Raw genomic sequence first — 144,179 nt, forward strand, 5'->3', positions numbered from 1 at the left:
TTTAGACCGCATATTAACTAGACGAACGATGTCTAGTTTATATGGATGACATGATAATTTATTCCCCAACAATCGATAAGCACTTCCAAAATCTTAAGTCAGTCTTCAAATGGTTACGTAAAGCTAATTTAAAGATACAATCCGATAAATGCGAATTTTCAAGACAAGAAATATCATATTTCGGACACCTTATAACTACAGACAAAGTGAAATCGAACCCAGAAAAAGTTAATTGCATAATACATTTCCCAAAGCCCGTAAACTCTAAAGAAATCGAACAATTTTTGGGCCTAGCAGGATATTATCAAAAATGTACCCCAAATTCCGTTTCCCGTTGTGGGGAACTTCTCGGGGAATATTGAATCCGTTGTGGGGAACTTCTCGTTCCCCACAACGGATTCAATATTCCCCGGAGCGTAGGGCAACATCGTAGGAGTGCCGTAGGTGGTAATATAGCACTCTTAGGGCTGCGTTATTTCGATGGATATAGGCCGAGACCGCGTATGCTGGACATGCTGATAACAAGTGCATTAGGGTATCGGACGCCTCGTGGCAGGCCTTGCACCTTTTGTGTCAGGAACCTCTATACCCATCACGCGACTGCGGTAAACTAAGGTGTTGAAGACACCATTCTGGCATGCCATGATGAACCCCTCAGTTTCCAACTTCAGCTCACTTGACCTGAGGGAAGCGAAAGTCAGGCGCTTTGATAAGCTGAGGTTTTCAATGTTATTGAAGAAGACCCCATGCTTATCCTTGTGTTGCCGCAAAAGTAGAGTGATCTCTGCGGATTTTATTTGAGCTTTTTGTTGAACGAGTTCCAACTCGGTGACAGAGTTGTAATCACCTCGTTCATTGTCGAAAACTAAACCGAGTTCATCAGCTGCTCGGGCAGCTGCCCTAAAGAGAAATGCTCCAATTCCTGCTCTTTCATGGTCGCGGACTTTGCATAGAAGGGAATCCAAACTCCTGACGACTTTATAGGTTACATTCAGTGCCATTCTGTCATGTAGACACTCAAACTCAAAAATCCACTGCCTCCCTTTTGTCGGGGGAAGTACAATCGAGGGACGTACAGATTGGGATGCGAACTTCTATAGAGATGCATTATTTTTCGGGTCTTTACGTCGAGTCCACTTCACTACTTTAAACGAGTAAAGTAAAATTGGTACGGCAAGCAAATTTATTTGTTGCAGCAATTTTGTTCTTCCCCGACAAATCCGACGACATCTAAAAGATGTAGGATGCTTCCATCTACGAGCTGCACATCCTCTCCGTAGTCCCTGCATCGTCCTTTTTTGAGATGGACAATTGCACATTTGTCTATCCCGAATTTCATATCGATAGCATGCGTGTGCTCTTCCACCACTCTCAAGGAATGATGGAGATCCTTCTCTCCAGAGGGTGACCTTCTGCCTCCGGTTTCCAGGGGTACCACAGTTATATCCTCGAGTATTTCTGAGGTCAACGGATAATGGCAATAGTGGGATGCAGAGGAGACGGGGGCTCAGGAAATCGCCCCAAAATACATCCTTTCTATTTGGACTCTGGCTTGACCAGATGTTATGTTGTTCAAGGCATCTCACTATTTTGTCAGATACCGAAAGGCATCTGAACAAATGCAAGATGAACTCATGCGACGTTGTATCAAATGACTTGTGGTAATCGATCCAGGCCATAGAGAGGTTACGCTTATACTGTATCGAGTCCTGCGTTACACATCTATCGATGGACAGGTTCTTTTTACATCCAGCGACTCCTCTCTTCAACCTTCTTTGCTCATGTATCCGTTCGAACACTCGGCCAACTGCGGTGAGTATTCGTGTATGTATAAGATGCTTGTAAACAACTTATAACACGAATTTGAGCATGTTATTGGTCTGTAATTCTTAGGAATCGACAAATCTCTGCTTTTGGGGATGAGAACGGTCCGTTTCTCGACAAACCAATCCGGAATCGTCTGCTGTAACTCTAGCTATGCCAACGGGTGGTAGAACTGCCATTTCTACCAATTCGGTAGCACGCTGGGAAGGAGTATGATCTAGATGTGTTTCACACCACAGAGCATGCATTCTCGCCATGCACCCTCTTCGCGTAGCAATGCAATGTAGCAATGTATAAGGATATCTCTTAGTTCATGCGTCCGCTCAAAGCGTCCGTTGTCATTGCCAAGGTTGTTATCGGTAGGAAAATCATTATTATGGGCCCCACCACCTTGCCTCTGACCCCTCCGAGTGGGACGATTGTGGGGGCCCCTTCCTCGATTCTCAGGAACCAAGTTTTGGGTCTACCGGATGGTTAGCCCTGTGAACCCACGGCCGACACCGGAAGGAGAATAGTTTTCACCTTCCTGGGGGCGCCTGAGCTGCCGGGCCGGTTTTGCACCAGTTGCTCGGGTAAGTGGTGACGCAACCCACCAGATGTTTCTATTCCTGATTATTTTTTCAACTCATTGGTTGTTATTTTAATATTTTTAATTATTTTCAGACAATATAATTTAATATTTAAATTTTTGCGCATTTGATACTCGTAAAATACAATTTCATAATATATGGATTTGATAATAACGCCAGTCTATGTATATGTATAGGGACTCAATATTAGAACCAAGTCAAATTGTTATAAAATACATTTCTAACACCAAAATAATGTTTACTTCAAACTGTACCGATCAGCTGATCCGTCTGATTGAAATCATCACCGCTAGCACACACATCGAAAGATTACTTATAGAAAAAGCATTTGAATGATAATGGTCCTGGGTGGTTTAACAAATAGCGATTTCAAACAACACCCAGCTTATCGTACAGCTAGCTATATGTAAACCAGGGTACCTATAAACGAACCCTAAATGTAAACAACCTATAAACGAACCCTGAATGTAAACAACTTATAAACGAACCCTGAATTTAAACAACGCTTCATGAAAGACGGCACTTCATTTCTGATTTACCGTGTAACTTGGTCAAATATATTTTCCGTAGAGGTATAACCTTGAAGTGAACGAAATGTGAGCGTAACTTTACGAGCAACGTTTAAAGATATTTATTATGATTGAATTGGAACTGACTGGAGTGATTTTAGAACATTGTAAGAGCTACAAAAGAATTAATAAACGAAGAGTGGGGCTACATTTCTGAATGTGAAAATTATAAACTGGGGTTATGTTGAGTCAAATCGTTTTTGGATACAAAGAGAAAGATAAACCGAAATATGCCTGTTGTTACTTTTGCTCAGTACTTGTTCGAAAGATCAGAATCGCAAATGCGCTTGATCAAAAGTCAATAGTCCCGAGACGTTGCCGACGGCGTAACTATTTTTACTCCATTCCTGAAATACCGATGGATTGAGGAGTAAGAAGAGTTACTGGAGTTAATATAGCAACTCTCCTGTGATTTTGAATGAAGGTTGCAAGCAATTTGACTACAAGCTAATGGCAACATTGGAAACTGAACAGACACAGACCATTGGTCTGTGGGTACAGAATCATAAATTGAAATGACATTTTGAGGTTTTGAGTCTGGGAGTCCCTGTGATTATATTTTTTGCATAGTAAGTTTTGCTTATGGTTTTTGTGTTATTTTGGTTTTGGCCTATTTGAAGTGACCTGATGTAATGGTGTTTTCAAAATCGATTATATATTTTTTTGGATAATCATTCACGTGAGTATACTATTTCACTTGCCAGTGCTATTATAATTCCAAAGTCCTGATACTAACTGATTGTATACCTACTGATACTCCATAAAAAAAGTATCCTTTTTTTCTATTATTCTTTATTTAATATTAAAAATTATAACGACTAGAAGTTCTAGGGAGTGTATACTTTATTCGAAAATATGGTTTTAGTAATTATACCTCTGGATCATTTTGTTAAAAAAGTAAGTAAGAAACGATAAGATAGGTAGAGATAAGGAAACAAACAAATATGGGCTAGTCAGAATTCAAGTATAATCTATGAAAAATCAATGTGCTGAATGTCTATGATGCCTTATGCATTCATTCCAAAACCTAGGAATTATGTCAATATGGTTATCTTTCCTCCTGAAGTATAGTATTCCATGCTATCTGTACCTCATAATGAAGTTCTACCAAAGTCTACGAAGGATGGGTTGAACTGAGTAATCTCATACCATGACATGCTATACATGCTCAATGGGTGAAAGATCTGGAGATCGGGGTGACCACTGCAACGAATGGATATGATGTTGGTGGAAGTAACTCTTGCTACATGTGATCGGTCATTATCTTATTGGAAAATTGGACTGCGGAGGGTTCAAAGGTATGGTAAAACATGACATATCACTACTTCCTGCAAGTAACACTGGACAGTCATATTGCCTCTTATGAAATGCTAAGGGACAATACTTGTATGAGATTTCATCATCTTACCATTACTTTACCAATAAAAGATTCACTTCATCTCCTGAAGACGCCAATTTGATTAGTGAAACGGGTGTCAAGTAGAGTATTGAAGTTCAGTTGTTTGGTGAAAGTGCTTGTTTTGGAAATACTCCACCAGTTCACTGCATATACCTTTCCACAGAAAACAGTATCACATCTTTCATCTCGTTGTCTTCTTACCATTGTCCCCAAACAGAGTCTGTATTCTGGTTCTAGTGTAATGGTTCTCTGAATCATGCTCAACAGTTTTGTCGATGTTAAATAGGGAGATGTAACATGAAAAAAGGACATTATTAGAAAAGTTAAAAGTTCTGTATTCTCCATAAACAGTACACATACTCGTACCAATGGGCCAATGATCCGCAATTACTTTTGTTGCAGTGATTCAGTATCAGAGACCTAGAAGTCGAAGGTTTTATGGCTGCTTGCTCTAAGACCCGTTGTTCTAAAATGTCTATGAAAAAGTTCGCCACCACCGGACCTAATGGAATGTCCTTTGCGGTACCATCCGTTCGTTGGCAAAAAACACCATCCTACTAGAAATAAGTTGTTAACAATGAACGAACAGGGTCATTATGTCTACTAGGAATACTTCGCCAATCAGCCGTATCGTGTCCGTGCCGTGTCCATGTCGAAGCTCACTAGGATGTCTCCAGGACCTCACCTTCAAAAACCAGTATCTATTTTTTTGAATGAACTGTCTCAATTATTTAACACATTCCCCTATATTTCAGTTTCAGTTGCAGTAGGAACGTCAAGTATTTGCCCAGTTCATAAATTGGTAAACCTATCGCATTCACGATAGGTCTTGATGGCACATTCTCTTTATGGATTTTTGGTGAGCCATATAGATGTGGCGGAAGGACTTCGCTACGTCTATATGCGATAGGTTCACCAACATATCAGCTGGCCAAATACTTGATGATCCTACTGAAATGGCTCATAGTAAAAACTGAGTCATTTATTAAAGACTCGGGTCAGTTCATTGAAAAGAATAAAAATATGAAGTTGGGTCCTGGGCACATACTAGTGAGCTTCGATGTGGTCTTCTTTTACAGGATGATTCTGGTTGAGAAGACGATACGTCTAAATGGCGAAGAATTTCCACGACAAAAGAGTGGGCTGATTAAACTTTGGTTGAGAGTGTCCGACGCATCTGTGAACCTGAGAGTCTCTCTCTAAGGAGCTCGATCGCCTAAAGATGCCTTCAGAGGGGATAGGTACAGTGAAGTAGAATTCAAGCGGGCGATACGAGAAAAAAGAAAGTAGAGAGAGAACGCCAAAGAAACCCCAGCTAGGCCTGTTAGGAGAAAAGTGTCCCTCCCATATCTTAAAAATGTTACATATCGGACTGGGAAAATTTTATAGAAACTACGTGAAACCAATATTCAGACCGACAAAAACTATCAAAGAATGTCTAAGGTCAGCTAAAAACCCAAGAGAGTCATTAGTAACACCCGGGGTATACCGGATCTTCTTTCAGCTGCGGGTCGTTCTACAATTAAATTAAAAAAAGAAGTAGGTGAATAACTTGTATGGAAAAGCCATGTGTGAACCCCTACCATACGACGACTTCAGGCTCTCGAACGCTTACAAAGATACACATAGTATTGAAATGCAAATAATCAGCGTAGCTGCAAAACCTATATCAAGTTAGGCCGTACCCATTCTTTCGAAAAAGACTGCGAAAGCTAATGAATAACGTCGTTGGTTGAGAGGGCCATCAATATCGATTTCATATTGTCGATTGAAATTTTCATGCAACTTTCTGAGTAACAAGCTGAGCCGTTTGAAAGAAGTCGGCGTTAACTATTTGAATTTTTTATCAAATTCGGTGCTCAACTTACTAATCTCATTCTTCATAAGCGTTTTGACGTCATTTTTCAGATTGTACATTCCATCACGTACCTTTTTCTCAAACTCGAATATTTTCTCATCCATGTCAGTCACACTTTTACAGTTTTCCTTAACTTCATCCACGTAATCTTTTTTGGTTGCATCTGATACGTTCGTAGGCCGTTTCACATTACACAATTACAAATTATCAAAAGTAATCTCATCTTTGGGTGTATGTAGCAAACTACCACCACTGCCTGCTGCTGCGAAATTTTTGGTGCGATTTTCAAGACAGAAATGAACGCCTCAGCGCTCTATATTTTTTATGTATTTTTGGAGCTATTCTTGTGATCATTTTTGCACCATTTTTCGTGACACAGTACAATGCAAATCATATGGGTTCGTGGTAAAAATGAGGCGTTGAAAAATTCTTTTTTTTTTTAATCGATGCGGTTGAAGTGTCCAAAATACCCGTTTCAGAACGTTTTATTTATGCGAAATTTTTTTATGCGATTTCCGCGTCAGATATGAACGCTTCATCGCATTGAATTTTTGATCATCAAATGTAATACATTTCATATCGAATCATTTATTCCTGAATAATATTGGCTTGTTTATTGAATATAAATGTTATTTTGTTGTCGTGAGAAGAATTTCCAGCATCTTTCGAAGCTGTAAGCAGCTTCAATCTATCGCATAACTCATTTGGATCGTCCCCATACATTATATATCCAACATTATATATCATATTAACATTATATATCCAACGATGTGTGTCGATGGAATTTCTCTGTAGAACCTTGACACCAAGTCTCAGATGGCCTACCGTTTTTTTGAGGATTTGGCTATATCCTTCAGCGGTCTCTATATATGGATTGAAAAAACTTTTGCAACGACTCATCATCTTTAGACTTTCCCAATTTCAAAGCTAGATTCTTTTTTTTACCTTTTGGAATTTTGTTAATTTTTTTTCTTGCGCACAACATCGACTTTTTTGCTGAGTGGTTCCATATTGAAAAATAAAGTTTCCATTTCTATTTACACATGAGTATGTACTTGTAGAAACCTTATCGATATCGTCCTGCATCCAGATCACATTCAATATGTGATGTGTGGTTTGTAGGAGCCCAACGCAATGCTTAAATCGACGCCCCTGCCTTGGTAAAACCCGTAGTTTTGTCTTTTCCAGCTTTGGTTAGGGGGCATAATACCCTAGGTCTTTAGAGCCATTCCATTATCCACCATTATCCTCCCAACCCTCCACTACATATTTTATAAACATTATATACATAGACTAATACTAACATTTGGTGTATTTTCATTATCTGTTCATGTCTTTGATGCTTTCTTGTGGTATATATATATATATATATATATATATATATATATATATATATATATATATATACTTTAAACTTTGACTGGCATTCGCTTGGCTTTTTCATTAGCAAATGTTCTCAGAATTTCTTTGAAGTCAAATTTTTTTGCTGTATCATTCTCTATCGATAGAATGGCGAGAGACTTCGGACTTTCCTGTGCCATCGTAGATCGCAAATACGTTTTTATAAGCTAGGTTTACTAACGCTTCGTTCGGCACTAGCAACTATCACGGGTATTGTTAGTAACACTCTTACCGCGACCCACAAGTTTGGAAACAAATCTGTACTGTTTTTTGTTTTGATCTTACACAATAGTTCTTTTGGTGTGACTTTGATGTTTTTTGTTTCCATGATCCAAAATCGAACTCACATCTAAAAGTTCATGATGCAGCTCAATGCCTTTCATATCTTCTGTTAAATGTCTTTCAAGGTCCAAGCAACTTTATTTAGATCATAACATCATCATCAACATTACTCAAAAATCCCCACACTTTTCGGTGTTCCTCCAACGCAGTTGATCTCTTCTCAAGTGAAACTAAAATGTTATCTACTAATGGATAAAAAACTTCTTTTCTGAAGGTTTCTTCAGATGACGATTGCACTTCCTCAGAAGACTCAATCAAAAAACTCGTTTTCGTTTACGAATCCTTTTCTCGGGAATAACAGGTTCCATACCAAGTTCGGCTGCTATTTTTTTAGTTGAGATTACTGCGTCCCCATATCCATTTTCTCTAAATCTGTTTCAAAACTCCAAACACTTGCTGAACCTCTCAGAATAGTCACCGATATCTATCTGTTTCCCTTGAATGCTTTTACTGGTCAAATTAACTTCAAACTGAATTTCACTCCACAAAATCAGAGTAACTATGAACGAAAAGTCTTCCATCTGACCAATCAAGGATTTATCCTCAGAGGCTGTTTGGGGGTCTTCAATTTTGTCGCCTAACTCATCCGATGCATCCCTAATTTCATATATTGGCATCTGACAGCCTGAACAGAAAGTTTCATGATGTGCTGGTTAATTGAGTTGTCTCCTTTAATTCTTTGGGATTTTAAACGGTCTGTCAAATTTTTCCAGTTGTTAAAACCCATTGCTTGACCAAAATTTGACTTTGATGATGGATTGAATACAGTAGACCGCATCTGATTTTTCAGAATAAATGAACAATCTCCTTGATAGTATTTCTTCATTTTTCAAAATCCGATATCGAGATTATTTTGAAAAGTGCCTGTTGTCGTTATTTTTTGGGTAATCACGGTCTTCTTCAGAATATTCAGTCGGCTCTTATGCATCACTCTGAATATGCATAAGTAATCACCGGCACCTGCTTCGATTCGGAAATTAATTCATTTTCAGTATCTGTTGATAGTGTTATCACTTTTTTATTGTCATTAGAACTATCACGATCACTGTGGTCACGATCGCTTGTAACGGTATCATCAGTAGTACAGCCAGTATGGAAAAGTACTGGCACAAATTAATTTTGTGTTGTATTAGTTTAAAAAAAATTGGTTAGTGTTGGCACTTTACTTAATAAAGCCTTATTCGCTAACTCACTTTCCCTGTTCAATTTTCTCCTTTGTGCCCTAGACAACTTCTTCGACACATACTCACACATACACACGCGCACGCACGCACACACCCGCACGCGCACACACCCGCGCGCGCGCACCCAAACACACACACACACAGTGTGGACTGTCACTATGACACTATGCGCTTCACAAATCACAACAACGGCGTAGTGAATGAAGCCAGCGACTGACTGACAAGTGACGACTGGCTGAGTTTAGTTTAAAGAGTTGTGGGGAAGGGGCGCGCTGGCGTGGCGCTAGCCGCTGAGTGTGGTATGACACTATCATCTGTCAGATTTGGATTCCCAAGCTTGCGTAGGTAGTATATTAGTGGTTTGGTTAGCAGCGTAGCGCTGCTCATGAGTATACACAGTTGCTGAGAATGAGTAATCTATGACATTATCAATTTTGCATAGACAGGCAGAATTTTACGCACCCAGCAATGCATCAATTGTATAATATAGGAACTGACACAGTTGTCTAAGTGCTTATAAAATAAAGTAGATAACACTCGCACGAATTTTTTTACCCCCGGCGGCGCCCCCTGTATCGCGGCGCCCAAGGCGACCGCCTCGGTCGCCACACCCACGCGACGGCCGTGTTTATTGGGATATTGATGAAACTTTATTGTATGACTAATTTGTTCAAATAATTTTGTTGGGAAATATAGTATTGAAATTGGTCTATAGTTCTCTATATCCTTTTTATCATTTTATTTGTGTCTTGGGGTAATCATAAACGTTCTCCAAAAAAAAAAGTTTTACTTGTTATTATCAGGCTAAACATATGGAGCAATGTTGTCCTCTGCCATTCACGGCAACCTTTAAGTATATATTGCGGTATGTCATCTACTTCAGCTGTTTTTTTTTAGCTGAACTGGCTTTACTGCATTATTTATAATCAAATTCATCTAGTTGATTCACTACAGATCTAATAACAATACAGGTCAGTATTTTCAGAGTGTCCAGTATTTGAGGATTGTTGTTGGTGGAGAATTTTTTTTATTTATTATTGATATGATTCCAGGAGTAGTTTACTTCGGTATCTATTTTTTCTGAACTCGTTAAATTACTTACATTCTCCCTTCTTTATTGAACATTTCAATTTTTTCTAATATTTTTATACTCTTCATTGAACATTGAATTTATCACACATATTTGAATTTAAAATACCGATTTTTTTTAAGTAGTAACTAGATTTCATGCGAAAACCAGGAATGGTATTTGCCAATTTTACAAGTACCAGTAGAGTATGTTGAAACACATTCCCAACAATTGTGCTCCATATACTGTAATATTTATCTAAAGCTGCTTCTACTTCATTATCATTCAAGACCTCACACTATGTGATATGGTTGAATGGAGAATTAAAAGACCTTTTAAATGATGCACCACATCAACCATGTTTCCATTAAAAAAATTATAGCTGGCGCTATCACGCTTGCACATAAAAATAAAATCTGACAGAATGCGCAATTTGAATTAAAAATCGACAGTCTTATTATTTTTTCCTATAGTCACCGATTTATAAAATAAGAATGTATTCCTTTAATTCCACTATATGTAGGTACAATAAGCAATAATGAAAAAAAATGTTATATGTTGGGATGATATGTGTTAGTAGTAATATGTTTTATATAATTGCAGGTTGAAAATCAGAAATGGAGAACACACTAATTTTCTTCCTTAAATATGGGAAGGAAGAGCACGCTGTCGAACTACCAGAATATGACACAGTGGGTAAGTTAATCGTTTTACAGTGTGTACAGATACATTTTCTTTTAAATAATACTTATCGCGTCCGTGAGGGCACGCGTGCTTGCGTGTGTCAAAACAATGATACTGGCAAGTGTCCTGTTGGGATTTTTTGCGATCTCGAGCATAGTCTTTGACTGTACCGATCGTGACATAAGTGAAAAAGTATTTCGACATGGTATAAGAGGTTTACATTTGCTCATTCAAAATTCAAAGTAGTATATCAAAACGAATGAAGCAACAAAGAAACATTAATACCGGTGTTCCAGCAGTCACTTTTGACTTTTACTATTTTTACTCTCTCAATGATATTAATATGGATTCAAAGATCCCTCTTTATTTAAAAAAAATACTTTATACATGTTCTCATTTACCTTAATTGCTGGTGACACGTCCGTAGTGTTAAGATGAGTTAGAATAACAATGTGAAATGACCATAACTTAAATGGAAGAATGGTTTGCTGCCATATTCATTTCATGAATATGGAGATGATAAAATTCCATGATAAACAAAGATAATGTCAAGAACTCTTCCGTAATTTTACATCGACCGTGAAATTCGACCGTTGAAATTCCTCCGGCAATAAAAATCTAAGACGTTTCCTTACTCTTGATATTATTCAAGTTTTAGCACAAGTCGTTGAAAGACTTCTGTTTCCAGGCTTTATCCTCTTCAGCTAACAATTTGGCCAAAAAAGAGTAATAAGAAATATTACTGATCTGGAAAAAAAAAGAGAATCCTGTTACTCCAGTTTTGAAAATATAGGAATCTTAGCGATGCCGTCTATATACATACCTTGTTTGTATGTTTTTAAAAACAGATCTGATATTAATCAACTCCTGTTATGAATCGGGAAGTCACCTACTGGTCATTGTGTAAAGCACATCGATTGTCACTTGAAAAATTACATTATTTCAAGGTATAGACTCAACTCTTGCAATCGTTCCCTTTTTTCTTAATTCCTTTTTTGATTTTTAAATACAAGTAGAAAGTTTCTTGGAGCATCAAACGGTAATAGACATGCCATAGATAGATAAGATCAAAGAATACATTTCTCAAACTTTGGAAATTTTTAATTTTTATACATAATCGGAAAAAATTATTCAGAAAAAAAGTCATTCATTGAATCTTTCTTTGTTATCAAATATCAAAATTGTTTTGGAGAATATACTTTCAAGAACAGTATTATTTATTGTATTTTATTTAACAGTATAAACCAATTTATAATCTGTCTGTTTAAAATCTGTTTTTTCGTTAACCAACTGTCGCCCCCCTACGAACGACAACTCTCAAAAGTCGAAACTTGTGCGAGCTAAGGACTAACGAGGTCTTACCTTTTACCGCAAGGAAGAACAATTTACAACACAACATACCTCAGAAGCATAATTTTAGCTATACTTAACAAACAAATACATTATACAAGAGTATAAATTTTCACAACCTAAGATAATTGTCAAAGCTGATTTCCGGGTTTATTGGCCGTTTGCCGGACACAGTGGCCTGGTTTTCCACACAGTATGTACTACTGGTTCAATGTGGTGGTGGCGGTGACGTGAATACGTTCCTATTGGTTAAGTGGCCTGAACATTCTACAATTTAGTGCAGGTGGCTAGACTTCATTTATATTGTTTTCCTCTCCCTTTGGATCGAAATTGTCTGTTTGTACTTGTGTCTCTTCGAATGTGATAAGAAGAGTGCATTCTTTGAGTGCATGTTCGGCTGTACCTGATTTCTTTTCTGTTTGGAGAGTCTCTTACTTGCAATTCTTTTCGTGGTTCCAATGCGGACCGACCCACGTCTACAAGCGAAGGAAGTGAGTAAAATATTAGTTGAGAGGGCCTGACCCATCTGGGAACATGAGAGTTTCTCCGAGGAATCTGATCCGGTGTACCCCCGGTGTTTCTAAAGGCCCTCTGGGGTCCCTAGTAGATCTTAGGGCATCTCTGATAGTTTTCGTTGGTCTCAATATTGGTTTCACATCGTGTTTCTCCAGAATTCTCCCATTTCGGTTGGTAATATTTTGACATAGAGGAGGAAAGCTCATGAATGAATACGCCTATCTGGATTTACTTTGGCGTCGTTTCCTGGGTCGTATTTTTCAGATGATTCAGTTTCGCCGGGAGACTCACAGGTTCACAGATGCGTTGGTCCCTCTCAACTAATGTTTTACTCAACGTATTTTCGACGTATTTCCAATGTTGTGGTGTTTTGTAGGAAAAAACGGATGGTATCGATACCATAAAGTCTTATGATGGCAAACTTTTTCACGGAAAATTCTAGCAGCGGGCCTTTAGCGGGCCCGGCCCGCCATGAAATCATGTTGTTGACTGTGCATCATGGATGATTCATTCGTGGTTTGGCAGCATGATGGAGAGTAACTAAATACATTTATGTTATATCTAAACTTCCTAAACCCAAAAATCTAATTCACAATGAAACGGGAAACCAATGAATAGATGCTCTCTGTGATGTAATAGTGAACAGACGAGAAGATGGGACATTGGGTCATAGAGTGAACTGTAAACAAACGCACACGGATATATATCTGAATAAAAACTCCCAAACCACCAGCCATGACAAGAGGGAGGGGTAATTAAAATACTGGTTAAGAGGGCTTGGATCTGTGAACATGAGAATTTCTCCGAAGAACTCAATCGAATGAAAAATGATTTCAAAAGGAGTAGGTATAACAGAGTCGTCAGACCAGTTTGTGGAAAAGCTTTTCTCACATATGTTAGAAATAGACCAGAATGGGAAAATTCACAAAGTGAAACCAATATTCGGCCAACGAAGACTCTCAGAGACAGTCTAAGATCAATTGAGGACTCCAGAGAGCCTTTAGCAAGACCGGGCGTATACCGGATCTCTTGTTTGGTTTGGTCTACATTGGAACCACGAAAAAAATGAAAGTACTGTGTTCTCTGGACACAAAAAAAATTGTTGCTTGAGGCATACCGACAAATCAGTTGTAGCCGAACATGCACTCAAAGAAGGTACTCACGTTATCTCTTGCGAAGAACCACAAGTAGTTGACAGAACTCTATTCAGGAGTACATAAGGAGGCGATAGAAATTCATAAACACAGAGAATTTCAATCAATCAGTCAATTTCACTCAACCAATAGAAACGAAGCTACGTCCACCACCGATGAACGGAAATAGTACGTGTTGTGAGCAATTTGTCTGTTGCCCTATCGCCTTTGATAATGTTCACCGCAGTTGTAGAAAAAACATCAGACATAAAACCTGCAGACCATGACCAACAAACCCGAAAAATAGCTTTGATACAACAATACAATGATAGATTTGAAATTATTTAAGTTTATGTAATCACACACATATTTCACGTACAAGCACATATATCTATATACAGTACATTCCATTTAAAACGAGCCTGAATAACTTTTGGTACAATGATTTGTAGGAATAATAAAAAACACATCAACCATAGTATACAGGGGACACATTTTGACATATTCATATTTGATGTTACTTCCCCTATCGCACCCCCAGAGCATGTCTCCAATTTTTTTTAAATGGATCACCCTATATTGTATCGCATTATCAGATACTCCATGATGAGCAGATTTCAACAAAGTATAAAACATATGGTTTGAAGCTTATGGTTCGGGAGCTACAAATTATTTGAGTTGAAAACGAGCCACCCTGAATAACTTTTGGAACAATGATTTGCAGGAAAAATAAATAAACGCGTCAACAATTATACAGGAGGCCACATGTTGAAATATTCGTTCTAAAGACAAATTATGGAAGCAATAATAAATCAGAAAAAGAGATTTTTTTTATTAATTCGACAATCAAAATCTGATGACTGGACAATGAGAAGAAAAAAATTTCTCCAGTAAATGGAGAATCTGATAATGCGAAACAATATAGGATGATCCATTAAACAAAAAAAATTCTGACATGCTCTGGGGGTGCAATAGGGGAAGTAACATCAAATGTGAATATGTCAAAATGTGTCCCCTGTATACTATTGTTGACGTGTTTTTTTATTTTTCCTGCAAATCATCGTACCAAAAGTTATTTAGAGTGCCTCATTTTAAATGGAATGCACTGTATATACAAATGAACTGTTAGATTTTTAAAGCTCACGTTATTCAAAATCTTCCTGATTTTATATGTATTCATCCAAAATATTTCAAGGGTTTGAGAAAACTTTTAATCTTATTTTCATTATATTGAGAATGGTATTGGTGGAGTAAAAATTTATTGAAAATACAGGGTGTAACTAAATAAGTGTAAAACATTTAAGGAGGTGATTCTTTATCGAAAAAAAGATAGGATCTTTCATATAAAGAAATTTCATTGGAGCATCCCTTGTTGAGATACAGCCCCTTAAAGGGGGTACATAAAATTTGTATAACAATTTTTTTCACAAGTACTAAAAAAGTTACAATATTGAAATTAACCTGACGATTTGTACTACCAAAAAGACACTTAGCCAGAAATTTATTTGGTTTACCCCATGGTTGTAAGGGGTCGAAAACGCAACCCCATTTCCAATGTAACTTTTTGTCTCATTATTTGTTTACCATTTAAAAATGTATTTCCGATAGCCTGTTTCGTTCTAAACAAAAAATGTTTCGCAGCAAAAAATTATTTTAGGAACAACTACAGAGATACATCGTCATGAATGCGAAAATACGAAACTAATCTATCTAGTAGGTCGCTATTAGCGATAGTGACAATTAAATTGGTATGACGCTGTCAGTTTGTGAATTTTCTAAATTGAATTAATACTAATTGTGTGTTATTGTTCTGTTCTTAATTTGTTACTTCAATAATTCACTTGTTATTAAAATGGCATACACAAATGATGAAATAGCTGATATGCATTACGTTTACGGTCTGTCGCAGGGGAGTGGGTTAGAAGCTTCTAAAAGATATGCTGAAATGTATCCTTAACGGCAGCATCCTTCACATAGAATATTTGCTCGACTTTATCAACGATTACGAGAATATGGTTCATTCGACAAAAGAACGCAGGATTGTGGTCGCCATCGAGAAGTAAGAACACCACAGCTTGAGGAAGCAGTACTTAATTTGATTGAAGAACAACCTACTACCAGTACTAGAAAGATTGCTTTCCAGCTAAATGTTGATCATATGACGGTATTTCGAATTTTAAAGGAACAACTCTTATACCCTTACCATCTGCAACGAGTACAGGCACTGTTACCGCGAGACTTTCCAAACCGTCTTGAATTTTGCAATTGGATGCTGGAAATGATTAGAAGAAATTGTGACTTTCTGAAGACGATAGAATTCACAGACGAATGTAGTTTTTCTCGAGACAAAATTATTAATTTTCATAATTACCACATATGGGCTGATGAAAACCCTCACGCTATTGTCGAAACTAACCATCAAGAACAGTTTTCTCTTAACGTGTGGCTCGGAGTTATTGGGTATGATTTAATTGGGCCTCATTTCTACCTCCTCGATTAAATGGTGAGGCATACGTTCAATTTTTAAGAGAAGTGCATCCAGTACTGCTGGAGGAAGTTCCTTTGGGTGTCAGAAGGGATATGTTTTTTATGCATGATGGGACTCTCGCCCATTTTGGTCAAGTAGCACGTCAGCATTTAACTGAAACATATGCAAATCAGTGGATAGGGCGAGTGGCCCGCTCGATCCCCGGATCTCAATCCTCTCGATTTCTCTATTTGGGACCATTTACAGCATTTGGTTTATCGTACTTCTGTTCGCGATGTAGAGGACTTGAAAAACCGCATCATCGATGCGTGCAGGGTAATCAGAGAGACTCCAGGAATATTTGAGCGAATACGTGGCTCAATGCGCCGACGTCTAGACGCATGCGTAATGTCTGAAGGTAGACATATTTATTTATTTATTTATTTGCCACTGAGGTACAGTATGTACATATGGTATGTCAATAACTTAAAATTAATATATATATATAGAACATAATAACAGTGTGATACGAATAAAATAGGTAGGTATTTCATTTATCATATATGTGTATATACATATATGCATATATACACACATACACACACCCACATATATAAACATACACACATACATACACATATATAGACAAGACACGTATATAAATTCCTTAGTAAAAATATGGAACAGTCGTCGAAGATAACACTAAATAATAGTAAGAGGAAAAAAAAAAATTAGTAAAATCATTGCTCAACAGAAATCATCTTCCAGGAATTCATCACAACTATAGTAACATTTTTGCAGCAGCAATTGCTTTACTCTACCATGAAACACTTTATCAGAGGTAATTTGTTTGATCTGCTCTGGTAATTTATTATACAGATTTATGGCATTATACAAAGGGGACTTTTTATATTTCGTTGACTTATGACTTGGAATACGCAAAACATCACCATGACGTGTGTTGTAACTGTGCACCGTTGCGTTTGTTTCTAGTTCATGGATGTTAGATCTAGCAAATCCTATACATTTAAGAATGTATATGGAGGGAGCCGGTAATAATTTTTCCCTAACGAATACTGGTTTACAGCTGTCTCGGTGTTCAATGCTGAAAATTAGTCTAACAATGCGCTTTTGTGCTACGAATACTCTGATGAATTCATTACTGCAACCCCATGCTATGATATTGAGGGATATATGTGAATATGCCATAGCAAAATAGATTTCTAGTAGACCTGCTGTGTCCATGCATGATTTCATTTGCCTTAAAGCAAAGAATGTCTTGTTTAATTTGTTGCAGACATCTTTTATTTGCAGATCCCATGATAAGCTTTCATCCAAGTAAGTTCCTAAAAATTTTATTTCGCTACTAATCTTTATTTCGTCAATAGTTTGTAGGTCATCTGGAACATTATTTTTCCTATTATAGAAATTTACTATTACAGTTTTTGTGGAGTTTAATATTAATCTGTTTCGCTGACACCAGGAGCTAAAACTATCGATTATGCATTTTACCTTACTAAGCAGTACATCAATATTTCCCCCTGTAACTGTGATAGTGGTATCATCCGCAAACATGGTAAGGTGGCAATCTTTCAGATATTCTGACAAATCATTTGCATATAACAAAAAAAGCAATGGTCCAAGCACTGACCCCTGTGGCACTCCAAGCTTAACGTCGTTGCACCTTGATCTAACATTTTCACATTTTACAGTCATGGTACGCCCTTTGAGGTAAGATTCAATCCATTGTAACAAGTTATTCGGGAACCTAAGTTGGGTCAGTTTTGCAACTAGAAATTCAGGAGACACTGTGTCAAACGCTTTTGTTAGATCAAAAAATAAAGACATTACAAAATTATTCGAATCCACTTCTTTGTAGATATAATTCAGTAAGTGATATGTTGCAGTTTCAATTGATTTACTCTTTCTGAATCCATGTTGATCTTTGCACAGTATATTATTTTCTGCCAAATAATGCGTAATCCTATTTGCGACTATTTTTTCAAATAATTTAGACAGTGAGCAGAGCAAAGAGATTTGCCTATAATTTTCTACTACCGAGCGATCGCCTTTTTTGAAAAGAGGTATTACTAATGCCTTTTTGAATTCTTCGGGAAAGTATCCTTGCAAAAAAGACTGATTAAATAAATAAGTCAAAGGGGTAATCACCACATCGATTATTTTTTTTATTGTTTCTATTGACAACTCATCCAATCCAGTAGACTTTTTATTTTTTAATATTTTCAGTGTGCTTAGCACCTCAGATTCGCTTATAGGATCATTTTGGAAAGGATGAATTATATGGTGATTCCTTGAGACTGTACAAGGCAGTGACATATTTTGACCAAAGTTTTTTTCAGTTGCAAATTTGGCAGCATTTGAGAAATTGTAAGCAAACAATTCTGTTATTTCATTTAGGTCTGTAATTTCTTGATCATTTTTTAAAATACTGATAATTTTGTTCGATGATCTACTCTTCCTTCCTAGTTCATTATTTATAATGTTCCATGTTGCTTTGGTCTTATTGTCTGCATTCAGAATTTTGTTGTTGAAATAATTGATTTTAGCCTCTTTCAAGTTTTTTTTATGTTCTTTTAAACTGTTTTGATATAAAGTTAAACTTCTGGCATCTGCTTCCTTAGAAGCTTTGATATTTCTAAACATTTCTCTCAATTGTTTTCCCTTCTGGATAATATCATTTGTAACCCAGGATTTAGAATGATTTTTTACAGTGAGACATCTTTCTGGGCATGAGACATTAAAACACCAGGAAACAGATTCCAAGAAATATGAAAAGCTGACATCAATCTTCATATCATATAGTTGAGGAAACCAGATTATACTATTTAGCCTTATTTTGAATTCATTTATATTTTCAGGATTTAACTGACGCTTATAAACTATTTGTTTTTTATTTTCTTCCTTAACGTGATTTTTACTTATCTGAAATGTAAGAATATGTGACAGATGGTCTGCTATATTTGGTTGTTTTAACTTGCATTCATAGTAATGGTCTGAATAGGTAGATGTCATGTAGTCAATGCATGTTCGGCTTGTGTGTCCATTTATATTTGTAAAAATCCTAGTGGGGCCTATAAAGTTTATATTAAGTTGGTAAGACTTGAAAAGGTCACTGAGCAGTTTAGTGTTACTATCTTCTGGTGCTAGGTAATTTATGTTGAAATCTCCACACAATATAGTAAAGTTAGATCTGCACTCCGCTATTGCTAATGCCTGCGATAGACAATTTAAAAAAACTCGAGGGTCCCCACTTGGTGGTCTGTATGCGGTTATGATAGTGACTTTAGTTGTATTTTTACGATAGAAAATTGCACAGATCTCTACATGACACTCTACAGATAACTTTTTTATAGACTCTAGTTCATTACAATTTGTGTTTTCTTTTACTAAAATCAGTACACCCCCTCGTTCATGATTCTCCCGACAATAAATTGCTCCTACTTTATAGCCTCTCAAATAAACTAACCCATAATCTTTTGTTATCCAGTGTTCAGAAAAACATAAAAAATCCAATTTATTTTCATCAGCAAAAACCTCGATAGAGCTATAGTTGTTAACAAATCCCTGGACATTTACATGACACACACTATCTTTACTAACGTTTATGTTATTCAGTAGAACCTTTCTTACATTTGTTGCAGATTGAGCTGTGATAGTCTGGGGTATAAAAAATTTTTTTGTTTGTTTGTCCCCTCAACACTTGAGTTCATCACTAAAATATCACCAGAAATAGTATTGTTTTCTAAATTCACTGAAAATTGTTTGTTGTTTGTTTCTGCATCTGATTTAGAGTATGTTTGAACTACTTCATTTTCTTTTTCTACAGATACACAGCATGTCTTCATAAACTTGTTAACCCGAGTAAAGTGCTTATCTATATGACGAAGTAGAGATTGCATCAGATACCACTTTCCAATCCTATTTATAGTGAATCCATCTGTGTGATAATTTGTCTTCCTTAGTGCAGAATTACATTCAAAAACAAGCCCAAGTTCATTGGTTCTATTAAACACAGCCTTGACGAATGCTAAGTTTTCCATATATATTCCATGGTTTTTATATATTTGGTCGTATCTGTATGGTCTAGTGATGATTATAGGGTTTGTATGCATTAGTTTCTCGATATATGTCTCGATAAGTTGAAGATGGAGGATTTTAGTCCATATGAGCACAATGTCGTTTCTTGTAAAGCTAGAAGAATAGTATACAGCAGTTTTTATGAGTTCATCATCTGGGGCATTTGATTTTATTATTGCTTGTACGGCATACTTATTTGATTGCCTTAATACAATATTTGCTAAATCCTTCCCATTTGAACCTGCAACTATCAACATCCTGCTCTTTATTACAGGAATGTCGTTTCGTATGCTTGGGGTACTCTGGTCTTTGTATTTTGAAAAATCTTCATCTTCAAGTGATTGTGTTGCACTAGCTTTTTTTTCTGTTTGTGTTTGTTCTGTTTGACATGCTATTTGTTTCCTGTTTGGGAGGATTGTCTGACACCCAATGTTTATCATTTGCTTGCCATTTGCAGCACCAATAACTTCCTGTAATTTTGAATTTTCATTACGAACATCTTCTAATTTACTTGTAAGCTGTTTTATTTGTTCTTTTGCTTCAGAAATATGTTTTTTTTGTTTTTCTATCAGCTCACTCAATTCCTTTTCATTATTTAAAGCTTCGTCCATATAAAATTTGGCATCCTTCTTCAACTTTTCTATATATGTGTTTTGTACTTCTTGTTCCTGTGTCAATTTTAATACACTTTCTTCCAACAATGACTTTTCTTCCAAGATCTCATCCTTATATGACAGGTTTTCAGTTTCACAGCATATTACTTTATGATTTTCAATAAAGCTCACTTTTCGACTATTTCTTAGGGCACATGCTTTGTGGAATATAGAAATGCATTTAATACAAACATAATATGATGGTGCGGACTTTTGTTTGCAGCATTTGAAATTGAAATTTGCCATGTTTATTAGTTTTTACCTCTACTCAAGGTTTATCAAAATAAATTTATATTTTATTAAAAATATTATTAAAGCCGTTCCTGTCCACTTTGTTTATCACCAACAAAGAACAAATTATTATTTGTCTGTAAAAAGTTGACAAGATAAGAGTTTTTCTTTTGCAGCACGAATTCTTGATCTTCTTTGGCTGCTGATAATGAAACTGTTATACGTTTTTTGCACCACACTGAAAGGTTGACCGGCAAGGGATTACATAGTCTATAAAAACTCCCTTCCATACCAAACATACACCATCGCAAAGAGGTCACTTCAACGAATCCACTGATACAAATTACACAATTAAAAACACTTTTATGACCCTTAAAAATGCTTACGAAGTAGGACCATTACAGCCATGAGAATTCGCGATTCTACATTTACTAAGATTTGAACATTTACTAAGATTTCTACATGTTGTGTAATAAATTGTTGTTTTTAATACATTAGTTTTGTTTATTACCCTTTAATCGTTTAATGCAGGTACTAACTACAAAATAACAATTAATTAAGTTCGCATTTATGATGATGTATCTCTGTAGTTGTTTCTAAAATAATTTTTTGCTGTGAACTGGTTTATTTTGGGCAAAAAACCCAAGAGATATTTTTTGTTTAGAATGAAACAGGCTATCGGAAATAAATTTTTAAATGGTAAACAAATAATAAGACAAAAAGTTACATTGGAAATAAATTTTAGGGGTTGCGTTTTCCACCCCTTACAACCATGGGGTAAACCAAATAAATTACTGGCTAAGTGTTTTTTTGGTAGTTCAACACGTCAGGTTAATTTCAATATTGTAACTTTTTCAGTGCTTGTGAAAAAAATTGTTATACAAATTTTATGTACCCCCTTTAAGGGGCTGTATCTTAACAAGGGATGCTCCAATGAAGTTTCTTTATATGAAAGATCCTATCTTTTCTATCCTATCTTAAATGTTTAACATTTATTCAGAAACACCCTGTATTTTGAAATCGCGGGTAGTAAGAACTGGAGTTTTCAAAACAATAGTTTCATATACCTCGAGACCGTTGATATTGGCTGACAATTCTTTTTAGATATATCATAGACGGGTCTTCTAATGGAAAAGTTAGTTGATGTTCAGAATTTTTTCGAAGTCATCATGTTTATATTAGTTTCAAGAATGTCCTAACTTGAAAGCACAACATAAAACATATATAAACAATAACAAAAATTCTTGAAACATTCAATCTTCTTAATATATCGCTCGTATTGTGGGACTGGGGACTAAACAGAAAAGTATTTAAGATTCGACCTCGCATATAAGCAGTAAATTATTCTCCTAAAGTCTCTGTTTGAGTTTGAAAGATTTGGCCATAATTTCATTTATGTATTGAGCAAATGTCACCATGGGTGTAAGGCTATCCACATCAACAAAGTACACAGAAATAATATTGAATTATAATTTTATCATTTAACGACTTTGTACACCTACCATTATTCAATATGATAGGTAAGCTTCTTGATTGGCTAGTTTTTTTAAGCCGTCCGAAGAAGTGGATGTATTTAAAAAACTCGTTTCTTAAAAATTGACGCAATGTTAGTTACAAATAAAAGTGGTAAAAAACATAGTTTCAATTCTCCTTTTTCATTATGATTTCCTACCACGTAGTAACGGCTACTTCCATCAATATATTCTTTTAAATCAACATTGTGCACCTAGCAAACTGATATGCGTTTTTCCTGAAAACAGATTAAGCAAAAAAAAAATTCACTTTTCCATGCCGTCTGAGGAAATGGAAATGGGGCGAGAACTTGAAAAAAATCGTATCTTCGAAAATTGAATGTGTACATCTACAAGGTTGAGATACGTTATTTTTGATGACCGATTCGACAAAAAAAAACTTCACATCATAGTTTTCCAGAGCGTCTGAGTATGTAGAAATCGGGTGGAAACTGTAAATGTATCATCGAAAATTGACCGTGTACATATACCTCCAAGATATGTTTTCCCTGATTACCGATTCGATAAAATAAGCTTCACGTCAGATTTTTCCATATTCCAGGCCGTCTGAGGGAATGGAAAGGAAGTGAAATGTATACACCTGCTCACCAGGAATAACATATCTCAGTTTGGTAGATGTACAAAGTCAATTTTTCATGTTGCGAATTTTTTTGAACATTTACACACCCTTTTCACCTCTCCAGACGGCTTAAAAATCTAGTATGCGTCTTGTTTTTCACTATGCTAGTCTAGAAGCATCTCATATTGAAAAATGGTAATTGTACAAAGTAGTTGAATGAAAAAATAATTTCTCAATAGATTTCTCTTAGGGTATTTTATGGATGTGGATAGCTTCATGCCTGTAAATTACGGGTATGACATATCCATAACATTACGGGCCATAATGTTACCTAGGTATAAAATTTTTGACCAAGGTCTTTAATATCTATGAGGTAAAGTATCCTTTCTTTTTTGTAAATTGTATATCATTTTATTTAATCATTGTATTTTTCAGAAATTTTAAAATCGAATGTTTACGACATGTACGGAATTCCGCCACACAGACAAATAATTGATGGATGGAAAAACACCCCGAGAGGAGATGACGACATTCTGCAAAGTTGCGCTTACCCAATAGACATAAACTACTTAACGATTCGTCGAATGGATTCATTTATGGAAAACGACACATTGTCGCAAAATGATAGCAATAGTGAGGATGAGGATAATGAACCCCCTTATGTGAAGAGAGAAAAATGGACAATGCAACCTGGAATGGATGAAGAAATGTTGAAGAGTCGCGTCAGAGAACCTGCCACGGCATATGTTTTGTCACAGAATGAATCGATTTCAAGAACTGGCGGTTTAGATTGCTTCAGCAGATCGGCAGGTGAGTTAGAAAAACAGTGAAATTGAATGTCAATTAATTATTTATCAAATCGTACACAGATTATAAAAATTATTTCACAAAATAATATTCAGTACCCTCGTCAGAGCTATTTTGCTGGTTTGTTCGCCTATATATACAGGTCTGTGTGCCTGATATTTTGTGTACGACTACGGTAGATATCAAAGGCAAAGAGGCATCGGACGAAGTTTTCTGATTGTTCAGTGTTGTTGTAGGCCTTCGACCTGATGCAATATTAATGACAATTATTTTCCTTTTGCTTGAATTGTTTTCGTATTTGTGAATTTCTATCGCCTCCTATAATATATTTTGTTCCCCTATTCAGGAGTCGTCTGACTTATCTGTCTCTGGAAAACACTGCCGCCTCATGAGCTTATTGCGTTTTTCTCCCATCTTTTTTATGACACTCATTCCACAGCCCTGTACTAGTCTGTATATGTCCCTTGTTAGATGCATGTCATATTTTTCTGGACATAATTCAGGTTGTCCATAAATTGTTTGCTTACTGTGATCCAATGCCCCAACATTCACATTAAACATGATGAGCGGTCTGTCCCTTTATTGCGTTGCCTACAGTAAAAGTCTCCGTTGTTGTGCAGCCTTATTTAGTTCAGGCATCCTCAATTGACAGTCTCTAGTAAGTAGTTCTGTAATTGTTCTGAGCCGATCCCTGTTTCGTTGAAGCAGTTCTCTTCTCGGAAAGTGAATTTATGAAGGTTTTCTCATGTGTGTTCCGTGATATGTTTTCCCAGTACTATGTTTCTTATAGGCTCGCTTTCGGATCGGGTTCCGTATCAAAGACTTCAGTACCACCATAGCTGGTTCAGGGCCTATATTTAGGCCCGTGTCTGACACACTCATTAGCTTTTTCGTTGCCTGCGATGCTTGAGTGTCCTGGCACCCAGTATATAGTCAATATATTTCTCTCCGCCAGTTTCCTCAGCTTTTCACAGTACTATCATACCAGCCTCGATGTCACTTGTGTGTTCGTCAGTACCACAAGTGCAGCCTGATTGTCTGTGAAAATATTGATCTGCTTATTTCGTTGAGGCCTCAAATCAATGTTCCTTGCACATTGGAAGATGGCATATACTTCAGCCTGGAATACTGATGTGTACTGACTAAGTGGCTAACTGAAATGAAGATTTCTCCTCACACAGTAAATTCTTGCGCCCGTTTCATATTCAGTTTTCAATCCGTTTGTATACTAGGTGTTTCTATCGAGCATGTTCTCAGGATGACTGTTCATTCTCCACTCTTCATGATTCAAGATTTCCACGGTGAATATTTCGGGACATGTGGACTGAGAACATGTTTGATGTTCATTCCTCCACATATTAAGAAATTTCTGTTTTTCCCATTATCATATAACTCGGTGAGTTTTTCAGTCTAAAGTAACCCACTATTTCCTACCCCATTATCATTAGATGTAAAGAAGAAAGATTCAAGAGTGTCCAATACAGCAGTTGGAGTGGTTTTCATTGCTCCTGTTATTCCCAAACATGCAAATCTATGCACAAGTGCTTAGTTCGTTAATAGCGGTTGTTTGTTTCATCTTTGACCACCAGATGTATATGCTATGTATATGCTATATGTTTATCATGGGTGTAACTACCGTATTGTTCACCGCAAGATGGCAAGAAAGCTTGGTGGAGTTGATGAGGAGACCTGTTAACGAGAGCCTCTTGAGTCTTTCGAGGTCGTATTTGACAGAGAGAGAGAGAAAGATTATCATGGAGACAGATACTACTATGAGAACAAAAGAAATCAGTAACAGTGTACCTCAAGGATCAGTTCTAGGACCAATGCTCTGGAACATTTTATATGATGGTCTTCTAAGACTGAAACAACAAGATGGAGTCACGCTGGGAGGGAGTTGAACTAGCCCCAGAAAAATCAGAAGCGGCCTTCCTAACAACAAAAAGAATAATAAACCCTGCCCAATTTGATGTACAAAATGTTGCTGTGCTTCAAAAAAAAGCAGTAAAATAGCTAGGAGTCTGGATAGATACTAAGCTGACCTTCGCTGAACACATCAAAACATTCAACTAAAGTCGCTTTTTGTGGAAGAAAATCAGTTTTTCATCGACCTTTTTTGGGTATTTGTTACCTTCCACAATCTGAAAAATATAAAAATTATAATGGAGAACTTTATACAAGTGTAGAAAGGGCAAACTTTTTAATTTACCCCAATAAGTTACTGCGTAAAATCAAAGTATTTTTCAAAAATAAAAATGTTCTATTTATCAGTAACATGTCGTATTTAACAATTTTGCCTATCAAAGAAGTTGCTAAGAAATAATACAATACTTATCTTTATGTTTCGGAGTCCAAAATTTGCCTCTGTCTTCAGAAATGGACAAAAAAATTCTAAGATATTTGCAGTTATTCCTCCATATATATATATATATATATATATATATATATATATATATATATATATATATATATATATATATATATATATATATATATATATATATATATATGGAGTATATCTGTAGAAACTTGCCAGAACGATTCCAAAGTTTGGTGGAGATACATTGACGATATCTTTGCTGTTTGGACTAGAAACCATGATGATCTGATTACGTTTTTGAATTATATCAACGAGCGGGAACCGACAATAAAGTTCACAATGAAGATTGAACAAGATGATAGACTTCCTTTCCTTGATGTAATGTTAAATAATAATGATAATAATAATGACTTTATTCATAAAAAAGAATAATTATAATCATACAAACAAATAATAGCTATGTTGAATAAAGTAAAATGGCAATAAGTGCAGAAGCACTTGTTTCGCCTGAAAAAGAAAACTTAACACATATAGACACAAATACATACAGACACTTTTTTTTAAAATAATGTTAGGGCTATAAAATGACCAAATTGTAAACCTAGAAGGTGAACGATCAGAAGGGTGATATTTTTCATTTCATAATAGGTACTGTTGTAAAAAAATTCAAAAAATAATAACGTGCATTATACATTATATTATGAAACTGCTTTATACTTGAATGAATTGATGTTAATGATGTACATGCAAACATATGCATCATATGGGTTCAGGTATATAACAAACATAACACACAAATTTCAAATATTTTTTTTGTCAACAAGTTCAGCAAAAAAATTTCTTGGTTGAGATAATATGAATAATCTTAATTTTTTCTTGAACAAATGAATAATTGTGACACTGCGCATTTCGTCGGGAATAGTATTGAACAGCTTAGGAGCAAGGTAATTGTATGAATGCTGGAAAATTGATTTTTGCGTTTGAGGAATAACGTGGTTATTTTTTTTACGGGTGTTGTATAAGTGAGTTGGGAGAGTGAAGCATCTGTTCTTGTAATAAGCTATGACAATATTATAGTAATACAGTTGGCGGATATTGAAAACTTTAGCTTCGGAATACAATGATTCTGTTGAATAATGTGGTGGTTTTGATAGCATCAATTTTAGGAACCTGTTTTGGAGCACCTCAAGTGGACGAAGGTGTATATGGAATGTTCCACCCCAGCAAGCGATTCCATAGCTCAGATGACTCGCCACGAGTGCGTGATATAGAATTTTAAGATCAGAGTATGTCAGTATTTTCAACAAATATTTGAATTTGTATAGTATACAACGTAACTTATTACAGATATATTGAATATGTTCCTTCCACTTGAGATGTGAGTCAATTATCACACCTAGATATTTCACTTTTGATTCGGAAAGTATTACATGTTGTCCAATCTTCAATTGTGAAAAAGAAGGATTACTGAAATTATTGCAACTGAAGGGTAGATAATGAGTTTTATTGAAATTTACTGTCAACAATCGATGTTCAAGCCAATTTTTTATTGATCCGAGATCAGTTTCAACAATACTTTTCAGTTCCTCCCAGCCATTCGCCTTGTAGAAAATAGCCGTATCGTCTGCAAAACCTAATATTTTACCTTTGCTTTCGATAGAGTACAGTCCATTCACTGGAGAAGTTATTTATTTATTTTACGGGATCATCCCATTAGAGAATAAAATTAACAATTATATAATAAAGTATTATACTACATTACATTAACTTAAGTTATTATAAAATACATATCATAATACTACCATGCAGATAAGAGATTGTTTTTGAATTTGCTGAGAGACATACCAGTTACTTCCAATTTTCTTTCATTAATAAGTCGAAGTGTACTATCAACAGGGTTATGTAAGCCATAATTTGTAGAATGAAACCGTAAGTGAAACAAATCGCTGGACCTTAGAATTCTGTTTGGGACATTGAAATTAATATTTTCTAAAATTTCAGGAGCAACAATTAAGCCATTCAGTAACTTGTATATGAAAATTAGATCAAAGTTTTCCCTCCTTTTTCTCAACAGATTGAGATTAAGGATTTCTAAAATGTTGCTGTAATCATGGTCAATAACAGGTATACTTCTTTCTATGAGCACAAAATCTTAGGAGTTTATTTTGAACTCTTTCAAGAGTAAGATTGTGATTATCATAAAATGGAGACCATATCATTGAGCCATAATCTAATATTGATACTACCAGAGACAAGTAAACTATCCTTAAGAATTGAAGGGACAGATGTTTACCATGTCGTAGAATAAATCCAAGACATTTTGCCGCCTTTACCACAATATAGTTCAAGTGGTCTAAAAATTGAAGTTGTTCATCAAAAAACACCCAGATCCTTAAGATAATCCATGGCCATTAATTACATAAGAAGTATCAAATTTTTTATTTCTTTTGTGAAAACTCATAAAACAGCATTTTGCGATATTCAACTGTAAATTATTCTCGGAGCACCATGTAACCAATCTATCTAGGTTATCTTGCATTAGTGTTGAATCATATAGTGATCTTATTGGCATGAAAACTTTGAAATCATCTGCGAACATCAAAAAATCAGTATGATGCAAACATTCAACAATGTCGTTAATAAAGATATTGAATAACATAGGGGCGCAGTGAGAACTCTGAGGTACCCCTGATGGCACCTGAATTATAACCGATGTAACGCCTCCAACTTTAACTGTTGGGTTCGATTACATAAGAAACTTCTGAGCCATGTTACAGCTGAGTCAGAAAATCCAAATATCTTTAATTTTTTCAATAAGATATTGTGGTCTACTCGATCAAAAGCTTTTGAAAAATCTGTATACCCTGTATCCATTTGCCCTTTACTTTCCAAAACATCCAATATTTTGTGTTCAAAAATCATCAAGTTGGTAATAGTAGATTTATATTGTGTGAGAATCCATGTTGATTATTTATTAAACGTTCCTTACAATAAAATTTTAACTGATCACTAACTAATGAATCAAAAATTTTTGCAAGTGAAGACGGACTACAGATACTTCGATAATTTTCCACATTTTGTTTATCACCAGATTTAAAAATAGGCCGGATAAAGAAAGCTATGTTTTCACAGGTCAGGAAATGAACTAGAATCTAATGAGCACTTGAAAATAAGAAATATGGAATATGTTAAGGTACAGATACATTTTTTGAAAAAATACTTGGGAAAGCCATCAGGTCCACAATTCAGTTTGTCTTTGAGATTGAAAATTTTGTTGAAAATGTCTTCCACTGACACGTAGAAATCTGGTATATCATACTCAACTAATTCTGAAAAATTATTAACATCTATATCAGCAGAAGAAGAATACACAGTAGCAAAAAAAGTTTGCAAAACACTTTGCAATCTGCTTGCTGTTGGTTCCAATCTCAGCCCCATATTTTACTGTGTCCGGTATTTCATTTGTAGCCCTTTTATTATTAAAATAATTCCAGAAAGATTTCGGATTGGTATATATGGATTGATTGAGCTGATTCACATAATTTCCGAAGCAAGTCTCAGATAAGTTCTTGCATATTCTTCTAAGGTCTGATAAAATCATTATAGTACCTATCATCACGAGAATTCAAGTAACTTTTATGGGCCATTTTTTTCTCAGTTATCAGTTATCAGATCGATTTGATACAAATGTTTATTGGAAGAAAACACATACAAATATATATCTTCACTATAAATCGAATCATCATGCGAGTGTTAAAAAAGGTATAATAAATTGTCCTTACAACAGCTTCACAAATTCAACAACATTCAACTTAACAATTACCGACTCAACGTCCACCGACACCTTTCACAACTAACGTTATACCTTACATTCCAAGACTATCTAAAAAAATAAGACGAATTGGAAATAGGTATGATGTTAGAACTACTTTCAAAACAAAAAATACACTGAGATCTATACTCACACATACAAAACCCAACAACACGAAAACAAAAAATTGTATTTATGAGATACCTTGTTCTTGTGGTAAAAGTTACATTGGTGAGACCATTGAAAGCGCGTGAGAATGAACATCGAGATCACATAAAAAATCGATAATTGACAGGATCTGAATTGTCTGAACACATTTTAAAATCAGACGGGAATATCCAGTGGAATGGAACAAGACAAGAATTATTACCAATGAGCCTCACTCTAAGAGACGTAAGCTAAAAGAATCAGCGTATATTCTCATATCTGGAGAGAATTGTATTTCGAACAGCTCCTTAGAAATAGACCGTACTTGGCTACACCTCTTGAAGAAAAATTTGGATAGTGGCAAAATGACAACAGACTGATATCGGAGAGCACCTTGTATAACATCGAATGTTACAGTTGTCAATCAACAACATTGACATAATTTCATATTTCAAAACTCCTTTGACATCTATCGAAGAAGTTAAGAAATAAATAATCAAAAAGGAATAATTGCAAATATCTTAGAATTTTTTTGTCCATTTCTGAAGACGGAGGCAGATTTTGGCCTCCGAAACGTAAATATAAGTATTGTATTATTTCTTAGAAAATTTTTTTGATAGGCAAAATTGTTAAATACGACAAGTTACTGATAAATAGAACATTTTTATTTTTGAAAAATACTTTGATTTTACGCAGTAACTTATTGGGGTAAATTAAAAAGTTTGCCCTTTTTACACTTGTATAAATTTCTCCATTATAATTTTTATATTTTTCAGATTGTGGAAGGTAACAAATACCCAAAAAAGGTCGGTGAAAAACATCATAAGAGTTTCGCAAAAAGTGGAAAAAATGGCGAGAGCATTGTCCTCTCTCATGCCAAACATAGGAAGAGCTATATCATCCAAAAGAAGAGCATTATTGAGTATAGCCCAGTCTCAAATGTTGTATACCTGGCACAGGGTGACCAGTAACAAAAAACATCTGTTGAAACTTGCCAGCATTCAGCACAAACTCTGTATTAGGGTATACTCCGCCTATAGAACAATATATACGGATGCAGTTGGGGTTATAGCTGGAATACCCTCTATAGAACTCTTCATTGAAGAAAGGTGGGACAAATATACAGGGAAGGATGGAATAAGTGAGTGGACGTTGTAGACCATATGGTAAAGTGGATTATTTTATAACACAAGCAATTTCTGCGCACATCTGCTTCAGGAAATACATTTTCAATCGTCTGTGTTGGAAAGTGAGGAATGTCCATACTGTGGAGAAATAGATGACGCAGAGTACACACTTTTCATATGTATGGCAGGAATACTAATTAGAAACTTGTTCTTCATTCGAAAAAAGAACTATGGTTCAATCCATGGTATCGTGTGAAAATGGATGGAGTGATGAGATTTATCATTGAAACAAAAGAGAGAGCAGACAGAATTAGCTGAAGAATCCATTCATAGTATAGACAGCTCTCTCACTGAATTAATTCGCAAGCTGTTCCAGTGAGGGGTGCGAAGAGACAGGTTGAGGTTTTTTTTGCAGGTAAAAATCCGACGCACCAGGGGATGTCAAGGGTTTTCATTTTCTGCATAAAAAGCACCATATTGTAGAGCCAATACATCATGGTTTAAGCCCCTGTATATTTCCGTAGATGCGTCTGTCCACCATCATCACTATCTCTGCCTTTCTTTTAATTTTTTCAAGATGTTGGTTTCAGGCTAACCTGGGATCTAGTATCACTCACAGATTTTTGACTTTCCCTGACAGATTCATCTCTTTACCATGAAGTTTCAGGTGTCCTAGATCCTTTGTTTTAGTCCTCGTGGTAAATGTTCAAACTTTTATGTTGATTCCTTTAGGGCTGAGCATATTCAGCCTTATATTCAGGCCCGTACGTTGTGTCCATTACGGCCTAGAAGACGTAGTCAATCGTTTATTACAAGATTGTGTATACCAATCTAAATTCTACCTCTGAGCATGCAGTCTATCCACCTGCAGCTTGTGTGGTCGATACCTTTTCTTCTCGATGCCCTGGAAGATTCATTCTAGGGATGTATTATCAAAAATACCCAGAATTCCAAGGGGGCACCTAAAAGCACTTCTTTGTTCTTCTTGTAAGCATATTCTGCTCTTTCTGTTCCACAGCATAAAGCTTTTTCTGTTGACATACCTTATCTGTAGGCAAATTCTCAATGCATTAGTCTGGTAGCCAGTGTTATGTCGCTAGTATGCCTGTTAAGTAGTTTTTCCAATATTTTCAATGCAGAAGACATAAGACTGATTGGTCTCAAGGGCTTTGCCTAGTCCTTTTCAATTTTCCCAGGTGTTAGAATAAAGGTGATCCTAATTGATCTTCACATATATATATATATATATATATATATATATATATATATATATATATATACATAGATATAGATTATTGTCGAGTGTGTATGATAAACATCAAAAGGGGGAAATTCGTGGACAGAACACTCAAGAAATATGGAGGCAAACCGCGGACACGTGTTTCTGGCTATTGGCCTCATCAGCGCGGTGCAGCCAATTGCAAAGATGTACAACAACTGGTTACCAAAAATGAAAAAACATCACATATGCACGGTGTCACCAACAGGAGCTAACCGCACATTTGTGGTTTCAATTAGAAGACCCAGCATTCCCAGGCATCATCTAACATCACCACGTAGGCAGCTATAGCTACCTGCGTGACTTCCGGGTCCAGGATATAAATACATAGATATAGATTATTGTCGAGTGTGTATGATAAACATCATATATATATATATATATATATATATATATATATATATATATATATATATATATATATATATTAATATTATTGTAAGTCACAAAAAGGATTTGAAGCTTTATAACTTCTATTTAATTATATGCGAGCGCTTTCGACAGCTGGTCGTGCTATCATCATCTATGCTCAACTCAAACTAGAGTTTGAGTACGTTTTAAATGTCTAAATTGTTTGTCATAATAAACTGTAGTAAGTGTTCACCTCATATTATTGGTGTCGGGGCTCTCCCAGGTCAGGTGGTGCGCATTGGTGTCATACCCGATTATGAGCTGCTTGGCAAGCTCTCACTAGTTCGTCTATTTCCCTGTTTGCTGGCAGTTCCTGACTATTGAAAGGAAGGTACGCTCATCCAATCACGATATCCTCAGACCATCCTTCACTAATCATCTTTAGTTTGAGCTCCGGCAAGTTTGAGTACGTTTTAAATGTCTAAATTGTTTGTCATAATAAACTGTAGTAAGTGTTCACCTCATATTATTGGTGTCGGTGCTCTCCCAGGTCAGGTGGTGCGCATTGGTGTCATACCCGATTATGAGCTGCTTGGCAAGCTCTCACTAGTTCGTCTATTTCCCTGTTTGCTGGCAGTTCCTGACTATTGAAAGGAAGGTACGCTCATCCAATCACGATATCCTCAGACCATCCTTCACTAATCATCTTTAGTTTGAGCTCCGGCAAGTTCCTCGTACAAAAGTTACTCGACTATAGTACATTTAATCCTTTTCAGATAATTTTGCATGTTCTTGGGGTCTCTGAGAATCTGTCGTAAATTAACTTCCCCCTAAAGCCAGGGTTCTTGTATGAGAGCAATATCAATATTTCATAACTTTCCTGAGAAACGTCGAAGCCTCTTACTGTGTTGTAGGTTGGCTTGTATTACTTCCATTGTGAATCAGAGGAGTCGCTGAAAGAGTCCTACTCCATTCGTTTGTGGCTGTGGCTTAAGTATGGGGGAAAGGGTTGTTGATATCCATAAAGTCCCCTGCATGAATGTAAAACTAAATACTCTGAGAGGTCGCCTGATATCTTAGAAGCTTTGTTGGTAATACCTGATGAGGCCCAGGTACCATTCATCCTTCGACACGGGTCGCATAACACAGGCGCGGACGTATTCTAATTCCCGGTGCTGCAGAGGGTGCTACTCTTCTTCGTTTGACTTTTCACCCTCGACCTGTCCGGCCTGGTAAGCCCAACCAGTAGCTGAGCTACCGCCGTCTTTGGATAGCTGGGTACATACACTTCTCTTTAACTAATAGAGAAATGGACATAAAGCTAAAAATGCATTAGGTTTATAGTCTGATGAATAAGAGCGATCTAAACGTAATGAAACTGGTTTACTTTTTTTCAGAGTTTCACGGTGGTATTGGTGCCGCATGTTGTTGTTATGATAAAATAGTGAGGACCAATAGAAACTGCGGCGTAGAATTTAACATTGTGTCATTGAGTGAGGCAGTGTCACGGACATGCCTGACATCTATAGAAAAGGTAATTTCAGTTTTCAAAAATGTTTTTCAATATAAAGGATGGCTTGCTTTGACCAAATGTAACAAATTATATTCCACTTGGTTATCCCAGTTTTATGGACTAGAGAAAGGTTTTGTTAATTTAAACTTTTCCTTTTCTGTAAAAAGTATATTTGAATTTTTCAAAAAAAAAATTGAAACAAAAAATTCAAACATACTTTTTACTAAAAGGGAAAGTTAACATTGATGAACCCTCAAATTCCAAAATTATACTCACTCATAAAACTGCACAGAGTTATCCAATTAGACTAGTGATTTCCTTTGTCACTGCACCATCAGTGAAATTATCAGAAAACCTAATCAGTATCATCTTGAACCATTATTGTAACTTTCAACCAAAATTCAGTCTATGGAATTCATATGACTTAATCAATTAAATAGAGAACATACCTCTACCAGGCAATGCAAAATTACTATCCTTTGATGTACAGAATCTATTTCCCAGCATACCTCCTGATGATACTTTAACTTTAGTAATAGCATTATTGGATAAAAATAGAGTAAACCCAGTTATAAAACGAGAAATCATTGACCTTCTGTCGTGACGTCTCAAAAAAAAATTATTTTCAATTTAACGACAATTCCTCTTCCAAAGGTTTAGTTCTGAGAAATCCATTAAGCCCCGTACTTGCGAAAATTTTCATAGATAAACTAGAGGAGTTGATTTTCAAACATCCTTTAATTAAAAATTTCATTTATTGGCATAGATATGTGGACGTTTTGATATGTTTTACAGGTAATGAGAGACATTAGATACTTTTCATAGGGATATTAATAAAATTCGTGAAAATGTTAAATTCAGTATTGAAGTAGAACTTGGACATAACAATTAGTAGAATGAACAACAAACACGATTTTTCAATTTATCACAAACCGTCCTATACGTCCTATACTATACATTACGATTCTACTCATCCATATCAACACAAAGTAGCAGCCTATAATAGCATGCTTCACAGATTAGTCAATGTTCCTTTTTCAATAGATAATTTCAATAAAGAACTTAACATCATCAAGCAAATTGCAGTAAACAATGGGTTTAAAGCCGAATTAATAAACAAAATTTTAGTCATAGAAAATAAAGGTTTGAAACTTTATCATTTGGAAGCAATGGAAATTAATAAACTTGAAAATTCAAATATTCTATGACCAACTGGATTTGATTAGATCAGCATTATTGAACTTGTTTTCTTAGAAAAACCAAGAAAGAATTATTATTGATGTACAAGTGAGATAATATGCTTCAGGTGATCATAATTGAAGAGGTACCTCAGGTAGAAGTTTAGGTAATTTGTTGTTTAGCTGTTGTATATAAATATTAGTGTAAGAAGCAACTTGTAGTATTCAAATCACTGTTGGTAAAGCTACTGTGTTAGCGAAACATGTGATATATTTTTCAAATAAAGTTTGTGGAGATCAAATCGTGAGGTGTAGTTTATGAAAATTCATTAAAATGATTGGCATACTTTGTTAAGCCGACGTAAACGGACCGCCGCTTGAAACAAAGCTACCGCTGCCATGCCGAAAGGCGCCGTTAGGCTACTCCAAAGAATCCGATGCAAGCCATTTAGGTAAACATACCGTACAATTCAACTATGCCGCCACCGCCGATATCTACTTATGAGCGCGCAGTCCCTTTGATAAAAGCAATGTATTCTAACGAAGCCGAATGTTCAAAAGCAGTATGTGCGGAGTATACAGCAATTACCGATCCAGACGATAATGCAAGGATGTCAATTTCCACGGTTTTGAAGGCGAAAAAGAGGAAGTATCAGTTTTGGATTTGTTGATTCCAACGAATCATCTCTCTACATGCTGTGTAGTAAACTGCTTCCTAATATTTCCTTGGCACCTTCCAAGTTGAGCTAACATTTAGAAACTGTACACCCAGAATGTAAAGACACAAATAAAGAATTTTTTGAACACACAAAAGAACAGTAATTGGAAAGTCAAAAAACTATGATGCCTGTGACCCAAACTATCAATAAGAAGGCTACGTAGCCATCATATTTAGTTAGCTAGCGCATTGCACAAGCAGATGAAGCACACACTATCGCTGAGAATTTAATAAAATCATGTGTGTTATACATAACAAAATGTATTCTCGATGAAAAATCTGCAAAGCATCTTTTTACTGTGCCGCTATTAAACAATACTGTTTCACAAAAAATTCATGATCTGGCAAGCTACGTCAAACACGAACTAGTTACACGTCTACAAAAATACGATTCGTTCTGCAAATGGATGAGTCGATATCATAAGATATCCATATGAAATTTCTTTTGAGGAAGACATAATTATGTGTTCACCGCTGCACATAAACACTACCGGAAAAGAAATTTTCAATAAAAAAAATAATTTTTGAAGAAAATAATCTCAGTTGCATTGACATTTGTACAAATGGGATCAAGGCGATGACGGGTAAAACAGCAGGAGTAGTGTCACAAATAAAAAAGCACCTAATTGTAGCTTCAGTCATAGTATCCTGCATAGACAAGCACTTGCGATTAAGCAAATGCTGTCAAATCCAAAATTAGTTATAGATGAAGTGGTAAAAATAATAAATGTAATCAAATCACGACCACTACAATCTCGATTGCTTTCATTACTGTGTGTAGATTATAACAGCAAACATAAAACACCGCTGCTCCATACAGAAGTGTGATGGGTGTTTCAGGGTAAAACTTCAACAAGGTTATCTGAACTTAGAGCCGCTTTACAAATGTTTGCACGGTAAACAGACAACAGTGTTCCAGGCCTGTAACAAAATAACTTCCTTCAAAAGAAAATTAGATTTTTGAAATATTTGCGTTGGTAAGAGAGAAATATATCTAGCGAGTTTCTTAGCGATAACAACTCAAGAAATGTTTTAAGATGATGTATTTGAAGAATTGGTCCAATATCTGACATCGATGCGCACATCTTTTGAGAAGTATTTTACCGAAGAACAGAATACAAAAATGAAACTGAATTCATGGATTCATATTCGTTTTTTACTCAACTTGCAAAAGCCCAACAGTATGTCAAACGAGAAATATTAATCTCTTTTAGAAATGTCATCAGACCCAAGTATTGGAGTCACTGTTCAAAATGACGCTTCTCAAAAAGATAAGAAAAAATGAAAACATGGGAAAACGTGCATATTTTCAATAGCTTCGAATACATTAATTCGCAGTAGATGCTCTAACTGTTCTCTTTATATGCTATATGTATATGAATATAAGATAATCTCGAAACTTTGTCTGACGCTCCAAAATATAAGGAGTTATCTGATGACTTTGTTTTTCCCTTAAGAGAGCGCCAAAATGAAAAGTTACATAGTGAAAAGTCACATAGATGAATTCCTTATAAAATGACCTTCTTAATGATCTGTCACATTCAGTACTTTCTCTATTCAATTCTAAGAGTACCTAATGGTCACCAAGGGGCGGAGGAGGAGTTATGAAAGTTGAGGTTTTGCTAGAAAGATGTATCCTCTGAATTGAAAATCAACTTGCTTTTGCTTTTTTCTCAAGGTAAAAAAATAAAAACCTGAATCAGAAGCTGGTCTCGAACCCTCTCTTCAAAATATTCCGCCAGACTGTATTAGGGTTTTGAGAGTAAAAGTTCTTACATGGTACGAAATGCCTTGAAGTTTACAATACTTTTTATTTTGCCAGGTAATTGATTGAAAATATCTCCAACAAACAACACAATGTTTTGTTAACGTTGGAGTGGGCAGAGGAATGTCTTGAATTTGACGTGGTGTATAAAGTAGCTATTTTCAGTTCTGTTTTTTTGAATATAAGGCTCAACGTCTCCAAAATAAAAATACAATGTACAGTCAGTAATTCATTATGAATGGAGATCTAATATTTACTTTCCAGATATATTTTAATGCCCTTTTTTGTAAAATAAAAATCGGCTAACTATTTGTTACAAAACCCCTTGACACCATATCTCAAGTGAGATTCGATTAATAAAAAATGGGCAGATTTTCTAGCAGTTGTTTTCAGTTCATTGGTGACGGCTCTAATGACACAACAGCTCGATGCAACTTTTTTGTTCGGTTATTTTATTGTGATCATCAAATTTAAGATTGTTACAATTCAAATTTTCAAGAATTTGAAGGCAGAGATTTTCTTGCAAAAATCTAAATGATATAATGTTGGTTTTGTTTTGGTTTTCCGTCAGTTATGGGAGTTCTAGATTATGTTTCACCATTTCATATATTTCATATTTATTAACAGTGCCCTAGAATCTAGAGAAACCTTTCAAGTATTCATCGCTAACAAGAACTTTGATCAATGTATTTAATGGATGTTCATTCGACTTTTTTTTACTGCAGTACATTCTTCTTGCTGCTTGTTAGAATAAGAAGAAAGATAATGAAGTTTTGTTCATAGCATCGTTTTTATTTTGCGCTTGAAAACCATTGGTTTCTCTGGACTTCATGGCGTTGGGGAATTTAGGAACATCCTGTACATAGGGGCATTTCGGAATAGTTCAAACAATGGGCTTTCAGAAAATGTAGAGATTGACTACTTCAATTCCATTAGGAATATATCTAATTCCTGAGGAAAGTATGAAAAAATCATTTAATAGAAGCAATAACGTTTTTTTTTATTTAGTGCTGGACAAAACAAATGGAAAAATGAGAACAAACAATTTTAAAACGTACAAATTTACAATAGATGTTGGAACAATATTCCATTTTGAGTTATGCGTAAATGTAGTCTATCAACAATTTTCCTTCGAACTTCAATTAAAGTTGATGTTGAAATGGACCGAAAAATTTCTCTAATCCTATTCTTCAAATCTTTTAGTGTTGTTGGTTTCTTTCGATATTGATATCCCCATAGAAAAAAATCTAGGATCGTTAGGTCTGGTGTTCGTGCTGGCCAGTGAATGGGTCTATTTTTTCCAATCCACTTATTCCTACGCCACATGTTCGAAAAAACCTCACACGATTTTGATTGTGGGGAGGTGTGCCATCATGTCAATTGGTACAACAAATTTGATAAATCATTTTGGAGGAAATCTTTATACATTTCTCCATTCAGAGACCCGTTAAATAAATATGGTTCCATGACTTGATCTCCAATTGTGCCCCCAAACATTTATCGACTATTTGTTTTGGTTATTGACTTCTCTCATTCAATGAAGGTTCTCTCTTGAGTAGTAGTGCATGCCAATTAATTTTCTTCATTTGTTGCAATTTTATTTACTACTTGTCTTTTCTTATGCCTCACACTGCCTGTTTCCCCAAATCTTCCTTTAGCCCTTCAAAAACTCTCCGGCTAATACTGACTAATAAACAATTTCTGACACATTCACCCAAAATGTATTTCTTCTTCAAACAATTTCATTTCGAGGAGAAAAAATAGTTGATTTCAATTATAAATTCATCTTTTCAATACAATAATTTTTAAAAAGCAGTAAAAAGCCTCCTAATTGGGAAGCAAAAATTAAAATTTCATCTTTATTTGTAAGCTGAGCTTTGTGACAAGAATACATTTCTTTAAACAATGAAGCAAGCAATCAATCAATTTAACTGGTTCGAGATTCATTTTGTTAAATTTTGTTGAATTATAGCGGTTCTGATGGAAAGAATGTATTGATTTATCCTGAAAATTTACTGTAGAATGGGATTTAAATTGTTTAGCAAAAAAATCAACTCTTTTTCACAAGCTTTTATTTAACTTGACCTGTTAGTGTATTACAAATCTGAAATTATGCTGAAACTTTATATACTCGTACACGTCATTACAAAGGGACGTCATTCTAAATTTGATATGGGGAACGCCTCCTCTTTGAGGAATAAGATAGCTCAAAACTAACAGTAAAATAACTATCTAAAAATGATGCACTAGCAGAAATAAATAGTTCATGATGTACAAATTGAAAAGTTAGTTAGCTAACTTTTATTGAAGCGTACAATGCTAATATGCTGTAACGAATTAAAGAATTAACTGTCTCAAACAAATTTATTTTCAACAATATTTCACAATAACAACTAATTTATATACAACACTTAGCAACTTACGCTCAATTTATCTTCACTGTTCGAATTCTTTGTTAACGTTCGAATCACTTTCTGAATACAGACTGACTGCCGCTCGGGACGGAAAGCGGTCTGCAACTAAAGCTCAATTTATCTTCACTGTTCGAATTCTTTGTTAACGTTCGATTCGCTTTCTGAATACAGACTGACTGCCGCTCGGGACGGGAAGCGGCCTTTTTATATCGTCAAATATCGTCAACGAACGCTCCAGATCTCTCTAGGGGTTTCGCTATTGAGTCATGTGTTTGCTGGCTGAGATATCGGTCAGGGCCGGCTTCAGATACGTTACAATAGTTAAACTAATGAAATAAGTTTTGTTCAGATAAAAACAGATTATACCTACCTACTTACTGAATAACATTATTAATGAGTATGATTTAATATTTTACTTGTCCTCAATTTATAGTTTTACTAAAACTTCATTGCTGACAGAATAAATACTAACGACAAGTTTAGTGAAATTAACCAGTACTTCTTTCTATAAACATGTAGCATAACAAGCTTTCTGCAAAACAAATAACATATTAAATTATAATCAATGATGACAATATTCAGTACATAGGTAGGTGAAATTCATTTTCACTAGTCCTAAAATCTTTATTCTGAGTAATACTTATTTCTTTCGTTATATTAGGTACATTATCCATTCAATAATTTTTTTAAGGACAAAACACAAGCACTATAGGAAAATCCTTAAGGTGCTCTGTGCGTGAAAGTAGTGATTCACATTGGATTTGAATCGCTGGAGATTAAATCTATTTGGAAAAACGTTCTCAGGAAGTTTATTTTGCGTAAACGTACTCCAAATGAAAAAGTTCTTGAACGGTGAAGTTCGAGGTGTACTGAGTTGAACCTCAAAACGATGAGCAGCCACAGTCCGTCGCGTATTTCTGATATGTACTTGGTGGAATCAAATATGCCAAGTCACTTGAAAACTTCCCGTGAAAGTATCTATAGAAGAAAGACAAATCTCTAACCTTTCTTCCATGTTCCAGACTATCAAGGTTACAAGTGATGTTCGCGTCTCCAATCTGGCGGATGGCTCTTTTCTGGATGGAATCCAGCAGCTTCAGGGTATGTTTGGGGGCGGAGCTCCATACATGAGAATAATTCTCCAAAGAAGGTCTGATCTGAGCTTTATAAAGCATCAAAAGTTGCTGAGGTGTGTACAGTTTTCTGGTTCGGAACAGTGTTCTAAGCTTTTGAGAAGCAGCCTTTGCAATTCCCGCGACATTATTGTGCCAAGACATATTGATGTCCATTTTAACCCCCAACAAACTTATCGAAGCAGAAAGTGGAATTGTCTGACTGACATCATTATATTCGGTTTGGAGACATTTATCTTTTTGGAGAAAACCGATGCCTGGGTTTTGGTGGCATTGAATTGAACCTGGTTATTTTCAATAAAAATGAATTTACACATATTAGAAGCTGAAAATGTATATCATATTTTTTCAGTATTATTTTATTGTTACTGTTCTTGAACTATCCATTTATGTTGGAACTTGAATAATGTGGATTGGATCAAATTTGAATAATGACCATTGAATAATGAAGTATCTAGAAATTTTAGGCAGCCCAAGCAGTTTGTTTTCAGTTCTCTGATCCTAAAGTTTTGATTTTAACTCTGGTTATTCTGATATTGCATTGATATTTTTCGTAACTTTCACTCACCAACTAACAAATAGTCAACTACATATTTTATTTTCAGCGGAAAGTTCTACTTCTTTATTTTCACAAAGATAACGAACCGTTTTCCGAAATTTTCCTCAGGAACCTGCGAAACCCCAAAATTGTCGAAATATTGAAAAGCAGTTTCTTCATTCTGGGATGGGACGTAGAAAACGCCGACAACCACAGCGATATCGAGAAAGCCCTAAACGAGTTCGACTTGTCCTATCTGGCCAGTTTCGTCAAGTGCATGGTTAGCGCGGCTTTACTGATCCAAAACATAGACGGCTGCATCGCCGTCAATTCTTGCATGTCTGGAAAGATTTCCGACAAGAATTTTCTTACATCTCTGGAGAACGTTTCGACCTTTTTGAAGTCTGAGAAACTCGAGCAGAAAGAGTTGGAAAATCTCGAAAAGAAGGTAGGTAGTGAGATCGACATGGATTCTACCAATTACCAAAAAATGATGGCGGACATGCTTGGCGATAGAGATTATGATTCTTTCGATTTCGATCAGCACGAGGAACTCAAGAAGAAAATCGCTTTCGCCATGTTTGGACCACCTGAGGAGGTGACCGGTTACGAAAATAAAAAGTTGAAGAAGGTGGAGGATGTCTACGAGTCTATAATGAACAGTAGTAGTAAGTACTAGAAGGTCGTATTCTGTTAATGGTTTTGAACATTTTTTTTCAATCTTATTCAATATAAATATTTTGATATTTCGTTGATATTTTGCACAAGCACTACTCAAAAATTCTCATCTTGTCGATGTCGATCTTTTTTACAATCATCATTTTGGAATTCCGTTCTCATTGTGATATGTACAATCGTATCTTCGGCGGCAGGGCTATATGACTCCTCAACCAGTTAACGAAGTGGTGGAAGTGGCAGTTCTACCACCCGATGGCGCGGCTGGAGAGGAGACTCGCATTATGCCACCAGTGGAGAAACGTAGGGCGCTCCACCGAAATAGACCCCTGAAGCCACAAGTACTGGCTAGCATGGATTCGGTGGTTCGTGATGTTTTTACAGAAGAGGCTGAAATCTGGCAAATTAACACCGCCGTGTACACAGCCGTTCAATTGCTTTCCGGAGCGGTGACACCGAATCCCGGACTGTCGGCTCGAAAGATTGAACGGAGGGTACACAAGATGGAGCCTAAAGTCAAGTTGGCGACACAACACGCGTCTCTTATCCAATGTGTGATGGGTTATAGGGCGGCCAACAGGCCTCTCATGATAGCCGCCAAATTACGACGTATCTATCATACTTTGAGTCAGAGCGTGCCTCTGACCACCAAACAGCTCTGCTTTGATAGGATACGAATCCTAGTGGCCGTTGAAAAGTCACTAGTGAGGCGAGTGAGAAGCATCGCGGAAAACCTCTAGTTCCGCGAGAAACCTTCTCGCTTGTTCCAAGAGTGTCTAAGTTAAGAGCCTCCTCACGCGGACACTCTAGCCCCAGCGCAGTTCGAAGCTTTCAACAGAGAGCTTCGACAGCCTGATCTCAACGAACTGCACAACTCCATAAACCTCGGATGACGTTCGAAGAGGTTCCAAGCACTTTGCTGCCCCAGGCCCAAATGGGCTGAACATTAATTGGTGGAAAAAACTTCAAAGCAACCACCGTTATCTGATCAGAGTTTTCAAGTCATGGCTGGACGGGGACCAGCCTATTTCAGATTGGTTTGTCGAGTGGCGGACTGTTCTTATTCCCAAAAACGGAGATTTGTCGATTCCTAAGAAATACAGAATGATAACATGCTTAAACTCGTGTTATAAGTTGTTTACGAGCAACTTTTATACATACTCCCCACAGTCGACTGAGTATTCTCTGAAGTCAGAAACTAAGGGGTTCATCATGGCCTGCCAGGATGGTGTCTTCAACACCTTCTGCAGTCGTGAGATAGGTATAGATGTTTCTGACACAAGGTACAGGACCTGTCGCGAGGCGCCTGAGACCTTTATGACGCGTGAGACTCTTATGCACTTGCTGTCAGCATGTCCACCCCAAGCGGTCTCAGTCTATATTCATCGACATAACGCGATCCTAAGAGTGCCTTGTCACCATCTGCGGTTTTTTTACGGTATTGATGAAACACCGCTGTTATCCTACGCTCCGGAGGATATTGAATCCGTTGTAGGGAATGAATAGTGCCGTATTTATTGGAACTATTCATTCTCCACTCGGACTAATACAATTTATCAAGCCTGATGTAGTTCTTCCCGAACATCAGAGCAAGATGATATTTGTTGTGTTCCCGATTAGAGGAATATTGTTTTAAAAGAAGATGAAATATCGAAATTTTCTCTTCGAACTCCGCAGACTCTAACCCGATAATTCTGTTCTGGTTGTTCTGATTATTGGAGTCCTTGGTGGGATGAAGCCCTCTACTCTCGAATATCAAAATCATGCCGGCATGCGTACGGTGACACAAATATTGGCCGAACGAATGCAGAAGGCTAACATTCTTGGCTCATTGCATTTACTTTGATCACATGATTCTCGGACCCAATGATCACTTACACCGCTGTGTGGGAAGTGGTCATTGGTTGACAATGCTGACACGCCCTCCCGACTGTGTCGGAGCTTTGGGGACAGGGCCCCACCAGCTAACACATTAGGAATAATGATAATAAACAATCAAATACAATGTTCATAGAAGAAGTGTCATATACAATAAAAAATGCATTAAAAACAGCAACTATTCATTACAGTGGCAAAGTGAAAGAGATACATATTCTCATAGACAGATGACTGACGTTTCTAACAACAATTCTTTCTTGAATTTAACGAAATTGTGCTGAGGAACCTAGCCACTCGCGCCAGCAAGTGGCTAGCTTGGCTGATGACTGGATATTACGGCTGCATAACGCGTATTTATGTTAACTCCTCAGGTAGTTTGGTGTGCTAATAACCTGGCTTAGGTAAATTACGTAAAGCCTGTTTATGTTGATTCAGGTAGTCTGGTGTGATAATAACTGTACCTGTATTTGGTAAATTGTCAATAACGTTAGTTGATCTTTTTTTACCTGCCTCCATGCTGTTTGCTATTCTTGAACATCTTAGAATGGGACTCCATATTCGATTGAGGTTCACGGATTCTTCTTTTTCATTGAAATTATCTGTGTGTTTGTGGATTTCCATTGCCTTCCGTACTAGTCGGCTATGGTATCCTTGATCGGGGGCAATGAGTTACGTGTTTTCAAACAGAATCCTGTGGTTTCCTTCACTGAGTACGTGCTCTGCTACAGCTGACTTGTCGGTTTGGCTTAGCCTGTAGTTTCTTTCATGCTCCATCAGTCTTGTTACTCTAATGCATCTTTTGGTGGTTTCGATGTATACCTTTCCGCAAGTTTAGTTATGCAATAAACCCCTACTGCTGATAGTGGACCCCTTTTGTCTTTAGCCGACCTGAGGCTTTGTTGCATCTTCTTGGCCTTCAAACCCAAAAAATAGTGACACTGCAAACCTCGGTCGCGATAGCCGTGAAACCATTTTAGTTTTATTTAGCTTGCCCCGTTTGTTTGGGTTAGAACCTCGCACCATTCTTATGGAAAATGGGTCCCGGTGAAATTTGATGAATTTTTGATATGTAGTTCAAGTCAAGCTAGTTTTTGAGATACAGGGTGTCAAAGTTGATAAGTGGCCATTTCTTTAGAGTAATATTGATTTCTGGAAAACATCCTAAAAAAATGTTTTGCATGACGAATATTGCTTGCACATAAATCAATACTTTTAGACTGGTTTTTTATAAAAATAAATATTGTTTTATACAGGGTGAGTGTAGCATTATTCAAAATGAAATTCTCAATCAACCTTATGAAGTGAAGATGTGACTAAAACAAGTAACACACTGATATGGTTATCGTTTAAATATCTCAAAATTGATTAATTCAACATTTTGTACAGGGCGACTCGAAAAGTAACAGGTTTTCTGGTACATTTCGTATATTTTTTGATACCTTGGCTTTAGGGAAACATGACCACGAACTATTCAACGCACCTTTTGAAGTAAATTGAGTTACAATATGAGACAAACACTAGGTTATGATAAAAATTTCGAAAAGAAGATTTTTTATAACTCATCCTGTAATTGATTTGCTGAATTTTTGATATGATGAAATTGGAGTCAAGCTAAAAAATAGTGTGCATGGGCTCAACCTTGAAAAATGGACACTCTTTTCTCTACAAGGTGTTGAAGGTTACTGTTTCAAATACTTTGATCTTTATTGAATTATTTTTACATTTTTCATTTCCAGCTCCACACAAAAGGAAAACTCCTTCATGTCTGAGAAACATCGTGTAGAGCAAAAAAATCTTTCAATTTCTAATGTTTGAAGATTTCAATTCTCAGGAAACAAATATCTTGGTAAAGAATTCGAAGGCTTAGTTGTTCAGTTCAAAACAAATAAAGTATGAGAGAGAGAAAGAGGAAAAGAAGTGAGAGAGAAAAGACAGAGGGAGGGTGAGAGGGTGGGGGGTACTGAGTGGGTCTCCAGACTTCCCGTCTAGTGCTAGTTCGGAGTGCACACCGACCACGGAGGTGGAGCTGTAGGTTTTTCGGATTTTCCTACAGCTGAAAAGAGAAAAATCCAGCAAAAGTTATATGAGTGTTTAGGAGGGCGATTTATTATTATTGATAATAATATTAGCAACGTCCGTGGAAATACTCATAAAATAGTAATAATAGGGAAAACCAATAATACGTTAAAAACTTCTGACACTCTTTTTTCAGTGTTGGAATTGCAAGTGATCCATTTGAATCTATGACTACTAAGAAAACTTCGATTTCTGAATTACTTATATGATTCTCAAAATGTGTATAACCTCCATGTTATAGAGGTTTTTTCGGCTAGTTGCTGAATGTCACTACGCCCTTTATTACTATTTCAGATATGATAAAAGAGTTTCATTTGGTCAATATGGGTCATTACAAAAAGACAAATCAGAAGTTGACTTTGGATATGAAATTTTATTCAAAAATTTTATTGTCAAGTTGACAGATATTGAGAAGTGTATTCATTCATTAACTGCATTCGAACGACATTTAAATTGAATACTGTATCGTTATCGGATCTGTGAACTCAATGGCTTTCAGAAACATTGTATCTTAGTTCTGTTTGCGATAGAAGGTTAACTCCACAGCACATGGTTCGAATAGGTGAAGATGAGAATGCTTTCAAAAGTGAAGTGCCTATTCGGAGACGAGATCAACTCGAAAGACCGCCAGCTGAGGTAATTTTTTCAACCAGATTATGCTTCACTTGTGATCGATCTATTCAGAATGAACTTATTGCAATAAACAAGATCTAACATGTTTGAAACTCAATGTTTTGACACAAACTCGTAATGGAACATGTAATGCTGCTGCAAATATTATCCAAATGAGTACCAAATGCAAATAAAATGTGTTTTTTTCAAGAGACATCTACATTCCCGAGGGTATCACGTCATGTAGACATCATTTGAACGATCGTGAATTCATCTTACAGCCTCTTACACTTGGATTACGTTTTATCAAAAGGCCTTACGTCGTAAAAGGTCCACAACTGCAAATATTCTTACAAGGACTTCCTAATGTTACCAATGGTTAAAAGACGATAATAGTTTTCCAGATCATGAATTCCAATCTTTTTCGCCTGTGAATACAGCAATTCCGAGAAATGTTCTCCTTCTGCGATATAGTCACTCTGAATCAGTGAAAGTTATGTTTCAATATCCGATTAGACAGGCAACAAGTTTGGTTGTTTCTATTGTGAGAAAATCCTTAAAGCAACGATTTCTTCCCTCAAACATTGAACTTGATGCATTTACAAGACAAAATTACATTGATAGACATATTACTGAGTTTGCGCTAACGTGCTGTATAACCCAGAACCGAATATTCCCAGAGTCATTGCATGCATTGATGGTACCTACTGCTTCATTCTAAAGAACAGGAATTTTCGTTCACTTCGACAGTCGTTTTGCATCCACAAAGGACGACACTTACTAAAACCAATTCTCATTGTGGTACCAAATGGCCTGGTGGCATGATGTTCGGGTACCATATTTTTCCGATAACGGAAACAACGATGCTGCAACACTTGTGAATGAGTTTGAAAGAGGTGCTGACAGAATGAGGACATGGTTCCAGGAGGGTGATATTATTTTGGTTGATAGGGGTTACCGAGATGCAACAGAATTGCTGGATCATTTGGGTATTCAATGGAAAATGACAGTGGGTCTTCAACGAGTGCAACATCAACTTTCAACGGGGGATGCTAACCATTCTCGTCTAGTCACAAAATCAAGATAGGTTGTAGAAGTGAGAAACGGCCACCTGAAATCTATATTCAAATTCTACCAACAGACCATGCAGATTACTCATCTTCCACATCTTGGAGATTTTTACAGAATTGCAGGGTCTATAATTAATAGATATCACCCGCCAATTTACATGGAAGGAGCTGTTGCCGCGCTGTCACGTAAATTATTGGAAAAAGCGAGAGAACCTAACGTTCTTCGAGCGTTGGTGGAAATTGAGAACACCAGGAGTGTTCCAAAGTAGGCCTGTTTGAATTCTCAACAAGTGACAGAGTTTTCCCATTTTAACATTAGATTATCTGAGGCAACTTTCGGTAGGTGTTTGTCAAATTCGTTTAGCTCCATCTTGCATTCAGAATAAACTCCAAAGGCAGGAAGATGAGGGAGAATTTCAATTTGAAATGTTAACAAACGTAGACAGAATTTCAGAACCTGTGCTAATAAGGGTTAGGAGTTTCTCGCGATTTCTTAATTCTACAAAGTGTCAATTATGGGTTTCATCGCCCGAATTAATGAAATCGACAAGGCAGAAGAAGATGATGACAATGAAAAAATTCAAGGGTATTATTGTACTTGTAAGTCTGGAGCTCACAATTTTCAATATTCTTTGAAAAACCTCTCTGATACAACTTATTTCAACATCGGTCGTTGAAAATTATTCACCTTGTATATAATGAACATCCTTTACCAAACTCCTGAAGTGAGAACTGAAAATAAAAATATGAGTATAAGCTGGGTGGAATATGTTAATCTTATCTGTAAATCTTCAACACCTTGTAGAGAAACAATTATCCATTTTTCAAGGTTGGACCCATGGACACTTGATCAGCTTGACTCGAACTTCATCATATATGAAAAATTCAGCAAATCAATTACAGGATGAGTTATAAAAAAATCTCCTTTTCGGAATTTTTGTCATCACCTAGTGTTTGTCTCATACTGTAACCCAATTTAGTTCAAGATGTGTGTTGAATGGTTCGTGGTCAAGTTTTCCTAAAGCTGAAAGTATAAAAAAATATACAATCAATACATCAGAATACATCAATACATCAGAAAAACTGTTACTTCTTGACTCACCTTGTACAAAATTTTGAATTGAAACAATTTTGAGATATCAATCAATCAATCATTTATTGAATCAGTTTTCCTTCACAAAAAAAAAAAAAAGACAAAAAAAACGTAACATCATCATAAAATACTGGCTGATTCAACAGGTCAAACAAACAGAAAAAAGTCAATATAAAACAAAAAACATACATGAAAAAGTTAATAAGCCACAATCAAATTAGGATTCAAAGAGAAACTCATCCACAGAGTAGTAAGCTTTTTGGAATAGAAAAATCTTGAGTCGCCTTTTAAAGACATTGATATTTGAGATTTATTGTACTCACTAAGCTTATTATATAGCTTAACCCCAAAGCACAGATACTTGAACGATGAGCATATCAGTGTGTTACTTGTTTAAGTCACATATTTACTTCATAGGGTTGATTTGGAATTTCATTTTGAATAATGCTGCACTCACCCTGTATAAGACAATATTTTTTATCAAAAACCAGTCTGAAAGAGTTGCTTTATATGCAAGCAATATTCGTTGCACAAAATATTTTTATTTAGAATGTTTTCCTGAAAGCAATATTACTCTAAAGAAATGGCCACGTACCAACTTTGACACCCTGTATCTCGAGAACTAGCCATAGGATTGAGTTGGGCCTATGGAAATTTTGATCAGTTTGGCTGAACTACATCATATCAAAAATTTATTTAATTTCACCGGGATCCATTTTCCATAAGAATGGTGCGGTGTTCTTTGGTAATTGAAGTTTGACCCCTTTTCTGTTGACATATCGATCTAATATTTGGTTCACATATTTAGTTTTGATACAATACAATTGAATAAATTCTGTATCATTGTTAATCCAAGATGGCCGCAGCTATAAAATGGCGGATTGCACATTTTTTTCACAACTATCTCAACTTTAGACTGATACTCAAATATATGTCGCCTTATTAGTTTAATTCGTAATGCTCAGATATTGGAAGTGTTCGGAAGCGAATTTCAATGTATTATAAGATGGTTGCAACTAGTGCCCAAAAACAAGGCATTTGTGATCTAATACCAGACAGTGCTGTTTCGACCCACTATAAGTCTCATCAGTGGTGCTAGGCAGAACAATCAATGCATTGCTGCACTCAAAAGGTTCTTGAATGACAAGCCTAAGTAGCGACGACGAAATCTCCACTTACGAAAATGCCATCCATGTAGTGAGACCTATGGCGGATGTTTGTCTAATGTTAGATAATGAATGCTTTGTTTTTGAGCTCTGGTTTGCAACTGACTTGGGAACCTCTTTTACCTTTGATATTCATAGATTGGGCCTTCTATCAATCCTATAGATGATTCACACATATATTACAATACATTTATACATGAATACCAAATTACAAGTTCTCAAATGAATATATTATTTTGATATGTTGGTTTTTTTTTAATTCTTCGTTCAGAATCTTCTGTATTGAGTAGTAGCTTTTTTGAGTTCTTGTTCAGACTTTCTTGTTATTAGTATATCGGTGTCATCTGCATATTTGTTATCTTTCAAATGTCATCCTGTAATTTTTTGTTTGATTAGGTCAGACCTCACACCTTTGATCTCGACTGTTTAAATCTGTTTTTGAAATGTTTTTTTTTCTGTCAACCAGCTATTGCAGCCTTGAGAAAGGCAATCTTCAAAAGTCGAACCTTGTATGAACTAAGGATTTACGATGATTACTTCTTTATTAAAGATATGGTATTATATATTTTAGACACGAATCTATTCGATTTGAAATAATTTGTTTTCCAATAAGTCATGATCAGCAGTGTTGAATGCCCGGCTCATGTCTAAGATAATTACTATTGATCATGGTGCAGGTTTCTATAGCTGACTTTACGTCTGCTACTGCAGCGGACATGATCAAAGACGAAGTGATCTACCCTGATGAGATACGCAAACTGAAAATGGTCCTGGTGCCTTTGTACTTATAACAGGATTACTTTTGTAACTGATAGGTCCGACTCTTTTTCAATTAGTTGGACAATCTTTGTCTTGTTAATTTTCAAGCTCACTTTCTTACGGTTGAAATTATTTCTATGATTATGTATTTCTATGCCCTCTCTGAACAGCCTCGGATAGTAACCTCTGGTTTTTTTGAGAGTATTTGAATTCCTCTGAGTATTTTTACGCCCTCTTAGTATTTACTAAAATAAATGGTGTGTTATCCACTCTGGATGATTTCTTCGAACACACTATGTAATAACATCATTTGTTTCTGCAGAATTTGTAGGGTACAGAAAGAAAATACTGAGATGCCATATTCAAGGTATGATTTTCGTTTGAGTGGTCTTTGTATTTTCATTTTTAATGAAAATAGTTTCTTCATTGTATCTTTATTATTTCTGTTAATGTTTTTCTTCATTATATTCCTGTACTCAGGGTCGGACTGGTCATATGATCGGGGTGGCTTTAGCCAGCCGGGCCCCCGTCCCCACCAATCTTCAAGTACCACTCGCCGACTACTTTATTACGGGCTCCTGGGCACTTACTTTGTGGTAGAATGCTGGCCCCGCTAACGACTTTATTCTATGCTCATATTACAGGTCCCTCACTTACTGCGGGCTTCCGACCCTACCTATCCATGGCTTGTGAAGTGCTACTCCTGATGACTGCTTTATCCTTGCCACCTCCAAATCCGACTCTTCCAGCGCTCACCAATAGTGTTAAAAGGAATAATTATTTTATCCTCATTGATTGCGGTCTTTGCAATGTTTACCTGTTTTTCTTCTAGTGTTTTTTGTCCTAATTCATGATGTGTGCACCTTGTCAAAATATGCTCTGCTAATTTGAATTTTCTTATATCTCGGTTTTTTATTTTATTCCGGTGTTCGGATTTTCTAATTTTGGAAGGTCTTGTGGTTTTACCAGTATATGTTTGATTGCATGTACATGGGAGACTGCAAATAGTGTGAACGTAAAAAGTTCCCTCTCTAAACTTTTGAATGGGACGAGAAAAAACATCATTTTCACTAGTTTTTGATAAGAAATACCAGTGTTACATCACTCGTCGCCGAGATAGCATTACCAACATTTTTTCATATAGAAATATAATTTGTGATATCTTGTTTGAAAGGCATTTCAATTTTCTATCCATTTTTAGATTATGAGTAATTAGCATATATAACCTGAAAACCAACGATAAATATAATTTCAAAATATATATATATATATATATATATATATATATATATATATATATATATATATATATATATATATATAGAGAGAGAGAGAGAGGTAGTCTTTGCTGACTAGTTACGAACAATTCCTTGGAGTTATTTGGGATAGCAGCCTATATATATATATATATATATATATATATATATATATATAGGCTCATTGAAACATTGTTATATGGATTTTTATCCAACGTCAAAAGGTGGGAATATATCTCACTGAGATAATTATTGTTTTTGTTTTAATGCAGTTTTTATTTTCAGCGACGAAAGCCATTTCAAGAAAGGGCATTTTTGTTGAACGTGTTTCACTAGCTAAGATCTTAGTGGAATCAAAATTCTTGACGTTTGACCAACATAGTTTGTGTTACACGATTGACATAGAATACTATATACCACATTCGTTCGAGAAGTGAGGGAGGGGTTCATTTTTGACTCTGGTGTGTATCGTTCTAATTGTAAAAACTGCTTTGGTGGCTATCTCAATATTCGGTGATTCATTGAAGATTCATTCATTGAACCTTTCGTCCTCCTGGCGAACCTCAGTTGAAAGGACAAGGGAAAAATTTTCAACCTGATGAAAATGAAGACGATTAGAACCGGTCAGAGGTAAGCTCCCGGTCTTGAGTTTCTGAGCAACTTATCCTAGCCACGCCTCACTGAAGTTGCAGAAGTACTGACCAAGATTACATTATGTGACAAGAGATTCGCGTCGGCGTTCAGCCGACGTGAATCCCGTTATGTTTGGTCCTCCATCTCAGTTGAAGTATCAGCTTACCCAGTTATAACACTATTTCCTATTTCACCTCTGCAAAGAATTCATTCGTTCAGTAATGCGATAGTGATGCATGCATTTTCGTCAAATATGAATCGTCTTTTGGTAGTAAATCAAAGTATTCTCTGGCATCGAAAAGCACTGATACAACGGATTTTCAAACATCAGTCACGATTTATTCCTTAATATCTCTGATGTATAGTTAACATATCCTTTTGTGATGAATCTTAAGTCCCTACCTTATACATAATGTCTGCAACCGTTCATCATGAATGTATAGTTCAAGTAAACGATGTAGTGCAACCTATCTTCCAACAGCTCCCCTTTAATAAAATAGTTAGGGAGCTAACTAATTTCCTTATTCAATAATCATTTTTAATTATATAAGAAACACCATAACTATATAATGTATATATATATATATATATATATATATATATATATTTATATATATATATATATATATATATATATATATATATATATATATATATATATATGGTAGAATATGATGTGTTGTTCTTCCGGGTGTTCATCCGTTGTGTACTATTCGATGGTCGACTATCGAATAGTACACAACGGATGAACACCCGGAAGAACAACACATCATATATATATATATATATATATATATATATATTTCAATATTAAATTCTACAAAAAGGATTTGAAGCTTTATATCTTCTATAAATTATCTGCGAGCGCTGTCGACAGTTGGTAGTACTGTCATCTTCTAGGCACCCTTCAAACTGTCAGTGTGTTGTTTCTTTTTTACATACAGCTTTGGTGAAATATACTCAAACACTGTACACAGACGACATTTGGGCATTCCTTCTTTCTACAACATTCAAAAGTCTTGTGAAGATGAAAATCAGTTTTTAGATCTGAGTTGGTGATAATTCAATAATGTCTTAATTCGATTCAGTTGGGACTAAACCATGAAGTTCCTGAAGAAATTAGAAGACAAGTGGATAATTAACATCCTACCAGAGACATACGAACATTGAAATATTCTATTCATATTCGTATATAGCAACGGAAGGTCCAAGTTTTGTTCGATTTTGATTAGTGTAAAATTCACAGAAATTTTCAAATTTAACATCACAACCAGTTAAATAAGCTGAAAACAGTGAGTAAATAGTTTAATAAGAAAACAGAGAATATTTGTGAAATGGAAGGCTTACGTTTGCTGATAACATGGATCGATCATTTGGTCAATGAATGGAACCAACAAAAATGCTGAAGAAATATAGTACTGATTACTATATTTTTATTAGACACTTTTTATTAGACAAAAAAGTGAGACCTACAAAAACTCACACCAATATCTACACCAGGTAATAATAATACAAACACAGAAGAAAAACAAACAGAAATGTATGCAATTTCTGTTTGTTTTTCTTCTGTGTTTCATCCACTTGTCTTCCCAGATGTGGCTAATTTCTTCAGGAACTTCATGGTTTAGTCCCAACTGAATCGAATCCAGATATTATTAAATTATCACCAACTCAGATCTAAAAACTGATTTTCATCTTCACAAGATTAATTGTGGTACTTTCACTGTTGTTTTGATGGGAAATTAGTAAAAAACTACCAAAACTTCAGTTTCTGTCGGGACTCCGGCGTTGCACGTGTGCACTTACTCACAGATGTAACTGGCATGAAGACAGGACTTACGGAAAAAACGGACACATTTGCAGAACAAAAATTTTGTTTTACCAAGACAACTCATCGTCTCACACCTCAGCGGTTGTCATGGCGAAAACCCACGAATTCCGATTTGAACTGCTTGACCATCCACCTTACTCACCAGGTCTAGCCCTAAGCGACTTATTTTTGTTCCCAAATATGATGTGTTGTTTTTCCGGGTGTTCATCCGTTGTTCATCAGTTACACCTCTCGAAGCGAAGCAGTAACTCGTCTTGATAATGCCATCTGAGATGATGGCGAAACGTCGACTATCGAATAGTACACAACGGATGAACACCCGGAAAAACAACACATCATATTCTACCATCCGTGAAAACCTGCATTGTAATATATATATATAAAAGTCAGAGTTCAAGATAATATCCTCATAGGAATTGGATATACATATAGGTGTGCCTCAGGGTAGCTTTTTAGGACCTCTGCTTTTTATCTTACACTTAATGTTGATTTTGTAAATTTATTTGCGGATGATACACTATTGGCATGCTACGATACAAGCTTAGATAAAGCTATCGATAAAATGAATGTCGCATTAAAGGATGTAAATGAGTACTTCATGGAAAATAAATTGAAACTGAATAAAATGAAAACTATAGGAATGATTATTACAACAAAATATAAATGGAACAACCTTGATTTAAATGAAATAAATCTACAAATCGATAATGAAAACATTGAAATTGTGTCATGTATCAAATATCTGATTATATATGTAAAAAAATATCTAAAAAACTATATTTCTTTGCAAGAATATCTGGTAATTTATCAACTCAGTCTAAAATGACTGTAGACAATGCGATAATCCAACCACATTTTGATTACTGTGCTTCTATTATTTTCTTGTTTAATCTAAATCAGGGATGTTCAATTGACGGGCCGCTTGCGGCCCGTGGCCATCAGTTGGAAATCCTGAACGCCTGAACGACTTTGAAAAGTATTAGATATTTTTTAACAAAAACACAAAATTAAAATTTTTATATACAAATACAAATTGTATATTATTACGACCTAATTTTTAATGTTTCAACTAGTAAAGTTAAGGTTTAATGCTAAGTATAAGAGAATCAGTAGGATTCTCTTATACTTTTTATAAAATGCTATATTAAAATTAAAGAGTGTTCCAAAACTCACATGCAGACGGTGTTCATTATTCAGAAAAGGGACATAAGATTCATGTGTAATGCCAAAAGTCGAGACTCCTGCAAACCCCTATTTGAATTACATAAAATCTTGACAGTTTTTGGAATCTTTATTTTAGAAACAGTATGTTTAATTAACAAACATAAATTGATATTTAGCGGTTACTCCAATTATTATGCCCTTCGTCAATCTATCGACCTAAGATTACCCATACCAGCCTCTATTCTAGTCAAAGACTCTATATATTATAATGGTCTCAACATGTTTAATCATCTACCTGACCATATACAAATTTTAGAGGATAGCTGTGTATTTCGAAAATCAGTAAAAGACTTATTATGTGGTAGACCCTATTATAGTTTAGAAGAGTTCTATGAGGAACGCTTTCTCTAATTTATTTTATCAACTGTATTTTTTATTAAACAAAGTATGGTTCACTGCATTTGAATATTTTAAACTTTTTTGGTATTTTTTATTGTATGATATCTTTAATCAAATTTATATGTGTTTGAGTATTTTACCATTATTTGTACCCTATATGTGTATGTGTGTGTATATGTATATTGTGTGTGTATATGTGGGTGTCTTGGGGTTTGGATTCTTGTTGAATGAAAGTTTTTCCTTTTTGATGTATATAAAGACGTTTTGTCCTAGGTCGAGGACTTTTTCAATTTAGTTTCTTATATTTGAGCTAGACTGCATTGTTGAAATAAAATAATTTTTGACATTTTTTTTTTCTGTCATAGTGATCTTGTTGTCTTGATTTTTATTTCACTTGTTAATGGCGGTGGCGTGAAACAACTTTGTACATCAGTAACTTGAACAAAGATATTTCTATTCAAAGAGAAAAGTTAGAAAATAAATTGCCAAACGATATACTTGAAGAATTTTTTAAACTAGAACACAAGAAAAATGAAAAATATTTTCTAAACATAAAACAAAAATACATTAAAAAAATTCACAACCTCCAAACAAACAGAAGTCCCCAACATCAACAGATGGACACATCCTTATGACTTACAAACCTCTCCAACACCAATATCCCCAAAGACATAGAAAAATATTCCACTGCAATAATTTCAGAAAGCCAAACTCCTTCCACTGAATATATAGCCAGTATAGAGGCAATATTAATTAATAATGAACAAGACACCAATAACGAAATGAGATTACAAATTGTCAATGCCATTAACAAACATAAAAATAAATTGAAGAACAATAAGAACAATAAAAATTGAAGGGGTTATATTTTTAGGAGTGATTAATTTTTGGGAAAAAACGTTTTGGGCGAAAGCCTAAAACTCCATCTTGATACAAAAAAAGGATAAGGGAATATTACAAAGAAAGGAAGGAAGTAATCAATTTGAAAATAAGTAACTCTATACATGGATGTGTAGATCATGCAAAGAAGTAACTTTCAGACACAAACTGAAAGAAAGTCCTCCTGAAACAGCTAATTTCATATAAACATTGAATTACACGAAAGAAAAAAATTCTTTCAGAACAAATACTTCTATATGAACACTGAATTATTCAGAGGATACTTTTCTCTACTCAGTTTGTATTTTAAACATTCGTTGTGGAATAAAAATAAGATATCATTCACATGAGTTCTACTTTAACAGATTGCACTTACATGGAACACTGTCACCCTCACTGGTATACATCGATGTTTCGCCTTAAAGACACTTGCCCTAAGGCTCTTCAGAACAAAATTGGATAAAATTATAGAAAATACACACAGGAGGACTTTCTTTCAGTTTGTGTCTGGCAGTTACTTCTTTGCATGATCTACACATCCATGTATAGAGTTACTTATTTTCAAATTGATTACTTCCTTCCTTTCTTTGGAAGATTCCCTCATCTTTTTTTTGTATCAAGATGGAGTAGTAGAAAGCCAAAAACTTTCTTTCCCAACAATAAAAAATCTCAACTCAAAACAAATAATAATTCAATCAAAACAAAAAGATTCATCAAAAACAACCCTCAAGTTATAATTACTAAATCTGACAAAAGTAATAAAACTGTTATCATGGACACCACAGAATATGAATAAAATGGAACTATAACTCAATGACAAAAAACATATCAGAAAATAAAAAATGATCCGACCAATAAATACCAACTTACAAACAATAAACTCATTAAAAAATGGAAATCAAAACAATACATTTCAAATCAATTAAAAAAAAATTACTAATCCAAAATGTTATCGCACCCAAAATATATGGCCTACCCAATGTACACAAAACCAATATACCCTTAAGACCCATTGTATCCAGCATTCAATCCCCATTTTATAATCTTTCAAAATTTTTAGGGAACAGCATATCCAATATTATCAACAAAAATAGCTACTATGTTAAAGATTCATTTTCTTTCATTTAATTAAAGAAAAAAACAAAATTATAACCAAATGGTACACTAAACCGACGTGGTCAGAACTTTACCTAAACTATAATTCAAATCACCCTATAACACATTAAAAAACCGTTGTAAGTGGTATGGCTGATAGAGCAATACACCTTAGTAGTCCATCGTTAAGAGAAGAAGCTCTAAATAAAGTAAGAAAAACCCTCCTTGATAATAATTATCCCCTTCAGTTCATAAACAAAATAATAAAAACAAGAATTCATAAATATTATAACCAAACAAGATACCCACAAAATACTCCAGAAATGAAACAATACGTTACAATTCCTTATGTACCAAATTTATCAGAAAATATAAGAAATATTCTCTCCAAATACAACTATCAAGTAGCGTTCAAACCCATTAACTTACTTTTACAGCTCTACACCACCTTAAAAAGTAAAACCCCAAAAATGGTACTACCAACTGTCAAAAGCGCTCGCAAAAGAAGTTGGCAATCCCTGATCTAAATCAAACATCTCAATTACAAAAAGCACTGAAATCGGAATCATGTTACAAACTTTGCGGTGGCTACCAGTTTCTTTAAGGCTGTATTAACTATGACATTTATATATAAAATTCTGAATGACTTATCACCTTCATATTTTTCTAAATTTGTCAGTCTAAATTCAGAAGTGCACAAATATGCCACAAGAAATCATACTTATTTGCATTTATGCAGAACAAATAGGAGAAGTGCCATGAATTCTTTATTTTTCAAAGGGTTTGATGCATACAATAAATTACCAAATGAAATTAAATCTAGTCCATCATTAAGTATTTTTAAAAAACAGTTATTGAAATCCATCCATAATGCTAGATAGAATAATACTTGGTAAGATAATATTAATAAATATAGTATTTGTATGTCGTTTTCTGCTTTTTATCATTGTATTGGAGCTGCATCTATATTGCAATGTATTTTTAATAGCATATGTCGTTATTTTCCAAATTAAAAATTTTTATTTTCAATTTTGAAGTATATCTACATTTCAAGTTTTCTTTTATAATTATTTTCAATTTCTATGTTAGTAATATGTTTTATATAATATTGTGTATTAGGATTACCTATTTCAATAAATATATTCTTCTTCTTAATGAGCTCTAGACAGCGGTTGCATATTGTAAACTTTAGGTGATCTATTGGACAATTCTAAGATACCACATCTCTATTTCTACTGGTTTGGATAAGTGACAAACCCAATCGATTACCCAAATATTGTTAGGTTTCAGTCAGAATATAGACTGGTTTGAAATAATGGATAGGCAGATGTCTTGAAGAATGGCCCACTAGATAAACTGATATGAATCCCTTATATTTTATGTGGGGATTCGTGAAATTCAATATACATAACCGCATTCCATTCCAGAGCTCATTAATAGAAAAAGAGGTGACTATCAGCCCAATTCAATTCCATAATGCAAGAAATGAATTTATAAAAAAAACTTATTATCAGGAAGTAATGGTGGACATTTTCATATATTTATCATTTGATAGAGAATAGAAATACCTATCAAACGAGGAATCACAAAACCCCCTTTCTATAATAAGGTAACGTTCTGTGATGCAACACTATTGTCTTCATTACAATTTACTAAAAATGAAAAAATTTAATCTGAATTTTATCAGACCTTGGTATCTTGTCCCGTTCGAACGAGGAGGGGAAACTTTTTACATCTGCATTGTAGGCCCGATAAACCTCGTGACCTTTCAAAATTATAAAATCAGACTGACATAAATTCCAGTAATACACAAAACTTGGTCCAATAGTGGTAACATATGTTTAATTCACAGATGAAATCGCCAAATACCTCGACAGAGTGGAAATATCCTTCATTTACAATTGCACAGAACCGCTTCCAAAGGAAAAACTTTCCAGGGCGAAAAAGTATCCTGATTACAACCCCAATACTGATCTTATGCCTGTCCCTATTTTTGTTTTGAGGAAATGTCGTGATAGCGACAATCCCTGCAGAATTTTCATTGATGATACTGGTCGGACCTACCAAAGTTGGGTTGAATATATAAACAAGAATAAGCTGCACGAATGCAAAATGGTTCTGCCGCGGATGGGACGGTAGGTTGCACTGAAACTCTTTTCTAAATAAAATGTTGGATAATAGATATTCACTTTCGGGGATTGATTAAAGTCCTTAGATAGACATAGTCATTGAAAAATTAATTGATTCGACTTAATTCAATGTTCACATGAAAGTAGTAGTTTCAAAATTATTTTTTCTTTTGTTTAATTCAATGTTTATGTGAAAGTATTTGTATTGGGAAAGCTTTTTTCTTTCAATTTGTTTCTGAAACTAACTTATACCTATGCATGATCTACATATCTTTGTAACTTTGAACTTAATTGCTTTATTCTTTCCTTTGGGAAATGCTACAGAAATAAATAGGATATTTGTTACTCAAAAACGAATTGTTAGAATGATGTTCAACATGAAGCCACGTGATTCTTGCAGGGAAATTTTTAAGAGTAAAAAGATTGTGACAGTTTGCTGCATTTATATTTATAAAAGTTGCTTACACATTAAAAAGCATGAAAATGAGCTAATAAAAAACAATTACCACCATCAATATTGCACTAGAAATGCTTCAAATTTAATAACAATGACTCACAGAACATCCGCATTTGAAAAATCGCCAACTTATGCTGGGGTAAAAATATATAATAAACTCCCTAATCTAATGAAGGCCAGTAATACTATCGAATTAAAAAAAACACTGAAAGATTTCTTATTGGCTAAATCTTATTATACATTACAAGAGTATTTCGCTGATTGAGCTTTTGTGGATATCTGTGTGTAAATAATCTTATTCTTTTATATTTTAATCTTACATTTTTACACTTGTAAATCTATACGTTTTTACATTTTTATTTATACATATGTGTATATATATATATATATATATATATATATATATATATATATATATATATATATATATATATCTGTATTTTATGGTTCTATGTTTATATGTATTGAATGTATATTTACATGTTTGTTTGTTTACATATTTATGAGTATAAGTTGACATGTTCGATACCATGTAGTTGGTCCATGAATGAATAAATTTCTTTCTTTCTTTCTTTCTTTCTTTGGAAGTTTACCACATTTTTATTATAGAGATAGAGATAGAGTTTTATTTAACCATGTTACTTATAAATACATTTATGGCAGGTCACAGTACATAAAGAGAAACATTGCAATAAAAATAAAATGTTATACACATAAAAGGAATACATATAATACACAATAAAATTATTATTTGAAAATAATTATTGGCTGACCAAATAATCATTTGATGCTAAAAAAAATATATGTTATGGGTTTTTTAATGAACTCTCTTGGTTCAAATATTCCATTATATTGTATAAACATTTCTCGAGGAGAAACTTTTTGATGACGGCTTTGAATTTGTTAAATTCCAATGATGTCACTGATTTATCGAGAGTATTATACAAATTCAGGTTCAGAGAATTTTTATTGCTAACAGATATACTATGCCGTTGGGGATTCAACATCTCTGCAGATTTTGTGTTGTACTGATGAATATCGGAGTGTTTTTTGAATTTGTTTATGTTTTTATGTATCTCTAACAAAACGATGTATACAGGCTGATTCACGGTGGATGGCACATTAGACGTTTCTGGTGAACCAGACAACGGATCACTTTGAAAATTCAATGGAGGGCATATTCGGACATTCTCTAGCCAACTAAAATATTTTCGACAATGCGGTGTTGCCGCTTCTATTGGAAAGCAGTAGCAACTTTGATTTTTCAAATGGAACACTCTGTATATAATATCATTTTTGGAATCTCCAACAATTCCCCGACAACTTTTCTTGATATTTCCCTATACCTATCTGTTACCGTTTTCGAAATAAAAATTAATTTCAATTTTTTTCTTCGAAAATCATGACTTCTAAAAATGCCCATATCTTTTAGTTAAGAAGTACTATGATACAAAAGAAGTACTATGATACAAACAAAATCAAGGATATATTTAATACATACGGCATAACTCAAGAGGTAAAAACGTTCACCAGAGTGACGAATACAAGTAAAACACTAATTGATTATGTACTAACGAATTTCGAAAATAGTCAAGTGAGTGTACTAGACGAACCAAAAATTACTGATCATGCTGTAATATCAATCAAATGTTTCTATTCTGAAAAAATTAATTTTAGCAACAAATGTATGAAAATTGTAAGACGATTAACTGATAAAAATCTCGATGATATCAATTTAAACTTGATTAACTGCACTTTTCTGCTAAATAGTACCAATATAGATGATATTTTCATTAATATAAAAGAACACTTCAACCAAGTTGTAAATGAGATTGCTCCCTTAAAAACAATTACTCATTATGAAAATGAATTACCCTGGTACGACAACGAAGTCAGAAAACTAAGTAGAGATAGAGACATGGCATATAAGTGTTTTAAACTGAATTCAAGTGATGTGAATTGGGAAAATTTTAAGCTTAAATGAAATGCTGTTGTAAATATCATTAAAAAAAAAAGAAAGATCACTTTTACTTCAACCAAATTGATAGAAATGTACATAATCCACGTTTAATGTGGAAAACGTTGAAAAACTTAATAAACCCGAAAAAAAACCACAATTACTATTTTAATGGTGTATACTTTGAACGGAATGGACGAAATATATTGATAAAAGACAGTAATGACATAGCAGATTGTTTTAATAAATACTTTCTAAGTAGTATCAACGATATTATCTAAAGTATTGAAGAGTGTGAGTTAGTTTGCTATATTGAAAATTATGAAGATAGCTTTAGTGCCTTCGAACTAATAGACCTAAAACAGCTGAAAATAGTAATATCGGAAATTGATGCTAATAAAGGTTCACCTATTGATGAAATGTATAGTAAAATTATAAAAAACAGTTTTCAGGTAATTGGTCATGTATGGTGTTATTTTATAAATACATCATTAGAAAAAGGTATGGTTCCTACAGAATTGAAGATTAATACTGTTACTCCAACTGAAAAAGTGACTAATACAAATAAATGTAGTGAATTCCGCCCTATCAACACTTTACCTTGTGCTGAAAAACTGTTAGAGCTAGTAGTTTATAAACAACTGTTGCAATATTGTAATGAAAAGAGTATACTTTTTATGAATCAATCTGGTTTTAGATCCAATCATTCATGTGAGTCAGCCATTCAGTTAACTGTTAATGAATGGAAAAGTAGTATGAGTAAAAATATGTTCACTGTGGTTGTGTTTTTGGATTTGAGGCGAGCATTTGAAACCATTAACCATAATATACTCCTAAAAAAACTGAAACTCTACGGCATAAGGGGAAAAGTACTTGATTGGATTAACAACTATTTAACAGGTAGACAACAACAAACAAAAGTTGGTAATTCATTGTCAGCTCCATTGGAAGTGCAACATGGAGTTCCACAAGGAAGCATTTTGGGTCCGCTATTGTTTCTTCTATACATAAACGACATAAAGCATTACAATGAATGTGACTATATACACTTGTTCGCAGATGACACGTTAATATCAGTAACTGATAAAGATTTGAATAATGCCGTACAAAAGATGAATAATTCTTTAAATAGAATAACAGAATACCTCAAAATGAATAAATTGAAACTGAATGTAGACAAAACAAAGGGGATGATAATTGCCACACCATTTAAATACAGACAATTTGATATCAATGGAATTCACATCAAAATAGAAAATAATACAATTGAATTAGTTCAAGAGTTTAAATATTTAGGGTTTATGCTTGACAACCACTTAACGTTGAATGGTCATTTCAATTATATTCAGAAAAAAATACTCAAAAAACTATATTTTTTTTCGAGGGTATCTCAGCATTTGAGTATGAGCTCAAGAATTACCGTATATAATACAATTATCAAACCTCACTTCGAATATTGCCCGACCTTATTGTATGGTTTTGACCTCAATAAAATGAGATCACTACAAAAACTTCAAAATCGTGCAATGAGAATCACTTTGAGATGTAACAGATATACACCAATATCATTGATGTTGGGAACATTACAATGGCTGTCAATAGAAAATAGACTTATTTATTTAACTATGAGTTATATTTTCAAAATGTTGCATAATCTTCTTCCATCATATTTTCACAAATATATAACTATAAATACGCAAGTTCACCAGCATGATACGAGAAGTAAACATAACTTACATGTGACTAGGCAAACAAAAGCTTACAATATTAAAACTTTGGTGTTCAAGGGATTCATTGCTTACAACAGTTTGCCAGATGATATAAAGAAATCAGAAACTCTGCAACAGTTTAAAATAAAAATGATAAACCATTTACAGCAAAAGTAAAATCGTTGTATTGTATATCTATCAGGATTAATAATTTTTAGTATCAATACGAGTATTAATATATGTATCTCCTTACGGGATATGAGTGTATAGTGGGTAGTGGGATAGCATAACTTACTGGTTTCATATGTATGTTTGTATATGATTATTGTGGTATTTGGCTGTACGTGAATGGTATCAATATATGTATTTTCTTTCGGGCTATAAGTGTATATTGGGATAGCATTCTTATTGGTTCATATGTATATGATTATTATGGTATTTGGCTATACTTGAATGGTTTTCTTTTAGCAAAACAATGGAAAATATAACTCGAAATGTAAATACCTAGAGTGTACGTTTAAATTTAAAACAAAACAAATATATTAATACTATCGAAGGAGCTGCTAATTACTATATATAAGATTATACTTTGTGAATGTAGATTAGGATTACCTATTTCAAATAAAGATTATTATTATTATTATTATTATTATTATTATTATCGAAATTTGGTTTGGAGTTAGGTGATACTTGGACACTTCCCACACGTCAGCCTAATCTCCGTTACTTCAATACAGGGTGGTAAAAAAATACAGTTTTTTCGTTTGCTTGAAAAAGTTGCTGAAATTTGATTATTTTAAATGGAACACCCTGTATATTATTGAAAATTCGGAAAGCTGCTGAACTTTGCTTTCTTTCTATGTATATCATACCTATACCTAACTAGTCAAGTTTCGGACTTATGAAGATTTATTTGTGAAAATGTCCCTTCAGAATGGTATTTCCATTCGGTATTTGGTAAGCAGGCCATGATTACTATTTGACAATAGCGTTGTGACATTCTCCTAATAATATCGACATTTTCGTCACTTCAGAAGTTGCAAATACCTTCAAAACGATGGAACAAAACTATTCAAACGAAGTTCTTATGAATTTTTTTATTATTTTTGGACAGTGTGACAAAATTATCAGCAGAACATGTAGAAAGTTCAATGAAATGTATCCGAATCTACCGCCAATGAACCTCAAGAAATTTATACGAATTCAGAACAATTTCAATAAGTTTGGATAAACTTTAAAAAAGCACCAAGAAACTTGAAATTGGAAATATTGACATGAATAATTATAAAAAAGTAAAACAATCATGTGGAATATTTCAAAATATGTTCGAATCGCTGGCCGTTCACTTCCAAGCACTTTAAAATGCGGGTGTTGACTGCTTTCGTGGTGGCAGATCTGATTTCATTGGGATCCAAATCTTCAAATGTTTGGGCAATCCTTTCTAACAATTCATCTCTCGAACGCACGGGTATTTTGTAAACTTTTTCTTTAAACATTCCCCACAAATAAAAATCTAATGGATTAAGATCGAGTGATCTCGCTGGCCAATTCCATGGTCCCAAGCGCCTCGTCCACCGATCGTCAAATAGTCTATCCAGTTCTGCGCTCACTTCTCTTGTGCAATGTGCAGGAGCTCCGTCTAGTTGGTACCAACAGTTTCGATATATTCAGGTAGCTTCTGGATGTTAATGACTCCTCGTATATCACGTACCTCAATTTGTTGTCCATCAACATGCAGAAGACATTAAAACTAAATTTTTCTTGAAATCCGGCTTCTTTTGTGACGTGAGGATTTTCACTGGACCAATAATGACGATTTTTTCTATTGAAAATCCCTTCTCTCGAAAATTTCGATTCATCAGTACAAATAATTTTATTTAAAAAAAGTGGATTTTCTTGAATGCGTGTCAACAACATTTCACAAAATTCTACTCTCTGTTGAGGATCTTGAGGCTTCATTGCTTGAATTTTGGTGAATTTATAATCATGCATTTTATGTCTTCGCAAGATTCTTTGAACCGATGAATATTTTATACCCAAATCTTCTTCAGCACTTCTTATCGATGACTCGGGAAATGCGTGAAAATATGCTAAGACATCAATCTGGTTGTCTTCGAAAGTTACGGGTCGAGGCAAGTTCCTTGGTGCTTTTAAAGTTGATCCAAATGCATTGAAATTGTTCTGAATTCGTATAAATTTCTTGAGGTTCATTGGCGGTAGATTCGGATACATTTCATTGAACTTTCTACATGTTCTGCTGATAATTTTGTCACACTGTCCAAAAATAATAAACAAATTCATAAGAACTTCGTTTGAATAGTTTTGTTCCATCGTTTTGAAGGTATTTGCAACTTCTGAAGTGACGAAAATGTCGATATTATTAGGAGAATGTCACAACGCTACTGTCAAATAGTAATCATGGCCTGCTTACCAAATACCGAATGGAAATACCATTCTGAAGGGACATTTTCACAAATAAATCTTCATAAGTCCGAAACTTGACTAGTTAGGTATAGGTATGATATACATAGAAAGAAAGCAAAGTTCAGCAGCTTTCCGAATTTTCAATAATATACAGGGTGTTCCATTTAAAATAATCAAATTTCAGCAACTTTTTCAACAAACGAAAAAACTGTATTTTTTTACCACCCTGTATTGAAGTAACGGAGATTAGACTGACGTGTGGGAAGTGTCCAAGTATCACCTAACTCCAAACCAAATTTCGATATCATAGTACTTCTTAACTAAAAGGTATCGGCATTTTTAGAAGTCATGATTTTCGAAGAAAAAAATTGAAATTAATTTTCATTTCGAAAACGGTAACAGATAGGTATAGGGAAATATCAAGAAAAGTTGTCGGGCAATTGTTGGAGATTCCAAAAATAATATTATATACAGAGTGTTCCATTTGAAAAATCAAAGTTGCTACTGCTTTCTAATAGAAGCGGCAACACCGCATTGTCGAAAATATTTTAGTTGGCTAGAGAATGTCCGAATATGCCCTCCATTAAATTTTCAAAGTGATCCGTTGTCTGGTTCACCAGAAACGTCTAATGTGCCATCCACCGTGAATCAGCCTGTATGTATAATGAAGGCACTGGCATGATACCAAGCTGAACAAAGTGTTGATGACAGTGATCTTTGTATCCTATATTTGCTAAAATGCGAATGGCTTTTTTTGATATTGAAATATTATTATGGCATTACTTGAGTTGCCCCAAAGAAGAATACCGTATGAGAGTATAGAATGAAATAAAGAGAAGTAAGATATTTTCAATAAGTTTAGATTGTAGCTCTTGAAACTCTCATAAGAAGAACGTTTCGTCGTTACTGCGGCAGACACCATCAGTGGAGGATGAAGGATATATCTCTAAGTGTAAGTCAGTCCTTGCTGAGGTTACATATCGAAGTTTAGGTCAGTTTTGCTGAGACTTCAAGATATAATCTTCGTCTTCGCAGTCAACATATATTTCACTGATGATGCCTGTCGCATCAGTAGACAGAACGTTTGATACTTTGAGTTTCATTTGACTAGGGTCTACCAGCACGAATTTTATTCTCTTCAATTGTGACTCCGTCCTTGAAAGCCTATGTTCTTATGCTGAGTTCTATTGTCTACAATGGAATCACATTTTTTTATAATGAATATATTTTGGTATCCCTCTTTCCTATCAATAACCCAATTTTTCCATATTGAAAAAAAACAGTTTCAAAATTACATCGCCCATATCATAGTAGGTTGCTCTACATTCATCCACTTGTGTGCAATAGGGCCTGGAAATCTTATGAAATGATATTCTGCAAAGAGTTTGTATTCACCTTCAAGATTAATACACTTTTATGTTCAAACCGATTCTCAAAACGGTTTTACCAGACACATTTTTCGTTTAAATTAAAATAACAAAAAAGTCCTGAGTGGGATAAATTTAAACGCTAGTATAATTCAAATCATAACAAAGTTTAAACTGAGAAGTTTATGAAATTCAAGTTAACTAAACTCCAATTATAACCTTTTTACCTAACATGGAGGTCTTTATTTAATTCACGGATGTATTGAATTGAGCTAATCACTGCAGGTGTAGAAGAAGTCAGTGAGTAATGAATTTCCCTAGTTCGGACTTCCATTGTCTACTATATAAAATGATTTGAAATCCCTGAAACAAGTAAAAAAGAATTAAAAAGAATAGTTGAAAATAACAATTATATTAAGCAACAATAAACCTGAAATGAAATGATAGGGAAATAACCTACAAGTAAAAATATAATAATTGAATAAATAAAAATTAAAGGAATGAAAAAAGAAAATAATAAAAAAAAATAAAAAAGTGTAGAGATGGTCTGCTATTCCTGATTTGCAAATCAGGAATAGCAAATCATGTTTGGACCCATCAACACAACATCGAGTGGTCCCAAGCTGAGATCTTGCACAGAGAGGAACATTGGTTCAGGATAAAATTTAAGGAAGCCGCATACATGTTGTCCAACAACGTATTCAGCCAGGCCAGCGTAGATATACGAAACATATGGAAACCCATCATCAAACGAAAAATGACCAACTCCCGCCAAAACGGTCATCTCTCACGGAATCAGTGAAGCGGAAAATGGAAAGTAGAGAAAGTGAAAGTATTTCAACGGCCTATAAAATAGTCATCTCTCGGAGGAATCAGTCCAGTCATCACCCGAAGACGATTGTAGATACCAACAATCGAAACGTCGTGAACTAACGTGACTTGGAATCTACACTTTTTTATTATTTTCTTTTTTCATTCCTTTAATTTTTATTTATTCAATTATTATATTTCTACTTGTAGGTTATTTCACTATCATTTCATTTCAGGTTTATTGTTGCTTAATATAATTGTTATTTTCAACTATTCTTTTTCAATTATTCTTTTTTACTTGTTTCAGGGATTTCAAATCATTTTATATAGTAGACAATGGAAGTCCGAACTAGTGAAATTCATCACGAAACATTGTCAATCACCTTCAAACAATCAGTGAGTAATATCATATTGATCACAAATATTTTTTATATTTGTATATCAATTCATATATATATTTATATATATATATATATATATATATATATATATATATTTGTTGAATTTGTTGAGCACTGTTGTTTTTTCAATTCGAGCCGATAGTTGATTGAACAGTTTGATCTTGAATATAATTGAGTCCCTAACTAGGGAGCTCGTAGGAATAAGCAGGTCTATATATCTGCAGATTGTCATAGTTTTTCGAGTGTAACTGTTTAACGATTTTATGCAAGCAGAAACCTTCTAAGTATTACAGGATCCAATGATTTTCTGACTATTGATCTTTGTTCATACTAGTAATCCGACCTCAGATAGCAGCAAATGCCTACATTTTTTTCTGTCATGTTTCACATCACCTTGTAACAGATAATAATTACCTTTGATAAAATTCATTTAAACAAAAGTAGGTTTACAACTATCCATTTTTAGTTGAAATAGGTACATACCTATCTACCTAAACACAACACAACCAACACGACTGTAACCTTTGTTTATCATGTGTGTCGCATCAGTTTGTGAGGCTGCTTGAATTTATTTCAATTCTGCAATAACTTTTGAGATATTAATTTGAATTGTATGATGTGAAGGGCAATTATAATTTACATGAAATACACAAGGTTACTAAGTACTTATTTGATAAGATACAATATAATAAGATATACATATCCTTCCAATTATCACACTGTTCTGTTTTTAAAATCTGTTTTTTCCGTTAACCAGCTGTCGCACCCCTACGAACGACAACCCTCAGAAGTCGAAACTTGTGCGAGCTAAGGATTAACGATGTCTTACCTTTTAACGTGTGATTTCTAACAAGGGTTGGACGATAGCAAGTGAAAATCGATCGTTCAGACTAGAGCTTAAACCACCGACCAAGACGGCAGTCAATTCGAGTGAGTGAACAAAGCACTCACGTCGAACCGCCTGGCTACCGACCGACCGACACTATATTTACCTATTATTTTATACATTAAAATGGGTGTAGTTATCTATCCTTAAAAAATTCACATATGCCATCGCCAACCTTTTGTAGACCTATGAAAAAAGAACAATATGTAGTGAATTTTTTTTGTTGTGTCTCAAAGGGATTAGGCAGCGTTTTCGACAAAAACTCTCTGGGTAGCACCACCGCCCTGATTTCTTATGTAAAATGTAATGTTCCAAATTCAGAAAAATCATTTTTGAATTATTCACACAAATTTTTCTCTTGAATCATCCCAACCATTGGTGAAAACCATATGCGAATTCGTTTGGTAGTTTTGGAGTTTATCACTTTCAGACAGACACGCTGGGGACTTTGATTTATGAATTTCATTTGTTTGGACTTCCATTGTCTGATATTATATAAAATGATTTGAAATTCCTGAAAGAACTAATAAAAAAAAAGAAGAATTGAAAAAGAATAGCTGAAAATAACAATTATATTAAGCAAAAAAAAACCTGAAATGAAATAACAGTGAAATAAAACACAAGTAAAAGTTGAACAAAAAATAAAAAATTGAAATGAAAAATTAAGAGATTCCAAGCCAAGTTACTTCATGACGTTTCGATTGTTAATATCCACAATCGTCTTCGGGTGATGACTCGACTAATTCCTCTGAGAGATAACTATTTATGGGTCATTCGAGTACTTTCACTTATCTCCACTTTCCTTTTTCCGCTTCACCGGTTTAGCGGGAGTTGGCCATTTTTCGCTTGATTATGGGTTTCCATTTGCGTATCTCTACGCTAGCTTGGCTGAATACATTATTGGACAACATGTTTGTGCCTTCTTTGAATTTCCTTCTAAACTAATGTTCCTTCCTGTGCATGATTTCAGCTTGGGACCACTCGATGTTATGTTGATGAGTCCAAATATGCTCTGCTATTCCTGATTTGCTGCTTTCCCTTCGTATGTTTCTTGGGCTCGGGAATGCGAACTTTCAATGACCTCTTAGTTTCACCAATATAGGATTTTCCGCACTCACAGGGTATTCGGTAAATGCAATTCTTGCAATCGCAGTCCGCTTTTGGTGGCCTGGTTTTCGTGAGGCTGCTACGGATAGTGTTTCCGGATCTGCTTCAGAACCTGCTTCATAACCAACCCCCGCCAAACGGTCATCTCCCGCTAAACCGGTGAAGCGGAAAAAAGAAAGGGGAGATAAGTGAAAGTACTCGAATGACCCATAAGTAGTCAGTCATCTCTCAGAGGAATTAGTCCAGTCATCACCTGAAGACTATTGTGGATACCAACAATCGAATCGTCGTGAAGTAACTTGGCTTGGAATCTCTTAATTTTTTATTTTTATTTTTTGTTCAATTGTTCAATTTTTATTTTATTTCACTGTTATTTCATTTCAGGTTTTTTTTTTGCTTAATATAATTGTTATTTTCAGCAATTTTTTTTGATTCTTTTTATTTTTAATTAGTTCTATCTGGGATTTCAAATGATTTTATATAATCAGGCAATGGAAGTCCGAACTAATGAAATTCATCATGAAACATCGTCAATCACCTTCAAACTTTGTTTTATATTATACCGATTGTTCACTAGTTCATATGAGAATAGGATTATTTAAAAAAGTTTCAAGAAATTACATAATATTGAAACAAAATCTGTAGATGATAATTATGGATGCATCAAAATTTTTGAGTGTCGGGTAGAATCACGCAATGTCCCAGATTTGGAGGAATGTGTTGCTTTCTACAATAAAGATATGAAACATGTAGTCTTTCACCAGGAAACTTGAGATTTTGTCAGGTCCAAATTATAAGTTTGTTTCTCAATTTTACTAATCTTGAATTACACCTTGAGTACACGATTCATAATGGGTTTAATGAACTTTTCTTTGGAGTACCAATAAAATTAAACTTTTTTTTTCTTGAAACAAGACAGTCAAACGACAACTTAAACCATGAACAGACATCATTACAAATATTAAAATGAAAAAAAAATTGTCACATTTCCTCACTATTCATGTTTCCATTTCTCCTAATAACCTATTTATCAACCCTAGATACGAAGTAAACGATAAGGGACAAGTGCTTCTGGAGCATCATTTATCTCCTGCTTGCGGATTGGATGTGAAAATTTTGAAAGGTGTCGACATAGCCACAACAGTGACCGGCTTAGCCTCAGGAGGAGTTTTCATCGCTGCTGCCATTCCTTTTATTACTGTTGCACCAGCAGTGTTGATTGCGGCTGGGGCCTTTGGGATTGGTACGGGAGTATATGCAATTGGACGAAGCATCCATACTCTCATTGACAGATCAAAACACAAAGAGGTAAGTTGAAATAGCAGGTTAGGTCAAGTCCAAAATGACTAAGTCAATTTGACACTCTAACCCGCAGGGGTTTATTGTGGCTCACACCTATTTAATTTTGATGAAATAAGCCCAGCTTCTCAGAGTACCCTGTTAGTAAACCTGTTTGGCAGTGTAGGTCATCCCTGCTGTCTTACGATTTTTTGGTGACATACTTCGAAGGATGTATCAATCCATTGGAAGATTTTGCCCGAAGGCTGAAACTCTTCTTGCAAACCGGGTATTCAATGCTTCTTCAACAACATGTATAAATGACAGGTTCTGATCTGATTAAACCTTTGCAGCACCCTTGTGAAGCAGTTAGCAGCTTCATTACCTTGTGGCCAGAAATGAAGATCAGATATTTTTTTGAAATTCAATACCAACTTGGATTTTGCTTGGTAAGAGCCAAATACTTGAGCAGACACTTTTCCGGGCTATCCAGCTATCCAAGAATATATTTATTGATTTATAAATGAGATTGGTTTTTGACAATGTCTTCAAACATCAATCAGTGGCGAAGAGTTCTGCCTGAAATATGTTTCAATTCAAATGATTATTTTATTTGGTACTTAGTCTCCCTGAAGTACTGTAGATTCCCATTTTTTCATGACATCCATTCAATAATCTTGTTCCCTCTTCTAATTTGTACAGGTGCTTTCTTGAATATTTTCCACATTCTTCTAGATATAATTTGAATTGTTCATTTGCATAAAACATAACAAGCTGTCTGGCCTTTTGTTGTTGTCTGTCCCTTTGTTGTATTACCTGCAGCTAAGGTCTCCATTATACAGCCCCATTTTGTTCACGTGTTTTCTGAATAGACAAATCCAATGAGTTGCTCTGTAATTATGCTGAGCTAATTTCAGCCCTGTGGAAGCAGATCTGTAGATTTGTTCTCATACGGTTCCTTTTCAAAGGTTTTCCTGTGTATGTGTCACAGGTCTTTTTTTCCTCTTCTTATGTTTCTCATTGACCTATTTTATGATCTGGCATTATATATGAGGCGCTAATAATTCGTTAGTTTATTTTTATTATTTCTATTATATTGTCACGAAATATAACAGTTCTATGGTTGCAATATTCTTGAAATTGTTAACTCGCACATCTAAAATTTATAAGACATTAGGTGGGTGTATGGGTTACATATAACTATCTATTTTTAGTCACAGGTAACTATCAGTTATTTGAGTTCATAAAATACGCCTTCATATAATCTTATTTATTAAGCAAATCCATTTTGAGTTATTGAGGCGAACAAAGTTTTATGTTTTAAAATGCCATTCATTAGAACTTCTCCATCATCCATCAATTATCGTCTTGAATTCTTTATTGTTCAAATTACCCTGAGAAACTCTTCTTGATCCAGATGATTTTGAGAAAAAAGTTTTTTTGATTTCTACTTCTCGATCTTCATACAGAAATTGTGTGGAACTTCCAAAGAAAGGAATAAAGCAATTAGTTTCAAAATAAACTCTTTACATTGATGCGTAGATCATGCATAGAAGTTACTTTCAGATACAAACTGAAAGGAAAATCTCTCTTGAAACAATTACTTTCATATGAACATTAAATTACACAAAAAAAGTACCTTTGAAAAAAAAATTTTTTTATATTAGCATTGAATTAAAAGAATATCTCTTTTTTCTATTCAGTTTGTACTTTAAACATTCGTTATGGAATTGAATCGGTTATCATTCATAGGAATGCTACACAATATAATGTATGTATGAAAGTTTTTGGCTTTCTACTACTCCATCTTGATACAAAAAAAAGATGAGGGAATCTTCCAAAGAAAGGAAGGAAGTAATCAATTTGAAAATAAGTAACTCCATACATGGATGTGTAGATCATGCAAAGAAGTAAGTTTCAGACACAAACTGAAAGAAAGTCCTCCTGAAACAGCTACTTTCATAATAATAATAATAATATTTATTTATCCTTTGAGACGTTAACAACGTATAGGACATGTCAGTACAACACGTTAAAATAGAAAATAAACATACATTAAGATAAAATATCTCAGTAGTTTTAAAGTATAAAATGTATAAAATATAAAGAAAAAAAACAAGATTAGTCAAAATTCGATGTATAATAAAATAATAAAATCTGGATGAAAGTCTGGACCGCAATCAGCTAAAGTCGTCTAAAAGGAATTCACTGACACTGTAATAAGCCTTAGACAGGAGCAAATTTTTAACTTCTCTTTTAAATGACATCAAACTCATGGTTTTAAAGTGATCAGGTAGGTGATTGAATAATTTTATTCCCATATATTTGGGTGACTGTTCAAATTTAGAGGATCTGTGTCTAGGAATACTTAACAATTTTCCATTTCTGGTTGAGTAACTGTGGTAAGAAGAATTTGTGTTATATTTTGTTAAATTATCGTGGATGTATAATAAGCATTTAAATATGTAAATACAAGGGAATGGCAGGATTTGATATGATATGAAGTGCTGTTTGCACGATTCTCTCCATGGGATATCAAATAATTTTCTGATAATTTTTTTTTGGGAAATAAAAACCCTATCTTTGTTGGTGGCATATCCCCAAAGAACCACATTGTAGCTTAAAATATTTTATGCAAGGGCATAAAATATTTTATTCTCGAGAGAGCATAGTACGCTTGGTTAACTTTTTTACAAGTGACTGTAATGTGTTCAGACCATCTTAAGCAATCATCCACATAGACACCTAGAAATTTTGTGAAATTCGTTGATACCAATTCCACCCCTCTAATATCAAAGACAGTAGGCTGTTTATCAAGACCGATGGAAGAACTAAAATGGATACATTTTGTTTTATTCAAGTTAACAATCAGATTGTTTAACTTGCACCAATCTAAGAAGTGTGTTATAAACCTTTCCGTTGATGACTTTAATTCCTCTAGGCTGTGTGCTGACACTGCTAACGAGGTATCGTCAGCAAAGAGAGTGAGACTATTGTTGTTGATGTTGAAGTATTTGGGTAGATCATTGACGAATAATAGAAAGATAAGCGGTCCCAGGACAGAGCCTTGAGGAACTCCTGAACTGATTGGTTGAGGATCAGATAGTGTATCTTTTATTTTGACCAACATTGTACGGTCTGAAAGAAAATGTTTGAGCCATTGCAAAAATACACCCCTAAATCCTAGATTAAAAAGTTTGGTTTCAATGAAGTCATAAGATAGACAGTCAAATGCACGTGAGAGGTCAAAAAATATTCCTGCCACGTGCATACCATTGTCTAGGGAGTTATAGATGATTTCAGCAAAACTACAGGCAGCTGACTGTGTGGACTTACCTTTACGAAAACCGTGCTGGCAGTCAGTAAGAATCTTAAAATTCAACAAAAAGTTAGCCATTCTCTCGTTAACTAGTTTCTCAAAGATTTTTGAGAAAATACTCAAAAGAGCGATAGGACGATAGTTAGTCACATCTGATGTTTCTTTACTTTTGTGAATGGGAATAATAATGGCCGTCTTCAAGAGTGATGGAAATTTGCCGGTTGTGATAGACTGATTGAACAGGTGAGCTAGATGCTTAGAGATCAATACCCCATTTTCTTTTATGATTCTTACTGAGATATTGTCGTGTCCTGTGCTTTTTTTATTTTTTAAACCATTTATAATATCGATAACTTCCTCTTCAGTTATTGGCGCAAAGAAGAATGTGTTTGTTAAAATGTTGGAAGATGTGCATATAGATGATCTATTGCTACCTAAATGTTTTTGTAAGTTATCTTCTACTACTGATGAGAAGTAATCACCGAAAGTATTAGCCACCCTTTTTTTATCAGTGATCAACTCATTGCCATGGTTGAGAATGATGTCAAATTGTTTTTTCCCTCTACCCATTTCCTTGTTAACTAGGTTCCAGACTATATAAACAATATATAAAAAATATAAAGTTTCAATATAATCTTCAATAGCAAAGTTTCGGAATATGACACTTGTCTTATTGCTTCATTAGCACCTTTCTGGATATTACAAGGTGAAGCAATCATTCCATTCATAACATTACAACAATATCATCACAGTATTATTCACAATGCCGCGAGCGAGAAGATTGAATTTTCCACTACTAAACAATATTGCAAATAGACTGCGGAATATTGAGAATCAGTCCACTACAAATGAAGAGGAGATCATATAAAGAATCGCTTGTTCAGTGTTGCTAGGCCCACTATTTTCTTATTAGATCTCCTGTTGTACTCAAACGATTATTATTACATCGAAAACCTTTCAATTCCTTTATGCTCCTCTTTAAGTCTCCCTGGAGCCAGAAGGTTGGAGCTTCACATATTTTGCGATACCAGCAGAAAAACTTTTGATACTTCCGCCTAGCTGAGTATATTCACCCTCGAATGGGTGAAATGCACTTGCATAATAAAATAAGCAAGATTGGTTCTGAAACTGCTAATTTATTTGCTGAACATTTATCATCTGTATACGTTAAGTCAGACAATCATATTTCGGATATAAGGTATTATTGTATTGTTAATGTCAAAAAGTGTAAAGTATCAGTGAGTGAAGTGTTTGATAAAATCTCAAACTCGAAAGATAGTGTTTGCTGGGGTCCTGATGGAATCCCTTCATACTTTTTGAAGAGGTGCATCTACTCTGTGAGTATTCCAATACATTTAATTTTTTATATGTCTCTGGATCAAAGTATTTTTCCAGATTTTTTTTGATTTTTTTTTGGAAGTATAGCTTTATAAGAACAATCTTGTTGAGGATATCTGAAATTATAGAGGTATTTGTTTACAGTCTTGTTTGCCTAAAATGCTGGACTCTTTTTACTATCTATTCAAAATAAAATCTTAAATGCTTTCGAAAAGGGGTATTAGGTTCACTCTATCTACACAGACTTCTCGAAAGCATTTGATAGAGTAAAGCATAGAGAAGGCATATGGCATCACTGGTAATCTACTTAACTGGCTCCATAGCTTCTTAACTGGTAGGTATCAATAGGTTAAAATTGGCAATTATATTTCAGATAGTATTGAAGTTCATCCTGGGTTCCCTGGGTCAATGACATTGCCCTAAGTATAGAGTATTCTCAATTTCTATTATTCGCTGACGATTTAAATATTTTCAAAGTTATTAAAAATTAAATTAATTGCCATGAACTTCAGAGTGATATCAATAACCTTGTACATTGATGCAATTCCAATGGAATGGATCTGAACCTCAATAAATGCTTCTTTATAAATTACAACAGAAATCATACATCCATTGATTTTTCATAATCTATCAATTCATTAGACCTCGAAGGGGGGGGGGAAACTATTGTTTTCTCAACACATCATAATGATCTCCCTGAAAGCACACAAGATGCTAGGTTACATCAAGAGAGTATCCAGAGACCTCTCAAACTTGGAATATGCGTCAGTGGTATGGAATCCTTACTATCAGACTTGTATTAATATGCTGGAAACAGTTCAACACACACAGTTCTGCATACAAATTAGGAATCCATGTGGACAATTATGACTATGATTATCCAGCCCTATGTTTATCTTTGAATATAACTACTGTTGTGAACAGAAGAATTGAAACTGACCTATGCTTTTTGTTCAAGTTTGCTAGCTGGTGAAGTTTTTTTCCCAGAGCTCCCGTCTCAATGTGAGACGGGAGCTCTGTACCCCTGGTACTAGGTCGAATGACCTAGTACCAGGGGTACTAGGGGAACTATGGATTCCACAGCCCTTTAACAAGAATGGTAAGGAATGTCATTTAAGTAGATTTGAACTACTTCGGCATACCCTTTTCTACTTTCAGACGAGAACTAAAAAATATAAAAGAAAAAGATATACACTTGACTCAATGATACTGTTTGAATGTGTGATCTTATTTTATTAGGAGTATATTAATGTTTCTGTGTAGTGAATGTCTATTTTAGACCACAATTTTGAAACAAATGTACATATATGGCTTTATATTATATATATATATATATATATATATATATATATATATATATATATATATATATATATATATATATATAGATAGATAGATAAGTACTTTTTGATCATTCCCATATTGATTTCAATTTAAGAGCCATACAGCTGTTTCAGCCTATTGGGCATCGTCAGTACCGGACAGGCAGTCCTCGATTGAAGACAAAATGAGAAAAACCAAGAAAGTACTTGATAAAAATAGCTGCGTAAACGCAAGCGAAACATAAGTGGAACCACCTATTGGTGTGACACCCAAGTCAACTTGCCAAGTTTTTATGTCAGTGTTGGTGGTTTGACCAATCAACCGACAACTGCGGTGGCAGATATTTGGGAAGCTAACCTGAAATGCCATATGGAATTATTTTCCAGCAGCTTGACTGCATTAAGCTTTTTAGATTTTATATATGTAGGACTGGAATTTTATATAACTTCTACAATGCTGTAATGGACATTACAGCAATAATTAATAAATAAATAAAATAAGACTTTGGAAGATTAATAGAGAGAATGAGAGAAAAACTACTTCATGAGAAGGATGTTATATTTCTATGGAACATATTCTATATATATAGCTGTTTCCAATAGATATTTTTTCGTTGATGAAAAATAACCTTTGACATTTTTTTTCACAAAATGATCAGGCATACTTGGAGACTGGGTGTAAATAAAATTATCTAAAAGAACAATTCATTCAGGCCAGTCTCAACTTACCCACGCTGTAGGCTAATGGACTGGCACCTATCAGAAAACAACTACTCCCCTGGCTGAAACCACGCAGGGAGTTGGATTACAGGTGTCAGTGCAGGACTTTTCACAGAAGCCATTCCTCCATATGCTGTTGGCGATACAACTGCCGGAATCGATTTTCAATAACTGGAACATACTTGCAGACCGGTTTCGGGCTATTTGGCCACTCGTCAATGCAAGGTAGTGTCTATCATCAACATGAAGTCGATGATTTCTCATAATCAAAAATCGAATTCCTTCCAGAGTATCTACCATTGATAAAACTAGGCTGAAGCGAACGAGAAACAAAATATTTGTCATCGCTCCCATCTGCCCGCGAACGAGGTAACCAACCGCATATCATGATGATATGCGGTTGCACTGACGAGTGGCTAAATATCCCGAAATCGGTCTGCAAGTGTGTTCCGATAATTGAAAATCGATGCCGGCAGTTGTATCGCCAACAGCATATGCAGGAATGGCTTCCGTGAAGAGTCCCGCACTGACACCTGTCGGATATAATCCAACACTCTACGGGATATTAGCCAGAGGAGTAGTTGTTTTCTGATAAGTATCAGTCCATGAACATACAGTATAGGTAAGTTGAGACTGGCCTAAACGAATTGTTCTTTTAGATAATTTGACTTTTGACATTATCATATATTTGTAAGACGAAAGGTGATAAAACTATTTGATAAGTACGAAAAGTTGTTTTGACGAAGACTTAACACAGTCTCCATAAAAACAGACGCAAGGAAAAACTGCCAACGGTTTTGTTGTTTCAGACGCTCAGTTTTGCTAATTCAGATGCTAGAGGTGCCTATTTGAATATACTTGCCGGTTCTCTGGGCTTTGTTGGCGCAGGCACCAACGTTCTGGTTTCCCAACTGGTTGCAAACGGCGTTAACATTTCAAAGGTAAAATTTCAAATCTTCTTTATCTAGATATTTTTTTTTTTATTTATTTCATTTGTATTATTGCTTTTAGGGCGCTGGAGCAATTGTTAACACAATCGGCATCGTCAATCTAGGCGCCAGCGGAGCCAGTGTTCTGAACACGGGATACGATGTGGTGGATAGATGGATAAATGAGAATGAAACTCCCTCTGCTTTGACTGTTTTGCAATTGAGTTCATCTATTTTGTTCTTCGGAAACGCCGTTTATAGTTTCAAAACCTGTTCCACTATCGTCGAAGAAACGCAAGCAAAAACTTTAAAGAATTATCAGGATTCGTTGAGAAGCAATAGACACAGGTGAGAATAATGTATATTAGGTTAATTTTTTTCAAGATTTTTTTTTTCTATCTTTTTGGCATGTGTACTGTGATTTCTATATACCCAAAAGTAATTCTAGAAACAACTATTCATAAATGTTTCAAAGATATATTCCAGGTTTGTTGGCCCTAGTCGGCAGGTTTTGATGCCTAACGTTTCGTCTATGACTGCGGCATACATAAAATTCGTTGAGGCAACATACGAAGTGCTCTAGTTGTCCTTACAGCAGATCTACATTGTTGGTTTTGATCTCCGTGTTAATGTAACTCCAAATGGACCCGTTGTTGGAAAAGTATTCTTGCTCTATGTGAAATCGATATTCAGGCCAATGACAACCATCAGAGAAAATCTATTTCAGAACCTTGAAGAGAAGTGGAAATATCAGGTTATCTGAACACAAGATAAATTATCACATGGGACATACCGACAAATCAACAGACACGAAATATGCCTTCAGATAAGGCACCCATGTTATCGCGTTTGAAGACATGAAGTGCTCAATAGAACTTGGAGCTACTATTTAAGACTATACAGGAAGGCAACGAAAGTTCAGAAACATCGAAATAATTTCCTTCAAAAGGAAAAGGGACCCAAGATAAATAAATTCTAGCTACCTGCACCTTATTTCACATGTATCAGATCATTTAATTCAACCAATAAGAATGAAGGCTTTGAAGGAACTAAATGTATTATAAAGAGTGGTGTGAGGTGGTGTCCAAAAATTTCACATCGCTTCTAACAAGGAGTACATTTGAGATGTGGCTATTAAACAGCTGAATGTTGCTGAATAAGTATATATTATATTAGTAATCTTGTGAAATTCAATGTATTTTCCATAAAATCGGGTAAATGAGAGTATTTTAAGTTCACTCTTGTTTATACAAAAATTATAAAAATATCACGTTGATCGATTGCATTTATCTTCATTTAGCGGATAAATCACTATACAGGGCGTTTATTTTATTATGTAGTAACATTGTTATATTCTAAACTGCAACAATTTGTTAATCTTTATGAAGTTGTATTTGCTTACTCAAAATATTATTTGCTTTCTCACACTTCCAGTGACAACATATTTTTGAGTTCTATTTCTGTCAAAGGTGCCTCTCAAATTTCTTTCAAATTGTCGAAACATTAGAATGTTTGGAATGCGATTCGGGTATAGCTCACCATACATACAGGGTGTTTCAAATTTGATCCTCACTGTTGGGATCTCGGAAACTATGAGAGATACGAAGATGATTTTATTTGGGCAAAGTTGCGTATTTACCTGACTAACAATATGCCGTTGAGGAAGTTCTGAAATTCCGAGTATATCTGGAGATATCCGGAAAAAACAGAAATTTCGGAAAATGGTTCTTTTTTTCTGGCTTTATTTTTTGAAGGATTCTAAAATAAATTGCACTTCCACATTGCCACTTTTTCCCTGCCACATAATTGTGTTTTCAGATTTGCTATACGACGTTTCGTCTTCCGGCCACCATCATCAACTTCATTTTTTCTTATGGGCGCTATCTTGAATTCTTTCTATTTTGAATAGAACCAGATTTAGCTTTTCAATGATGTACCATCAATTTTCATTCTTTTTCGAAAAATTGAAGATATTGAAAAAAATCAATTCTTATCATGATAGGCATTGACTTTGATGACTCAATAACATTTTGTTATTGTAGAAATCCTTATGATGCACTGTTTGGAACCTTTGGTGTAGTAATGAATATTACTGAAGGTTTTTCCCAACTCCAAATCGTTATTTTTAACACCTCAACACGTGTTTCGATCACCATTTTAATCTTCCTCTTTGAAGATGATCACTTGGTGATCGAAACACGTGTCGAGGTGTTAAAAATAACGATTTGGTGTTGGGAAAAAACTCCAGTAATATTGTACAAGTCATTGAATTTTTGGCAAAAAATGGCTTTTACGAATGAAGAAAATAGAGATATGATACAAATTTATTACAAATACTATAGAAATAGTGTTCGGACATTGGAAATGTTTTTAAACTTGTATCCCAAAAGACGATAACCACATCGAACTATGTTCAAGTTAACGGATCAAAATCTCACCGAGTTTGGTTCATTTGAAAAGCCGAGGAAAAAATACGAAGACAGAACTGACCAGGGAACTAAAGAAAATTTGATAAATGAGGTATGTATGAGGTAAGTTAGACATTGTGTCCTTTTCAATAAAAATTATTAATTTGCAGATAAACATGAACCCGGGGAAATCTACACGTCAAATTTTCTCCGAAATGAATATTTGTCACACAAGTGTTTGAGGACATCTCAAAAAAAGCGGTTTAAAAGGTTACAAAATACACATATCTCAAAAATTGCATACAGTTGATCCCGAAAGGCGATTAGAATTTTGTAATTGGCTTATAAGAAGACCCAATTTTCCTGTTTTCCTGGAAAATGTAATTTTGACAGATGAAAGCACTTTTACGAATTGTGGGATATCCAACCGAAATAACGAACACATTTGGAGCATAAACAACCCCAGGCAGTTCCGAGAAATTCGACCTCAAGTGCCATTTGGTATTAACGTGTGGGCAGGATTTTACAAAGATATAATTTTGGGTCCTCATTTATTTGACGGAATTCTGAATGGAGAAAGCTATCACCAAATTTTAATGTCGATATATGAAGACTATTTGGATGATCTACCTTTGGTTAACTATAACAATATTTAGTTTCAACATAATGGTGTTCCACCGCACACTACCAGACGAGTATCTAATTACCTGACTGAAAGGTTTGGTGATAAATGAATAGGGAATAATGGGCCGGTGAGGTGGCCAGCAAGGTCTTCAGACTCAAGTGTTATGGATACATTCTTATGGGGTACACTGATAAATAGAGTTTATGGTTAGAGGGAATATAAAAATATTGAGGACCTTCAACACAGCATTGTTAGAGAGTTCGGAAGATTGAGGAGGAGGTAAATTAATCGTACAGTGAATAATATTCGAAGAAGGGCACAGTTGTGTTATCATGAAAACCAGCATTTTGAGCATTTGCTGTGATTTACTTGTTTATTTAAATTTTAGTTAATTAATGTTATTTGTTCAAAGTTTTATTTTCATTGAAAAGGACACAATGCCTAATTTACCTCATGCATACCTCATTTATTAAATTTGATTGTTGATTCTGTTTCCGTAATTTTTCATTGGCTTCTCAAACAAACCAAACTCGGTAAGATTTTGATCCAATAACTTGAACATAGTTCGATGAGGTTGTCGTCTTTCGGGAAACAAGTTTAAATATAATTCCGATGTCCTGACACTGTTTCTATCGTATTTGTGATAAATTTGTATCATATCTCTTTTTTCTTCATTCGTGAAAGCTATTTTTCGCCAAAAATTCTATGACTTGTACAATAACGAAATGTGTAACAAATTGAAAGTCAAATTTAAAAACATCAAAGTCAAAGCCTATTATGAAAATAATTATTTTTTTTCAATATCTCCAATTTTTTGAAAAAGAATGGTGGCTTATGATACATCATTGAAAAGGTAATATCTGGTTCTATTCAAAACAGAAAGAATCCAATGTAGCGCCAATAAAAAAAAATAAAGTTGATGGTGGCCGGAATATCCGGATATCTCCAGATATACTGGAGTTTCAGAACTTTCTCAACGGCATATTGTTAGTCAGGTAAATGCGCAACTTTGCCCCAATTCAACCATATTCGTATCTCTCATAGTTTCCGAGATTTCAATGGTGGGAATCAAATTTGAAACACCCTGTATTTCTGGCCAAAACAGGATTTCTATTTGATTTTGTGTAAGTCACTCGTAAATAAATAAATAAATAAGTAAATAGTATATCAGTCCTTTCATCATTTGAATACATCTTTAATGTGTAACCGAGTGTATAAACATCTTGACAGATATCAAAAACTCATTTATTTTTTCTACCATAGAAACCAAGCTTACGTTTAAAGAATGGCAATTGAAGTGAGATGCTATTTAATTGTACCAAATTCCGCAAAAATCTCATTTTCATAAAAAAATCATATTTTCGTTACCTCTAGGATTGAGAAATATAAAATTATTCCATATAAAAATTGATTCAGGAGGAATCTGAAAAGGAAAAAAAGGAATTTTTCCTTGTGTTGCGGTAACTTCTTTTCGAAATTACTGGGGTAATGTCTAAGGCAGGGGTCAGTAAGTAGTTTTAGGTAGGGTCCGGTAACTGTGGGAACATTTTTACGAGGTCCAGAAAAAAGCAACTGATAAAAATTTGGTTTTGGTTTCAGATCAAATTCTGAATTATAAAACACAGTTTTTTATAGTTTGGTTCTTGAGAGGAACAGCAAATTCGAAGTGTGTTTTCTAGGTGGGCGTCCGTTAATCTCGAACGATATTTCTTTTTCAAAAAATTAATCTTCAAGAAAGATGTTTCACATACATATGTCGAGCCAAAAATAGTGGCCAAATTTATTCAATAACTTGACTTTTACTTAGACAACGAACATTTTGTCGTGTTGCATTTAAGTCAGAATACGCTGTCAGAAAGAAACTCCTTGAATTGTCGATGCTGAAGAGCAAAATTAGATCTCATGAAATTAATCAACTTGACCAAGCTGTCCATCATTGCTTTCAGTGTAGCACTAAGTTTTCCACAAAGGGCCGCCTGGTGAATTATGGAGAGATACGATATTAGACCTGAGTTTTTATTTCTGATTCTCTTTACTACACCTTTTTCTTTGCCAATCATTGCTGGGACCCCATCAGTTAAAAGCGACACCATAACTAATGTTAGATTTAGTAATAAATTCATCAATGACCGTGAATAAATCTTCCCCTCGAGTGTAACCTTTCAACGGCAATATTGCAACTCTTCTCTAAAAATCTGATACTCAATATCAAGAAATCTGACGAAAATAGACATTTGTTCATTATCAACAATGTCACATGATTCATCAAATGCTATGGCGTAGCAAGGTGCCTTTTACAGATGTTCAAGAAGAGTATTTTTAATATCAGTAGCAAAAATTTCCGTTTTTCGTGTATTACTTCTCGCTGATAATGGAATACTTTGTAATGCAGCGAAATCTTTTCTGCTTCAAAATGTGCCCTGACTACTACTAATAACATACATTTTTTCACCATCTCAGAATCCGAAAATGGTTTCTGCTATTTATTAAGCATCCAGCACACAAGTAGCGCAGCTTCTGTGGATTTTTCTTGCTTGCTTATGCAACGAACTAGTAATTTTTTGCTTTTTTTTGTGACAACTGAGATTGAAGTTTTTCTTTACGAGCCTTACTGCCAATAGGAAAGTTTTTGTGAAATTGCTGATGAGTTGTTTCGTAGTGTCGCTTCAAATTACAACTCTTAACAATAGCGACAGTTTTATTGCATATAAGGCACACTGGAATCACTTGAGGCCTATTAGGCAGCGTAAAACAATATTATTTAGTCCATTCTGCCAGAAACCCTTTTTTTTCACTGTCCACTTCACGCTTTTTAGAATCCATCTTAGCATAGGTACGAAAATATGAAAACGCGAAAAATTACAAAACAAATGAACGGTTGCTCCGCGGTTTGCGTTACGACTGACAGTCTGCTTTCCTCGCCTATTGCCGACCGTTGGTCTAAGGTATGTCAATAGTTGAATAGGATTTGAAGAAATCAGATAGGAATGTAATTAAAAATTGCTGTCACTCATGATGCTAGTTATTTTGAATGAAATACTATAAAAATAACTAGTGTTCTGTACCACCGAATTTTGATTTGTAATAAAAGGTTGATGATGGCCACTTTGACACGAAAAGTTTAATTACATCGTTATAGTACATTTCAAATACAGTAAAACTTTCCTTTTCCATTTTTTATATTTTCTAATAACAATTCGCAAAAAACCGAAAACAGTATTTTTAGTTTTCCCTGTATAGCTCTAGAAAGGCGAATATTCCTGTAATATTTGACCATTATACTGTTTCCCACGATACTAACCTCTTCACCATTTAATAATCTTCATATCTGTTAGAGTTTAGAGTATAGAATTCAGCAATGCTACCGTATGATGAAAGAAATGGCCTGTATACAATGAATTTGAGTATAAATATTAGGAAATACAGACTACTAATTCAAGAAAGAAATATCCGAGAAATGTATAATCTATAAATCGACGCTATTAGGACAATTTATTAACTCATGAGTTTTATTAGTCACCTGAAATGACAATTTAATAAAGAAAATAGAAAATGATATATTATTAGAGACATTGTCCCAGAATGTGGAAAGCTTCATTGAATGGAAGAAAATAAAAAATACAAATGAAAATTTCCCAATTACCAATTTCAAAAACATTAATACTGAAAATATATAAATATAATATGAAATTATTCAATGCCTTGGCAAAGGGCACACTTTGCTAACAGGTCGAGTATAAACACTTAAACACCTTTACATATTTTGACTTGAGAAAAATACTTGAAGAGAAATAAGTTGAAACTTAATGTACAAAATACAAAAGCTATGATCATTTCTAATTACAATAGGACAAACAATATAGATAAAGATAACATAACTTTAATTATAGAAAATAAAAACTTGAAAATGTAAAACAATTCAAGTACCTTGGGGTTGTATTGGATGAATGAAAATTTAACATACAAGGAACACTTCATAACAATCCAGGAAAAAACTCTAAAAAACTCTTTTTCTTCTCAAGAATAGCTGCTCATATATCTATGAAAGCAAGATTGACAGTTTTTAATAGTATCATAAAACTGCATTTCAATCATTGTTCTACCATACTATTTCTATTAGACAATAGCAGTAAAGCTTCTCTTCAAAAACTTCAGAATCGTGGGATGAGATTATTAATAAAATGGTATATATATACCCCTATAACACATATGCTCCAGACTTCACAGTGACAATCAGTAACCAAAAGGTTGACTTTCTCAGCAATGATCTTCATTTTTAAAATTGTCAAAGGTTTGATGCCAACTCATTTCAAATACTTCATTCATTCTGAATGTGTGATAGCGAGTAGATGTACCTTTATGAGCTTTTAGTTAAATTCAAATTGCAAGCTTAAATGAGTGCAAAATATATTGTAACGAATCTGAAGCCGGCCCTGACCGATATCTCAGCTAGCAAAAACATAACTCATCGCGAACCGCCGTGAAAAGAATAGGCGAGTACAGACACTTCTAGATAAATCTAGAACGATCGTTACCAGTTATAAGCCCTGCTTCCCGTCCATAGAGGGAGTCTGTATTCAGAAAGCGAATCGAGCGGTAAACAAAGACTTCGAACAGTGAAGATAAATTAAGCGTTAGTTGCTTAGTGTTGAATATAAATTAGTTGTGATAGTGAAATATTGTTAAAAATAAATTTGTTTAAGACAGTTAATTCTTTAATTCGTTACAATTGGTGTCAGAAGTAGGATTTTTAAAATGAATTTATGAGCGCTTGGTGGACACTCTTTGTATTACGTTGAAATTGACTATAAGACTGGTGATTCGTGTTTCGCGAAGTGGACTGTACCGGACTACGGAAACATAAACTGATAGACCTTTCTCGCGAAAAATAGACTTGTGAAAATAAATAAGTGTTTCGGACTCGATTAAAATAAGTGGACATATTCAATTTTGTGGAAAATAGACAATAAGAAACAAAATGTGTTCGAGGAAAGTGCGCCTAATTGACTTGAAAGTAGCCGAATTAAAGCAAGAATTGGAGGAGAGGGAGCTAGATTGTTCAGGAAAGAAATCAGTACTCCAGAAGAGACTGTGGGATAACTTGACGGAATCAGAAGAAGATCCCGAAACATATTTATTCGAAGTTTCTGGGAGTGATTGGAGTTCAATAATGAGCAAACTCTATGGACTTTAACAAAATTCGGTAAGCCTTGAAGAGAAGCTTCTGGAAAATTCGAAAAGCTTGGAAGATAAATTTCTAGAAAATTCGAAGAGTTTGGAAGACACGCTTCTTGAAAATTCGAAGAGTTTGGAAGACAAGCTTTGCGAAAATTCAGTGAGTTTAAAAGATAACTTTAACAAAATTCGAAGTGCCTGGAGGAGAAGCTTCTGGAAAATTCGAAAAGTTTGGAGGACAAACTTCTAGAAAATGTAGAAGGCTCGAAGAAAGAACTTTGTTGTGTGGCGAGTCTGCTCGAAGAAAGGATGGGAACCATCGAGACAGAGATAGATAAAATCAGGAAGGAAATGAACACAGAAGTAGAGGAAATCAAAGGCGGAGTTCAGGTAGAAATCAGCAAGATGATAGAAACAATTATCAATTTGCAAAATCAAATCGTTGATTCTGCCCACCACATAGAAGCGGTTACCGAAAACTCCATTCCGGAACTGAAAGATGTCAAAGTCAGTCTTGAACCAGGTAAACTCTCCATGAAGCCGCCCCAGTTCGACGGAAAAACTCTTTGGGCAAATTTCCGCCGACAATTTGAAGCTGCGGCCAGAGCGAATGGATGGAATGCAGGAGAAAAGGCGGTAGCAATAACATTGGCGTTGCGTGGAGAATCAACGAATATTCTGCAAACCCTCACGGCCCAGGAACAGGAAGACTGTGACCAACTTGTAAAGCATCTTGAGCTGCGGTATGGACAGGCCCACCTAGAGCACGTTTACCATTCACAGCTGAAGAACCGCTATCAGAAATCAGGAGAATCCCTACAGGAGTTTAAAGCCGACATTGCTCGATTGGTTCGTCTGGCATATCCTGCTACACAGGAAAATGTAATGGAGCGGTTAGCAGTTCAGGCATTCTTGGACGGACTTCGCGACCAAGAAACGACGCAGGCCTTGACACTAGCTCATCCCAAACATCTCGTGGATGCACTGGCAAGCGCTCTGGAGTTTGAGGCTGCAAAACAATTCTGCAAGAGTCAAAGCAAAGTTCGAGCTATCGAGGAAGATGGACAAGTGCCTGCTGATATCGAGGCCACCATCAGAAAAGTAATGAAAGAATTGTGGCCTGAGAGGAAACAAATAAGATGCTGGAACTGTGGGCAAATTGGACATGTGCGTAGCAAATGTCCAGCTTTCAAAGAATCGACACCAAATCAGGAAAACTAGAGGGGGTCGATAAAAAGGGGCAATCGTCGGCCGGTACCCAGCAAGCCCCCGTTGAAATCGCATATGTTGCCGTTCTCCAACGACAAGACAAAGGTGTTTTCGTAGACGGCCTCATCAACAACGAGCCTTGCACCATGCTGCTAGATACAGGTGCGACGAGAACCATTCTTGGGCCAACCTTTGCCAAAACACCGGCATAATTGAACCGTCAAGCTGGAAGCTACGCACCGCAACAGGGGAGCCAGCCACTGTACTTGGAGAACTACCAATTGAGTTGGTGTTGGGCAGCACTAAATTGAACCATCGTGCATTGGTGGCGGACATCGAGGACGATGCGATCATTGGAATGGGCATAATGAATTCCAGAGGGTTCGAGCTGAATTTTCAAGACGGCGTCCTCAGTGTCGGCGAAGAAGAGCTGGTGCTTCATGGAAGAAGCTAAGAGACGATCAGGGTCCTGTTGGCTGAAGACGTGTGCGTACCTGAAAGGGTTGAAACCATCCTCGAGGCTCGCTTGGACGGAAGTGCGAGCAGCGGCAATGTGGTAATGTTCGAGCCCAAGATACACGATGAGAAAATTGGACGAGGAATCGCACTGGGGATCGCACTGTTTATAAAGTTGTCATAAAGGTTGTTTATAAAGGGTCATAAATGTCAACTACTGTGACCTTGAAGAAAGGAACAATGCTGGGGCACTGTTCGTCCATTTCCTCTGTGATACGGAGTGTACACAGTTCGGTTAGCCAAGCCAACAACTTGTCTAAAGAATTGGAGAAGTTGATTGAGATTTCCTCCAAGGACATACCAACAACTCACCGATCAAAATTGAAGTCAAGAAGTACCAGGAACTCTTCGATAGTGGAGAAGGAAAAGGCGGCAGAACGAATGTGGTTCAGCACAGAATCAACACTGGAAATGCCCGACCAATCCGGCAATCAGCTAGAAGACTCCCTCTTGCCAAGATAGAAGAGGCAGACAAGATAGTCAGCGATATGGGAAAAGAAGGAGTCATCGAACTTTCTGACAGCCCCTGGTCTTCTCCAGTCGTATTAGTGAAGAAGAAGAACGGCTCGACAAGGTTCTGCGTGGATTATCGCAAACTAAATCACGTGACGAAGAAGACAGCTACCCTCTTCGACGACACCCTAGACACGTGAGCCGGCTCCACAATTTTCTCGACTTTGGATTTGAAGAGTGGATATTGGCAAGTTGAATTGACCCAAGAAGATCGAGAAAAGACTGCTTTCACCATCGGCTCAGGATTGTGGCAGTTCACGGTTATGCCATTCGAGCTTTGTAATGCTCCAGCGACCTTCGAGAAATTGATGAAGACGGTTCTCAAGGGGCTCTCATGGAAGACATGTCTAGTGTATCTGGACGATATAATCGTGGTCGGAAAATTATTCGACGATCACTTGAAAAATCTGGAGGAGGTATTCATGCGTCTGAGGAGTTCTGGATTGAAACTTAATCCCAAGAAATGCCATCTGTTCCAGAAAGAAGTCCGTTACCTTGGCCACGTTGTCTCTGGGGAAGGAGTGGCGGTAGACGAACAGAAGATCAAAGCAGTTAGGGATTGGCCCATTCCAAAAGACATACATCAGCTTCGGAGCTTCCTTGGTTTATGCACCTACTACCGCCGATATGTGCTGGGGTTTGCCAACATCGCCAAACCATTGACCCGACTCACAGAAGGGCAGATCCAGTTCCAGTGGTCTGAGGAATGCCAAGACTCATTCAAGAAGTTGAAAAGAGCTTTGATCAACACTCCTGTTTTGAGCTATCCCCTACCGGATGGAAAGTTCATTTTAGATACGGACGTCAGCAACGTGGGACTTGGAGCAGTCCTTTCTCAGATCCAGGATGGACAGGAGAAAGTTATTTGCTACTTCAGAAAAACGCTCAGTAAACCAGAGCGCAATTATCATTTTGGATGTAACTTAATTCTACCATGTACTTTTGCCAAGAATATTGTCGTTCAAAATTAATTCGATCTCTCAGAAATTTCACCGCTTGAAGTTTTGAAAACTTTAGATAATATGAGGAACAAAAATTCAGCTGGTATTGATGATATGTCCATTGTTACTGTAAAGCAAATTATTGATATAATTATTGAACCATTAGTTTTTTTGCTTAACCAGTCCTTTTATGGGGGTTTTTTCCCAGATGAATTGAAGAGGGCTCTTGTCTTTCCACTGCACAAAAAAGGTCGGATAACAGAAATTGACAATTACAGGCAGATTTCGTTGATTTCATCCTTTTCAAAACTCTTTGAGAAAATAATAGGTAATAGAATTTTGATGTATATTGAACAAAATGACCTATTCTGAAATAATCAACATGGTTTTAGGAAGAGTAAATCAATTGAATCTGCATCTTATCAACTATTGAACTATATTTATGCACAAGTGGATAATAATAACCTGGTTTTTTCACTTTTTTTAGATCTATTAAAAGCATTCGATACTGTTTCTTCCAAATTTCTATTGAAAAAAATACTAGTAATGGGCTTTCCCAATAATGTGTTGTGTTAGATAGAATCGTACATGGAAAACCGTAGTTTGGTGGTTAAATGTAATGGAATTACATCAGTTCCTTATGATGTGAAACTAGGTGTTCCACAAGGGTCCGTTCTGGGTCCATTGTTATTCTTGACTTTTATCAATGACTTGCCTGAATTCATATCAGATTGTCATATAACTATGTACGCTGACGATACTACAATCACTGTTTGTGGAAAAAATGAGAATGAATTATCGATGAAAATTAATTTAGTTATTGACGAATTCAGTAGTTGGTGACAACGTAACAAACTGATTTTAAATAAATCTAAGTCAGTTCTGATGAAAACATTTGTTAGGAGGGATTTCTGTTGTAATTTAGTCACTTTGAATGACATAAAAATATCAAAAGAAGTTGATTTTCTTGGAACTATTTTAGATGAGAATCTCACCTGGAAGTCACATACAAAAAGTGTGCAGTAAACTAAATTCTGCTTATTATTCGATCAAACAGTTGAAACATTGTTTAGATAGGTTTGGTTTACTAAATGTTTACTTTGCGAATGCATACTCCCACATTAGTTTCAACATAATGGCTTGGGGATGTGCGAAGGAATTTTCTAGAGTTTTCATCTCTCAAAAACGACTGATAAGATTGATATTCAACCTGGGGTACCAAGAAAGTTGTAGACCCGTTTTCAAAAGAGAACGCTTGTTGACTGCACCCGCAATTTATATAATGAAATGTGTCATTTTTGTGCACTGGAACCTTGACTTGTATATAACGAACTTGAGCATTCACGGTCGTGATACTCGATATGCTACTGCTCTGAGGGTCCCTTCACATAAAAGAGTGATCATTTCAAAAAATCTCCATTATATAATGCCATAAATTTTTATAACAGACTGCCACTTTCTATAAAGAGATTGAATTCTTCAACTTTGTTCAGTAAGAAAGTTAAAAACTTATTACTGGACAAATGTTACTAGTCATAAGGAATATTTAGAGCATTCTTTCACAGAAGGATAATAAGATATATAATCTTTCAAAATTTTCACGCTGTTTTGCTTTAGTTTCAGTGTTCTGACTGGCGATTTTATCGTTTTTTTTTTAAATATGTGTGTACATGTTTGTAAATATATGTATATATGTAAATATATACATATGTATATTTATTTGACTACGGCAAGCAAAATTGCCACATTTTTTATTCATTTTTCAATTAGCATTTTATATATCTATATGTACCTAAACCTTCGTATATGCAAAAATTAATTTTTATTCAAGCTTTGATTCCATAATTTTATTCATAAGTGACGTACTGTTTTTTGTAAATAATCATTGACCTACCATATATACGCTATGTATCACAAATGGTGAATAAATATTATTATTATTATTATTGTGTCACCAGGCGAGAGCTGTTGGCCGTTTTCAAAGGTGTAGAGCATTTCTACAAATACGTGTATGAAAGAAGATTTCTGTTGAGAACGGACCATGCAGCTCTCAAATGACTTCTGCAGTTCAAAAATCCCAATGGATATGTCGATTCGGTGTTCCATTGGAGCTGCATTCGGACCAGAGTAGAAGTTTCGAGTCCAACTTGTTCCAAGAAATATGTAAACTGTTGGACATTCGAAAGACCAGAACCACAGCCTTACATCCACAGTCCGATGGAATGGTGGAACGAATGAATAAGACCATAAATCGCCACTTGTCGAGGTAGTCTCTGATCATCAAAGAAATTGGGACCAATACCTCCACCTGTTCCTGCTAGCTTATCGTTCGGCAGTGCACGAGTCAACCGGCCAAACCCCTGCAATATTATAATGGGCCGAGAGCTGCGGCTTCCTTGCGACCTGAAATTTGGGACGCCGCCAGACACTGCGGGGGAAGACTATGCCAGCAAGCTTCGGCAGCATCCATGAACGAGTCCGTCTGAACATCCGGAGTGCCAGCGATAGGATGAAGAAGGCCTATGACATCAAGGCGAATGCTGGAGGATTCTAAATCGGTGACCTAGTTTGACTGTACAATCCTAAGCGACGCCGTGGTTTCTCACCGAAGTTGCGGAACTCGTGGGAGGGTCCGTACAAAATCATGAAAAAGATTAATGACCTCGTCTACCGAATCCATAAGCCACCTCGAAGAAAGCCTAGAGCCATCCATTTTAATAGTTTGGCTCCTTGTTAATATGTCGCTCATATATAAAGTCAATATCTGGGGAAAAATATATATTACTATTTTTCAAAAATCATTTTCTTTATTTCGTTTCTTTATACAATAATTTCATTTCAAATTTTACTGGTCTAATCTGCTGCGATACCTTTCAAACAAAAAAAAGCACGATAAAAACTGGTGCAGGAAAACAAAGTCCTTATCTCGTTGACTCGGCAGAGACAAAACGGTGAACGACGGGTCAACATATCTTCAATATTCAAAATTCCTCAAAACCCTCAGTCGATCGAAAACCAATAAAATATTATAAAAATTGTGTTGTGCATTACCTACTCGACCGTAGAAAAGGCCTGGATTAGAAATTCGTCGTCGCCCAGGGATCCGCCCAGAAGAAAGGTAAGGTGAACAATTCTGAAACCAGTTTTCCTTTTCTTGGATCAATCATATGGTCCTTCGAGCCGGATACTCTAAAAAAAAGCAGATTAGGCCATCTAGAATTTTGTAGTTAATAAAAAGACCTTTCATTTGTTCATCCATTTTCGCATTCTTTTTTGTTTTTTCAAATATTATAAATAATTTTGGGGGTATTTTACATATTCGTTTTGTCTCCGATGTTTTTCAATTTATTGGTTGAATTTCAACAACTCAATTTCTATTTCAAATATCTGTAGTAACCAGTGTTTTCATGATACGCTGGTATTCGATTTTCGAAAAATAAAAATTTTTCTACCAATTTTCTTCAATCATAGTAACCCAAAAATATATTGTATTATATTTTCAACTTACTTCGAAATTTTCGAAATTACCTTCAATATTTCCATGCTTTCTGTGTTTTTATGAACATTTCTGCGTTTTTTCTTATAGTTCAAATGTTTTATTTCCTTTTCATTAGAGAAAATAACGTATTTAATTGAATAAAAGCACAAAACTCGATTTTCCAAAAGTGCAAATTCTAACTTTGTGTAAAATAACTAAGTCATTTTGTTTCTACGCGCAAAATTATTAAAAACATACATTCTCTATTTCTGGTCGAAAATTAAACTTATTTAAACAACCTTGTTACCGAATCCAGCCTAGGTTATTTCGACTGATATTGTTTATTGTGGCTATCTTATGTCTATGCATTTTATTTAATTTAATATTCAATGAAATGAAATAGATCTGTTTTGTTTTCAATAGTTCAATATCGATATCAGTTTTTTTTTTATTGGAAAAGAGTGGCCTTGATTTTTTACCTTTGTTCAGGCACTGGATCTTTTGTTTTTACGAATTCTTTCATTCGAAACCTACATTCAGATTTATAATTTGATTTTGTATGAAGTAACGTCTAGTACGAGAGCATTAAAACAGCTGCGTGCTGCTAGGGAGCTTGCTATCGATCAGCTGTTTTCAATATATACGGTGTCCCAGTCGCCAAAAAATAGTGATGATGTCTACTCTCGATTTAAAATGTGTTATCGTAGCTTGGATGGATGCTATGCAGAGTTCGAAAGACAACACTTAGGTGTTATAAATGCTTTGTCTGAGGACCCTGACCAACTACTGGTGGAAAAAGAAGTCAGAGCTAATTTTCTTGAAAAATATTATGATATAAAAACAAATTATTATGAATTGTTCGAGCAACAATTGGACACCAAAACTGTTATAAATTCTGTTCAAACTGAAAGTGCCAAGCTTCCCGAAATAAAATTGCCTAAATTTGACGTAACCTTGCAAAACTGGCCTGGTTTCAACTCACTTCCTCACAATAATACTGAAATTTCAGATGTTGAAAAATATAAACACTTAATTTTTTCTCTAGAAAAGGCACCTCTAAGAATCGTTAGAGGTGTTCCTCTATCTAGCGATAAATACGCAATTGCCTACAAAACCTTAAATGACATATTTGAAAATCCCAGATTGCTAAGTGATGTCTATTGATCTCAAATTATTAATGCCCCTAAACTTACCTAAGAATCTGCAGAAGGTATTAGAAATTTAATTGATATTTTCGAGGAAAATTTAGCGGCTTCAAAAGTGTTTAAATTACCGGTGGATAGTTGGGACTTCGTTATTTTCAAAATTTTAATTTGAAAATTAAGCATGGAAACTGTCAAAGGATTCGAAATGCAAGAAGCTACAAATCAAATTCCCTCCTATCAATCTTTAAACGTTTTTTGCAGAAACAATGTGTAGCTCTTGAATCAGTTTCGTTAATGTTGCCGAAAGACAGTAACTTTTCAAAAAATTCAAACCTTTCAAAAAATTCAAATTCTTCAAGAAATTCAAACTTCTCGAAAAATTCCAATTATAAACCCAAACAGAATAATTCAAATCAACATACTTTTCTTGTAAACACATCTAAAAATTCGAAATCCTTATCTAAATCCTATATATGCCCAATTTGCAAGGAACCTCATTCGATTTAGAAGTGTCCGTCATTCTTGTCTAAAACGCCTAATGAGCGACTTCAAATGGTAGTTCGAAACAATTGGTGCACGAACTGCCTCCATAACGGACACAAAGCTGACGATTGTAAGTCACAAGATTCATGCAGGGTGTGTGGTCAAGGTAAACATCACACATATCTTCATGTTTCTAGTGAGAGTTCTGCGGAAATTCCTCCATGTAATATGGTGGCACTTCCGACCTCCAATAAAATTTCGACAACTCTTCTCTCCACTGCAATAGTGGATATTCTTGATGTCTGGGGTTCTTATAAACCAATCAGGGTTTTTATCTATAATGGTTTTCAGTTAAATATTATTAAACAAAAATGTGTTACCCGCTTAGGCCTTTCGAAAATGCCAAGTTCTAGGTCCATTTTTGGGGTAGGACAAATCGAAACCCCAAGTTCAGGAATAGTTTCATGTAAAATTCGACCACAAAATCAAAACTATCCTATTTTTGATTTCGAGGCTCTTGTTATAACAAAAGTATGTTCTCAGATGCCCACTAGTTTTATTCCCAAAAACACTTTTCAGACTATTGCAAATTTGAACTTAACAGATCCTGATTTCAACATTCCGGCACCAATAGATTTACTACTTGGTGGGGAGATTTATCCCTTGATTTTGCGAGATGCACGTATCGTAGGTGATGGTGTATCGCCTTCATGTCTGAACACTTGCTTCAGTTGGATTCTCTCAGGAGATCTACAACCTCCTACACACCCTAGTTCGGTCAGTTCCTCTTTTATCATTTCAGAATCTGAAATTAATTCAACTTTAAAAATATTTTGGGAGATTGAAAACATACCTTCTATCGAGGTCAACTCACCCGAAGACACTTTATGTGAATCGATCTTCCAAAATACTCATTCTAGAGATACTTCAGGTAGATTTCAAGTTTTTTTACCTTTCAAAAATGGCAAACCTTCCTTTTCAAATATCTATTCGATTGCATTAAGACGATTCTATTCACTGGAACGTCGACTTCTAAAAGATAAACTTCTTTTCGAATCATATTCAGAGAGCATTAAAGAATTTGTTGATTCGGGCTACATGGAAGAAGTACCGTTTTCCGACCGTCCTTCTACCTACTACTTACCACATCATTGTGTAGTCAAGCCAGAAAGTACTACGACCAAAGTGCGAGTGGTGTTCAATGCATCTTGCAAGGACGCGGCTGGGCTAAGCCTTAACGACAATCTTTTAACAGGACCAAAATTACAAAATATTTCTACGATTCTTTTGAATTTTCGTTTGCATCCTTATACGTTCACAGCAGATGTCAAGAAAATGTACTGTCAAATTATGGTGGCATCTGAGCATCGAGAATACCAACGGATTCTTTGGCGTTTTACCCCAAACGATCCAATAAAATCCTATGCTCTTAAAGTTGTCACTTTTGAAGTTTCTTCTTCGCCATATTTAGCTCTCAGAACAGTCATGCAATTAGCCGAAGAAGGAAAAGGTAAATTTCCTCAGGCTTCTAAAGCCTTAGTCTCTGATCTTTATATAGATGATATCGTATCTAGTATTCCAAACTTGCATGAAGCTAAGCAGCTTCAGTCGGAATTAATTACACTCATGCAAAGTGGAGGTTTTGAACTTCGCAAATGGTCTGCCAATCATCCTTCACTTCTTGGAAATATTCCTTCTGAACATAAACAGCAGCAGTCTCTTATTTTCAATGCCGAAGAAATATCTTTTATAAAAATTCTAGATCTGAAATGGAACCCAGGTTGTGATTCGTTTTCGTACACAGTTGAATCTTTAGACCGTCCCTGTACAAAACGGACAATTTTGTCATCTGTGGCGCGAGTATTTGATCCACTCGGTTTTTTGGCACCTTTAACATTTTTTACCAAACATCTTATTCAGCATTTGTGGTCATTGGGACTGGATTGGGATCAAGTTCCTCCTATTGACGTCCTGGAAAAATGGGAGCAATACAGAGCTGAACTTCCACTTATTTCAAATCTTTCAATAACTCGACCTTTATGTGAGGAAATATTCTTGAAATGTGAGCTTCATGGCTTTGCTTATAGCAGCGAAAAAGGTTACGCTGCCGTTATTTATTTTTGATATCTAACTAAAAACGGCATTAAGGTAACTCTCGTGTGTGCAAAATCCAAAGTAGCACCACTGAAACGATTATCGCTTCCTCGCCTTGAACTATGTGCTGCAGTGCTGCTAGCTAGATTAACCAGCTTTATTCTAAAAACATATTCCTCCAAACTCATTTTAGCAAGGTCGATTTGGTTACAACAAAATGTAGAAACTTGGCCACGTATTTCCGATCATAATTCTTCCCAAGCTAGTGATGAAGAGCGAGCTATTTTTTTATTAGCTCTCACTTCATCTAATTATTTCGATAAACTTTTGCAGAATTTTTCGAGTTTATCTAAAATGCAGACTATTATTGCTCATTTTTTGCGATTTATTCATAATTTTAAATACCGTAATTCACCTGAAAACCAAAAATCAAACCATTTTTCTTATTTTGAACTGTATAAAGCTCTTATGGTTTAGTCAGATATGTTCAAAATTCTGTATTTGTTAATGACATTCAAAATCTTAAAGAGTGCAAACCCGTTTCAAAACCTTTAAGAAAACTCAACCCCTTTCTTGGAGAAGATGGTATTCTCAGGGTGGGCGGTCGTTTGTTATTCTCTGTATTGTCGTATGACAAAAAACATCCTGCTCTTCTTCCCAACAAACACCGTTTAACATATCTAATTATTGATGTCACGCACAAGAAATATCTCCATCCAGGGCCTCGAACACTTCAATTTCTTTTAGCCCAAAAGTTTTGGATTTTGTGCTCTAGAAGGGCAATCCGTCACTGTCTTAGCAAATGCCTTACTTGTTTCAAGATAAATCCAACTCCTCTTCAACCTTTCATGGGGAATTTACCATCTTTTAGGATCAACAAAGTTAAGCCATTCTCCATCGTTGGTGTAGATTATGGTGGGCCCTTTTCAATCGTTTTTAGTAAAGCACGGGGCGCAAAATCAATGAAAGCTTATATATGTCTGTTTGTTTGTGCTGCCACAAAAACTTTACACTTAGAGTTAACGTCAGATCTTACTACAGAAACTTTCATCGCCGCTCTTCGACGTTTAGTAGCTCGACGAGGGCGCTGTAGTCAATTATTTTCTGATAATGGAGCTGCATTTGTTGGAGCTTATAGGGAGCTCAACAGACTTATGGAACAAGCCGCTTCAACTGAGTGCATCGAATGGTCATTTAACCCCCCGTCAGCACCTCATTTTGGCGGGCTTTTTGAAATCAGTGACAAACTACCTTATTTGAACTATTGGTTCCCAAATATTGAGTTATGAAGAGTTCTACGCCATTCTGTGTCAAGTTGAGGCTATTCTAAATTCACGTTCTCTTTGTCCTCTCAGTAATGACCCAAACGATTTATCCGTTTTGACCCCGGGTCATTTTCTGACTCAGGAACTGCTTAATACTATTCCCGACCCAGACTTATCGGCTGTGTCTCTTAATCATCTTAGTAGATGGCAGTTAGTGCAGCGCCTTATACGTGATATTTGGAAGCGCTGGCATGACTCTTATTTGAATACGTTGCAACAACGAAATAAGTGGCTTAATAGTTGTCACAATGTTAGTCGGGATACCTTAGTTCTAATAAAAAATGAATTAGTTCCACCTCTTGAGTGGAACATTGGTAGAATTGTAGAACTTTATCCAGGACACGATGGCGTTGCGCGTGTAGCTATGGTAAAGGCTAACACGAGTTTATTGAAAAGGCCACTGGTGAAGCTATGCCCTTTGCCTGTGGTTTCTACATCGGACGAGATGTAAAATATAAAGTCAATATCTGGGGAAAATATATTACTATTTTTTAAGAATTATTTTCTTTATTTCTTTTTTTTATACAATAATTTCATTTCAAATTTTACTGGTCTAATCTGTTGCGATACCTTTCAAACAAAAAAGAGCACGATGAAAACTGGTACAGGAAAACAAAGTCCTTATCTCGTTGACTCGGTAGAGACAAAACGGTGAACGGTGAAAGACAAAATTCCCCAAAACCTTCAGTTGATCGAAAACCAATAAAATATTATTAAAATTATGTTGTGCATTACCTACTCGACGTAGAAAAGGCCTGGATTAGAAATTCGTCGGCGCCCAGTGATCCGCCCAGAAGAAAGGTAAGGTGAACAATTCTGAAACAGTTTTCCTTTTCTAATATTAATCGGTCAAATCGAGGTTGGATTTAAGGGTTGAAACCCTTGGATCATTCACTCCTTATGCTGGAAATCACGACCAAGTTCGCGCCCTCAGACCACCAGAGGATGAAATGACGTTCCAGCAATTCATGTCCTTATACTCAAACGGACAGAAGGTCGTACATGGTCGTAACTCGAGAAGAGCCACGAGACCTTTTCAATGTTCCATTTGATTACTCACTAGCTCACTGCATGGCAGAGGATCTCCAAATGTCCAAGGGTATCGCTGTCGTATTCAACAAGAAATTCGGTCAGCTCCAAACATTACGAGAACAGAATCCTGAAATCGGAGGAGTGCTACAGTTGAAGAAGGGTCAGAGAAACATTTTCTACGTGGTGACCAAAAAGCATTCTCGGGACAAACCGTCCTATGAAGATGTCTGGAGGAGTCTTACTAGACTGAAGGACACGATGCTCGACCAGAATCTCGTGGACTTGGCAATCCCGAAATTAGCCTTTGGGCTCGACAGACTGGACTGCAGAATTGTGAGAAGCATGTTGGAAACGATCTTCAGATCCAGCGGCATCAAAATTTTGGTGTGCGGTAACCATCTTCCACGACCGAGCATGAATATTGTGGAGTGTTACTTCCATCGAACTTCACAGTGCAGATATGGGGAGTCCTGCAGGTATCGACACACGCCAAGGATGACATTTTGCGGTGAAACGTCTTTAAGAAGGGGGCAATGTAACGAATCTGAAGCCGGCCTTAACCGATGACTCAGCCAGCAAACACATGACTCATCGCGAACCTCCGCGAAAATAATAGGCGAGTACAGATACCTCTAGATAAATCTAGATAAATCTAGAACGACCGTTACCGGTATATAAGCCCTGCCTCCCGTCCATAGAGGGAGTCTGTATTTAGAAAGCGAATCGAGCGGTAAACAAAGACTTCTAACAGTGAAGATAAATTAAGCGTTAGTTGCTTATAAATTAGTTGTGATAGTGAAATATTGTTAAAAATAAATTTGTTTAAGACAGTTAATTCTTTAATTCGTTACAATATGTAAAAATATTACTCAAACAGAAGACTAATTACACAACACAACAAAAAAATATTTTTTGAATGTTTCCTACACTAAATTAGTCAATTTCTACTAATTTTGGGGTGATAAAAACGAAAATAACAATGAAAAATTTTTATTAGCTCTGGTTTTTGAGATACACAGTACTTAATCTTAAAGAGTAGTTATACTATACGTGAAAAGTGAAAGTACATAAAACAATATTGTTATGTTTCTTTTAGAATATTTTAAGTACAAAATTAATAAAAAAAAACATTATTCTTAGTGTTTTGACAAATAAAAGAAGTTTGTACCACCAAATTTCAATTAAGTCCATCCGATTCATTGTAAGATCGCTGTCGTTTAGCTTGTCTTTTATAAAACACTTCTGGAGCATCCCTACACACAGACCAGCAGTAGTCTGCAAGCATTGCTTCATTCCAACGGCCCTGATATCTCTGTTCCATTAAGGCAATGTCTTGATGGAATCTTTCTCCATGTTCGTCACTCACAGCTCCACAGTTTTGTGGGAAGAAATTAAGATGAGAGTGAAGAAAATTAATTTTTAAGGACATGTTGCATCCAAGTTGGTGGTAAGCTTGAAGAAGCTCTTTAACCAATGCTGTGAAGTTATCATCTCTTTTGTTACCTAAAAACCCAGGCTCTTTTTTCATTTCCTTTTAAAATCATGTCAAAAGCAGGATCATTTACGATTTCACGGATTTGAGGCCCAATAAAGATGCCTTCCTTGACTTTAGCATCACTCAACCTGGGAAACTTTGCTCTCAAGTACTTAAAAGCTTGTCCTTCCTGGTCCATGGCCTTCACAAAGTTTTTCATTAGACAAGCGAAGATCTCTTATAAGGTCACTCAACTCTGCTTGACTAATTCTGTGCGGATCACTAGACCTATCGCTTACCTCAAAATCAGGGTCATAGGATGTAGAAGGATGGGTTGCTCCTTCTAAACAGTCTTCATCATCTTCCTCTAAAATTTCATAGTTTTGGGGTGGAGAAGGGACTGGCAAATTGTCTGAGTGTGGTACAGGCCGAAGAGCAGATGGGAGATTAGGGTACTTAACCGTTCCTCTTTTCTTCATAGATAAACCTTGCTTAATGGGAGGAGTTAAGCAGAAATAACAGTCGTCTGTATGATTGGTAGGCTCACGCCAAACCATAGGTACTGCAAAAGCCATTGCCCGATTTTTATTTTTCAGCCACTCTCGCAATATGACGGAACAAGAATTACAACATATATGAGGAGCCCATGATTTATCTTGGTCCCCAACTTTCACACCAAAATAATGTTCATAGGCTGTCTTAACGATAGGTGTCATTTTACGTTTCTGAGCCTTAAATGTTATTTCACCACATATATAGCAAAAGCTATCGACAGAATTCACACACTTTCGAGGCATTTCAGATCAGCACTTAAATTAATTTAAAAATCAACTTCACACGATAATTTCAATGGCAACCACGTGCGTACAATTGACAAACTCACATAGGTTATGTTTACTACTTAAGAACAGCTGATGAGAGGGGTGTTATGTAAACAAACATGTGTACCAACTGTTGGTGATGTAATATTTCATTTGTTGAAAACTCAATATACATATATATATATATATATATATATATATATATATATATATATATATATATATATATATATATATATATATATATATATATATATATATATAAATACGAAGGTTATCGAGTGTCTTGATATACATAAAGAAGTTTTTAAATCGGACATAGCACTCAAGGAAGTGGCAAACCATAGACACGTGTTTCGGGCTTTTGGCTTCTTCTGGTAACCCGAAACACGTGTCTATGGTTTGCCACTTCCTTGAGTGCTATGTCCGATTTAAAAACTTCTTTATATATATATATATATATATATATATATATATATATATATATATATATATATATATATAATATAATGATACTATATCTTGAAAACAAAAGCTAATATATAATTTTTATGGTCACTTTCGGTTTTAACACGTGGAAATACATTAAAATCATCTAATTTCAACCCCGAAACAAAAACTTTGTTGTGTTGTGATATAGTTAAGTGAAACTGATTTATCGGGATTCAAATAACCCAACATCCATTGATAATGGCATTTGATCACAATATAGTGCTAACAAGAGATCAATCCGAGGAAATGAAATATCTCGTGAATGTAGTGATAAAACAATCTGAGAATTTTCAATGTGAGTGAAGATGCGTATGAAAATCCCATTGATACCGTAATTAATCTATTAAATAACAAAATGAATCAAAATATTCAAACTTCCGACTTAGAGGCAACTCACAGGATTGGCAAATTCAATAGTGAAAAAGCTAGAGGAATACTTCTCATAATGGAAAATTATCAGCTGAAACAAAATATTTACACGAACAAAAAACTACTCAAAGGTAGTGACATAGTTACCAAAGAAGATTTGACCAGTTCTGGATTGAACCTTATGAATGAAGCTATTAAAATGATGAATCTATTTAGTGTATGGTCTGAAAATGGAAAAATTATTGTTAAGAAAAATAAGATCGCGATCATATACTCTTTTGAAGATTTAAATGCACTGACATTTCCGTAATTTTCGATATTTTATGAACAAATACCATGCACGAAGCACTAAAATGTAATATCTAGGAATCATTCAACGCATACGAGAACTTCATTTTCAGATTAAAATACTAAAAGAGTGGGAAAAATCCTATTTCTTATCAGTATTCATCAAAATAACATATTTATTATTTTTCTTAATTATTATTAATAGCATTTACCCATTTGTACATTATTATTAAATATTTTTTGTAAACATATTTCATAATGTTAGAGTATCTTGATTATTTGGATTTGGTCCGTAGCGAGACAGGCACAAAGTATGTGCTCTGCTGTTCATCATTTTCCAAACAGAGGCGACACACACTGTATTCCGACAGTCCGAGTCTCTGCATATGATGATTCAGACGATAGTGACCTGTGAGAAGGCCTGTTAGACATCATAGTTTATACTTACTGTAGTCCAACACATTGGAAACTAAAAGTATATCCGAAAGAACATCTGGATGATTACAAGCTCATTTTCGCAGTTCAAACCCTGCAGTTCCAAGAAGATAAATGAGTTCCCTCTTAGCAGAATTTGCTTCTGATAAAAAATTGCAACTATATACAATATCATCTACAAATATGTCTGTACACGATTATCCTAAACTGGCACGTATTTCGAAAATCTCCATAAAATTCCTGGAAATCTTAACGCTTCCTAGCAACATGAATTTGCAGGATCGTATGAAGAAGAAGAAGAAAAGAGAGTTTGATTTAGTAAAATATCATTTGCACATTTGCTGGAGGCATCGAATACTGTGGTTTTACTATAAGGCCTGATAACACAGAGATAGGGAATATAATAAGAGGGTTGATCTAATTGACTTTCTGGGATAAATTCCATATATTGGGAGTCAAGATAATTTCTAATGAATTTCTTATATTGTTCGTAAAGCTGAAGATCTTTTGAAAGCTTTCGTTCAAGGGAAAAAAATTAGTGCGACGTCTCGAGAATTTTCAAATTGAGGATTCGGAATATTCAAACCTTCTAGTGTCCATGTGGGAATGGGTTTCATGAAATGTTTTTCAGAAAATACAATAATCAAAAGGGGCAGATTGAGAGAAGAGCCAACCGAATTCGATGTCAAGAGCAACAGGATTATCCACTGTACTAGCCATACCGAATATGTTAGCTCCCAAAATCATATCCACGGGCTGTGGAACCGAGAATCTGTCAACCCTAAATTATTAAATTTCTCGAATTTGTCTTTCGAAATATCGACAACGAGAATATTTGAACAAATTTTTTGGTAGGGCAATGAAGCCCAAGGTAAATCTGGGGTGTGGTTGATTAATTGGCTTTATAGTACAGAAAATTCCTTCATAAAATTGAGAATTGATATTCCAATTCCATAAATGGAAATATTCGAAGGGGACGTTTTAAGACGAACACTTCATTTGCTAGTTGTGAAATTGGATTGACTAGCACTATCGAGAATGGCTCTAGCAATTAACAGCTCTCTACTACCCTGACAACTATAAATCATATGCTCAGCTTTGCAAAGCTGGCATGAGAGCCTATTAGTTCGAGTCTTTAGAGCGGAACTTGTTCTCAGCCTTGAATTACAATAATTTGGAGTAGATTTATTATTTACTATCATACACTTCTCAGAGGAAGTTTTTTACACAATATCAAGAGCGTTACAATGAGTTTCAATGAATTCTACTAAAGTATTATAGCAACAATTAAACGTTGGTTTGCTGACTTCAAACATGGTCGTAGAGACATCGATGATATAGAACGCAGTGGACTTCCACACGAGGCAGTAAAACCAGAAAACAAGAAATCCACAAAAATGTTTTGAATGATCGAAAAGTGAAGTTGCGTGAGTAAGCTGACATTGCAAATATATCAAAAGGACGTGTTGGCTTTATGTTCAAAGTGGGTGACGGGCGAGCTCACTGTTGACCAAAAACAAGAACGTCTTGATGATTCTGAGCAGTGTTTGGCAATGTTTGAACATAACAAACCCGAATGAAACATGGATCCATCACTTCATTCCGGAATCAAAACGATCGTCATCTGAGTGGAGATCAACTGGTGAACCTCGTCTAAATCGTCCGAAAGCACAACAATCGGCTGGAAAGGTTATGACCTCGGCATTTTGGGATGTGCGAGGTGTAATATTAATCGAGTATCTTGAGACGGGAAATACCATCAACAGTGAATATTATATAGCTTTATTGAAGCGTTTGAAGGCCGAAATTGCAAAGAAACGACCGCATAAGACAAAGAAAACATTTAGCTCTATCAAGACAATGCACCGTGTCACAAGTCAATCAAAGCAATGGCAGAATTGCATAAACTGAGCTTCAAATTGCTTCCGCATTCACCGTATTCTCTAGGTCCGGCCTCCAGCGACTTTTTTCTGACCTCAAAAAAATGCTCACCGGTAAGACATTTCTGTAAAAGGTTATTGCTGAAACTGAGGCCTATTTAGAAGCAAAAGATAAATCATTGTACGAAAGTGGTTTTGAAATGTTGGAGTGGCGCTGGGATGATAGTTTGGCTCTTGATGGAGATTACGTTGATGAATAAAGTCAATTTTGAACAAAAAAAACGCGTTTTCTTTCTTAGGCCCAGGTGTTAGGTATATCTTCTCAATAATTTATTGTAAGCTATATTATAATTATTTCCCAGAAACGAGAATGGTTCTGAGAGTTATATTCACTAACCCCAAGAACGCTCTTTGCATTTTCTATTGATATCTTAGGGAGATTTCTTGTTTTTGTGGAGTAGGCTATTGCCTACATTGACGGAAAGTTATTTGGAATAGAAAAAAATCAGATCTGAGAAAGTACACCACTCTCGTCTCATATTCGAGTTAAATTTAAGTTAAAAGTTTAACCTTGAAAGTTTGTTTTAATTTTTTTGCCACAAGGCAAAAATCGTAAACTACAATTTAGAGCCGAGTAGATTAATCCAATTTTGGTGCTAGTAAACATTCAGTTTAAAATAATCAGCTGTTATTGATCGAATAGCTAAATGAGAGGCATTTTGATATTTTCACAATAACCCGCTACATAATTTCACATACCATGTTCTTCTTGTTTAATTTTGAATCTGGGTCTGACTTATCTTTAATTTGAAAAAAACATTTATCTTTTAAGGAAAGAAAAATCAGCGGAGTTATCTCTCGAATGAGCTAAGAAAATTATTCAAAACTAGAGCCCAAACGCAAAGCATTCATGATCCAACACCAGACAGCGCTGGTTTGACCTGTTCAATGCTAAGCTAAACCACAAATGCATTGCTGGACTCAACTGTTCTTAAAAAACAAGCCTGAGTGAATAAGTGAGATGAAATCTCCCCTTATGAAGACGCCATCTAAGAGATCGACAGAAAACTTAATCTAAATCTTCAGATATCAACGATAAACTAAGCTCATCGCCCTTATTTAATCAGACTTGTTTTTTCAGGCAGTTGAGTGCAGCAATATATTTGAGTTTCAACCTAGTACCACTGATGAGATTTATGGCTAGACGAAATGGCGCTGTCTGATGTTGGATCATAAATGCTTTGCGTTTGGGGTTTAATTTTCATCTAGTTGCCTTGCAGTAAAAGCTGCAGTGAAAGACAAAGGACGAATCTCGCGGCGATTGATGTCGAAGCTTGGCTCTGCATCAGACCGCCTTGGTGAGCCTCATATATCTTTGATATTTGAGTATTGAGTTCTCTGTTGATCCCTTAGATGGCGTCTCCATATGGGGAGATCTCATCGACCTTATTCGAATAGAAAACAATTGTTCAAAAATGAAAATTCAGATTTAGTAGAGTGTAGAGTACTTGCCAGGTGACCAGGTTTCAATAGACTGAAGTATTCTTGAGTAGTACCCTTGGACGCTGGAGTTGATTAAAGAAAGCATCGGCATATGCTCACGGACTCTATAACATTATCAAAAAATTATATATTGAATATGGTAAAAATTATATGATTTTCTGTCTCTTCCAGGAAAACATTCAACAACCTGATGAAGGATACAATCCGTCAAAACGATGGCAATACTGTGAAAGGAAAAGCTGAAGTCATATCAGCCATTCGCAAGATCGCCAATAAAGATGACGTTTTTGCCGCTCTGACCAGAACAAAAAAAACTCTTAACGAAAACGGCGTCAGATTTTATGCTAGTGGAGGCGAAATCACGTTGAACGGTCAAGCGATTAACCTCAACGAGTTCACTAGCTTGAATAAGAGTGACGTAAGCACTTTTTTGTCAAACATCCCCTCCAAAACTACTGTATCACCGGCGGAAGTTAACTTCATAAAGGGACTATTCGCCAACTTGGATTCAGGATTGCCGAACATTGAGAGCATTGTTAGGTATGCAGTCAGTCTGCTAGGAACGTACGATGGGAGCATTCAGAGACTGATTATTAAAGCGGTGGGACAATTGGCCATTGCTCTCACTAAAGGCATTGTGAAGACTTTAGAAGAAATATGTCCTTCTCAGCCTAAATATTTCAGCTTGCTGAATGTTGTTATGGAGTACTTTGTTAAGATGGCCGTGGATTTGGAATCGCAGTATAGTCGTTGGCGATCGACAGGGAGTGCTCAGGATTTTCAGCCATATTTCAAGAATGTGCAAGCCGATGACAAGAAGGAACTGTGCATTTGGTTCGTCCAGAAAGCTGTAAGGATTTGCTTCAGCGGTGACGAGCTCCGCACGGCTGCTTTGAAAGAACTGCTGAGTTTTTTTCACAACTGGCTTGCCCGCAAGCTTTTCGAGTATCAGACTGAGAAAGAAGAAACTGAAAAGAGGGTTACTCACTCTGCTGGTTCTAAAAGCAGGAGGGTATTTTGCAGCATTTGTCGTGGGCACTACTACAGGAAATATTAATGTGATATAAACGAAATAAAGTGCACTTAATAGTATTATCATTTTCAGAAGGGATAGTTTTGATAGCTTTTGAAATTTATATAAATAAATTTTATTTTATTACTTTGTACTGGTTTTATTGGTTCTTTGACATGTATTGGCCAACTGAATAATCAGATATCTTCATTTCATCCACATGAATTATAATGGTACACTCACAAAACAAACAAATATTTGAAATTATTGATTTCAATTGTATGAGAAATAAAATTGATCGCCCATAAGTTCATTAATATAATCAATCAAGGTATACTTTCAGTATTACTATCTTCATTACAACAAAATGGCCGACTCTGATGAGCAGTGTAAAAATGTGCTCTGCAAATTTAGTGATGATGTTTTTAATAAAAAGTTATTTAAATGTTGCCAATCAAAGTTGAATGAGAACATTGTGTGCATCAAGTGTAGAAGCATTTATCTTGTGCAACAAGAAACAAACCAGAATATGTTAAAATCTGTGACACAAGAATCATTTGCAGTGAATGTCAGACTGATGTTCAAGGATTTAATACCAATTAAACCTATGATCAATAAAAACTTGAAATAAATCTACGCAAATTGATTATCAAAGAAAAAGATGAAAAAATCAATGTGACGCTTGAAAATAACCAATCACTGAAATGAAGCAATACCTTGCTGGAAGCAAAAGTAAGCAAGGAACAAAAAGTTCAAGAAATGAACAAAAACGATCTACCATAACTGCTCAAAAGAAATCGTTTAGTGAAGTTCTGAATATAAATCCACAATGGACAAAAAATATGCCATTGCCGGGACCAGATGATGATCAGCAAAACAAAGTATGACTCACTGAGAAGTAAACAAACAGAAATAAAGAATGGAATAATTTATGATGAAAGAAATTGTCCTGCAAATGAGAAAACAGATTGTGAAGGCTACACTAGTGTGAGTTATAAGAGAAAAGTCCAACCACTAACCAAACTAAAGAAATGAAACCCCAAACGAGTTCGCTGTTCAGAAAAAAGTTTGGCTCTATTTAAGTAGAATTAAACGTCATGTTACGACGGGAAAAATCAGAAAATTTATTCTGGATCAAGATACTTTCAGGAATGCTGAGACAATTATTAAGGAATTACCAAAGGATAAATCCCAGAATGAATGCTTTGTTTGGAATTGATTTTACTTATAAAGATGAAATTTATAAATCCTCCATATGGCCGACGATGGTTCCTTACAAGAGGTTTGATTTCAGAAAATATAACCAATATCAACAGCAAAAGGAGGATGTTTAGAAAATTGTAACTAGTCTCAAGCCCCAGTTGAAAAAGGGAAGAAAAAAAAAGTTACAAGGTTTGTCTCGGGGACCGACGCTCAAAATCCCTGCATGCTCGCGGCTACTCTCGAAGTGGAGATAGTCGTGGGTATACTACAGGTGAGCGTTTAGGTGATTAAGACAAGTCACCTTACCTGTACAAAAATGTGGTCGCCACGCCACCTAGTTTCCTTTCACAGCAGGTTCTATCTTAGCTTCTTTCTAAAGAACTAGGAAATCAGAAAAGGAAAAGCCAATTCCCAAAAATATAACCCTGTATATTTAAATAAAACTTCAAGGGACAAACCAGTACAGTTAAGGACAAAAAATGTTTGAATTGTTCATGTTGTGCCACATCATAACGTTTACACAAATAAATCACATGTATCTTCAATTGGATTACAACGAATAGGGCAACTAAAAATGAATTTAAAAGTTGTTTATTCCTCTCGGTACCTAATGCATTAACATATGAAACTGAACGTTTGAACTATCTATATATAATAGAAAAAAAATGCAAGGAAAAGGAAATTATACCATACGGAAAGTAATACCTTGATGAAGACACCAAATTATGAGCGAACGACGGCGAATGGATCCATTAGCAGTGGTTACATTGTGCAAAATTGTGCACTTCCGCACTTCCCAATATCGACTCGTCGTAGTTGGTCATCGTGATTTAAACACCAAACGCACTAAATGCTAATCAGGTGGATGGTGCCCTGCTCGCCCCAATGTATTGGGGCGAGCAGGGCCGGACTTGGCAGTGACCGCATTTTGTTTACGAACCTTAGTAATACGTCACAGCACCCCCCTAACCTGAAGAAAATTTACTCCGGTAAATTTTCACCAGTGCTAGTTGACTTGAGATCTTTTATACTCCATACTCCCTTGTCTCTGCCCTTCTCATCTACCAGGCTATACATCCATCGAGACACTCTACGCTTGACAGTAAATGGACCTACCCATCGGGGAGCTAACTTTTTAGAAAAATAGTTCGTTGCATCCGAAAGCTCGAAATTTATTCGCCAAACTAATTGATGAGGAAGAAACTATTCGTGGCGACGACGGAGATTATATCTCCTCTTAGTGTTCTGGGAAGCTTTGTCCAACAGCTTCGTAACGTCCTCGAAAACGCATTGCATCAACTTAGTCCTACTTTCCAAAGACTCAAATGGTTGGTCTTCATCCTTTAGACTTCCGAGTACCTTCTTGCGAGCAAATTCCTGTCCATCGGTAATCATGTTCCTGCCAAAATAGACAAAGTTTGGGTTCTGCTTAATTATCTGGTAATAAGCCGTCCTAGTGGCACAAGCCAGTTTAGCCAAATTCTCATCCCATTTCCGGTGGTTGTCGGAGACACAAGTCGGAGACACAGCGTCCGGTTATACCGCTCAGATGGATTAGCCTGAAGATGATATAAAGCATTATATCAGATCTTTACTCCATAGTCTTTCATCAGTTTGGAAAAGATATTCGAGACGAACTGTTTACCGTTGTCACAGAGCAGTAATCTTGGTACTCCAAACATGAGGAAAACATCCTCTTCGATTACTTTTGCCACTTGGGGAGCTTTAGAAGACCTAAGAGGAATTACTAGCGGAAACTTACTAAACGTATCCAATATCGCCAAGATGAATCGATAGCCCTTATTCGATCTGGGAAAAGGTCCCATCAAATCGGTAGCCGAGAATACCTACCACAGAGAAGCGAAAAAGACGGCCATTTTGTGTCCCTTTTTAGTTTCGACAAGCGTCGACTTGGTTGTCTCCACGTCATTCTCGGGCTTAGTTGTCTCCATTAGTCTGTGAGCACTGAGCAAACATAATGAGGTAGGTAGTTGGTTACAAAAGGTACCTACCTAGCTTTGTATACAGTGAAATTATGCTATTTAAGCAAAAATTTTTAGGAGATAATTAGTTTTGAAGAATCCATCGTGAGAGAAACAGTAGTTGTGTGTTTTTGAATCGATACTAGTGACAATCTTCGAATGAAATTTTACTAGTTAAACTAATATCAACATAAAACTGTATTTTGTGTGTATTTATAAGAAGTGAAAATCGAAATGCCTGGTTACTATTGTGCTTTCCGCGGTTGTTCAGCTAGAACCGGTGAAGAAACGAGTATTTTCAGATTTCCCCAAGACTGTGAAAGGTAAACATTTTTATACATCTTGTGGAATTTATATTTAAACTGATAGTAATGAGAAATAAATAAATTTGCTATATTTTAAAAGTAAATTACTGACTATTTTCGAAGTTCGATTTTCGAAATATGTGACGATGAATGGGAATCTTGAATATACTTTCAATCAAATAATTAAAATTAAATAGATGTGTTAATAAAAAAAATACAAAAGAACAACTCCAAAACTGATATATTATTTCTTCCTACAGGGCAAAAGTTTGGTTGGAAGCTTGCAGTAGGCAAGATTTACTACCAAAAATCGAGCATCATTTTGAAAGTAGGTACATATCAAAGGGAACTGTGAAAAATACATTAATGCCTGAATCAGTACCGACAATATTTCCACCCATTTTAAAAACCGGAAAAGACCAATCTCAAGTACCTGATAGAAAAGTGATCATTCTGCCAGGTATGTAACGTAGGTACTTAGATTTATTATGGAAATTGAGACTTAATCACAATTGTTCCACCCTCAAAGTGTTCTTTTGTGAAATACGCAAATGATGAAATGCCTTCATTCTTCTTGACCGTGGATGGTAAGTTTATTTTTAATTTTAGTAAGTGGTTACACCATTTGAATTTTATATTTTTAGATATTATGTAAATTACACCTTGTAATGAGCACTCTCTTATTCAGGTTTCTTTCCTGACCAAAAATTCGATTTTTCTGAGTAGCTAAGCAGATTTATTTTTTTTGTTTAAGGTCCAAGTACTTCTCGAGAAGTTGGTTTGCAGAATGTTTCAACCTGCAGTGTAAATGTGGAATGCGAAGAAAGAATTTCACCACCTCTACTTTCGCCATCTACTTTCACTCAAACTGAGTTGAAATTAAGCAGCAATACTCCACGAAAACGAAGATTGCAAAGTAAATTGAAAATTTTACGGAGGAAGAAAATCAAAAAGGGACCTAAGGCGACAAACGGTTTATCAGTGAATACGTTTTTAAAAGGGTGGGATGCGTTTCTTGAGAATCATTTATCGGAAGTGATAAAATCGCATGTTGTACAAAAGAACAAGAAACCTATATCTCGCAGATATTCTTCAGAAGTGAAGCAGTTTGCTTTGATCAACTACTTTTCAAGTTCTAGGAATTATAGACATCTTAGCAAGTTATTGACTCTTCCAACAAAACGATGTTTGCAAAGGATGACCCAAAAAATATCATGTAGGCCGGGCTTGGAAAATTCAGCAATATTCAAGGCACATGAAATTAAAATTAAAACAATGCTCGAACAGGACAAGCGATGTGTGATATCTATAGATAAGATGGCTTTAAAATGCAATTTTTTTTTTTTGATGAAGGATGTGATGAAATTATTGGTTTCGAAGATATTAGAGAGGCAAATAGGAGGAATTTCATATGTAGAAATGTTCTCGTTATTATGGCTAGAGGGCCCTGGAAACAACCGGTTGCTTTTTTTTTCATTGAATCACAGCTACCAGCAAAAAATCTACGTGATATTTGTTGAATTGAATACAATTCTGCACAAACTCTATGATCTTTTCTGTGTTACAGATGTTCTGTGTTATAGATGTCAAAAATGTATAAGTAGCGTAGTAGTAGTCACTCCTTGTCTGTGTGTATGTATTCTAAAAGATGGTCGTTCATGTTGACTAACCTCTTTACATTTTTCTTATTAAAACTATTACAATAAGTTGCTTCATTATTAAATTAGCTGTGCTACAACAATATTTTGGATAAGTGCATTTCTAAATTATCCAGTATAGTTCTGCATGTTGATGGCATCGTGAGTGACATGGGCTCTAACTTTTATGAATTGTCAAAGTTATTAGGGGTCACTTTAGAAGAATCTGAATTTGACCTCGGTGGTAAAAAACTTGTTTATATTTTTGATCCAAGTCATTTGATAAAAGCCACTAGAAACAATTTTTTAAAACATTAATTTCATTTTGAAGGCAAAAGTACACCTTGGTCTTTTGTGCGCAAGACATAGGGCAATTTTGTAGATTTGCAGCAAATCTTACCAAATCACATATCACTCCAAACAATTTTGAAAAAATGAAAGTGAGCCTAGCAACACAAGTTCTAAGCCGTACAGTTACCAGTGGAATGAATGAATTCGTGGCAATGAACTCACTTCCTGCTTCTTCTTTAGGTACAATTCAAGTAATAGAGACATTCAATAACTTTTTTGATTTGTGGAATTCGTGTTCTTTACGACATCCCTATAAATACAAAAACGTTTAGAAGCTTAGAAATTCCAATCAGATTTTTTTAAAAAATCTTGAAATTTTCAATTCAGAGGTCAAAAATGTCACAAATCGAGTCAAATTTAGAAAATGCTGGATTATTTCCATGAATAGTGTAATTCACATATGGGATAAGCTTTCCAAATTAAATTATAAATATTTAAAAACGAGACAACTCAATTCAGATTGTCTTGAAAATTTTTTTGGTGCTGTAAGACAACAATGCGGAAATAATGTTAATCCGACCCCCATACAATTTCAAAGGGCATTCCGGAAGTTGTTTTGCCAAAATTATTTTCATTCCAATCATATAAATTGTAAGAATGATTTAGATGATTTATTAATCAGTATACAATCCACAAACGTAAATGATATATTTATATCTGATGATAATCACCTTTCTCCAGCCCTTGCCCTTCCGGATTATGATTATAAAAATGAAGATGTATGTACTCAGAATTCATTCAGTTACGTTTGTGGATACATTTTTAAAAAAGCTCTTCAAGTTCATACATGTTATGTGTGTTACTCTTTCAGCACGAAGTGCAGGACTTTGGATGTAAATCGTCTGTTAAGCTATTTTAAAGCTTATACTACGGAAAAGAACATGTTTGGAAATTTGCGCTCACTACCAGATGAATTCATTAATTTTATATATCAGTTGGAATGTTTATTTGACAATCGATTCACAGAAATTTTTACTGGAGGAGCAGTTTCGAATATATTATTCAACTTAATGAAAGATGTAGATTTTCTCCATCCTTGTGAAAATTTTCCAAAAATATACATAATTAAGCTATTAATAAGAATGAAATTTTTTTATAGTATTAAATATACTAATAGAGATATCAATAATACCAAAGGTAAAACTGTAAAAAGGAAACTTAAGATTCTGTCACATTTTTAAATTAAGAGGTTTTGGTAAAATATCTTGTTTCATTATTTTTTCATTTGGAACCTTACTTAATTAGAACCCTCAGATTGTATTGATGTTGTTAATGAAAGTTTAAGTTAAACTACATAAAATAATAAAAGTCATTTCTATTCATTTCATCCTTAGTGGACTTATTTTTTATAGTATTAAATATACTAATAGAGATATCAATAATACCAAAGGTATAACTGTAAAAAGGAAACTTAAGATTCTGTCACATTTTTAAATTAACAGGTTTTGGTAAAATATCTTGTTTCATTATTTTTTCATTTGGAACCTTACTTAATTAGAACCCTCAGATTGTATTGATGTTGTTAATGAAAGTTTAAGTTAAGACTACATTAAATAACAAAAGTCATTTCTATTCATTTCATCTTTAGTGGACTTATTTATTTCAGAGGATATAAAATGATTATATGATATAAGCATTATTCTATTATAGTAACTTTATTTTAATTTTCTATCTAATGAATTGGATTTACAGAATAAAGTAATTTAATTTATTTCTTAAAGGCCAATTCATCATAAATAATAATAAGTTGGCCACATAGTCGAATATTCTCTATTATTACTGCGAAAGCTGTTCAATTAGCAACATAAAAATTTAATGGTGTAAGATGCCCTTCACACTATAATTTTATATTTCACAGTGAGCCCACGTACTATACTAGAACGTAACAGTATGTATTTTTATTAGTGTATATCGCTGAGAGGTCATTTTTCTCAGTGAACCAGGTTGTCTATCACTCAAAATCTTCGGTTCGAAGTTGGGACACCGAACATCAAAGGATCCGACGTTAATGTCGCTTCTCTGTGTAGGTATTCTCGGTCGGTAGCAATAACTTCCCAAGGCTAAGTAGCGAGGGGTTGTGCTGTCATTAACCCTTTTGGGGGTCCTTGCTCCACCTTGTGAGCAGCACAGGCTAAATAATTCCTTATATATCGGGCGACATCAGCCTTCATCTTTGACCAGAAGTACTTCTCACCAACCCTCTTATATGGACACCCATATGACCGGACAATGGATTGTAGTGCAATTTTTCTAACAATTTCTTCCGGTCAGCTTTCGGAACAACTTCTTTCCACTTCTCTTCTGTTTCACCTAGCAACACACCATTCACACCAACATGCTTGAATAACCTGCCATCCACGATTCGCCATTGCAAAAACTTCAATGTTTTGAAGATAGTACCTCTACAAATTTTATCATACCAACGATCATCAGTTTGTATTCGGACAGCTTCTGCAGAATCGACGACTGGGACAGATCGAGACAACATGATCTTTACCTTTTCGATGGATAATTTTAAAATCAAACTGCTGCATTCTCACGGACCAACGTGCAAGCCTGCCGGTGGGATCCTTAAGGTTTTGCAGCCAGATCAATGAAGCATGGTCCGTCACCACCGTGAATGGAATTCCCTTCAAATATGGACGTAGCTTCTCGATGGACCAGAGTACAGCCAAACATTCTCGTTCTGTTGTCGAATAATTCCTTTCCTGACGACTCAATGACCTAGTCAAGTAACTTATCACTCTGTCGCCTTCAGGAGTTTTCTGCAACAGTATTGCTCCTATCCCAAATCCACTACTATCACACTGAACTACAAACGGTAAATTAAAATTAGGGCAATTCAGCACAGGTGCTGACACAAGACATTCTTTAATCTTTCTGAAGGAGTCCTCACACTCAGGTGACCAGAAAAATTTTCTACCTTTCCTCATCAAGCATGTTATTGGTGAGATTAATGCCGCAAAATCGGGTATGAACCTACGATACCAAGAAAAAGTTCCAATAATACTTCGTACCTCTTTCACACTCTTAGGAAACGGAATATTCAACATAGCCTTTACCTTATCAGGGTCAACGTGCAAACCATTTATGTCTACTACATGACCTAAATATTTCAATTCTGGTCGACAAAAGTGGCACTTGTCCCAACTGATAGTCAAATTGGCTTTCCTCAAGCGTCTAAAGACTTAATCTAAAATGTTTAAATATTCTTCGAATCAGTCAGCGATCACCACTATATCATCCAGATAAGTGAAGACATTCGGTTCAAGCTCCGTTCCCAGGACATTATCAATAAGGCGTTGCCACGTTGCTGGACGGTTATTTAAACCAAACGGAAGTCTACAGAACTGGAAGTGTCCTCTACCAGGTACTGTGAACGCCGTAAAAGGTCGTGATGACTCAGCCACGGGCACCTGCCAATACGCAGACTTAATGTCCAATGTCGTTAAGTAATGAGCATTTTTCAATTTATCCAACACACTAGAGACATAAGGAAGAGGGTAACTATTCCTTTCTGTCACAGCGTTTAACCTTCGATAGTCGACACAAAATCTAAACGAGCTGCCTTCTTTCTAACCATCAAGATCGGCGAAGACCAAGGGCTACTAGACCTTTCTAGGACTCCCAACGTCTAGCTTCTTGTCAATGTAGGCTTGCATTACTGGCGACACCGGGTAATATCTCTGTTTAATGGGTGCGGCTTTATAGTTGATTACATGCTAAGAGACAGTAGTACATCCCATTGATGAACCCATGAGTTCCCTATTTCTATTAATCATAGCTTCCAACTGAACTTTTTGCAGATCAGAAAACACAGTCTGACCCTGAAGGTGATCAACAGTTCCAATCACTGCGGGTAACTCGGAAAAATGTCATTCGTTATGTCTCAAATCAGAGACAATTCCCATAATTCTCCAAAAATCTGACCCTAAGATAAGACGGAACGACTAAATGGATAAAACTCTCAAACGATCCCTAACCACAAACGGTACCATACGTTCTCCTAACACATCACAAGTTTGACCACTAGCGACACGACATACCGATTTCTTCGAAGTATCAAACACTAAACCTTTTTTTAAGTACCTGTGCACCACAACTACAAACAATTGTTCGAGATGCATCTGAATCTAATAGCCCTAACACTTCAGTACCTAAAATTCTAACCTTCAAATACGGTCTCTCATCATTAACTGCATGATCTAAAATAAAATCAAGTATGGATTGAACCTTGGTCGAATACCCTACAGCAATACTTCTTCGACCACTCAAGTGCGCTGTCTGCCGTTTCCCTGGTTTTTACAATCAGGATAATTCCTAGTTGTGAAACCTTCCTCTCAGCACTATGAACCTCAATGTAGGCCAGGTCCTTTTCCAAAACATTCGCTCTCCTAACATTAGGTTCCACATAATTTGGAATGATATCACGTCTCTCTTTTATACGACGACAAACAACCCTCAGATCCTCGATACTAGTAGGTAAGGGGTCGCGTAACCTATCTTGGTAAAAGGGATGCAAATACTTCAGTATGATCATCAGCTTAGTCTCCTCAGCAATGGGACATCTTAGCCTGTTAAAATAACTATTCATGACGGCCAAATATACTCCAATCGACTCTAAAGAATGTTGAGTCCTATGTCGAAGTTCCTCAAAGAGTGCTTCACCATGACCTCTCCGACCAACTTCCGCCAACTAGCAACCCTAACACGAACATCCTTATAGAATTGATAAGCCTTTTCTGAAAACGAGTCAATTCCTTACTCAAACAAGACATCTTATTAGGGGACATGACGCGCCAACCTAAGCTTTTCAACCATTTCGAAGAATGTGGAAACAGTTCTAGACCTAGGGGAACCTGTAAATTTCTCGATACCGCACTTATAAGGTGGTATCATTTGCGGTGAGTGAACAGCAGTAGCAGTAGTATTGGCTAAACCTACGTGAACAGGGGACGACGTATGCACCTGACTCAAGCCTGCTCGGAAAGTTTGGTTCAGACCAGAGAGAACCGCTAAAGCTGGTGGTGTCGAATCAAATGGTTCCGGGTACAGTTTTTGATGAAGCTGATCTGAAAGGGTCAAAATCCTAGCCAATAAACTTGATTTAGCCTTCTGTTAATCTGCAAGATCAACACCTGTAGGGGTCATACGATCAATCCTCCTCCTGTAAAGTCTCTCAAAGCTATATCCAATTCACCTAATTTTGTTTCAACTGCCACTCGATCTTCATCAAATTTATATGGATGTGTCGGATATGAAAAACTCTGATTCGCAGCCTCGCTACGGAGAGTAGCAGCTAAGCTACTGCGCATCTCGTCTACGGTTCCTGTTCCGACTCCCCGAAGAGCAAGTTCATACTCCAGTTCATCCTTCTTGAAATATTCAATAATTAACTTACCAGGCATGATGAACAGAGTAATCACAAATCAGAATCTAAAGTTAGAAAGGGTACAATTTAAAATTTAAACGATAACAAATTTCAAATATCAAAGTAAAACTCAGGTAAAGTGTACTTTATTGTTGGGTATTCAACTGTCCGTATACAAAGAAATCTTTATTTAAACTTCACAATCTCAAATACAAACTTTAATACGATTCACAAATAATATGACACTCAAAGTCCCAAAACAATTCAACAAAAAATTCAAAGTTGACAATTACAAAATTCTTCCCAAGTTCCAACTGAAAAAAATTGTCTTTCCAGTTTCACCACAATATTCCAAAACCGAGAATTCTATTAAAAAAAATCTTAAGCCTTCAACTTTCTCGTTCTTTTCAATGTTGGTCCAGATTCCCATGAAGTATTCACCAATATACACAATGAATATTACTGGAGTTTTTTCCCAACACCAAATCGTTATTTTTACACCTCGACACGTGTTTCGATCACCAAGTGATCATCTTCAAGAGGAAGATAAAAACAGTTGTAAAAATAACGATTTGGTGTTGGGATAAAAACAGTTTTTATCTTCCTCTTGAAGATGATCACTTGGTGATCGAAACTCGTGTCGAGGTGTAAAAATAACGATTTGGTGTTGGGAAAAAAAACTCCAGTAATATTCATTACTACACCAAAGTTTCCAAACAGTACATCATAAGAATTTACACAATATCTCTATTTCAACTTAAAAACAAAACACCTCAAAAACTATATAGGTATACAAAAAATTAATGAAACAAAATATTCGTTTTATCAGAATTCACTTGAAAATAAGAGTCACCATGAAATACAAAAGAAAATCTGGAATATAGTAAAAAATCAAACAAGTAAAAATAAGGTGAGCTTTAATCTTGAATTGTTAGTAAATAATAGAATTGTCAGCGATAAAAGTATAATTGCTAACAGTTTTGGTCTGTATTTTTCTACTGTAGCAAAGGATTTGATCAAGAAACATTTTTCATTCACAACCTTCAACAACTACACAACAATGCATGTAACTAAAACTTTTTATTTTACTCCTGTACACCCAATAGACATTTGTGAAATAATATCTAGCCTGAAAAACACAAATGCTGTGGGAATTGATTGCATTTCTACAAAACTTATAAAACATATCATGAACTGCATTTGTGAACCTCTAGCATATATGATAAATATTTCAATAGAAACTGGAATATTTCCTCACAAATTGAAAATTGGTACGGTTACGCCGATTTTTAAAAAAGGGGATCCAACTATGATTGAGAACTACAGGCCTGTAACAGTCCCAACAGTATTGTGTAAAATTTTCGAAAGGTGTATCTATAATAAAATCTTTTCTAGATATCTTTCTAGATAGTATGTCTATGATTCACTTGATAAACGAAAGTATGTTGGTGCCCTTTTCTTTGATTTATCGAAAGCTTTTGACATTATTGATCCAGCTATTATTTGCAGTAAACTATACCGGGTGTCCCAGAGCTTTTAGGCCAGCAGATATCTGTCACCTGCAGAAAAAAAATGAAAAAAAATATGTATATCATAGAAGACCACCAGCACTTTCATGTAGCAGAGCAAAATCCACCCCCTCGCGAGCAACCCCTGCGAAACCACCCCTAACTTTTGTTTTTCAAATGGCAACCCCATGTTGTTTGTCGTTCAACTGACACCTCTTGTTATTTCTCAACCAACGATATATCATAATTGTTCTAGAAAATTGAATACGTTAGTGGGTACTATTAACTGGACTGATCGAATTGTTCTGCATTGTAGACACCAGAAAAAGTGGACGCTACGCAGAAAAAGAGGCGATAAAATTTCAGAACTTTTTGTGCTTCCTTTCATTCCTCTGATATCTGGATGACACATTGCCATCAGTCGTGATATTGTTGTGCTGCGGAGAGGCTGTATGGGCAGCGCTTTCCTGATCGTCGACAACCAGGTCGTAATACGTTTTTGTATGTAGAAAATACCATGCGAACGGGATCATTTCCAGGAAAAACAGATCAAGTACATCCTACTTCCGTGCGAACTGAGGAAAATTGCATAAATGTGTTGGCCTACGCCGAAGCACATCCTCATATTTCGGTTCGTGCATTGGCGGTAGAGATTGGGATCAGTAAGTCATCTGTGCAAAGAATTTTCAAACAGTACAAGTATCATCCCTTCAAAATTCATTTACACCAAGGACTCAGACCTACCGATTTCGAAAGACGAACGGCATTCATTGCTCACATTCAAGTTTTAGTCCATGACAATCCACAGATCCTCAATCAAATCTTGTGGAGTGACGAATCCCGCTTCCATAATAATGGTACTGTTAATCGACATAACATGCACTATTGGTCACAGGACAACCCTCACTGGATTAGAGAAACCAATTTCCAAACAATGTGGGGTGTGAACGTGTGGTGTGGTTTACATAATGGACGACTCATCGGGCCCCATTTTTTCCAAGACACTTTGACGGGCCACCGATATTTACATTTCTTGGAAAATTGTTTACCTGCCCTCCTGGAAGATATTCCACTTGAAGAACGACAACAAATGTGGTGGCAACAAGATGGTGCTCCTGCACATAACCATAATGTAGTTACTACATTCCTCAATGATACTTTTCGAGACCGTTGGATTGGAAATAGTGGACCTGTGCGATGGCCTGCACGTTCTCCAGATCTCACGCCACTGGACTTTTTCCTGTGGGGATATCTGAAACGAGTTGCCTTCGAAACACAACCAATGAATATTGACGATTCAACCCAAAAAATTTTAGAGGCTTGTCATACCGTTACTCCGGAAATGATTAGGGCTTCCTGTACTCGCGCGCTGATTCGGCGACTTGAAGCATGTGTGGCAAGTGCTGGCCAACATTTTGAACATTTTCTGTAGTATCATGTATCAAAATACAGATGACCTTAAACATTAATATTTCATTTGTGTTTTTATTTTCTATGATTCTGCATGTCATTCTACCTACCATGATACATCATTGACCGAGAAATGAAAAAGACTGTAAGTTGAACCAAAACAAACATGGGCTTGCCATTTGAAAAACAAAAGTTAGGGGTGGTTTCTTGGGGGTTGTTTACCAGGGGGTGGATTTTGCTATGCTGCATGAAAGTGCTTGTGTTCTCCTTCACTCCTTGGCTTCAGAGGTAATTTTCTATCGTGGCTTAAGTCCTACCTGAATCTAAGAAAAATACATGTTAAAATTGATAATTGTCATTCTCAATTGTATGGCATGGATTTAGGAGTTCCTCAAGGATCTATTTTGGGACCTCTAATTTTTTTACTTTACATTAATGACATGCCAGACTATGTTAGCACGAATTGTATTGTCTTATATGCGAGTTACAGTTCGATAACCTCTTACATCAGCAGGATATTGTTCGATTACCCGAAGACGACATCAATTATTTTGCTGATATCTGCAAAGTTGGCAATAATTTATATATAAATAGGTGCAATTGATTTGTAATAGCCAGTACTTATATTTCATAGTTATTAGTTGTTACTCTGTTCAAATAAAAAGTTTTTAAAAACCCTTTTGTGTGAACGAGAAATATAATTGGCGCAGTCATTAGGATAGTGGAAGAGTCCTTAGAAGATCCTCGTCGTTCTCAAACGTTTATCTACTATTCTCCCGAACCAAGTTCCACCGAGAAGCAAGTACTCCAGGAAGAATTCCGGCCGTAGACAAGAATACATCTTCACTATCTTCCGTCAAGGAATATCTACATAGAAATAAGTTTTTGGTGACAGAATATGCAACGAGCCATCATCGTCATCCTGTAAGCACAAATGAACTCAACTTCATCAATTGCAAATACTATTTTACGTCCCCCTACCTTAGTTTTACCAAATTCACCTTCAAGTACCAATTCTCGCCCATCCATTATTCCTCAAACAATTGACCAACCTTTAAATCCCATCAACATGGCAAAACAATTCGACCTGAAGAATTTTTGGATTGTACCCGAATACGATGGAAGCCCCAATGAATTATACCAGTTCATCAACGTATCAACAATGATTCTGAACGAATATTGGAATACTGAAGACCCCGGTTGTTTTCAGAACCATATATTGATACAAGGACTACTCAACAAGCTACGAGGCAGAGCCAAAGACGTCATCTCAGTTTATGGATGTAGTGACTGGAACAGCATCAAAGGAACTCTAATCCAAAACTTCGCCGACCAACGGAATGAAAATTCCTTAACAAGAGATTTGGTAAACCTGCGACAAGACCAGAACGAAACACCACAACGTTTTTACGAAAAAGTCATGGGACTTTTAAACACAATATCAAACTATATCGAATTACACACCGCCGATGATACGATGAAGATCAGCAAGAAAAGCTTTTTCCTACAACAAGCTCTAACAACATTCCTAGCCGGACTACGAGAGCCCATGGGATCCACCATAAGAGCAATGAAACCAATAGACTTGGCAACAGCAATGCAGTACATCCAAGAAGAAAACAATATCCGTTATCTACAAAGGACGTTTGGACCCAAGAAACCACTCCAGACCCAGCAAAAAACTGCAAATCACCAATATGCCCAACAATCAATACCACAGCGGATGTACCAACCCATGCAACACTTTCAACGACCCGGACAACAACAACCTCATCAGGCAATGGGATTCCAACCACAATTTCAACAACCGACCTTCAGACCACATTGGCAATCAAATACTCAACAGAGACAGATGTGGCCTTCAGTCCAACCACAACGTTTTGGACAGAATCAACCAAACAGGCAGAACGGACAAGAACCAACACCAATGAGCATCAGTACCAGAAATACTTATGGAGCACCAACGAGGAGCATGAGAACCCAACCTCAGGCAAGACCAAATTTCAATCCAGCTCCCATGTTCAACATTGAGCAACATGACGAAGACTTTGCATATGAAGCGAACCCCTATTACATTGAAGAAACCTGCTCTTATCCCAATCAAGAACCAACTGAAGAATTCCAGGTTCAAGAAGACCAACAGGAACCAGATGTAAATTTTCCATTGGATCCAGGACAAAACCAAGAAACATAGTGGAACTGCATACATTCGACGATAAGAGAGAACTTCCTTATATAACCATTGCAAATCCTCTCCTCAAACTCCTCATTGACACCGGATCAACAAAATCCTTTCTCAATCCTGAATTAGCTTTCCAATATTACAAGGATTGTAATAAAAGATCCCTTCGTCGTCACTTCCATTTTCCAAAACTATTCTCAAGATTACAGTGCAGAAATTCCCATATTTTCTGAGTTTAACTCAAACGGCATTCTGAAATTCTACCTCTTCAAATTCCACAAAACTTTTGATGGCCTCATTGGACTCGACAACCTGAAATTTCTCAAAGCTGAACTGAATTTTCCTGAATCCTCCCTTTTAAACGAATACTCCTCTCTCCCAATCCAGTACTACGAAACCAATAAGACCCAGTTCTACTCTATTCAATTGGAGCCAGACAGCGTGACCCAAGTACGACTACCGGTGAAGGAGAAGAATGGAACTATCATGATACCAAGACAGAAACTGCAAGGCGCTTACAACCGTGAAGCTCTTACTGATGCCCGTGATCATCTAGCCTGGACGGAAATTGTCAACTTCAGTCCAGATAAACTCCAAATCGTTCTAGCCGAACCAGTACGCAGCAGCCCAATAAATCTTCAAGAGCATCATATCTATTCTGCTGATATAATCCCATCAGGAAACAGAGACCCAATCAACAACATGGATGATCTAATCAGAACAGACCACCTGAATCCAGAAGAGGAGATGTACATCAGAAAATTATGCAGAAGATATGCTGATATTTTTCACCATCCAGATTCCTCACTCACATTGACCAATCAGGTCAAACACCATATAAAAACCAGAGACGAAATCCCAGTCTACACAAAATCATACCGATATCCGTATGTACACAAGGAAGAAGTCAAGAAGCAAATAACTTCGTTATTGGACCAAGGAATCATCAGACCTAGCCAATCTCCCTGGTCCTCACCAATTTGGGTCGTTCCAAAAAAACTGGACGCCTCTGGAAAAGCAAAATGGCGTATCGTTGTGGATTTCCGCAAAGTCAATGAGAAGACAATCGACGACCGCTACCCTATTCCGAACATTTCTGACAACCTCGACAAACTGGGAAGGTGTCAATATTTCACTACCCTGGATTTGGCAAGCGGATTTCACCAAATAGAGATGGCAGAGGAGGACATCCCTAAGACCGCATTCAACGTCGAAAACGGACACTACGAGTACCTGCGTATGCCGTTTGGACTGAAAAAAGCTCCAGCGACCTTTCAATGGGTTATGGACAATGTCCTAAAGGGTCTACAAGGGACTATCTGCTTGGTTTATATGGATGACATAATCATCTTCTCTACATCTCTGCAGGAGCATATGATCAACCTCACAAAAGTTTTCCAACGTCTACGAGAAACTGGTTTCAAAATACAAGTAGACAAGTGCGAATTCCTGAAAAAAGAAGTCAGCTTTCTAGGACACATCATCACTCCAAATGGGATAAAACCAAACCCAGCAAAAGTCAAAGCAATCATGGACTATCCTGTACCTCGAACTATCAAAGAGATCAGAGGATTCCTAGGACTCCTAGGGTACTACAGGAAGTTCATCAAGGACTTCGCCAAGACTACCAAACCGTTAACCTCCTGCCTCAAGAAAGATGCCCATATAGAGCATACGCCTGAATTCCTAAAATGTGTTCAAACTTGTAAAAACCTGCTTACCAATGAACCACTACTACAGTATCCGGACTTCACAAAGCCCTTTAATCTGACCACAGATGCCAGCAATTTCGCCATAGGAGCCGTTCTGTCCCAAGGACCCATAGGAAAAGACAAGCCAATAGCTTATGCATCCAGGACCCTGAACGAAACTGGAATGAAGTACTCTACCATCGAAAAGGAAATGCTAGCAATAGTTTGGGCCACCAAATATTTCCGACCGTATCTTTTCGGCAGAAAATTCAAAATTCTGTCAGATCACTGTCCCCTCCAGTGGCTCTTCTCTTTGAAGGATCCAAACTCAAAACTGGTCCGATGGCGCCTGAAGCTAGAATAGTATGACTACGAAGTGGTCTACAAAAAAGGCACAAGCAATACCAACGCCGATGCGCTCTCCAGAATAGAGATACATACAAAGGAGCTCCATGAAGCAAACTACGACGACGACAAGGCATCTCTATTCAACCATCCTCCATCAGAAGTTCCTGAGTCTGCAGATGACATCATCAACGATCTGTTTAAAGATTGCTTTCATCAACATTTTCCTGAAGATAAGGACCCCATACCGCAAGAACAAGAAATTCAGAATGAACCCCCAACCGAAGGAGACAAGGAATGCGTGAACCTGAACCCGGAAGTTACCCCAGACGAAGATACTAGTGGCATCACCAACCATACAGCCAGAGAAAGTCCAATATTAGAAATACCAATATCAGAGAAACCTCTCAATGTCTTCAAGAACCAAGTCATCTTCAAACGAATAAGCTATAACCCAGCAAGAACGGTGATAGAAGAAATATTCCCGAATAAAAGAAGATACCATGCTCAGTTGGGAAACGACAAAATGGACGAAAATGTTTTCAACTTTTTCAAAGAATATATCAGCCCGGGAAAGAAATACGCTTTGCTGTTCGAAGATGAAGAACTCTACCCCAGCATGTGCAGAATCTTGAGAGAGACATTCAAGAATTCCTCTTTCGATCTCATAAAATGCAACCTCCTTTTGGAAGATGTCAGTTGCTCAGCTAGACAAAAAGAAATAATCAAGCAGCATCATGAAGGAAAAACAAACCATAGAGGAATCACCGAAACGGAAACTCGGATCAAAAGATTGTATTATTGGCCCAATATAAAAAAGGATATCGAAGAAGCTATCAACTTATGCGAAACTTGCCAAATCAACAAGTATGATCGAAGACCAGAGAAGCCAAAGTTCATGCTGACACCTACCCAAACGAAGCCTCTTGAAATAATACACATGGATACCTTTCAGGCTAGTGGACAAAAATTCCTGACGATTGTGGATGCATTTTCAAAATATGGCCAGGCGTATCCAATAGAGGAATGTAATGCTATCAACACTCTCAATGCTCTCTTAGTATTCATCAACCATCATGGAATACCACATATGATCGTCACTGATAATGGAACGGAATTCAAAAATGGACTGATCCAAGAATTTGTTGACACACATAAAGTCAACATTCAATATACCACTCCAGAAAACCCTCAGTCAAACGGGATAGTCGAAAGATTCCATTCCACATTGATCGAGCACTTGAGAATATTGAGAGATACGCGTGAGAAAAGAGACATCAAAGAACAGATGCTCTATGCCATCCTAGGATACAACAACTCTATCCATTCAACAACAAGACAGAAACCTATGGATATTCTGAACGGACATCTCAATAGTCAAGACCCATTCGATATCGACGTAAGACGAGCCTTGATTAACAACTACGTCCAACAACACAGGGAAAAAACGAAGGAAATATATAGGAAAATCAACGAAGACTTACAGAAACAGAAAACAAATATCATAGAGAAGAGAAACAAGAAAAGAGAAACTCCTATTACCTACAAACCCTGCACCAAGGTGTACACAAGAAAAACAGTGAAAAGAAACAAACTGCTACCACCCTTCTTCCCAAAATCCATCCAAAAAGACCAAACAGTAACTGTCGAGACGGAAAATGCAAACGTCCATAAGAAAAATATAAGACATTTGCCTAATAAGATAACTGAATTCTTCGTCCCTTTACAGCCTTCATCTGACGAGAGGACAGGAGATCGAAATCCAGAACCTCAAGACAAATCCAGGACTACTTCCCCTCAAGATGGGACAAGCAAAGATCAAGACTGGTACCTACGACTTCATCCACTACTACGATCTTCAACCCATCCACGAAGAGATATCCGCTATAGAATCCCAATATGATGCCGTCTCCACAGCAATTCGTAACGGACTAGTGACCCTTATTTCTTCAACTTGCAAAATTTCGATCAAGGACTGAAGTACCAACTGAAAACTGCCAAGGAAAAGCTACAGACTCTTTATCCTCTCAGTAGACCCAAAAGAGGACTCATAGATGGCTTAGGAAGTGTGATCAAAGCCATTTCTGATTGACTCCCATTTACATTTCAATCACCATCTTCATTCTATACGTAATTTACAGATTGAAAAGGCAAACGAGGAAAGAACCATCCAATGATGATCCACCAGTTCCCGAACACGAATCATCATCTTCAGTCTTGTTCGTCCCTTACAAGACTTCCCCAGGGGATGGAGAAGTTACAGTTCGATAACCTCTTACATCATCAGGATATTGTTCGATGACCCGAAGACGACATCAATTATTTTGCTGATATCTGCAAAGTCGGCAATAATTTATATATAAATAGGTGCAATTGATTTGTAATAGCCAGTACTTATATTTCATAGTTATTAGTTGTTACTCTGTTCAAATAAAAAGTTTTTAAAAACCCTTTTGTGTGAACGAGAAATATAATTTGCGGATGATACAACTCTAGCCAGTACTTATATTTCATAGTTATTAGTTGTTACTCTGTTCAAATAAAAAGTTTTTAAAAACCCTTTTGTGTGAACGAGAAATATAATTTGCGGATGATACAACTCTATCAACTAATGCTGAAAGTCCCAAGGAACTTCAAAATAAACTGAACTTATTGTCATTTGAATTCACGAATTGTTGCAAGAAGAATTCATTAGTAGTTAATTCAAGTAAAACAGTATTGATGCAATTTTACTCTAGAACAACCAGAAAAATTGAAGAATTTGTTGTTAGGGTAGGAAATGAAAACATTGAGTCATCAGATAAAACCAAAATTCTTGGTACCTTGATAGATAGTAATATGACATGGGAATTAATTATAGCACAAGTTAGTAAAAAAGTTAATTCGGGTTACTTTGCTATTACAGTTAAAACATTATTTAACAGAAAACAGCTGCTCAATGTTTATTTTGCCCTGGTATATTCCCACATTTCCTATAATATCGCTGTATGGGGTTGCTCCACCAAGCTACATAAAATATTTGTTTTCCAGAAAAGAGTTATGCGCTTAATATTCAAATTAGACTACCGGGAGTCATGTAAAACATATTTTATTGAAAATGGAATTATGTGTGTATCATGTATATACATCTACAAGTGCATACTATTTTTTAAGAAATACATACATGATAATCACCGAAATTCTGAAATGCATTCGTACCCAACGAGACATGGTGATTTGATAAGTACTTCGAGAACATTCAACCTCGTTTTTTGAAAACTGTCCGTCTTTTGCTTTTGCTCACCAATATTAACAGTTGCAATACCAAAACTACTACGAAAACACGAGAACAACAACACTATGAAACCAAAATATTCAACTCTATAAAAATGAAAAGTACCAAAAAAATAGTACTGGATGTCACTAAACTATCACTGGTCCCACGTTGGGCGCTATTTGTAACTAGTCTCAAGCCACAGTTGAAAAGGGGAAGAAAAAAAAATGTTACAAGGTTTGTCTCGGGGACCAACGCTCAAAATCCATGCATGCTTGCGGCTACGCTCGAAGTGGAGATGGTCGTGAGTATACTACAGGTGAGCGTTTAGGTGATTAAGACAACAAGTCACCTTACCTGTACAAACATGTGGGCGCCACGCCACCTAGTTTCCTTTCACATCAGGTCCTATCTTAGCTTCTTTCTAAAGAACTAGGTAATTAGAAAAGGAAAAGCCAATTCCCAAAAATATAACCCTGTATATTTAAATAAAATTTCAAGGGACAAACCAGTACAGTTAAGGACAAAAAAAGTTTAAATTGTTCATGTTGTGCCACATCGCAACGTTTACACAAATAAATCACATGTATCTTCAGTTGAATTACAACGAATAAAATAGTCTATATAGGTAGGGCAACTAAAATGAATTTAAAGGTTGTTTATTCCTCTCGGTACCTAATGCATTAACATATGAAACTGAACTTTTAAACTATCTATATATACAATAGAAAAAAATACTGCAAGGGAAATGAAATTATACCATACGGAAAGTAATACCTTGATGAAGACACCAAATTATGAGCGAATGACGGCGAATGGATCCATTAGCAGTGGTTACCTTATGCAAAATTGTATGCCTTCAGGAGTTCTTTGCTTTCCGCAGATATTTCACAAATTAATATTTATCATACCTGCAACTCAGTTTTACGTCCTTGACAAAATAGAAATGAACTATAGAGTCAGGGTGACGGCCCTTTTTTTTTTAAACAAAACATACCTATATATCTAATATAAGAAGTAATGGACTATAGTGACAGGGTGATATATATATATATATATATATATATATATATATATATATATATATATATATATATATATATATATATATATATTTTATATATATATATATATATATATATATATATATATATATATATATATATATATATATATATATATATATATATAAACAGAAGTTAATATCGGACATAGCACTCATGAAAGTGGCAAACCATAGACACGTGTTTCGGGCTTTTGGCCCATCATCAGTATGGTGCAGCCAAGTGTAAGGATGGGCAACACTTGGTTACCAAAAGATAGAAATACAAATGCACGGAGCCACCAACAGGAGCCAACCGCACATTTGTGGTTTCAGTTGATAGATCTTGTGTTCACAAGAAAACTATCAAAATCACCACGGAGGCAGCTATAGCTACCTGCGTGACATGCGGTTGGCTCCTGTTGGTGGCTCCGTGCATTTGTATTTCTATCTTTTGGTAACCAAGTGTTGCCCATCCTTACACTTGGCTGCACCATACTGATGATGGGCCAAAAGCCCGAAACACGTGTCTATGGTTTGCCACTTTCATGAGTGCTATGTCCGATATTAACTTCTGTTTCTATATCAAGACACTCAATAACTTTCATATTTGTATATATATATATATATATATATATATATAATTCTCCTAATAGTCATAATTTCTAGACTATTAGGAGAATTGAAATGAGATTTGGTGTAGTTGAATTGTATGTGGAGAGGAATGTTTTCACATATTTTTCACTTTCCGGTCACTTCCGGTTTCAGCGGAAATGGCTCCGGTTCTGAATTTTTAAATGGAACACCCTGTATATTGTAACATTTTTGGATTTCTGAGACAATTCTGGATCAGAAACTGACATTTCCGGAAGTTTTTCAGCCTACTTGATTTTTTCAGAGTCACTTTTAAAATTGCATATAGGTGGCCATGATCGGACGTAAACTAATCTATGGACCTCAGGTGATATCATAAAATTGCAATAGCGGAGTTTTAGTGACTAGTGTGTTGAATATGAATGAGACAAGTTTACAAAATAACATTTTCGTGTCTAACTATTATTTTTCAAATGGCGACCATTTTTTGACAAGCAATTTCCGAAAAAAGGATTTTTTGACGAATCTAACGTTACTAATTTATTTGCGATTGGATCAACAAATTTAACAAATTTAACTAATAATTTCAGCGATGCACTTAGATTTTTTGCAATATCCTAAGTTCTTGAAAATTCCACTATAGTAAATTTTCAAAGTGCATCCCTCCTTGTTCAAGACACATTTCAGCTCGTTCAATTGTTTCTCTCAACACGTTTTGTAACATTTGAGGCGATATACTTCTAAATGCCTGTTGAATCCTTCCTTCTAAGATTTCGAGAGTGGCTGGGGCTCTTGCATAGTAGACCCTTTCTTTTACATATCCCCAAATGAAGAAATCTAACACAGTCAGATCCGGTGAGCGGGCAGGCCACCGTACTGGACCGTTGGTTGCAATAACTCTATTATTAAAATGCTCTATTGAGAAATCAAGTACGTCTCTGCTATTATGGGGTGGTGCTCCATCTTGCTGGAAGTAATATTGCCGTAAAACTTCTAAAGGCATATCATTAAGATGATCCTCGATTTCATTTTGAAGAAAACCCAAGTATCTAACCCCTGTTAACTGACCTTGAAACAATATTGGACCAATTATTCTGTTTCCAACGATACCAGCCCAGACATTGACGCCAAACCTTTCTTGAAAATTGCCCTCTCTCATTGCATGTTGATTTTGTTGGGCCCAGTAGCGACAATTCTGCTTATTAAACATGCCATTATTTGTAAACCGTGATTCGTCGGAAAATAGAATGAAGTTGATAAAATTTGGGTTAACTCTATGATTTTGAAGCAACCAATCACAAAATACTGCTCTTCTATTGCCGTCGTCAGCATACACATGTTGATGTAACTGATATTTAAATGCTCGATATCCGTGCTTTTTCAGTATTTTTCTTGCTGATTCGTGACTTATCTGCATTTCTCTACTAATTTCTCTTAAAGAAATCGTTTTGTCAACTTCTACCATAGCAAGAACGTTAATCTCAGTCTCCTCATTTATGACAAACCTCTGTTCTGCGTCTCGATTTCCCTCTTGCCTAAAACGACTCTCAACATAGGAAAAATACTGATGAGATGGGTGTTGCCGATTGGGATATCTCTGAGCATACAACTCAGCAGCTTTCCTTGAATTTCTGTGGCATTCTCCAAACAATAACAACATATCCACTTTTTCACTTTGAGTATACATTATTTCGACGAAAAATTAAACTAAAATTAACGAAAATCAAGAGAAACTTTTACTTTCTGCTCATAAAGCTTATGTCACTGTCATAACCTAGGTGAGCGTTTTGTTCTCCAAAGTGGACTTGATGGAAATAACCGCAAAATATTATGCATCATTCCTATCCATGGCACCCTTGACAAAAGTAAATGAATTTGTATCGAGTATTTTCCTCAGTAATATTTAATTTATGTTCTTATTTGTGATCCAATCGCAAATAAATCAGTAACGTTAGATTTGTCAAAAAATCCTTTTTTCGGAAAGTGCTTGTCAAAAAATGGTCGCCATTTGAAAAATAATAGTTAGACACGAAAATGTTATTTTGTAAACTTGTCTCATTCATATTCAACACACTAGTCACTAAAACTCCGCTATTGCAATTTTCTGATATCACCTGAGGTCCATAGATTAGTTTACGTCCGATCATGGCCACCTAGATGCAATTTTAAAAGTGACTCTGAAAAAATCAAGTAGGCTGAAAAACTTCCGGAAATGTCAGTTTCTGATCCAGAATTGTCTCAGAAATCCAAAAATGTTACAATATACAGGGTGTTCCATTTAAAAATTCAGAACCGGAGCCATTTCCGCTGAAACCGGAAGTGACCGGAAAGTGAAAAATATGTGAAAACTCTCCTCTCCACATACCATTTATCTGTACCAAATCTCGTTTTGATACACCTAATAGTCTAGAAGTTATGACTTGTCTAACAGATTCGTTGACACCCGGTATATATATTGAGTGTGATGGTATTATCGATGGTATTTTCGTGTCAACGTTGGAAGACCATGTGATTACAAGGACTAACTCCCAACTTCGTCACGGGTGCAGCTATAGCAACCTGCGTGACATCCGGGTCCAAGATAAATAAAAAAAGATAGAGAGATATTGAGTGTGATGGTATTATCGATGGAAAAAAGGTAGGAAGGTGGGCAAACCGCAGACACGTGTTTCTGGCTATTTAGCCTTCGTCAGTACGGTACAGCCAAGTGTAAAGGATAGATAACACTTGGTTGCAAGATAGGGGTTAAACAAGCAAGCGGATTCATCATCAGGGGCCAACTGCAATTTCGTGTCATCGTTGGAAGACCATGTGATTACAAGGACTAACTCCCAACTTCGTCACGGGTGCAACTATAGAAACCTGCGTGACATCCGACAAAAAGATAGAGAGATATTGAGTGTGATGATATTATCGATGGAAAAAAGGTTATTGTTCAATAACCTTTTTTCCATAGATAATACCATCACACTCAATATCTCTCTATCTTTTTTTATTTATCTTGGACCCGGATGTCACGCAGGTTGCTATAGCTGCACCCGTGACGAAGTTGGGAGTTAGTCCTTGTAATCACATGGTCTTCCAACGTTGACACGAAATTGCAGTTGGCCCCTGATGATGAATTCGCTTGCTTGTTAACCCCTTTCTTGCAACCAAGTGTTGTCTATCCTTTACACTTGGCTGTACCGTACTGACGAAGGCTACATAGCCAGAAACACGTGTCTGCGGTTTGCCCACCTTCCTATGAGTGCTTTGTATATATATATATATATTTTGTATATATATATATATATATATATATATATTATATATATATATATATATATATATATATATATATATATATATATATATATATATATATATATGACTGAATCTATGAATTAATTAGATAATATCTTGAGGTTGCAGTCAAGGTCAAGGATGAAAACTCTTTGCTAGTTTGTCAAGCTTTCGAAAATGTTTATTTCCTTCTTCAGGACAACTGAAAAGATGATTGTAAAAATATATGTATAGAACGTTACAGATATAACTTATTGAACATGAGATTAATATAAAAAATTAGCAGCAAATCGAACGAAAAATAATTTAAAAGTTGATTTTGACATGAATCAATGAATGACAATCATTTGTTGATAACATAAAAATAATAATTTATGTTACAATTTGTTAACTACATACTGGATGAATCAGCATTACTATTTCTTCTGCGACTATAATTATCTAATTTAAATACATAAGTATAAATTTGACTGAGATTATTTAAGTCAGTTATTTTATTCATGGATTCTTTATTTATATGTATCATTTCTAGAAAACAACGTTTGTAGGAATTTTGTTCAATTTCTAAAATACTAGCATTAGTATAGTTCATTTGGTGGTCTAATGAATTTACATGTTCTGATAATGCATATGATAAAACATTTCTTCTGCAGTCACTTTTATGAGAGGTAATTCGACCTTTTAGCAGTCTTGAGGTCTGTCCAATATACACTTTATCACAATCTTTGCAAGTATATTTACAATCATCTTACATACAAATATATATATAGTCTGCCAGAGTAGGAAGTGAGCCACTTTCATTGAAAAATTACGGTTGAAGTGAGGTCCGCGACAAAGTGAGGACCAATATACGGACCTCACTTTGTTTCGTGAATCAAATAGTTGTAATGAGTGTCTCACCACAAGATATTGTCATTTCGCAAAAAAAATTGGACCTCATTTGGTATGAAAACCCGTTCATCGCATATATTCAGTTCAATGGTTGGGCGCTTGAGGTCGCTGTTCCTCCTGTATATTTTCATTCGTGTATTTCAAAGGTGCCTTCGATTTTTTTGCTGCGTGCAAAGTGAGACACGGAGATGTCGCAACATAGCGCTGTCCTCTCTTTGTCGGTGACTTTGTCAGTATATGAGTTCACGAATTCAGAAATACTTACGTCTGTATGAATTAGTCTGGGCTTCAAGTTTAGATCCGTGTTAAATGGACATACTTTTTGTAGAATTGAGTGGTTAGGCTCATTCGATCCGGAATATTGTGAAAAATAGCAAATTAGTTCATGAAAAATTCTAAAAGTTATAAACAATTAAAGACCCTAGAAAGCAGTGTTCGGTTTTGTTGTTTATAGTTCGTAAACTATGAATAGTTTACGTACTATAAACAACTATAAAGTACGTAACTTGAAAATAATTTTTTGATGTACTTGAAGTAAATAGAAAAATTTAAAAAATTTATTATATGATCTAAACACCATAGAGAACTGATTCCCGTTGGAATTTTTCATTAAAGTTGAATTTTCAATAATCTAGACTCTAGACAATTGTTAATTAACAAAATTTTTTAAAACTTTCTTTATCGTTCAAAGTAAAATAAATATTCAAATAATAACCGTAAAATTTTTTCGCTTCGTGGAGCCCTTCTTAAATACATATAAAAAAAGACTGAATGATGAAAGTTCGGAAAATTTTAATACTTCGTTTATAATAATTTTTTAAAGTAAACAAAAAAAGAAAAAACACAATTTTTATAGACAAATAGACTATTTCAATATTCAAAAAAAAATTTAACAACTTTATATAGAACTGTCAATTATGATTTAAAAAAAATCGTAATAATGATATTTAATTGTTTATAATCGTTTTTTTATATATCTACTGTTTGAATTATTGGTTAAGACATTTTTTTCTTTTCTAAAATCATAATTAACAGTTCTCTACAAAATCACAGAATGAAATTCATTAACAATTCCATTGTTCATTAACTCAACAATTATAAACAAATTCTCCTCTTAGCTTTACTTTTTTCTTGGAAGTTATAAAAATTACAAAAAGAACCACGAGCATAAAAATACCGAAAACAATTTTTTTCCATTATTTATTCAATTTTGAAAATACACTTGCTGCAAAAGTTGCAGCAGCTGATCCATTTGTTGACTTTAATGCTCATATAACTTTCAAACTATCAGAGATACGACACTAAACATTATGATCATTTTTGTAGATAATTGAATTATCTTTCAAATGTCTCTTTTCATATATTCTTTAGTTATTGTTAATTTGTTGTTTTAGTCATTTGTTCATAAAAATTAACGATTTCCTCGAGTTTTTTCAACATTTCAGGCTTACATCTCAGTAAATAATGCAAATTCGGATATTGAACTTCAGAGCAATTTTGTTAAAATATGAATTATCTTACAGTTGCAGTTGGTTATTTGTTCATTTGTTCATGTTTTCATTAGCTATTGATGAATTTCGCTAAATTTTAGAAATTATCATATTTCCACCTAATTGCTTACTTTTATTTCACTGTATTCTAGTTTGTAATTGAAAAAATGCTTTTGACATGCAAAAATTTCTTTAAAAAATATAAGGACACGAGGTAAGAACAATATTGTTGAGTAGATAGTATATGATATTTATATAACTGAAAGCAGTTTATTCCTTTCAAATACAAAATTTTAATCGTAATATTACCATTAGCGTCGATGATATTCGTTATTATCATATCAAGAATAATAAAGCAGTCAATTCATTTTATTAATTTCGTCTTTCTCTTTGTTTTTTTGGGGGGGGGAAGTTTTTGAAGTATGTACTTGCAATATATTTGGAAGTGAACGTGCCATTCTTCTTCCTTTGTTACTCGAGAGGTTTTCGAATTTTTGCTCTTCTTTCTCTTCTGCTTCATCTTCTTCTTCTTGATCTCTAGATTCTTCCATTTCTTCTTCTTCTTCTCCTGTGTCATCTGGCTCCGTGTTTTCTTCAGATTCGATGTCTGAATCTGCTCCGAAGATTCCGTTAATAATTTTTTGATAAGCTGACTTTTTATTTTGTTGATCAGTGAACAAACCGTATTCGAAATCCTCATCTCCATCATCAGAGTCATTATTTTGATCTTCATCTCGATAACAAAATTGCTCTCGAGTTCGCATTATTTACCGAGCTGTAAACCTGAAAATTTATAAAAACCCGAGGAAATCGTTAATTCTCATAAACAAATGCCTAAAACAACAAATTAACAATAACTAAAAAATATATGCAGGATGACATTTGAAAGATAATTTAATTATCTACAAAAATGAACTAAATGTTTATTGTCGTATCTCTAATAGTTTGACAGTAATATAAGCATTAAAGTCAACAAATGGATCAGCTGTTGCAACTTTTGTAGCACGTGTATTTTCAAAATTGAATAAATAATGGGAACAAATTTTCTTCAATATTTTTTTCTACACCCGTACTCTAACAATACACTTATATGACCATAATCCGTTTCATAATGATATCCATTATGATACAGATTTTTCATAACGATTCAGATTATCAACCAATAGAAACCCATAATTTTTCAATCAAGAATCCTGTTCCTTTGTTTGTCCTAGATTCTAACCTAAGTAACTAATTGCTTTATTTGTCAAAATCAGTTTTCATATTACCTACCTATATTATCAAAATGTCTGAAAACAGCGATATAGAAGGAATACCATCGACTCCAATATTTTTAAAAGATCAGATTAATTACAGTTGTTATATTCAATATAAATATAATAAGAATCTTTATAGTTTTCATATATCCATGATAATACCATTAAGTTTGTGTTTTTTTTAAATTTATGAGTTAATTACTGTAAATGTGTTCAATACAAATATAATATTTATAGTTTTTCATTATTTATCGGGTTTAGAAAAAATAGCGTATGCAACTCTCATGTAATGGTTATTAATACACTTGCATATACCATACAAAACTCGCCTTCGGCTCGTAAAGGAAGTTTTAGAAAATTTTGTTAATTAACAAATGTCTAAATTATTGAAAAATTAATTTTAATGAAAAATCCAACAGGAATCAGTTCTCTATGGTGTTTAGATTATATCATAGATTTTTAAAATTTTTATATTTACTTTAAGTACCTCAAAAAAATTATTTTCAAGTTACGTACTCGCTTAGAGGCCGTGCGCGCAACCTAAAAATGGCGCGCAGACAACTATTTTCAGCGTTAATTAAAATTATAAATAATGGAGATACCGTTTTGGGAGTCGGAATATTTTACAATAAATTTCCTCCTATTCAAGGATCTTTTTTTCAAAATTCAAAAATATTTATAGTTTACGAACTATAAACAACAAAACCGAACACTGCTTTTTAGGGTCTTTAATTGTTTATAACTTTTAGAATTTTTTATGAACTAATTTCCTTTTTTTTTTCACAATGATCTAGACAATATTCCGGATCGAATGAGCCTAACCACTTAATTTTACTAAAAGTATGTCCATTCAATTCTAAACTTAAAGCCCAAACTAAATAATTGATTACAGTTGATACCAATGGTTGTGAAATTGAAGAGACAACAAAATGGTTTTTTATTCGAATGTGAAGTTACTGATTCAACTCATTCTATTCCATTTGTTGTTATTGTTTTGGCATCAGCGACGTTCGAGAAAAATATGTAGTCATAGGCAGATTCGAATTCAAGACCTGCCGGCACACTATTGCTGTGCCATTTCACCACTTGTATTGGCTGTAATTTTTGATAATATTTTACATCAGTTGAGTATGTTGAATTTCTCACTTCAAAGAATGGTTGAGTTTTGAATAAGTGATCGAATATATTTTTACTGGTTTTATCGCTTTTGATGAAGAGCTAAATGGAAAATTCAGCTCAATTAAAATCTCCTTCGACTTTTACATTGATTTTTGAAAATGTTTAATTTCATCCACAAAACTGTTTCTCAATTAATAAAATAAGCTTTATGCCTCTGAAATTATAACAAAAATTTTGCTGTTGTTTTCATATCTTTGGCGTCGACTACTATAGTCATTAGCTTCTTCTGAGTAGGGTGTGTTACTAACTCTCTGAGCCACACCTGGGAGCATCATGGCTATTTGTAGTTCCGCCAGCCATGTTACGTAGGAGAATCAATCCATCTTCAATTAGATAAATAATAAATGGAGGGAGAATCTGAAAGCAATTATTCATTTAATAATTAACAACGAAGTTTGACTTCGTGATAATTAGCTGTTGAAAGCATGGTTCGAATTCCCTGTCTATATACCGGCTACCAACGAAATCACACATGTGGCCATTTCTATCGAATATAGCATGACGTCACGTACAGAAATATTGTCAAACTCGATGTAGGATGCTAACGTCGAAGTTTGCTTGGTTTTTAAATAAAAGTTTAAAAATTGAAGTTTTTGATTCACCCACGTACTTTTTATCAATTTTGTTTAAACGCCATTGTAAACATCATTCATCTCGAAAATCTAAATAGAAATTTGTATTTTTTGAACTTCTACTTCGAAATGACTCTCTGATACTACAAAAAGGTGTCGCAGATAGTAATCTGTTTATTTTTCTCTGCCAGTGAAAAAGCGAAAGTGTCAAAGCTCTCATTATGGGATAATTACTTCATAAAAATGACACTTTTCGCCGGTACAGATAAATGGACAGCATAGTATAATTTTTTGTAGTAAAAGAGGTACACTTCGATGTCGAAGTTCAAAAAATACCACTTCCTATTTAGATTTTTGAGATAAATGAAGTGAAAATTGGCATATAATAAAAGTTAGTTATTAGTTCGTTCGTAAGTGAAAAATTTCAATTGTTGAGTTTTAGTCAAAAACTGAGAAAATTTCGTCGTTAGTTTCTCTTTACATCGAGTTGTTTGACGTCATAATACCACCATATTCAAATAGAAATGGCCACATGTGTTATATCGTTGAAAAAAGAATTTTATTTCTGATCAAATGGTTGAAAAAAATATACAGAGTCCTATTGGAAATTCTTGACTTGGTTTTATTTCCGGTTGACCCTCTGAAGATTTTCACGAGTTTTATTATAAAAAATATCAGCTTCGAAGTACTCCGTATGCATTGGAAAGACTTGGAATTTTTTTATAAACAACAATGAAAATAAATAATAGAGCTAGAACTCAAATGAAAATCTGAAATTGCTATATGAAAAATAGAAAAAACAATTTAAAAAATAAAAAATACTTCTATTGCGCAGTTGAGTATAAAAAAAAATAAATGGAAAAACTAATTTATTTATAACTAATTGTTTTTTGAATAAACAATTGAAAAACTTTTTTTTAAATTTCGTAGAACAATAGAATTCATGATTAAAAAAAATGTTTTCTTAATTTTGATATTTGGTCGCAAAAAACGATTGTTGATAAATGATCGCATGAACAAATGAAATTTTTCTCTAAAAATCATAATCTTAATCAATAAATATATAACGAAAAATATTTTTAAATTCACCCATGTGAATGTTTATAACAATTTTTCAAACAATAACTGCAAAAAATTAAAAAAAAATTAAGTAGCTTTCAAACATTTGTAATTTTTGCAACGGCGTACGGCGATCTATTCATTTGCCTATTGAGAATAACTTCACGAAGTGAAAACAATTCTAGGGTTCTAGTTTGTTAATTAACAGGGTTTTCATGTCAACCTTCAGTTCATAAAAAAATATCAACTAACAAATGCATAATCGATGGAAAAACTGGGATACAATTTTTTTTATCGCGGATTATTGTTCACTGATGTATTACCAAACTACATGAATTTTTTCATGACTTAATTTTCATATTCAATATGTTAAAAAAAAGTTTTGTTGCTATGTCAGATTGACGCCCTGCGCGTGAAAGCCGGGCTACCCGTTTTTGGCTCTAGCTTCAGGGAAGCCGGGAGTCGAAACTTTTTTTTAGCATGTTTGGTGATCTTTTTTTAAAATTCGAAAATTTTGAGTACTGTTCGAGATATTCAGAAAAAAACAAACCTCAACTTCTTTTTTCAACTAATTTGTTTATGACTTTTGTAATCAGTTTCAGTACCTTTCCGAACTCATCCTTAAACTTTCTACGTGACAATATGAATCGAATGACACCTTGATCGTAATTTTCGGGGACTATATAAACATTTTAGAAGAAAATGGTATATGAACTAGACTATTGATCTCATTCCTGCCAAGTCCCTTGGAACTTTCATATTTTGGAATCCAAAACCGGTCCAAAACCTCGTTATTATTTTTCACCATATTCAAGATTTATGTTTTTCTGTCCATCCTGAAAAATGTATTTTTGAAACTGAAATACTCAAAACATGAATAACATGTATTTTTTAGTTTATTTTGATCAAAACTAACTTAAATTACGGAGTAATTTCCACGACGCAACAATCAAACTTTCATGAATCTTCGCTAATATACATATCTCTAATAAACCAGGCATCCATCTGTTTCACATGTGAAAAACTCGGCAACGTTTAGTGGACCTCACTTTGCCTTTA

At 35.3% G+C, this 144,179-nt stretch overlaps 1 protein-coding gene across 4 annotated transcripts; it reads left to right on the top strand.

Annotated features, from left to right (window-relative positions):
- Positions 1–3,439: 3,439 nt before the first annotated feature.
- On the top strand, positions 3,440–110,667 carry LOC111512325 (uncharacterized). 4 transcript variants are annotated; one of them, XM_074186251.1, is made up of 10 exons: positions 3,440–3,552; positions 10,840–10,932; positions 23,895–24,269; positions 34,699–34,835; positions 42,628–43,228; positions 60,999–61,281; positions 73,434–73,701; positions 81,180–81,311; positions 81,382–81,647; positions 109,677–110,667. In XM_074186251.1, the coding sequence occupies exons 2-10, from the start codon at positions 10,854–10,856 to the stop codon at positions 110,560–110,562; spliced, it is 3,027 nt and encodes a 1,008-aa protein (XP_074042352.1). In that variant the 5' UTR covers positions 3,440–3,552; positions 10,840–10,853; the 3' UTR covers positions 110,563–110,667. The 4 variants fall into 4 exon arrangements, with proteins under 4 accessions (XP_074042352.1, XP_074042354.1, XP_074042351.1 ...); XM_074186253.1 differs by lacking the exon at positions 109,677–110,667 and adding an exon at positions 94,645–94,887 and having other exon boundaries at positions 3,486–3,662; XM_074186250.1 differs by having other exon boundaries at positions 3,487–3,662.
- The last annotated feature ends 33,512 nt before the right edge of the window (positions 110,668–144,179 follow it).

The sequence above is a fragment of the Leptinotarsa decemlineata genome, unplaced genomic scaffold (genome assembly GCF_025532065.1).
Source record: "Leptinotarsa decemlineata unplaced genomic scaffold, Ldec_3_MD MMD2_tig00078422_RagTag_RagTag, whole genome shotgun sequence".
In the NCBI taxonomy this organism is placed as follows: Eukaryota; Metazoa; Arthropoda; class Insecta; order Coleoptera; family Chrysomelidae; genus Leptinotarsa; species Leptinotarsa decemlineata.

Bases quoted from the DNA above. Each gene is read 5' to 3' on its own strand.
- LOC111512325 (XM_074186251.1), top strand. From the start codon at position 10,854: ATGGAGAACACACTAATTTTCTTCCTTAAATATGGGAAGGAAGAGCAC. The intron at 10,933-23,894 runs GTAAGTTAATCG...TGTATTTTTCAG, and splicing joins ACCAGAATATGACACAGTGG to AAATTTTAAAATCGAATGTT. The intron at 81,312-81,381 runs GTAAAATTTCAA...TATTGCTTTTAG, and splicing joins ACGGCGTTAACATTTCAAAG to GGCGCTGGAGCAATTGTTAA.